The following is a 130,187-nucleotide window of genomic DNA, read 5'->3' on the forward strand; positions in this document are numbered from 1 at the left end:
ATTAAAATAAAATCCAATGTTTTGTATAATAAGCGGAAGCCGAAGCAATAAAAAGTCTGGACGACCATCGGCATTGTTTGCAGTTTCTCTGTTTCACTCTCACGTATACAATCTCAACAAGTGTTATCGCTTGTTGTCTTAAATAAAGAATGCTTATACATAAATGATTTTCAGTCGCCTCTCCCAATACACGTGACATACGTGAGAAAACTGTCTCGTTATCTTATCGATTATAAATCAATATTCAAGACGACCCAATTCATTTTCCGAAAATCTGGAAATATAGTACGTTTATTTTTACTATTACACTACATCTATCCAAACTGATATACGTGTCCTTGCAAAAATATTAATGACGTCATGTTTTCCTTTTTTAAACAACTAGATTTGATATACTGTAGTTTATGTACGAGGGAAGTTCTGTCGAAACAATGTTCGACCAATATTTTTGTTTTTGTAAAAAAATATTGTAAATAAAGGGTTTTACGTTAATAAATTGTAATATTAAATATAACAATAAATCAGGATTTGTGACCACATTATCTTATACCAACTTGTGCTCTAGAGAGCATAATGTTAGTTCATAAAGTTTCTTGACAAGCAATAAATATCACGTAACTTTCACCTCAAATAATAATTAATGGTAGTTTGAATATTAGTTGCTAGAAGTATCATTGTTATATTTATCCTAAATTGTTGATTACTTTCGCAAGTTTTAAAGGATTAACCTCAAATAGGGTAATAAATATTTCGTTAAATCATATCTTAGATATTTAATTTCAGTTTGATATTGTCCCATTTTCCCTCATATAAAAATTCTTCTCGATTCTTCAAAATTCTATTGTATTAATCCAAACTTCCCGCCAAAATGAAACATATATGCGCAAAATTTTGAAATCAAATGTCTTAGATCGCTACAAATATTTGAGTATCACAAATTGAAAAACACTAAGAAAAGATAACCCTAAATTAAAGTAACTGGATGGTAATACTGCAATTATTACGATAGTGTGGCGGCAAATTTAAATGTGAACTACGCAATATGCTGACACGTAGCGACAGCGGCGCGAAGGGCGTCTCCTTGTTAAGAGGACGGTTTAACATAACACATTTTACGCAAACGTTTTATATTTAGCAAGCATTTTCAATATAAAACTGTTAACATAGTTCGAGACTTTCGTATAAAGTCCGTACTTTGAACTGTCACATCCGCTAACATTTTCAGGCGATGTTGGCGCAATACTAACAATTCCAGTGATCCAGTATCTACCATCATGTTTGAATACCAAACCACCACCACTATCACCTCTGCATACCGAAGTTCCTGAAATCACAATTTTTTCTCATTCATAAATCAAAAATGTAATAATTTAAATACCTTTATCTATATAACCAGCGCACATTTTGTCGTGTGTCAGATAAATGTCATAATCTTCCGGTAGCTCGGATCTGCACTGCGACGTATCAACCGCAGGAACTTTGAGTTCTTTCAGAACATCTGAAGGGGCCGAATTTTCAACGGTGAAACCCCATCCGGTCACCTAAAAGCACTAAACGTAGACAAACATCGTCATAAAGTTAGAACATCTACATAACCAATCTCGTTGCGAGCTATATTAAAATTTAGTCCAGCGTCTAAGCACACAGGTTGGACCCTTCGAGAAAGAGTAAAAACTTTCACGGTGACCAAAATGGCAATGTCGCCTAAATAGTTCTGTTTATCGCCTCTGTATTCTTCGGAAATGTGCATGGAATGCAACTGGAAGTTGTATTATTTTTCTACAAATAATGCATAGAAGTGTGATGTGTACCTCAGAGAACTGTGCTTCGGTGTCTCGTTTGTCGTCATGTTTATTGTAATATTTCCCCACGGCCACGAAGTAATTTTCTTTGGATAAGAGTTCGGCATATTGATCCGTTACGCAATGTGCAGCTAAAATTTGAAATTCGTTTTCGAAAAAAATTGAAAATGGAACAGGTAAGTAATTAACCTGTCAGAATGACTCGTTGGTTTAAAAGTGATCCGCCACATATGAGGGCTTTGTCACTTTTTCTGTATAGGGCAACTTGCCACGGGTACTCCCCCTTGGTTACGTTTGTTCCTTCGATAATTAAAGGTGTGGCTTCCACCGTTTTTTGGCCACAAACTAAAATAAACAACAATAATCATGTTACAGACAATAAGTAAACAATTGAAGGAGACTTTACACAATGGTTGGTAATTTTTTCGTAAAAACTGCAAATCAAAACTGTTATTGTAGGTACCTGATATGATTGTTTCTTTTATCATACAACATGTAATCTGAAAAGATCAGTGAGGCCTACTTAAAATTATATAACTTTAAAAGTCATTTACATTTATATAGTTGTACATTTCTACGTTTCTTACAGAGTATAGAAATATTTAAAAGTAAGGGTAGTATATACAGTAGTTAGTTTTGTATTCTTTGGTTTACGTGCTCAGGTAGAATAGAATATCTGATAAGGTCTTTTGTATTCTGAGTAATAACTACATAGATAGATAGATACATTTATTGTATTTGAACACAAATATTTACACTTGTCAATAGAAATGTATTTTATCTAAGTAGGTGTTTATCAGCTGAGTAGAAAGCTTTCTTAATCAAACCTTATTATAAATCAAAATCGTTGTAGTTACTATAATATTGTTCTCTAGTAAGCCATGAAATTTATTTTTAAAATAATGTTGGCAGCACCAACTTGTTCTAGTTGACAGTTGCTCAAATAACTGTACTGCCAATCTCATCAATTTAAATCAACTTTGTCAGGTGTCTGGCCTGTCATGTCAACTTCGTATATCATAGCACAGCATTCCTTTACGGACCAAACGTCATTTTGAAATCAGTGATGCCAAAAGATTTTGTATCATGTTCTACTTTGGTGGAAATTACAAGATCGATAATCGAAATTATTTTAAATTAGTTTGTCTAAATTAAAAGTAGTTTCTTATAATCTTAGGAGTAGCCAGTTTATTGATTTTGTAGAATCCCAGTAGATTTCGTCGTGCTCATTCCACAAAGATAGTGTGTTTATGTTTTCAATTTGAAAATGATTTTTTTAATTCAAAAAATTGCAATTTGCAGGGATAATTCTCGAAAAATGGTAGAAGTTATCACAGAAATGAGACCAAAAGGAACTTCTAGAGGTCGAAACGTATAACAAAATGTCTTTAGTTGAATTTTGAAAATTGTTGAAAATTGGCGAAAATCAGACGGAAAAATTTCGTTTTAGAAAAGTTATCAAAAAATTACCAAAAATATTCTGGAATATAGAATTCGTTGTGCTGATTCCAAAAATATGGGTGCTCCCGGTGCAAGATTTAAACATATTCGGTTTGACAATTTTTTTTTTTTGAACTTCTAAAAATTGCAATATTTCAGTGGGCAATTCTGGGAAAATGGTAAGAGTTATTGAAGAAATAAGTCCGAAACTAACTTGTGGAGGTCGAAATCTATGAAAATGACTATAGTAAATTTTGAAAATTGTTGAAAATTTGCCGAAATGATCATTTCCATTAAAAATTTTGGTTTTGAAAAAGTTGCCTAAAAATTACCAAAACATTTTAGGTTATAGATTTCGTTCTGCTGTTTCTAAAAATAATACGTCTTTATGTTCCTCGTTTAAAATTTAAAAATATTCGGTTTGAAAATATATTTTCTTAAATCCAAAAAAGTGCAATATTTATTCAGATGGCGATTCTGAACTAATGGTTGGAGTTATCGAAGAAATGAGACCCAAACTAATATCTGAAGTTCGAAATATACAAGAAAATATCTTTAGTTAAATTTAGAAAATTGTCGAAAATTTGTGAAAATTTACAAAACAAAATTTTGATTTTGAAAAAATTGGCGAACAATTCTCAAAAAAATCTGGGATATAGATTTTGTCGTGGTCATTCTAAGAGCATGACGTGTTTATTTGTACTATTTTTATTTCAAGATTTAAAAATATTCAGTTCAAAAATAATGTTTTTTAAGCTCATAAAATGCAATATTTCACTAGATGATTCTGGAAAAATGGTAGGACTTATCAAAGAAATGAAGCCGAAGGTAGTTTTTGGAGGTCGAAACCTATAAAAAATGTCGTTTGATAAATTTCGAAAATTGTCGAAAATTTTCATAAGGTTTGGTAGTGATAAAAATTTTGCTTTTGAAAAATTGCCAAAAAATTCCTAAAAAATTCTGGGATATAGATTTCGTGGTACTGGTTCCCAAAAAAAAAATAATAGGTGTTTATGCTCGAGATGCAAAATTTAAAAATATTCGGTTTGAAAAAATATATTTCTTAAACTTCTAAAAATTGCAATATTCCAGTTGGCGATTTTAGAAAAATGGTAGGACCTATCGAAGAAATGAATCCGAAACTAACTTGTGGAGATCGAAAAAAAATTAGTTAAATTTTGAAAATTGTCGGAAAGTTGCCGCAATTTTCATTTTCACTGAAAAATTTCGCTTTTGAAAAAGTAGCGTAAAAACCCCAAAAAATTCTTCTAAAAACTGCAATATTTCAGTGGGCAATTCTGGAAAAATGGTAGGAGCTATTGAAGAAATGAGTCCGAAACTAACTTGTGGAGGTCGAAATCTATGAAAATGACTATAGTTAAATTTTGAAAATTGTTGAAAATTTGCCGAAATGATCATTTTCATTAAAAAATTTTGCTTTTGAAAAAGTTGCCTAAAAATTACCAAAATATTCTAGGTTATAGATTTCGTTGTGCTGTTTCTAAAAACATAACGTCTTTATGCTCCTGGCTCAAGATTTAAAAATACTCGGTTTGAGAATATATTTTCTTAAACCCAAAAAATTGCAATACTTCATATGGCGATTCTTCAAAAATGGTTGGAGCTATCGAAGAAATGAAGTCAAAACTAACACCTAGAGGTCGAAATATACGAGAAAATATCTTTAGTTAAACGTTAAAAATTGTGGAAAATTGGTCGAAATTTTCAAAATACAATTTTGATTTTGAAAGTTGTGAAACAATTTTCTAAAAATTCTGTGATATAGATTTCGTCGTGCTGACTCCAAAAATGCAATCATGCTCGAGGTGCAAGATTAAAAAATATTCGCTTTGAAAAAGTATATTTTTTAAACCCCTAAAAATTGCAGTATTTCAGTTGGCGATTCTAGAAAAGTGGTAGGAGCTATCGAAGAAATAAACCCGAAACTAAGTTGTGGAGATCGAAATCCATAAGACAATGTCTTTAGTTAAATTTTGAAAAGTGTCGAAAATTTGCCGAAATTTTCATCTTCATTGAAAAATTTGCTTTTGAAAAAGTAGCCTACAAATTAGCTGGATATGGATTTTATTCTGCTGTTTCTAAAAATGTAACGTTTTATGCTCCAAACTGACTTCTGGAGGTCAAAATCTGTAAAAATATCTTTAGTTAAATTTCGAAAACTGTCGAAAATTCTCCAAAATAAAAAAAAAATGCTTTTGAAAAAGTTGCCCAAAAATTCTCAAAAAAATCTGGAATATGATTTCGTTGTGCTGATTCTAAAAACAGTGGGTGTTTATGCCAAAGGTTAAAGATTTTATAATATTCGATTTGAAACATTTTTTTTAACTCTTGAAGATTGAAATATTTCAGTCTGCCATTCAGGAAAAATGATAGGAGTTGTCGAAGAAATGAATCCAAAACTGACTTCTGGAGGTCGAAATCTATAAAAAGAATTCTTGGTTAAATTTCGAAAGTTGTCGAAAATTATCCGAAATTTTCATTAATGTTTGTAGTGAAAATTTGGCTTTTGAAAAGTTGCCAAAAAATTCCCAAAAAATTCTGGGATATAGATTTCGTCATGCTGATTACAAAAATATAGAATGTTTATGCTCCCGCCGCAAGATTTAAAAATATTCGGTGTAATTTTTTTTAATCAAAAAAATCTCGTTATTTCGCTGCGTTATTCTGGAAAAATTATACGGGCTACCACAGAAATGACAGCGCAAATAACTTGTGGAGGTCCAAATATGTAAGAAAATGTATGTAGTTAAATTTCGAAAATGCCAACAATTTCTCGAATAAAAAAAAAATTTGCTTTTGAAAAAATTGCCCAAAAATTCTCGGTGTAATTTTTTTTTAATCAAAAAAATATCGTTATTTCGCTGCGTTATTCTGGAAAAATTATACGGGCTACCACAGAAATGACAGCGCAAATAACTTCTGGAGGTCCAAATATGTAAGAAAATATATGTAGTTAAATTTCGAAAATGTTAAAAATTCCTCGAATTTAAAAAAAAATTTTGCTTTTGAAAAAGTTGCCCAAAAATTCTCAAAAAAATCTGGAATATGATTTCGTTGTGCTGATTCTAAAAACAGTGGGTGTTTATGCCATAGGTTAAAGATTTTATAATATTCGATTTGAAACATTTTTTCTAACTTTTAAAAATTGAAATATTTCAGTGTGCCATTCAGGAAAAATGATAGGAGTTGTCGAAGAAATGAATCCAAAACTGACTTCTAGAGGTCGAAATCTATAAAAAGTATTCTTGGTTAAATTTCGAAAATTGTCGAAAATTAGCCGAAATTTTCATTAGGGTTGGTAGTGAAAATTTGGTTTTTGAAAAGTTGCCAAAAAATTCCCAAAAAATTCTGGGATATAGATTTCGTCATGCTAATTACAAAAATATAGAATGTTTATGCTCCCGCTGCAAGATTTAAAAATACTCACTGTAATTTTTTTTAATCAAAAAAATCTCATTATTTCGCTGCGTTATTCTGGAAAATGATACGAGCTACGACAGAAATGAGAGCATAAATAACTTGTGGAGGTTCAAATATGTAAGAAAATATATGTAGTTAAACTTCGAAAATTGTCAAAAATTCCTCGAGTTAAAAAAAAATTGCTTTTGAAAAAGTTGCCCAAAAATTCTCAAAAAAATCTGGAATATGGTTTCGTTATGCTGATTCTAAAAACAGTGGGTGTTTATGCCACAGGTTAAAGATTTTATAATATTAAAAACTGAAATATTTCAGTGTGCCGTTCAAGAAAAATGATAGGAGTTGTCGAAGAAATGAATCCAAAACTGACTTCTGGAGGTCGAAATCTATAAAAAGTATTCTTGGTTAAATTTCCAAAAATTGTCGAAAATTAGCCGAAATTTTCATTAGGGTTGGTAGTGAAATTTTGGTTTTTGAAAAGTTGCCAAAAATTCCCAAAAAAATCTGGGATATAGATTTCGTCGTGCTGATTCCAAAAATATAGAATGTATATCCTCCCCATGGAAGAATTAAAAATATTCGGTGTGATTTCTTTTAAATCAAAAAAATCTCATTATTTCGCTACGTAATTCTGGAAAAATTATACGAGCTACCACAGAAATGACAGCGCAAACAACTTGTGGAGGTCCAAATATGTAAGACAATGTATGTATGTAGTTAAATTTCGAAAATTGTCAAAAATTCCTTGAATAAAAAAAAAATAGCTTTTGAAGCTCTCGGTGCAAGATTTAAAAATGTACGGTTTGAAAATGATTTTTTTTTATCTAAAAAATTTCAATGTTTCATTGGGCAATTCTGGAACCATGATTGAACCAACCTATCGAAGAAATGAGGCCGAAACTATAACTTGAAGTTGTCGAAATCTATTAGAAAACGTCTTTGGTTAAATTTTGAATATTGTCGAAAATTGGCCGAAATTTTCATTTTTGAAAAATTTTGTTCCCAAAATTTTTAGGTATCAAATTGATGCTAATTCCAAAAATAACGCATGTTTATGCTCATATTAATCGTAGTTAACTAATTAGCACAATCTATAATTTATTATAAGCATGGTTGGAAATTAGTGATTTTTGTCTTGAGCTCAATAATTCAATGGATTCCCAGAAAACTGGGTTTTATATCCTTGACTTTAGTTGTAAAAAATCGACGAAATCTTCATTTATGACATCTTTGAATTCAAACAAATTCTTATCAAATTATCAATATTCGTTTCTTTGTTCTTGGAACATAGTGATTAAGAAAACACTTTTCTGCGAAGTGCGAACTACTCGTATTTTTGTGGGTTTCTAAAAAGATAAATAATCATAATAACCTCATCATCAATTCCTTATATGTTTTAAGTATTTTAGCCAATAACAACAATTTGTATGACGAGCACTAATTTTTCAGAATTTCCAAAACACAGACATATGAGTTACCGGCAGCATTTCAAAAAATTATGGTTGCCTAAAATGTAAAGAGTACACACGCTATTGTTTTCCGCGGAGTTCGGCTATAGGGGAAAGGTGCCTAAAATGATCCCCCTAAGGGAGAAATTCTTTAAAAAATACAAATTATTATTATTCATGTAAAACTGTAGCATTATTTGTAAGAACATTGATTTATTTAGGTAACAGTATAAGCCAATTGGTGATTCGATAATTATAAAAAAAGTTATTAAAGTTTTTCCAGGACCTTACAAAAGGATCATTTTAGGCATCCCCATAGGTAAAATGATCCCTCGGCATGGGCATAATGATCCCTTTGAATTTTGACCATAAAGGGACAGCATCAACAAGAAAAATCAAATCATGACATAACTGATAAATATTTTATTTCAAAAATTACCAAAAAAATAAATTCTTAAAAAAAAATATACAAAAAAAGTTTGAAAAGCACCGAAAATACGGGGTGTATAATTTCTGGAAGAGTTTGAGACAATACTTTAGTCATCAGTACGTGCTAAGATAAAACTGAATTTGGTAAATGACATACACTCTAAGAAAAAAGAGGGTGGGTGGGTGGGGTTCGTAAGTGCTAAGATAAGACTGAATTTGGCAAATGATATAGCCTTTAAGAAAAGAGAGGGCGGGTGGGCGGGTCTACTAACTGCTAAGATAAAACTGAATTTGGCAAATGACATACACTCTAAGAAAAAAGAGGGTGGGTGGGTGGGTCCACTAACTGCTAAGATAAAACTGAATTTGGCAAATGATATACCCTCCAAGAAAAGAGAGGGTGGGTGGGTGGGGCTAATACTTGCTAATATAAAACTGATTTTGACAAATGAGATACCCTTTAAGAAAAGTGACGGCGGGTGACTGGGATTAGTACCTCTTAAGACTGAGAATTTCCCAAAAATAGAACACGAAAATCCCTAAAATTCTTTTAAATTATTTAAATTTCCCCGTCTTAAGAGGTACTAGCTCCACCCACCCTCCCTCTCCTCTCTTAGAGGGTATTTCATTTGCGAAAATCAGTTTTATTTTAGCAGGTAGTAGGTGGGTGGGGCTAGTAACTGCTAAGATATAACTGGTATTGGCAAATGGTATTCCCTCGAATAAACTAATGGGTGGGTGGGCGGGGTTAGAGGATATGTCATCTGCAAAAATCAGTCTTATCTTAGCAGGTAGTAGCCCCGCCCACCCACCCTCTCTTTTCTTGGAGGATATGTCATTTGCGAAAATCAATCTCATCTTATTAGGTACTAGCCCTCTAACAAGATAAAGGGCGGATGGGCCGAGCTAGTGCTTGGCAAGATAAGGCTGATGTTGGCAAATAACATACATTCTAAGAAAATAACGGGCGGGTGGGTGGGGTTAGTACTTGCTAAAATAAAACTGATATTGGCAAATGGTATTCCCTCAAAGAAAATAAAGAGTAGGTGGGCGGCCTCTCTTTTCTTAGAGGGTATATGATTTGCAAAAATCAATTTTATCTTAGCAGGTACTAGCCCCGCCCAATGATCCGGGATCATTTTGCCTCAAGAAAAAGGGATCATTTCGCCTTAGGTAGCATATCCGCATTCAAAAATTGTAAACTAACCTTCAATTTTTACATGCGGTAAAAAGATCATAACTAACGTACGACTGAAATGTATCTAATTCTGTCAAAACAACTACCACCGCTATAAGACCTTTCAAATGGAAGTAATGGACTTTTAAAATATATCTTATCTTAGATCAGAGGTGCTTATTTTACATATTTTGGCACAAAACTGTGCAGAATACACAGAACGCCATCAAACTTTCAGAAGGTACTAATTACAGAGCGCTTAATCAAATGACAGTCATGTTTGGTAGATGGAGCCACAAATTTTCTTACAATTGATGGGGATCATTTGACCTGAGGGGATCATTTTAGGCACTTTTCCCCTATAATTGGATAAATGTGGTGTAAAGTGGGTTTATGACCCCAAAGATTCAACTATTAATACATGTGTTAACACAATACCTTCAAAACTAACCTGGTTCACATTTCGGCTCCCTCTGATCCCAGTTACCATCCTGACATATATGCACCGGTTTCCTGTTTAACCCAAAGTCTTCATAAAAAGACGCACACTTGAACTTAGCAAGAGTACCATCAATGGCTTCCGTGCAGTTCTGCGTTTGCTTATTTTGATAAATACAGGTAACATTTAAATTTGGTGTACTATTTCGAACCGGACAGACTTCTGCAACAAAAACGAAACAATAAAGAGCATAAAACCAACGAAACACTTTACTCTGACAACGACCAACATTTGCCGACCATTCCCCACCTCTGCAATACAAGGTAATGTTACCATCCAATAGATAACCCTTGTCACATTCCACGTTGAGAATAGTCCCTTGGGTGACCACCGATCCAGGTGACAGTGTATTCCCTACCCCAAAAATCGACCAGTGCCCAGAACCTGGATGAGCTGGTAAAACGCAGCTACCCCTAAATCAAACAACGTCGTCAAAGTCGACACAGACGTCACGTTGACAACATACGGTGCTGCTGAAGGAGGTCGCGGCGTTGGTGATGGCTGTGATGGAGGAGGTTGTCCTGGTGCTGCATTGATGGTACAAAGACTTGGAGCTTCATCTGATCCGTCGAAACAGTCAACTACTCCATTACACTCAGCGTTTTGAACAGTACATGCTCCATAATCACACTTGTACTTTGTACCGGGACACTCAACATCAAAACAAGTGGCTTTAATTTCGTCAGTCTGGTCAATACAATCTGCTTTACCATCGCACTTGAACTGTTTGTTGATGCACTGACCTGAACTGCATCTGAACTCGTTGTCGCTGAAATGTACACATTAGAAGGACGTTTTGAGAAGTGGCTGTGGTTTTTACGTGCAGACGTTGACGATTTCGTTGGCTTTTGGACAGCTGGATTCGTCCGAGTTGTCGGCACAGTCGGAAACTCCGTTGCATTGCAGTTCTTTTTTAATGCAGGCGCCGTAATTGCAAGTGAACAAGAAGGAAGCGCACCTGTAGATGTTGTAGAAATTAGTGATAAAGAATTACTAATTGGAAAGAATAAACAACTCAGTGAACAGCTATAGGCTGTAGTTTTCGACGTCCTTCAGTCGCATCAGCACTACACATTTCATTGGAGTGTATTTTTTGTCAATTTTTTGACATTTATCGATGTGGTTTGGTCACCGACATGCTAAATTTTTGCCAAGACCGACTCGATTACAAATTATGTTGCGCGTCCGATACATAACCGATGATCATTTGAAAAAGAGAGCGAATTATATGCAGTTTGCATATCTACTGCATCTATTGTCGGTTTGAGTTAATACATATGCATATTTGTGTGTTTTACTATGTCAGTTGAAAAAAAATCGAAACTACCTATTTTCTAAAATCTGAAATTAGGCCTGCTATTGTCATAGCCACCATTTCTTACAGGTCGCCGCAAATGGTTTATTTGGGGGCATTATTGCACATTCTTTTATTGGTTGCGTTTCCTCAATTAACCATAAAAAAGATATTAATGTACTGATTAGCTACAAAAGTAGATCCACAGTATTTTATATATTTGAAATTGGTCTTATGTTTCTTGGGTTTCTCGTATACTTTTTGGATTATTTATTTTTTGGAATGTTTGGATTTTCGGGATATATTAAATTTTTTGGAATTTTGGAATTATTGGATTTCTCAAGTTTTTTTTTTATTTAGTCGATATTTTCGATTTTTTAGGTTTTTTGGATTTCTTGGGTATTTTGGATTCTTTGAAATCTTCGGATTTCTCGGATTTTTCGGATTCTTTGTATTCTTGGGATTTTTTGGATCTTTGAATCTTCTAGATATTTCGATCTTTTGCATCGTTGGATCCTTCAGTTTTTATTTTTTTTTTTACTTTTTGGATAATTTTTATTTTTTCGTTTTATTTATCTTCTGATTATTCAGTTTTTTTAATTTTTTGAGTTTCTTGGTTTTCTTGGATTTTTTAATTTCTTAGATTTTTTTAATTCTTCAATTATTGGATTCTTTGGATTTTTTTGGACCTTTCAAACTTTCCAAATTTTCAGATCGTTCGAATCTTTCGGATCTTTGGGACTCTATGGATTTTTTGATAATTCTTATTTTTTTTTCATTTTCTGATTTTTTGGAGTTTTGGGATATTTTCAATTTTTTCGATTTTTTAATATTATTCGATATCTTGAGTTTTTAAGATTCTTGGATTTTTTATATTGTTGATATTTTTTAAATTCCTTAGCTTCTGGGTTTTTTACATTTTTTTAGATATTTCCGATTTTTTGGATTTCTTGCATGGTTCGGATTTCTCGGATTTTTCGGATTCTTTGGATTCTTGACATTTTGTTATTTTTTTGGATTTTTTTGTTTTATTTATTTTCTGTTTTTTGGTTTTTGGTGAAAATTTCGAATTTTTTTTAATTATTGGAATTATTGGATCTATCGAGTTTTTTAATTTTTTGAGTTTCTTGCTTTTGGACTTTTTAATCTCTCTGATTTTTAGGTTTCTATAATTTTTTGGATATTTTCGATTTTTTTGGGTTTTTGGATTCCTTGGATACTTTGGATTCCTCGGATTTTTTGAACCGTTGAATTTTATGGATAATTTTATCTTTTAGATCTTTCGAATTCTTTGGATCTTCGGAATTTTTCGGATTTTTAAACTTTTTTGATACATTTTATTTTTTGTTTTATTCATGTTCTTATTTTTGATTTTTTTTGTATTTTAGGGATATTGTCGATTTTTTAAATTCATCGATTTTTCATTTTTTGAATTCTTTGGACCTTTCGATCTTTTGGATCTTTGGGACTTTTTGTTTTTTTTTGTTATTTTAATTTTTTCTTCGTTTGCTGATTTTTTGTATTTTTCAGATATTTGAGAAATTTTCAATTTTTTGGATTTTTGGATTTCGTAGGTTTTTTTTAGTTTTCTGGGTTTCCTGGATTTTTCATATTTTTGGATTCTCTTATTTATCGGATTTTTCGTGTTTTTCAGATTTTTCGGATCTTTCGGATTTTTCGGGTTTATCGGATTATAGACCAATAATAAACCGATAAGACAAAATTATTTAAGACTTTCTTCGATTGTTCAATTTCCTCGATTTTGAAAATTTTTTATTTTTCCATTTTTTAATTTCTGAGTTTTTTGGATTTTTGGATCCTTTAGATTCTTTGACTTTTTTGGACTTTTCGATCTTTCGGATCTTTGGAACTTATTTGATTTTTTCATAGTTTTAATTTTTTTTCATTTTCTGATTTTTTGGATTTTTGGGATGTTTGAAAATTTTTGGATTTTTAGATTTCGTAAGTTTTTTTAGTTTTCTGGGTTGCCTGAATTTTTTGGATTTTTTGGATTTTTTTATTAATCGGATTTTTCTGGTTTTTCAAATTTTTCGGATTTTTCGGATTTTTCCCATCTTTCGGATTTCTCAGGTTTATCGGATTATAGACCCATAATAAACCGACAAGACAAAATTATTTAAGGTTTTCTTTGATTGTTTAATTTCTTGGATTTTTAAATTTTTCGATTTTTTAATTTCTGAGTTTTTTGGACTTTTCGATCTTCCGGAGCTTTGGAAATTTTTGGATTTTTTCATAGTTTTAATTTTTTGTTTTTTTTTTTTTCATTTTCTGATTTTTTGAATTTTTGGGATACATATTTGAAATTTTTGGGATGTTTTGAATTTTTAGATTTCTTGAGTTTTTTCAATTTTCTGGGTCTCTTGGATTTTTTATTTTTTCTTGTTTTTTTTGTCGGATTTACTCAGTTTATTGAATTTTTGGATTTATCACATTTTTTGGATTTTTTTTTATTTATGGGATTTTTCGAGTTTTTCAGATTTTTTGGATCCTCGAATTTTTCGGGTTTTTCGGGTTTTTACAGTTTTTCGGATTATAGACCAATAATAAACCGATAAGCAACATTTATTTAAGGGTTTCTTGGATTTTTTAAATTCTTCGATTTTTCGTTTTTTTTTCATTTCTTGAATTTTTTGGATTTTTTGATTCTTTGGATCGTTTGAATTCTTTGGACCTTTCGATTTTTCGGATCTTTGGGATTTTCTGGATTTTTTTGATAATTTTTTTTGTTTTTTTTTTATTTTCTGATTTTTTGATTTTTAAATTCTTGGGGTATTTTCAATGTCTTGGCTTGTTGTATTTTTTTCAGTTTTTTCAGTTTTCTAGGGTTTTTGGATTCATTAAATTTTATAGATTTTTCAGGTTTTTCAGATTTTTCGGATTATAGACCAATAATAAACCGATAAGACAAGATTTATTTAAGGGTTCCGTTTGGCGAAAGTTTTTTCAATTTTCTGGGTCTCTTGGATTTTTTATTATTATTTTTTTTTTGATTTTTTTGTCAGATTTACTCAATTTATTGGATTTTTGGATTAATCACATTTTATGGATTTTTTTTGGATTTATGTGATTTTTCGGATTTTCAGAGTTTTTCGGATTATAGACCAATAATAAACCGAGAAGCCACAATTATTTAAGGTTTTCTTTGATTGTTTAATTTGTTGGATTTTTAAATTTTTCGATTTTTCGATTTTTTAATTTCTGAGTTTTTTGGATTTTTGGATCCTTTAGAATCTTTGAATTCTTTGAACTTTTGGATCTCTCGGATCTTTGGAACTTTTTGGATTTTTTCGTAGTTTTAATTTTTTGTTTTTTTTTTTTCATTTTCTGAATTTTTGGATTTTTGGGATATTTGAAATTTTTGGGATTTATTTAATTTTTGGATTTCTTAAGTTTTTTCAATTTTCTGGGTCTCTTGGATTTTTTATTTTTTCTTGTTTTTTTTTGTTGGATTTACTCAATTTATTGAATTTTTGGATTTATCACATTTTTTGGATTTATGGGATTTTTCGGGTTTTTCGGATTTTTCGGATATTTCGCAATTTTCGGATCATTCGGATTTTTCGGGTTTTTTGGATTGTTAGAGTTTTTCGGATTATAGACCAATAATAAACCGATAAGCAAAATTTATTTAACGGTTTCTTGGACTTTTCAATTTTTCTAATTTTTAGGTTTCTTTAATTTTTTGGATATTTTCGATTTTTTGGGTTTTTTGGATTTCTTGGATACTTTGGATTCCTCGGATTCTTGGGATTCTTTGGATTCTTTGAATTCTTGGGATTTTTTGGACCTTTGAATTTTTTGGATCTTTGGATCTTTGGATAATTTTATCTTTTAGTTAGATTTTTCGAATTTTTTGGATCTTCGGAATTTTTCGGATTTTTAAACTTTTTTGATAAATTTTATTTTTTGTTTTATTCATGTTCCTATTTTTGAATTTTTTGTATTTTTGGGATATTGTCGATTTTTTGAATTGGAGAAATTTTTGAATTTCTTGAGTTTGTGTTATTTTTTGAGTTTCTTGATTTTTTTGGATTTTTTAATTTTTAAACTCATCGATTTTTCATTTTTTGAATTATTTGGACCTTTCGATCTTTTGGATCTTTGGGACTTTTTGTTTTTTTGTTATTTTAATTTTTTTCTTCGTTTGCTGATTTTTTGTATTTTTCCGATATTTGAGAAATTTTCAATTTTTTGGATTTTTGGATTTCGTAAGTTTTTTTAGTTTTCTGGGTTTCCTGAATTTTTCATATTTTTTGGATTTTTTTATTTATCGAATTTTTCGCATCTTTCGGATTTTTCGGGTTTACCGGATTATAGACCAATAATAAACCGATAAGACAAAATTATTTAAGGCTTTCTTTATTTTTAAATTTTTCTATTTTTTAATTTCTGAGTTTTTTGGATTTTTGTATCCTTTAGATTCTTTGAATTCCTTGCACTTTTCGATCTTTCGGATCTTTGGAACTTATTGGATTTTTTCATAGTTTTAATTCTTTGTTTTTTTTTTCATTTTCTGATTTTTTGGATTTTTGGGATATTTGAAATTTTTGGGATGTTTGAATTTTTGGATTTTTTAAGTTTTTTCAATTTTCTGGGTCTCTTGGATTTTTATTTTTTCTTGTTTTTTTTTGTCGGATTTACTCAGTTTATTGAATTTTTGAATTTATCACATTTTTTGGATTTTTTTTTGGATTTATGGGATTTTTCGAGTTTTTCAGATTTTTCGGATCCTCGAATTTTTCTGGTTTTTCGGGTTTTTACAGTCTTTCGGATTATAGACCAATAATAAACCGATAAGCAACATTTATTTAAGGGTTTCTTGGATTTTTTAAATTCTTCGATTTTTCGTTTTTTTTTTCATTTCTTGAATTTTTTGGACTTTTTCATTCTTTGGATCGTTTGAATTCTTTGGACCTTTCGATTTTTCGGATCTTTGGGATTTTCAGGATTTTTTTGATAATTTTTTTGTTTTTTTTTTATTTTCTGATTTTTTGATTTTTAAATTCTTGGGATATTTTCAATGTTTTGGCTTGTTGTATTTTTTTCAGTTTTTTTAGTTTTCTAGGGTTTTTGGATTCATTAAATTTTATAGATTTTTCAGGTTTTTCAGATTTTTCGGATTATAGACCAATAATAAATCGATAAGACATGATTTATTTAAGGGTTCCGTTTGGCGAAAGTCTAAGAACATCTGAACACCTTTTTGGGTTTTTCTGGTATTTTTCTACATAAATGTACGTAAAAATTTGTTTATTGCGGTTTACTATAGCCAGTTTAATTAAGACAGAGTCTTAAGTCATGAAAGTTTAATTAGGTACATATCGACTGAGCATACAATATTTCATACTGGATATATTAGCATACAATATTTAATAAAGTCCTATTATTATTATTATTATTATTATTATATTGACAAGTAAAGATGGGGAGAATAATTTGAGAAAATATTTCTCAGTCATTCATAACTGGACATTGAAGAAGGCGAATGATAGTAAATTTTTTGAAAAATGCCCAAAGTCAAAATATTTTTTTACGCGGAACATTTTGAGCAAATAAAAAATTTTAATTACTAGTTCAGACTTACTGGATTCTTTTACAGGCATCGGTTTCGTCGCTTCCGTCTTTGCAGTCTTTATGGCCGTTACACTCATAGCTTCCATCGACGCACTCACCAGAGTTGCAAGGAAAACTTGGTCTAGAATTTTTTTTTGAGAACATACATTTTTTTTTCAGATCAAGGAGATTCAGTGTGAACTTACAAAGCGAACGGTAAGTCTTCAGGGCAAGATGTTTCTCGACGCACTCTGGTGTAGTTATTTACAGAAAAACTCAACCCATTGCTGACTTGAGCGGCTGGAAGAAATTAAAAAAGTTTGGTTTGTGTGCGTGCAAAAGTGACCATCATGGCGAACAGAGTTGTTTGCCTCGACTTACCTGTTATAGTCAAACAAAGCACGTGCACTAAAGTTCGCACGCTACACATTTTCTAAATTCACACACTACAATACAATGTCACTGCATGATTATACAATTTGCCACTTGCCAGTTTTACATGGAATTTTGTTTGAGCGTTATCGCTGGGGATTCACGTCTAAGTTTGTCTTGTTTTGTTGGGATAACTGAGGGACAGTTGACCTCTGCAAGTTTCGATAATACCCATCCACGTATATCATTTGTTCAAGGTTTATTCTTGTCCAATTAATGGGAGATTAATGTAAACATTACCATCGGCATTAAGTTTTGGTACTGCTGAGTGCTAAAATTAGTCAAATTACGTACGAAATGTATAGGTACCTACAAGAAAAGTGTTACGAGTGTATAAATGCCGGTGACCTTTTTGTTTACCAGTACAACAAGAGGAGTTGAAACTTTGATTATTATGCGAGTTGCACACTATGTTTTTGCTAAGACCGTCTTTACCAACTGTTGAAAATATTTCAGCTATGTTACTGACAGTTCTAGAGCAGAGTTAAGTAATACAGCCGCTGGGATTACCGTCTTTGTGGTGGCAATACCCATCTTGTGTCTACTTATTGCTAAATAGTTTAGGTAATATTTCTCTGTACTCTCATATTTTGCGTGTCACTCAATCTCTGCTTGGTATTTTAGTGTATAAAAAGGGTAACATTAGACAAGCTTTTTCCTTTCAGGAGTCTACGTTTAAACAAAGTTAAGAAGATAGTGTAACGTGAAACACCCTGTATACCTCAGTTTTACAAAATAAATCACAAAATTTTCTACTATACACGTAAAAATTAGCTATAGAGTGATTTAAGTACTGTTTCAGTTGATACGATTCATTGTGGACTTGAAAAACGGACTTTAATATTTTCTTACAGGTTCAATTGTTTGTTTCAGGTCTGATTATTCTCTTTCAGGTTTAATAATGTTTTTGCGGCTTGAATTCGAACATTATTTATTCTCGAAGGCGCGGGGGTTAACATTATTTGGGCTTATTTCACAATTGTTTTTACTTCTCCACTTTGCATCTGAACGCATTCCACTTCTGTTGGCCGAATTTTGAATGTTTGACGGGTTTTAAAAATTTTGGCGGGATCTTTGCATTAGCACAACGTCTTCGAATGACTTTTGGATTAAGATGTTGTGTTTCAGCAATTGGTTTTAAATATAACATAAATTATAATACTCCTAATGAATAAATAAATCGATGCGTATATGCAACCAAATATACACGCTTTTGATCATACTTGGAGAAAATGCACCAATGTTTCAAAATTTACATCAAAGTTTTTTGTCTTTCGAAAATGACCAAAGAATTTCTTTAATTTCCTTTACTGACTTAGAATTTGGCCAAAATGAAGTATCACAATTATTGGGATATTTTAAAAACTCGAATTTGAACTGAAAACTCTGTTTTCGTTTCACCTCGTTGAGATCTATTTATATCCCAGAATTTTGTGTAGATTTTTAGACAACTTTCTAAAAGATCAACTTTTGGATACTTCGGCTATTAGGAAAATTTTGACGCTTTTTCGACCACTCCATAAATTTCCGAAAGAGATTTTCTTGTAGATTTCGACCTTCACATGTCATTTCTTCGATTACTCCTATCTTTTTTCCAGAATTGTACATGGAAATATGGAAATTTTTAAGGAAAAAAAAATAATTGTCTAAACTTTCTAAAAGATCAACTTTTGGATACTTCGGCTATTAGGAAAATTTTGACGCTTTTTCGACCACTCCATAAATTTCCGAAAGAGATTTTCTTGTAGATTTCGACCTTCACATGTCATTTCTTCGATTACTCCTATCTTTTTTCCAGAATTGTACATGGAAATATGGAAATTTTTAAGGAAAAAAAAATAAAAATCGAAAAGCCTAAAAATTTAAAAAAACTGAAAAATTGAAAACTTAAAATACTGAGAAATAAAAAAATTAAAAATTCCAATTATTGAAACTTGAAACATCGAAGAATTAAATAATCAAAAATCGAGAAATCGAAAAATCTAAAATTTAAAAAATCAATAAATTAAAACAACGAAAAATCGAAGAATCCCATAATGTCGGGAAATCGAAACATTAAAAATTGGAAAGTTGAAAATCCAAAGAACTAAAAGATCGAAAAATTTAAAAACCGAAAAATTGTAAAATTGAAAAATAAAAATTTTTAAAAATTGTAAAATTGAAAAACCAAAAATTTAAAACAGATAAGTCAAAAATTTGAAAGATCGAAAAATGGAAACTCCGAAAAAACTGAAAAACCTAAAATTTAAAAATTGTAAACTTAAAATAGCAAAGAATTGAAAAATCGAGAAATCGAAAAATCTAAAATTTGAAAAATCGAAAAATTAACATATGTGGAAAATCGAAGAATCGAAAAGTTGAAAATTTGAGAACTCTTAACATCAAGAATTGGAAAATTTAAGGCTCGAAAAACTGAAAGATCGAAAAATTGAAAAATCGAAAAATTTAAAAGCCAGAAGTCAAAAATTCGAAAGATCAAGAAATCGAAAAAACTTAAAAAACTAAAATTTAAAACTGAAAAATCAAAATATGGAAAAATCGAAGAACCGAAAAATTGAAAAATCACAAAAAACACAAATTTTAAAAATCGAAAAATTGAAAAACCGAAAAACCTAAAACCAAGAATTCAAAAATTCGAAACATCAAACAATCGAAAAATTAAAAAATTTAAAAATCGAAAAATGGAAGAAAAATTAGAGAATCGAAACATTGAAAAATCCCAAAATTGAAATATAAAAAAATTGTGAAATCGAAAAACTGAAAAATCGAGAATACGAAAAATTGAAATATTGAAGTCGAAAAACCAAAAATTTGAAAAATCGAAGAACTGAAGAATTGACCTTGAACAAGTCGAGAAATCGGGAAACGAAATCAATTATTCGAGAAATTGAGAAAGCTAAAAACTGACAATTTACAAACGTAAAAAAAGAAAAATTGCAAACTTTCAACACCGGAATACAGAAAAACTAAAAAAAAAGGAGGAGAACTTGAAGAATCTAAAAAATCAAACCTGAAACAAAAATTGAGAAATCGAAGAACTGAAAAATCGAGAAATCGAAGAACTGAAAAATCGAGAAATCGAAAAATTGAAGAACCGAAAAATTTAAAACCGAGAAGAGAAAATTTCGACAGATCGAGAAATTGAAACACCAAAAAAACTGAAAAGTCTAAAATTTAAAAATTGTAAAATTAAAACATCCTAAAACTGAAAAATCGAGAAATTGAAAAATCTAAAATTTAAAAAAGAGAAAAATTAAAATATGGAAAAATCGAAGACTCGAAAAGTTGGAAATTCGAGAAATTAAAACATCAAAAATTGGAAAATTGAAAACTCGAAAAACCGAAAAATTGAAAAATCAAAAAATCAGTAATTTTGAAAATCGAAAAATCTAGAAGCGAGAAGTCAAAAATTCGAAATATCAAAAAATAGAACAATTGAAAGTTGAAAAAGTCGAAAAGTAAAACACCGAGATATCGAAAAATCGAAAAGTCCAAAAATCGAAACATTGAAAAATGAAAGGAAAATTGAAGAAACGAAAAATTGAAAAAATCCCAGAACTGCAACATAGAAAAATTGTAAAATCGAAAAACTTAAAAGTTGAAAAATCGAAGTCGAAAAGCTGAAAATTTTAAAAATCGAATAATTAACGAATTGAAACTTCGAGAAATTGAGAAATATAAAAATTGAAAATTTAGAAACGTAAAAAAATGAAAAATGTCAACACTCAAATACCTAAAAATTTTAAAAAAGTTAGGAGAGAAGTCAAAAATTCGAAAGATCAAGAAATCGAAAAATCAAAAAAAATGAAAAATCTAAAATTTAAAAATAGAAAAATTAAAATATGGAAAAATCGAAGAACCGAAAAATTGAAAAATCAAAACAAAATTTTAAAAATCGAAAAATTGAAAAACCGAAAAATCTAAAACCGAAAAGTAAAAAATTCGAAACATCAAAAAATCGAAAAATTAATAAAATTTAAAACGAAAAATGGAAAAAATTGACGGATCAAAACATTGAAAAATTCCAAAATTGAAACATCAAAAAATTGTGAAATCGAAAAACTGTAAAATTGAAAAATCCAAAAGTTGAAAAATTGAAGTCGCAAAACCAAAAATTTGAAATATCGAAAAATTGAAGAATTGAACTTTTCGACAAGTCGAGAAATCGGGAAACGAAATCAATTAATCGAGAAATTGAGGAAGCTAAAAACTGAGAATTTAGAAACGTAAAAAATTGAAAAATTGCAAAATTCCAACACCGGAATACCGAAAAATTTAAAAAAAGGAGGAGAAATTGAAGAATCGAAAAATTAAAAACTGAGACAGAAAAATTAAGAAATCGAAGAATTGAAAAATCGAGAAATCGAAAAATTGAACTGAAAAACTAAAAAATTGAAACATTGAAAATAGAGAAGTCGAGAAATAGGAAAATAAAAAAATCGAAACAACAAAAATTGAAAAATGGAAAACTGGGAAAAATTCTACGAATCGAAAAATTAAAAAACCTAAAATCCAAAAGCGAGAAGTCACAAACTCGAAACATCAAAAAATGGAAAAAAAGAAAAATAGAAAAATCCTAATATTCAAATACCGAAAAATTTAACAACCGAAAATTTGAAAAATCAATAATTTTAAAAATCGAAAAATTAAAAAACCGAAAAATCTAAAACCCAGAAGTCGAAAACTAGAAAATTTAAAAACCGAAATATTGAAAAATCGAAAAATAAAAAATTTTAAAAATCGAAAATTGAAAAACCGAAAAATTTAAAACCCAAAAGTCAAAAATACGAAAAATCGAGAAATGGAAACATGGAAAAAACTGAAAAATCTCAAATTTAAAAATTGTAAAATTAAAAGAGGGAAAAATTGAAAAATCAAAGAACCGAAAAGTTGAAAATTCGATAAATCAAAAGTTCACAAATTGGAAAATAGAACATTCGAAAAACCGAAAGATCGAAAAATTCAAAAAACATTCGGTGTAACAATTTTGGTCCGCGACCATCAATACACAAAACATACAGCAGAACCATCTATGAGGGCACTAAAGATTTTATGAGCAGAAAAGTTCTTTATAACACTGTAAAACTTAGTTACAGAATTCTATCACGATATTCTCGGTTGCTGTTACTATACAAAACAAGATGTCGCTAGCAGTATCAAAACTGGCTAAAATGAAGATTTTCATTTGGTATTATTTTTTAATATGCGTATACAGTTAAAATAAATCTTTTTAAAGATTATAAAGATATACTTACCCTCGTGAAAATATATAAATTTTGAAAGGTTTTTGTTCTGCCTTGTGTTTCCCTAGTATAAGTTTATATTTATCAATGTTTTTATAATCTAATTCACCTATTACTTAGTTTTGATGATGGCACCAACAGGCACCTTTGCGATCCCACATTCTTATAAAATCTATGTTAAAATTCAATTATTAGTTGCATCACGGATAAAATAATTTGAAAATGACCGACTATGCAACCAGTTAAACACGATTGTCTGGCTAACCACTGACATAACAATTTTGCGCTTCATTAAAATTTTAAATTATTGCTTAAAATTAATCAGTACCTTATTCACACCAAAAACCTAAAACAGTAAAAATATGAGCTAGTTCTAGAAAAAACTGTTTCCAAACGATTAAAGTTCTTTTTAGTTTCTTTAAATTTTCAAACATTTCCTCTCCTCCTGTTATAGGTACAATTATCTAACGACGTTCCGAACCCTAATCATCGCAACACCTGCCGACTTGCTCGTTTTTTCTGAACTAAATTGCGATTAATTCTAGTACCACACCACACTACTTAAGTAAGTGCACCATGCGCATTAAACCCGACTTGCAAGCCAAGCTTTCCCAGAACTCCAGTCGGCGCATTTCACCAGGTCCAACTGAACTCGCCTCCACTTCAAACCCAAGATTTATTGACGCATGTGGCAATAAAAGCATTGTGTATTCTCATCACTCTCCATTCACACGCACCGCAGTCACGCATTCGGAAGCGTCAAGACGCCGGAGGAAGTCGAAGAAAAAAGCCACCAGAACCTCAAGTGTGCATCGTCGCACATAAAAATTTACAAGTCGTTGCAATTAAACCAATTATGGCAGTGTTTGGATGATCTCAATGCTTTCGCGGAAGCGGTTTTTGTCAGCCAGCAATAACAAACCAGAGATGCGGTTCTAAAGAGACCAGGAACTATTTTTTACAGTTGTTGTAGTTATTCTATGAATCAGCGCTGGCATATGTTGGGCTATTATGCGTTTCTGTGAAGGATTTTGTTGTCTTGGGGCTTTGACTTGATGCGCACATCTGCTGGTGACGGTGCGGAGAAGGGTCAAATTTGGGTTTAACAGTTCGTAAACAGAGAGGCGGCAAATGCAAAATGTACACACAAGGTTGCAGAGTGAGGAAAGAAAAATCGACCTTAACTGACAAACGAATGTTAATTTTTTGTTTGACAGGCTGTCGAAAATTCCCGCGTTTTTCACCACAGAGACGTCCTTGTGAAAAACAATCATTCTTTTTCATTCCTTTAATTACAACATAATGAAACACGTGTTAATTTAAAATTTATATATTTCTTTGCAAACAATACAATTCAATAAAAATATATTTTACATATCACAGCGTTCTGTCCACACAGAAGTCATTTATGGCATTCTTTCTTAAGCAACAGATCTTTTAAAAACTCTATCATAAAAATAAAAAAACGAAATCTTACCAGTTTTTCAGTACTAGGAACAATAAGATTTCATTTTTACACAACGTGAGATCCAAACAATACTTTTATGTACACACATAATTAAGACAACTTTACAAAAGTAATTACAAGTACAGGATTAGTCAAGTGAAACTGTAGAAAGCGGCTCTATTTTGGCACCAAGAATTCAATAACCATAACTCTATGGAAGCTCAGAATATTACACGAATAAAGAATCCAAGCTCCAATGTGGAGCACCTCTATGTACAAGCACAAAACATTCCAGGACGGTCGTTTATTGCCAACTATTGCACAGCAGTCCCCTGAAATCCGGCTTAAGTTTTGCTAAGCACCGTCGCATTCAAGTCTTTACATATGTACAGATCACAGAAGCGCACTTAAGTTACTTTGGTGAGTGGGGGCTAACTGCGCAAGACGCAGTGGGCCTTGCCCTCTTCGGACAGCTGGTTGACCAGGAGGGCCCAGTCCTCCAGCCGGGGGGCGCACTGCAGGGTGAGGTCGCCCAGCTTGCGCCTCGCCATGAAGACGAACTCGCCGATCCCGTGCGACACCCCGCAGTGCTGCGCCACGTGCAGGGTGACTTCCTGGAGGGAGTCGTGCGCGGACTCGTCGGGGATGCTGTTGTCGGTGGTGAAGGCGTCGTCGACGGTGTGGCGGATGAGTTTCGTCACTTTGACGGCCATCTGGGACACCTCGAGCTCGTCGTGGTTCTCCACACCGTGGATAATGCCCCGAGTCACTGTAAAGAAAAAATTGCGTTAATTTTCAAGCGTTCTACTTTGGTTGATAAAGTGCTTATGGCGCATTTTTAAATTGTGTACTTGCGATTTTAACCACTGTTCGTGATAAACTTTGTACTTTGCTACGTGCCAGTAATAAGGATAATTATATGTATAGGAACACGCAGTCCGCATCCAAGGATTAAGTTTTAGCCTTTTGGATTTCTCGCTAGATTCGTTCCAGGGTCAAATATTGGTATTTTCGTATTTTTAGAATTTGACGTGAAAGTTCATGATGTGCATTATGTAAAGTGCACTTTCTGTTGCATTAACTCGTCAAATAAATGTGTTTCGGTATCAAAAATCCAAAAAGTCTTTCTACTTGTTGAGCCTAAGGTATATACGTATTATAAGATAAAAATGTTCGGTGCTAAATCAGGTCAATCGAGGTGAGGTGCCAAGTCAAGTCAGGTTAAATGAGATGCTAAATCAAATCTCATCAGGCTCAAGTTAGGTCAGGTCAGATTCCAGATCAAGTCAGGTCAGCCGCCACATCAGTTTAGGTCCAGCGCTAGATCAGATCAGGTCGGGTGCCAGATCAGGTCAGGGCAGGTCAGACACCAGTTTTGGTCAGGTGTCAAATCAAGGCAGACCAGATGCCAAATAATGTCAGGTGTGGCGTCAAATCAGATCAGGTGGTGCTTCACGTCCAAATTGCTAAATCAGGTCAAATGAGGTGAAGTACTAAATCAGGTCAAGCCATGTGATAACAAAGTCAAGTGATGTGCCAAGTCAGGCGATGATCCAAATCAAGTCAGGTGCCAAATTAGGTTAGGTTAGTCGCCAAACTAGGCCAAGTAAAATGCCAAGCAAGTCAAAAGGCAGATCAAGTCAGGTTCCAAACCAGCTCAAGTCAGGTGCCACGCCAAGTCAGGTTCCAAATCAGGTCAAGTCACGTGCCAGCTCCGGTCAGGTCAGGCGCCAGGTTAGATCAGGTCAGTTTAGGCGCTAGGTCAGGTCAGGCCAGACTGTAGAACAAGTCAGATCAGATACCTGATTAGGCCAACCGCCAAATCAGGTCAGGTTAGGCGCCAAATCAGCTCATGTCAGGAGTCAAATCAAGTCGGGTGAGGTGCCAAATCAGGATTAGTATCCGTTTACGTCTGTCCATGTCGATTTATAGACATTTAGATGTATTAGAAAAAAATTAAAATTGTGTAACAACATTACATACATATCTTTATTTTAACTTTCATAGGTTTCATAAAAAAATCACAAGATCAAATCTTATATTCCAAAAAATCTGGCACTTATTTACCTTCGATTAATTTTTTGACATCACAATTTATTTGTGTTTCAGCTTTAATTTTTTTATTTTATATTACAACTTTTCTTTTGTCAATTTTTCTTTTCCCCATTTTTCTAAGTTCTCTATTTTATATCACAGTTTTTCGTTTATTCAACTTTTTAATCTTTACTTTTTCAAATCCTCGATTTTCCGATTTCTTTTAATTTTCGGTATTTCAATTCCCAATTTTGTTTTTTCGATTTTTGAGTTTCCCGATTTTTAATCTTTCGATTTTTCAATTGTATGGTTTTACAGTTTTTTAATTTTTTTTGTTTCGAAAAGTTGAAAATTCGGAAAAATGAAAAAATCGAAAAACCAAAAAATTGGAAAAAAGTGGAAAATCGAAAATTTGCAAATCGGAGGACTGAAGAAGTAAAAAAACTGAGACATTGAAAAACTTAAAAAAAAAAGAAAAATTGAATAAATATCAAAGTTTTAAAACCCACTAACGGAAAAGTATAAAAATTTAAAACCGTAAAATTCACACACTGGATTTTTTTTAAATATGACACATATTAAAAAAACTGGTATAACTGCAAATCAAAAACTGAAGATGCGAAAAATTGAAAAATCGTAAAATTCAAAACTTGAAAAGAAATCTAAAAATCGAAAAGTCGAAAAATTTTAATAATCGATCGAGGAACGGAGGTGTCAAGAAATCGAAAAATTGAAAAATCAAATTACTCAAATGTTAAAAATTTAAAATTCCAATAATTGAAAAATAAAATATCGAAGAACTGAAAAATTGAAAATCGAGGAACCGAGATATTAAAAAATCAAAAAATTAAAAAATCCGGAAATTGAACCGAAAATCTGAAAAAAACGAAAAATTAGAAAATGCCACAACTGAAATGACGAAAAATTGGGTAATTGAAACATCAAAAAATCGAGAAATTGATAAATCCAAAATTTAAAAATCGGAAAAATGAAAATTCGAAAAGGTAAACAATTCAGAACTCCAAAAATCTAGAAAATTGAGAAATCAAAAATTTTAGAATTGATACATCTAATATTTAAAATCGAAAAGTCGAAAAATTGAAGACTCAACATATTGAAAAAGCCCAAAATTGACATCTCGAATAATTGAAAAATCCCAAAACTGAAAGAACTGAGATATCGAAAAATTGAAAACCGAAAAATTGTAAATCAAAAAATTGAAGATATGAAAATAAAGAAATTCAAAAGTTAAAAAAACTGAAATGTTGAGATGTTGAGAAATCGAAAACTTGGAAAGAAATCGAAAAGTCGAAAAATTTTAAAAATCGAAAAACCAGGATGTCAAGAAATCGAAAAATTAAAAAATCAAAATATTCGAATGTTATTTAAAATTGCAAAAAAGTTGAAAATCAAAAACACAAAAGTGAAAAATCGGGAAATCGAAGAATCGAAAATCTGAAAAATCGAGAAATTCGAAAATTGTTAAATTGAAATGAGGAAAAATTGGAAAATTGAAAAGCTAAACATTCAAAAACTTGAAATTAAAAACGAAAAATCTAATTTAAAAATCTAAAAATTGATAAAACTAAAATTTAAAAATCGAAAAATTAAAAATTCGGAAGGGTAAACAATCGAGAACTCGACAAATCGTCTAGGAATCGGGAAATCAAGAATTTTAAAATTGAAAAATTAAAATATAGAAAAATTGAAAAATCCCAAAACTGAAAAGAAGAATTGAAAAGTTCAAAAAATTAAAATGTTGAGATTTTGAGAAATCTAAAATTGGAAAAGATATCTAAAAATCGAAAAACGTAAAACTTACTAGTCGAAAATTGAAAAATCAAAATCCTCCAATATTAAAAATTTAAAATTGCAAAAATTGAAAATCTGAAAAATCCAGAAATTCGAGAATTCCAAAATTGAAATGAGGCAAAATTGGGAAATTGAAAAATTGAGAAACTGGAAAGCTAAACATTGAACAATTTGAAATTTAAAAAAAATCGGTTTCCCAATTTCACATTTTTAAAAAAAGATAGGACCCTCGAGAAGGTTTCACATAAACAAAAGACATTTGGCGCCTCTCAGAAAGTTTTAATTTTCCAAAGACAGTTGGGACCCCCAAAAAGGGTTCACATTCTTAAAAAAAGACATTTGGGGCCCACGAGAAGGTTTTACATTTTTAAAAAAGACATTTGGGGCCATCGAGGTTTTACATTAAAAAAAAAAAACAGTTGGAATCCCCTAGAAGGTTTCACTTTCTTAGAAAAAAATACATTTGGAATCCCCGAGAAAGTTTCACATTCTTGAAAAAAAATACATTTGGGGCCCCCGAGAAGGTTTTACATTTTTAAAAAAGACAATTGGAATCCCCGAGAAGGTTTCATATTCTTAAAAACAATACATTGGGGGCCCCCGAGAAGGTTTTACATAAAAAATACAGTTGGGTAGGTCTCCCGTTTTCTGTCTATTTGGCAGTGATTTTATTAGACAGATATCACTGAAACTACTTGGCATTAACCAAAATTTCTCTATTTAATCCCACAAAAAATGTAATGAGGTTGTGAGAGGAATTTTTCTTAGTGGTTTAATATATTGCATTTATAATTTTAACGCTCATAGCTTATTGAAAAAGAAAATATACAATGAAACTGTAGTTTTCCTTAGTGGAAATTACTCTCGCTATAATAAAAAAATAATTAATTCCTGCAAAAGTTTGCCTCTGAAGTCTGAAAGTAGCAGTACGTAGTCGAAAATTTTAAAAATATTGAAAATATTTGTACAGATTAGTCCAAAGTCGACTAAATTCTTCTTTATCATCAGATCCTTAGGAAAGAGTGCGTTTTAGAAAACACTAATTTTGAAAATTTCCCAAAATTCTGACGTGGTGGACAAAAAATTAATATTTTCAGAGGAAACATGAAATCGTATATAAAAAGATTTGCTGACCACCGGATAAATTCATGTGACCTTGATTTTTTGATCTACAAAAACTATTTTTTAGCATTAGACGAAACTATGTTCATATCGGTACCACATTTAGCGATGTTTGCGAATGGTCATGGTAATTTTCGACCACTAGACCCGTAAGACGAAAACAGGCCATGGGTACTTTCCACGTCTTAAAGCACTTCCTTTTTCGTCGAGTACCTTGGCAAACAACATTAATCCTAATGAAGATTATTTAGCATCCTTATCACAACCATGGCATTTTTCCGCCGTTTCGGCTATCTCTATTTGCCGCAGATGGCGATGGCAAGCCCATTACCGGCCCATATCCACATCACCTCGAACCACATTAATCTAAATTAAACACCGATAAGTAATACTGAGTCAACAGTAGGCTAGTATTTGCCCTGGACTCGAGTGCTTTTAAGCAAGAAATAAAACCGTTTTTATCTCTTGTAAATAGTGTAATAAATCCGTATCGAAAAACAAATATTGGATGGCATTCCTCGAACCGAGGAAGAAGAAAGGCGAGCTGCGTGCCAGCGATCAGCGGTGACAAAGGAATGAATCATTGTAGATTTTAATAACGGATGAAATGATGAAAGTGCAAAAACGAAACTGATTAATTGCCACCAGGGCATTTGTAACAATGAGCAATTAGAAGACTTCGAATCGTAGCGTATCACCTCTGGCTTCGATGCGTTAAACCTATTGTTCTTGCGTTAGGCGGTGGGCGTTATGATTGATCTGGTTTGCTATAAAGAAGAAATCAGGCTTGAGGTGAACTCGTTTCGAAAGTTCGAAGTGGAGGAGCATGAAGAGGGATTAGGTACACGCAGATGTTCGTTAGGTGGCTTTATAGATTTGCAGCTACGTAACAATCTATTGTTGGAGAGTTTGATTGGTTTTTGATTGTGGATACAGCGTGAATCTATTAGAGGCGATTTGTTTGAGTGGCTTTTATGGAGGCACTTTGTTGTGAGCTTTTACGAAGTATGAAAACAAACTAATGTGATTTACAAAGGGGAATAAATTAATAGAATGGTAGAAATGACGCGAGGTTTATGGAGTTTCTTCGTTGTTAACAAAAATTGGATTAGAGAGCACGTCCTCGCCCTATGAAGCGTGACTAATATCTCGTGCATGTCAGGCCGTAATTGCTTTAACTATTCATTAATTTTTTAGTCATCCTGTGTAAATAATTCCAAAAAATTGCTCCAAAGTTATTTGAACGGAACTTCCCTACCACCTCAAGCATAATCAATTCTGCATGCATGTAGCCTATTCTTCACAACGCAACGGAGTCATTTTTCAGCGTAGCAACAGCGCAGGACATTTTTTCCAAAACCCTGCCCCACTAGACTTTTGAACACTGTACTTATAACTCCAACAAACTAAAAATCTGCCTCCACCCGAGCCGTCCCAAGGCGCCAGAATTACACAACCCATTGTTGTCCCAGTGGGCGTCCGCCGCTCCTTTCGACCACATCATTTACCTTCCGGTGACGCGCAGCTCGTGCGATTTTTTCCTTTTGCTCCTCGTCTAGAACACGTTGCCATAACAGGACACAACCAGCTCCCGGGGGCACACGCTGGCTCCATATTTAATTCTTGCAAGCTATTTATTTAAGCGAAACGCCGGATTATCGGCCAGATCCTCATTACCATTTTCTCTGTAATTAACAGTTTTGTGCGCTCGAGTGCCGCGGGCCCACTTTCCTCGCTACTAATCAATTAACTGCTGAACTCGGTGGCGAAAACAAAAAATTATGCAGCCGCAATTAGGTCTTTCCTGTCGGAGACCACCCGGAATTCGGCCGAAAATTCATTAATGGGCCCAGTCGGGCGTACAGGCGTCTGGCGGAAAGTGTGCGGGTAATGGGCCCAAGATGGGTCGAAATTAATATAGACGCAGCGGCCTCGTTCGGGCCCAATGGTATAACTAGAATTAATCAATAGCACGTGAGTCAAAACTAAAAAGGTTTCGCCGTATGCACGGGGGATACACAACGGTCTTCTCGGGGGCCAATTTTATCAACTATATTGCTTTAGGGCTACGCTTACCCGTGGAAAGCAACTCTGTGCGTCCAGGAGACCCCGGAATTGCATTTTTCGTCAAAAACAGGAAAGTTATGCATGTGCACTTTCGTCAGGTCGTAAAAAATCTTCCGTTATGGTTAATGAAGCGGAGTGCAACCTGGACGCACAGCAATTTGCGATTAACCTAACTGCTCTTAATGACGTGCTAAGTAGAAGCAGCGCTTCCAGAAAATTTGCGCAATTAATCTCGTCACGCCAGTTCTGATATTTATTGCAATTTGGTGTCGTTACATGTTAATTCGCTTTTCTAGCAGTTGAGCGAATCTGTTGGTTATAAATAGCGAGACGTCGATGAATCTGTTCACGCAGTTTGTCAAGCAGGTTTCTGTTTTGCTGTCAAGCTTCTTGCCTGTGGTCTCCACGCACTTGTCCCAGCACAATTCGCTGAATTCGTGGATCTGGGCGGTGAATTCGGCCTTCTCGCGCTCTTTGCTCAAGAAGTCGTGGAGCTGCTCCACGGTGGTTTCGTCGTTCATTTTTGACAATTCTGGCTTCTGTTAGTGACGTTGCCAAGACAATAAGAGCGTCAAGGTGACATCGCGTTTCACTTTTCCTTTAATTATTGTTTTCTCGTAAGCGGCACTCTCACGTCAATTGCCAACCTCAAAATAACACCCGGTGACACTTTAATTGCTACAATTAGCATAATGCAACGTTTTCAGTGTTTCCGTCGTGTACCGATGCAGTACTTACCAAGATCACTGGTGCAGAATGCGTGCGCCAATTCCTCGCTTGTACACGGTCGACATTCTGCAAAAAACAGGAATAAATTAGCAAAAATTGCAGCATTCAATTAGTTTCTGCCGCTTTCTCTGAGCGGTTTAAACTAGTTTCCCATGATCCCACACCGATTGTAAAAAGAAAATTTCCTTCGGAACCCTTATCGTGTATATGCAGATTTTATTGCAAGTGCTTGCGTTACATAACATCCTGTATAAGTAGGGGGGTTTGTTTTTCCCAGTTGTAGATTGGTATTACGGTCGTGTGAAATTGTTGGGTTATTAGATACGTGGGGTCATTATCACACGATCAAATTCGTTTGATTAAATGATGCGGCTTTTTATTGCAAAGCGAGAGCAGGTGTTTGACGAAATTATTTTGTAGTTAGGTTGATAATGACGAAGAAAGTGACGGAAGCGGAGAGGTCTGTTAGACGTTTGCATAATAGACAATTGTATCTTGCTTTGCGGCTAATTTGAATAAAACCGATCTTTATAGTTGTGTGTGACCCACAGGAAAAGCCAATTCATTCTGCACTGTCAAAACTATTATATTATCTGTGCAAAAATTAAAAGACCACTCAATCGACAACAGTACGAAAACTCAACCGACATTATCTAGGGAGATTTTTGGTACCAACCATTTGCTGAGAAACTGCAGTCCTAGTTTTTCACTAATTTTTCACTCTCAAGTTTTTTTTGATTTTTTAAAATTTGGGTTAGCTCATGATTTGCTTTGGAACTACTCATTTTCAACAATACATGTACAATCGCACGCAAATGTTTTGAGCCTATGGGCGGATCATTTTTGCCGGTCGTCACCGAAGGAGGCGGTCCAAATCGTCCAAGGGCAGAATTTGTAGGTAGGCTCAAACTACAACGAAATTTACGTGTTGACCAAATTCTTACCCTGAATTAGTTTTAATTTTATAAATACCCTATCTAAAATGTTCAGAATATACTTGTGATTTACCATTCCATTAATATTTTTTGGATTTGTTTACGCATACAGAGTGACTCAAAAAAAAAATTACTGAGTCAATTTATTTTATTGAAGAAATCAAGAATTGCAAAAATGAATACTTTGAAATCTTGTCAATTAGTTAGAAAAAAAAACCTCTCCTGCTCTAATAACATCGAGAATACGCTCAAAATCACACTAATATTAGGTCTAATTGTGCCGACCATAGTTATAAAATTCACATTAAAGTAAGTCACGGACATTTTTTGAAGTGTACTACATTTCAAAAAGCAAAAAAAATGTTCAGTTTATAAACTTCATAATTTTGGTTTAAAGTTTATCAATCATATTTGACGCTTTATTTTATCCGTTCCATTTGTTATCCTTTACTGCGGTCTCTCTTGGGTCGAGGTGTAACACCGGACCAAACGTTCTTCGACCGATAGGATAATTTATTACTTCCAACATCTTTTCGGTGACAAATTTAATCTTTGCATACTTCAGCGTAGTTAGTGAACTCGTTGTGACCACTGAAATATACAAAGAGTAAATTTTGAAATGGAACGAAAGTCGAAGAATACTTTCAAAGCCACGATCAAAATGTATTTGTTTATCTTCGCCAAAAAATGCATGACGTCATCGTAAAATTTGATATGATGATTCTATACCTGTGATTTATCATTGCAGTAATATTTTTTAGATTTACTTATACAGCCTGTCTCAAAAAAAGGTCACTTCGATTTTCTATCAACTTTTCGATTTCATTATTTTCTAATTTTCTGATTTTTCAAATTTGGGGTATTTTGATTTTTCGAGTTTTCAGTTTTTTCGTTTTTCGATTTTTTAATTTTTCGTTTTTTTGATTTTTCGATGTTTCGATTTTTTAATTTGCCATTCTTTCAATTTTCGATTTTTCGTCTTTCCATTTTTAGATTTTTTGATTTTTCTGTTCGTCAGTTTTTAGACTTTGCAATTTTTTTGCATTTTTCGATTATATTTTACTTTCCGATTTTTTTGATTTTTGAATTCTCGATTTTACGTTTTTAATTCTTCGATTTCCGATTTTTCAATTTTCCGGTTTTTTAATTCTTCTATTCTCGATTTTTCGATTTTCCATTAATCATAAAATTTTTCGATTTTTCGGTTGTTTTATTTTTCGACCTTCGATTTTCCAACTTTCGATTATTCGATTTTCCATTTTCTGATTTTACGATTTTTCGATTTGCGATTTTTCGATTTTCGTTTTTCCGCTTTTGTGGTTTTTCGATTTTTCTGTTTGTTTCAGTTTTTATGGTTCTGCAATTTGCAGCTTTTAGATTTGAATTTTGTTACTTGCCGATTTTCCACTTTTCGATTTTTTGATTTTTTTCGATCGTCGTTTTTTCGATTTTTTGATTTTTCAATTTTTAGGCCTTGCGATTTTTTTACTTTTCGTTTTTTCGAGTATTTGTTTCATGGAATTTTCGATTTTTCGAGTTTTCGGTTTTCGATTTTTCGGTTTTTCCATTTTCCGATTTTCGATTTTTCGATTTTCCATGTTTAGATGTTTCGGTTTTTTTTTATTTTTCGATTGTTCTGTTCGTCAGTTTTGAGACTTTGCAATTTTTACTTTTCCACTTTTCTATTATTTTAGTTTCGGATTATTCGATTTTTTAATTTTCGTTTCTTTTTTCATTTTTCGATCCGATTTTTTAATTTTTCGATTTTTCGGTTTTTTAATTTGTCGATTCTCGATATTCCGATTTGCGATTTTTCGATTTTCCAATCTTCGATTTTTCAATTTCCAGTTTTTGATTTTCCACTTTTTGATTTTACGATTTTTCGATTTTTCTGTTCGTCAGTTTTTAGGCTTTGCAATTTGTTTACTTTTCGATTTTTCGATTATTTTACTTTCCAGTTTTTTGATTTTTGAATTGTCGACTTTTAGAGTTTTCAATATTATGAATTTTCGAATTTTCGGTTTTCCTATTTTTCGATTTTTGATTTTTCCATTTTTGGGTTTTTTGATTTTTCAATTCTCGGTTTTTCAATCTTGCAAATTTTCGATTTTTCAGATTTGTGAATTTCCAGTTTTTCGATCGACATACGTATTAGATTCATTGAATTTCCATTTTTAGATTTTTGATTTTCCAGTTTTGTATTTTCAGATTTTCTGTTTTTCGCATATCTGATTTATCAAATTTTCGATTTTTCGGCTTTTCGATTTTTCGATATTTGATTTTCGAATTTTCGATTGTTCAGTTTTCCATTTTTCAGCTTTTAGACTTCAATTTTTTTACTTTTCGATTTTCCAAATTTTCGAGTTTCAATTTTCAGATTTTTGATTTTTCGATTTTCTTTTTAAATCTGAATTTTTCGGTTTTGATTTTTCGAATTTTTGATTTTTAATTTTTCCATTCTTCGGTTTTTAGACTTCAAGTTTCTTTCTTTTAAATTTTTCGATATTCTATTTTCCGCTTTTCAGAATTTTCGATTTTCAGTTTTCAGACTTTCGATGATTAGAATTTTGGATTTTTCAGTTTTATGATTTTCCGATTTTTAGAAAATTAGAGTAGTTGAATTTTCGATTTTTCAATTCATCGATTTTTCTATGTTCAATTTTTCAATTTAAATTTTGCGATTTTCAATTTGTCCATTGCCGATTTTTAGAATTTTCGGTTTTTCAATTTTTCCATTTTCAACTGTTAGACTTCAATTTTGCTACTTTCCGATTTTTTGGTTTTCGATTTTCCAATTTTCAGAATTTTCAAGTTTCTTTATTCAGATTTTCCATTTTCCACTTTTTCGATTTTAGATTTTTCGAATTTTTGTTTTTCCAATTTTTTCCTTTTTCGATTTTTCTGTTCGTTTCAGTTTTTAGGCTTTGGAATTTTTTTTACTTTATATATTTTGATTATTTTAATTTCCGATTTTTTTATTTTTGTTTTTGATTTTTTTAATTTTCAATATTACAAATTTTTGACTTTTCGATTTTTTGGTTTTCCCGTTTTTCAATTGTCGATTTTTACAATTTGTATTTTTCGATTTTCTGTTTTTTGCATTAGTGAATTTCAGTTTTTCCGATTTTTGATTTTGCGCATATTTGATTAATCAAATTTTCGAAAAAGTTACCATGCTTACAAAAACTTCAAAACATCTACAATATTTCAAAGTATTCAGTTTTGCTATTCTTGATTTTTTCAATAAAATAAATTGACTCAGTCATTAACTTTTTTGAGACACCCTGTATAACCAAATCTAAAAAATATTAATACAGTGATAAAGCACAAGTATAAAACTCATCATATTTTATACATTTAAGATAGGATTTATTCTGCAAAATTTTGAGGTGACGTCATAATTTTTTTAGAGGGGATAAGCAAATATATTTTAATTAAAAATGTATCATGTTTATCATGATTTTAAAACATCTGCAAGATTTCAAAGTATTCGATTTTGCAAATTCAAAATTAAATTGCAAAATATTGTTTTATAATTTTGATTTTTTTTCCAAAAATCTAGACGTTTTGGATAAAAACTCAACACGGAGTCATAAACTACATGTGTAGGACTATGGTACTGTATACAATTTAAAACCCATTTACTATGTATAAATTTGAAGTGACGTCATCACATTATTGGTGGGGATGATTATACAAATTTAATAATTTTGCGACATTTATGAAAAAAATATCAGTTAACAAAAATGACACGTTTTTATTTTTATGCCAGTTACATGTCACTCAACGACAATATCGTTTTTTTTTTAAGAGTATTTTATTTGAAAAAGTGATGAAATTTTTTATACGGAACAATTGGTCGAAAGATGTTAGAAAGCAAAATAATTCATGTCCGGACCATCGTTACTCACGAACGAAAGTGACCATTATTTTATGGGAACAACTACCTGCTAAATCTTCTCCGACAAATTCGAGAGAACTGGTGTGAGCCATAAATATTTCTTACCAAATGTATATATAACTACTGTCCGTCCCGTTATTGTCAATAAAATTTTATAGGGTAAAATGTGAATTTCGTTGTAGTTTGAGCCTACCTACAAATTCCGCCCTTGAAGGATTTGGACCGCCTTCTTCGGTGAGGGCAGGCAAAAACGATCCGCCCATAGGCTCAAAACATTTGCGTGCGATTGTACACATCGTGTTTGGCAATTCAAATATAACAATAATAAAGAAATAAATCAACAAACAAGACACAATAAGTGCTGAATATTAACGAACGACTAATTCAACAATATGACACGACTTGAATAACAACAGCAATAATAATGGTCTGCGAGTCATTAGCTTGTGTTCTATTGCCACTTTATGACTTTCTTCTGAGAATTCACCACAATCAACTTCAGATTTTTCATAATTCCTTCATTAAAAGATAAGTTTAATGACAAGTTGAATATGTAGGAGTGATCCAACACTATCCTCACCTTCAGTAGGGTCGAACCCCCGCACCCCCTTGGGCAGAGCTTGCAGGTCATAATCCACTTCCGCCACTCTCTTCGTGACCGCGTCCACATCCGCGGCTTCCACATAGATGGCTGCTTGGCCATTCTTACTGTTGAAACACCTGTAATTAAGCGATGTTATCTGAAGAAAAATGCGCGTAGACGGTGGCACCAACCTGATGGCTTTATTCCCACCGTCGGAGTGCGAGTACAGCGGCAGAAGAGAGCGCGGCCCTTCGAGGAACAAGCGAGCCGCTGGGTCCTTCTTGCCGTCGGAATGCACTTTGATGCAGGCCCGGAACTCGCGGTCTTGGCCCGGGAGGCGCAGCAGCACGCGCAGGGCGCCCCGGGGGTACAACCACGTGACCTTTCCCGCCGAGCAGCGCAGGTACACGGGGGTGACGCCTCGGCCCGTCGAAGAGGGGCTCAGTCCACTGGAAAACAAAAACAAAAAATTGGTCATTCAACAATTTCGTCACCAAGTGTTGTATATTTTTTATGTCTATGGCGACGTCACTGTACTTAATTCATATTAATAATCCTCAAGCGTGACGTGACCCATGCCCATCGCGCATCCATCACTTAAGCACGCAGCGCCTTCTCCGTTTTTGTCGTTTTTGCGAGCGAAATTAAAATAATCCGTTTTGTGATAAATTGCATCTTCAAGAAGCGCTAATATGCATAATCGAGTTCACAGTTCCGTTAGAGCGGTCCTTTGCGCCCTGAGTCTTATTTATCGGCGACTGATCTGGGCCAGGCGTTTTTATGCGAGTAACCGTTCCATTACTGGAATAAATCGACCATTTTCACACGTAATTAAACAGAGAAACCGACTCGGCATTCGCGATGGACCGTTAAAAACGCGCCGGATTTTTACGTGATGGGGTGTAATTGGGTGTGATGGATTGAGCAAGAACTGGGTTACGGTAATTGCAATCATAAATACGAAATTCTGGATTGAGCCGGTGCCCAATTAGACCTCGGAATGGGGAAATCGGCCTGGGTAATCACCGGCGATTATTGCATACCATGGGCTGATCTGGGCGGTATGGTAATTGGGTGGCTAGACGGCGAAAGATCTGGGTGGCGTTTTAAATACAAGTGGTACTGACGTCACGTGCGTCATAAACGAGCGCGAAAACTGTTTAAGTGTACATGTTTTTTTATTTTTCCAGATTCCATCAAAATGTGACATTACTTTAATCGTAAAAACTCGTTTCGTAACATCAGGAGACAGATGGGTTACGAAAACCGAACTGGTCCAAAAGATTAGTCAACCATAATGCAAATGTCGCGGCGATTCCGCCGACGATAAAATTAGACTATGGAGTTTCACTGAATAATTATCTTCGGTTTCCTCTACCTCCAATTAGTTTCTTGTGTTCGTTAGAAAAGTGCTACTTTCCTCTGTCGTTGTCACGCAGGGTACGCATATTTCTCACCGAATTCATGTCATTATCGCCACCGAATGATAATGTCGAAAGGAAAAGACCACTAACCTCTTCCTGGTCACAGTTTTGACCAACAATGTCGATAACGCGTGGCTTTCACTATCTCTCCGACCGTAAATCACGTCGTTTCCATTTTGATTGTCTGAACTTGGGTCAATGCTCACATTTTTACCTGCGAGTCGTTGCAGGTGTACTCCCTGTGTTATTTTAATCCGTGTAATGACAACCGGTCTAGAATTTCCAAAGTGAAGAAGACGTCTTACGTCTAACTGGACGTGCAATAATCATTTCGTAGAACTAGTCCGACGGGATGACATGGAGATGGTCATACATACAGATGTAATAAGTTGATAGGTAGGTAGGTGATGTCGTCGTTGCTTTGAAAATGAGCGACAAAGTCCAAGTGTTGTTGTTAGGTGGATTTAGAAATGTACAAAAGGATTTTTCGGAAAACCATCAAACTGACCCAAAGTGTAGATGGTTCTTTCGTTACATGTGAGGCGTGCGTTTCGTCACGCACATATAGAGAGTTAGAGCAGTTAATTTTGTAATTAAACTGTTAGTTTTGCATCGATTCACAAATTACCTCTCATGTGAACAATGTTTCAAAATTGTTGAACACTGATTAGGCATTAGACATTCACTACGAGTTGCAATTCTTTCAAAAATCCAAATGTGGCGTAACTGTGACCTATTTTCTCACTAAATCATAATTACAATATCGAAATTTCATTTTGTCACTGGGGAAAGAATATATATATATTATATATGTTTAAAGATTTTGTTCGCTTTTTCCCGATTAAATTGTTATATACAAAGCAGAGCCAGAATTTTTTTATTCATTTCCTCGACGGAATGTCTGAGAATTTTGTTGACTGTTGTTGTAATCCATTTCTAGAATTTAGACCTCTTTGGTGTTCAATCACCTGGAGGATCGTCTACATCGACGAAAGGAATGTTTTAGAACTTTTTTATTATGCTTATGTTTTGAAATACGAAGTTTAATGCCTTTTGACTAAAATTTTTCCATAAGGTCACTTCTGGTTTTTGACCATTCTAAAATTTTCTTCACCTTATTGGTTTTGTTGGTTCACCTTGATCAATTTCTTCATCTTTTTGTCTACTCCTTCTAAACTGAATTTATCTAAAGCTGTCTGACTCAATTTTTTCTTTCACCAACTTCAATCCTTACATCAAATTTCTGTAACATTTTATTCCGAAACTGAATTCTTCTAGAACGATTTCACCGAAATATACAGGTTATTCAAAAAATAGCATAACAACTCGACAGTATACGAGTACAACAAAGTTCACAAGTGTAAGTTCGAGAAAAATCAAAAAGTTGGTCGAAAGCTATTTCGATAGGGCTTCCCCCGCCTCTGAAGAATAGCACAACATATCCAGATTTTTCGAAAAATTATAAAATTTCAATGAAATAATTTTATTTATTATAAGTAAGCTCGTAATGTTTCAAAATTTTGATCATTTTTTGTAAATATTAGTCATCAGTACTTGCTAAGATAAAACTGATTTTGGCAATGGCATACCTTCTAAGAAAAGAGGATGGGTGGGCGGGGCTAGTAGCTGCCAAGATAAGACTGATTTTGGCAAATGAGATACCTTGTAAAAAAGTGCGGGCGGGTGGGCGGGGCTAGTACCTGCTAAGATAGAACTGATTTTGGCAAATGAAATCCCTCTAGGAAAATATATTTAGTACTTGCTAAAATAAAATCGATTTTGGCAAATCACATAGCCGCTAAGAAAATAGAGGGTGGGTGGGCGGGACTAAGACCTGCTAAGATATAGAGTGATTTTGGCAAATGAAATACCCCCTAAGAAAAGGGTACTAAAATAAGACCGATTTTGGCAAATAACAGACTCACCAATTGACTGAAGTGGAGAAAAACTCAAGGCGAATTCATAAATCACAAGTGGATGAGTGTATTATTTTGAACTTGAATAGTTGTTTATACAAAATTTTATGTCTCATCGTTAGTTTTCGATATTTACATTTATTCATCTTGGCACATTCTTTTATTGGTTGCATGTACGCCGGAAGAATGAAGTTATTTCGTCGAATTTAAATAGGTCATTAACCATAAAAAAGAGGACTTCTATTCCTTGGGTTTCTTGGCATTTTCGGATTTTTTTGGACGTTTGGGAATTTGTTTCTTTTTTTTTAATTTTTGGGGCTGTATCATTTTTTGGATTTTTAGAATTATTGGATTTCGTGAGTTTCTTTGGTTTTTTGATTTCTTGGATTTTTTTTTGGATTGTTCAATTTTTTCGCTAATTTTACTTCGTCTGTCTTTTTATTTTCTGATTTTTGGATTTTTGGGATATTTTTGATTTTCTTAGGTTTCTTATATATTTTTTATTTTTTTGATTTTCTAAATTCTTTGATTTTTTGTCATTTTTTTTGGTTATTTTCCAATTTTGGATTATTGGATTTCTTGACTTTTTTGGGATTCTTGCATTTCTTGGGTTTTTTGAATTTTTTTTGGATGTCTGGAATTTTGTTTCTTTTTTTAATTTTTGGGGCTGTTTCATTTTTTGGATTTTTAGAAATATTGGATTTCGTGAGTATCTTTGGTTTTTTGATTTCTTGGATTTTTTTGATTTTTTGGATTGTTCAATTTTTTCGCTAATTTTACTTCTTCAATTTCTTTATTTTCTGATTTTTGGATTTTTGGGATATTTTTGATTTACTGGTTGTTTGGAATTATTGGATTTCTGAATTTTTTTATTTTCTTAGGTTTCTTATATACTTTTTATTTTTTTGATTTTCTAAATTCTTTGATTTTTTTTTTTGGTTATTTTCCAATTTAGATTATTGGATTTCTTGACTTTTTTGGGATTCTTGCATTTCTTGGGTTTTTTGAATTTTTTTGGGTATTTGGAATTTTGTTTCTTTTTTTAATTTTTGGGACTGTTTCATTTTTTGGATTTTTAGAAATATTGGATTTCTTGAGTATCTTTGGTTTTTTGATTTCTTGGATTTTTTTGATTTTTTGGATTGTTCAATTTTTTCGCTAATTTTACTTCTTCTGTTTTTTTATTTTCTAATTTTTGGATTTTTGGGATATTTTTGATTTACTGGTTTTTTGTAATTATTGGATTTCTGAATTTTTTGATTTTCTTAGGTTTCTTATATATTTATTTTTTTGATTTTCTAAATTCTTTGATTTTTTGTTTTTTTTTTTGGTTATTTTCCAATTTTGGATTATTGGATTTCTTGACTTTTTTGGGATTCTTGCATTTCTTGGGTTTTTCGATTTTTTTTGGATGTTTGGAATTTTGTTTCTTTTTTTAATTTTTGGGGCTGTTTCATTTTTTGGATTTTTAGAGATATTGGCTTCCTTGAGTATCTTTGGTTTTTTGATTTCTTGGATTTTTTTTATGTTTTGGATTGTTCAATTTTTTCGCAAATTTTACTTCTTCTGTTTTTTATTTTCTGATTTTTGGATTTTTGGGATATTTTTGATTTACTGTTTTTTTGGAATTATTGGATTTCTGAATTTTTTGATTTTTTTAGGTTTCTTATATATTTTTAATTTTTTTGATTTTCTAAATTGTTTGAGTTTTGTCTTTTTTTTTTTGGTTATTTTCCAATTTTGGATTATTGGATTTCTTGACTTTTTTGGGATTCTTGCATTTCTTGGATTTTTTGAATTTTTTTGGATGTTTGGAATTTTGTTTCTTTTTTTTAATTTCTGGGGCTGTTTCATTTTTGGGATTTTTAGAAATATTGGATTTCTCGAGTATCTTTGGTTTTTTGATTTCTTGGATTTTTTTGATTTTTTGGATTGTTCAATTTTGTCGCTAATTTTACTTCTTCTGTTTTTTGGATTTAGAAATATTGGATTTCTTGAGTATCTTTGGTTTTTTGATTTCTTGGATTTTTTTTATTTTTTGGATTGTTCAATTTTTTCGCTAATTTTACTTCTTCTGTTTTTTATTTTCTGATTTTTGGATTTTCGGGATATTTTTGATTTACTGATTTTTTGGAACTATTGGATTTCTGAATTTTTTGATTTTCTTAGGTTTCTTATGTTTTTTCTATTTTTGGTTTTCTAAATTCTTTGATTTTTTGGATTTTTTTTATTTTTGGTTATTTTCCAATTTTGAATTATTGGATTTCTTGACTTTTTGGGATTCTTGCATTTCTTGGGTTTTTGAATTTTTTTTGGATATTTGGAATTTTGTTTCGTTTTTTAATTTTTGGGGCTGTTTAATTTTTTAGATTTTTAGAAATATTGGATTTCTTGAATATCTTTGGTTTTTTGATTTCTCGGATTTTTTTTATTTTTTGGATTGTTCAATTTTTTCGCTAATTTTACTTCTTCTGTTTTTTATTTTATGATTTTTGGATTTTCGGGATATTTTTGATTTACTGATTTTTTGGAATTATTGGATTTCTGAATTTTTAATTTTCTTAGGTTTCTTATGTTTTTTCTATTTTTGATTTTCTAAATTCTTTGATTTTGTTTTTTTTATTTTTGGTTATTTTCCAATTTTGAATTATTGGATTTCTTGACTTTTTTTGGGATTCTTGCATTTCTTGGGTTTTTTGAATTTTTTGGATTATTTTGGTTTTAAAATTTTTTTTTGGATTTTGCCTGATCGTGATTTTAGTAATACAAATTAGCGCTGTTGCCGCCTCTACACAACCAGTAAATACAGTAAGTAATAATTCGTTTCCAGCCAATTGCGTTTGCTATTGATGTTACTATGGCAACTATTCTTAATCCCCTAGGGTATTATTTGGTCAATAACGTATTTCAAATCCAAGCCATTATAGACCAACAATAAAACAGTAAGACATAAATAATATTTAACTTACAAAATTTTGAGGTGATGTCATCACGATTAGACAAATTTTGGTTAGCCTATACCATCTACACGTCTTACTATCTACATACATATCAAATCAGACAACAATCGGTTCGTAGTTTCGGAGATCTATCAAATAAAATTCGACACACGGCAGATGATACATGGACAAAAATGGGTGACCAATTTTTTCGTACTCTAGGGATTATGAAACATCGAGAAAATACGAAAGTAGGTGAAAATATAGCAACTGTTGTCAGATTCTTTTTGAACAATTTTTAAGTTTTTTGTGACATCATATAATGAAGAAAACGATGGACAGAGAGAAGATATCTTCAAAATTATAAGTAGTGAATTAAAATATGATGAAATATCAAAAAGAAAAATTAAACTTTGAACAGCTATGTCGGATTTTTAAAATTTCTACTTCTCTGGTTAATAAACAGTCCGCAACAATGTGTGTTTCTTCTTTAAGCACCCTGTATGGAGAACAATAATCCAACCCGTATCGATTTTTCACAGTTCTGTAGGCAAAAATGACGTTTTGACGTTGTATTTTATCCGGCTTCAGACATAAGGCGCCATAAATATTAAACTACAACTATATTAATGACGTCATCCGGAAAAACCTGATGGTAAAAATACAACTGATAACATTGTCTTAAAAGTTCTAATTTCTATGATAGCAAAAAAGATATTTTTCAAATGTTATCAAAATACTTTCAGTAGCTTCTTAGATTCCAAATTAATACCGTATTTCTCCAAGAATCTTATTGCCTTTTCGTTACAACACGATTTTTTTCCAACTATGTACGAATTTTAATGTATTATATTGTCTTCGACTTGAAAACACACAGATAAATTAAAAAAAAAAAAATAAATAAAAAATGTACCTCAACCAGATAACTAGGTAGTTAACAAGACAACTTCCCCCCTCTTATCAGCCCCGAACTAGGTGACAGCACGACGGTCCTCCTACTCACATGCATAATAAACAGTACTTTCATCATTAATGACAAGCCAACCCGAAGAAATAAAAAACCGAAGTAGATCATCCAAAAACTCCGATCTAGAATCATGCCCACGATCGCCCCCGGCTAAAAAAACTTCCCCAACATTAACAAGATCAAGCCACATTCTTTCGCCTTGTTTTTATTCACCGTATCATCAATGTTCGCCGCTCTCTCCATAAAACCCGATCACATAAAATGTAAAAAACTAGAATGCAACGTTAATTAGCCGACCCGATCTGTCACCCTTTTCCACGTGCCACACTGACACAATAAGCGCTGTATAGCATATAATAAATGTTAACGATATTCGCAGCCTCCATCATATCGGCCGATTTATCTGCACCATGTGTTCGCGTTTGCAATCATGTACTCTGGTTGAAATTTCTCGCCGAACTACTTTGCATACATTTTAAAGTCAAATCTGAATAACATTTCAAATCTTTATATCTCGGACGGGTACATAACTCATAGAGTGGAGTTTCTGGTTTGATGATAAATGTAACTGTTCTGGTTTATCTAAAATGGTCCACATTCTGGGAAGACGACCATCATGCAATATGACACCGCGAAGGGCGAGGACGGGGCCAGGTGGTCAGTGTGGAGGTCCGAGGTCTGGTTGATTGCGTTTTAATTAATTGCTTCAAATAGTCGTGCATTAGCATTGCTAGAACCGGATAGAATGTGGCTAGGCGTGGCCGCTATTATCTCGTGCCCGGTGAAACTGGACTACTTTTACTTCGAGGGGCCTTTTACCACCCATGCAAGGAAATTTTGATAAAAAAGGGAAAGACGGGGCAATCGGATGCAGGCACCTTCTAATGGCTTGGCGTGTTAGTGTTATTAGCATTAGCAGAAAATCAGTGTGTCGATATTATATCATATCTACATAATTACAGTCTAGTTCTTCGATCTTGATTGCAAAATTTTTGACATTAGCGTTTTTCCCCAAATGAATTCCTTCGTCACAAATTTGGAGGCATTTGTACAGGTTTCAGGTGATTATTAACAGTACGAACCCTCTTGGTAATGTAAAACGTCAAACTGTGACACTCATGGTTCCAAATTTTGGTTTTTTGATATTTTGAATATCAAAAGTATAGCTGATGGTGAAATCTGTGTCGTTAACCTTTCAATTTGAAGCCAAACGCCAAACAATTTTGAAGTTTTACCATGATTTTTTAAAGAAAAGCTTTTGACAATACTATCAATTAAAATAAAGATTAGACGACAGTGGACGTCTAACATTTATAGAAAGCTCGGTACCGATTGGGTTATTTCAAGAATAATTCTGATCCACATGTAGCCGACTTACTTGCTAAAGTTGATGTTGCCAATGTGGGTTTAATTTTAGACTTGGAAGCAATTATAAACAAAACTTTATTTTCCGAAAGTAACAATGTTGCAGCTGAGCAGTTTTTTTTAATTGCTAGTAGTTGTAACTAATTATATACAGGGTGCCCCCACGATTGCTGGCTGAAGATTACACACTACTGGTGAATTGTGACAAAATTTTTGGCTAAACGGACAAGAACTCAGAAAATTTTCAATACAATTTGAAATTATTTTCAAATCTACGGAGTGTTTCTTTGAAAATCATCCATTTTTTAATCGTAACGTTATATACATATGTTGATTGACTTCTTCTTAGGTTTTACAATTGTTTTTGAAATTAATGTGCGACGTTGCCACGTCATTTCAATTTTCTTGAAATTGTTTAAGAATTTCGCAAAAAAATCAAATTTTTCATAATAACTTCCATTTACATTTTATAAAATAACATACTCCTGTACTTGCGGTTTATGAATCTGCTTCGAGTTTTTTCCTCTAGGCATTCAGATTTTCGTAAAAATCAATGCCGGCCGGTGGCGTATTGCAATAGGGTCTATCCGACGAATGGCGAGTTTCAGGTTTTCTGGACGTTTTATGACCCCTAGAACGATACAATAGGTGTCGCGTTTTCGTCTACCTGTCTATCATCTGTGTGAATTTTTATTAGACAACTTCCGAAACTACTGATTTTATAAAATAATATACTCATCCACTTGTGGTTTATGAATCCGTCTTGATTTTGATATTTGCCGCACGTTTTATGTAATCGATTTCGCATAAGAGACAAGTGGGTTGTGGTCGGATAATCTGAGCTTTTGTTTTTGAACAACTGAATTCCCCTAAGAGATTGAATTTGATTAAGTGTTTAACTTCAGGAGCGAGGAGAGTTCTGTCTAAATAACCTTGGACATTTTTATCCATAGTTATACAAATATTTCGAAAACTGTTGATGAAAAAACCGTCGGTTTCCCTTTTTGGTAAAGAACTTAAACCTGTAAAAATGTATAGGGTGTCCTGTGCAAAAAAAAAAAATAAAATTCTAGGTCGTAGTTTTGAAAGTAAAAGCCTTATATGTTCGAAAATGATTATTGTAAACTGTATTAGACTGTATCAAAGAATGTTTTCAACAGTTCACGATCAATACGTCGTCAGATGGTTGGGACACTCTGTATATTTACAACTGTAGATTTTATAAAAGTAGGTTCCAAAGTCGTCCGTTGTTCGATTGGAAGAATTATTTAACAAACATTTTTTAAAGGTGTATATTTCAAATCAAAAGAACACCAAAATATTGGCCATAATACCAATTTCCATCGATTCAAAAATAAAAATATTGAAAAAAATTAGAATACTAAGAACTACTTTCAAAATTTTTGACAATATTGTCTTCGACCTATTTCCATTATAACTGTTACAAAATACGAGTTACGACTTTTTAATGTCTTACCGGGTTATTATTGGTCTATAATAGTACGGATTTGAAGTGCCTTATAATACCCTAGGGAATTACGAATAGTTGTCACAGTTAACGTAACAAAAACAGAAAACGCAATTGTGTAGATACGGCAACCGCGCCAATTTATATTACTGAAACCACGCTCTCTAGTAACACACAAAAATCTAACAAGCCTAAACGTCCAAGAAAATCCAAAGAATTCAAAATATCAAAAAAAAATCAAAAAAACCGAAAAAAATGCAAGAAACCCAAGTTCGAAAATTTCCAAAAAAAAATCAAAAATTCTAAACTCCACGAAACCCAACAAACTTAAAAAACGCAAGAAATCCAATAATTCCAAAAATTCAAAACATGAAAATTATCCCGAAAAACAAAAAAAAATCCAATGATCGAATATATCGAAAAAATCCAAAAATAAAGGAAGCCAAAAAACCTGGAAAATCCAAAATTCCAAAAAATCAAAAGCATTAAAAAATGGAAAAAATAAAAAAAAAACAATACAAGCAAATTCTATTTAACGTGATAAAATACCGTAAATCTTTATTTGTCTTATTACTAATTACTTTTATTTGATTAATTCGGGCTAAATTGCGAGGAAATAAAAAATTTTCTGGAGTAAATGCAACTAATAAAAGAATATGCAAACATAATTTTTTTTAAGTAAATATCAAAAACTAAACGGTAAGACATAAAATTTTGGTATGTATAGTTTAGGAAATATCGTTGTACCCTATACAATTTTATTGACAGTAACGAGACGGACAGTACTACAATAGCAAGAGATATTTACAACTTAAAGTTGTCGCGTGGCGGTAATCCCCAGATGTTAGAAAGCAGAATGATCTAGGTCCGGAATACAACTACCTGCTAAATGTTCTCTGACAAATTCGGGTGGACTGGTGCGAGCCATAAATATTTCTTACCATTGTACCACTGTCCGCCTCGTTATTGTCAATAAAATTTTATAGGGTACAACGATATTTCCTAAATTATACCACGGATATTATTTGAAGTTGACAAAAAAGTAATTATTTAATTTCGTTTTTCCATTTCCTTTATTTTTTCAATGTTTCCTTTTAATTTTTCAATTCCTCCATTTTCAAATTTTCAAATTTTTCTATTTTGAAATTTTTAGATTTCCAGTTATCCAATTTTTCGATTTCTTTAATTTTCAATATTTGGATTTTATAATGTATATTTTGCTTTTTTCGATTTTTGAATGTTTTGTTTCTTCAATTTTCCGAAGTTCTTGACCTCCAATTTTTGAATTTTTCAATTTTACAAATTTGCAATTATTCCATTTTTTATCCGAAAAGTTGAAAAATAAAAAAATTAAAAATCGAAAAACTGAAAAAACGAAGAAATGAATACCGAAGAACTGAAGAAATGAAACATTGAACATTGGAGAAACTTAAAAAACGAAAAAATTCATGAATCGAAATATTTGAAAGAACAAAAAAAGAATCGAATCGAAAAACTGGAAAGCTCAAAAATTAAACAATCGTGAAAATTGTAAAGTCGAAAAGCTCTAACATTAAAAAAAGAAAATCGATGAATTAAAAATCGAATAAATGAAAAAGTGTTAAAATCGAAGACATGAAAGAAACCCAAGGAGTCCAACAAGCCAAAAAATCGAAAATATCAAAAAAAAAAAATCAAAAAATCAAAGAATTTAAAAAATTTAAAAATCTAAAAATTCGCGAAACTCAAGGAACTCAAATAACTCAACAAATTCAATAATTCCCAAAATTGAAAAAATGGAAATTATCACGAAAAACACAAAAAAATCCAAATATCGAACATATCCAAACAATCCAAAAATAAAGGAAACCAAAAAACTTGGAAAATCTAAAAAATTCATAAAAATCAAAACCATTAAAAAATGCAAAAAATAAAAAAACAATACAAGCAAATTCTATTTAAAGTGCATAAAATACCGTATATCTTTATTTGTCTTATTACTAATTACTTTTATTTGGTTAATTCGGGCTAAATCTGAGGAAATAAACTAAACGGTAAGACACAAAATTTTGTATGTACAGTTTACGAAAACTCGTTGTACCCTATATAATTTTATTGACAGTAACGAGACGGATAGTAGTACAATAGCAAGACATATTTACAACTTAAAGTTTTCAGTGTTTAATTTTTCAATTTTGAAATTTTTAGAATTCCAGTTATCCGATTTTTCGATTTGTTTAATTTTCAATAGTTGGATTCGGCATTGTATATTTTGTTTTTTTCGATTTTTGAATTTTTTGTTTCTTCAATTTCTAAAGTTCTCGATTTCTAGTTTTTAGATTTTTCAAAGTTTTAATTTTATAATTTTTAGGTTTTTCATTGATTTTTCAATTTTACAAATTTGCAATTATTCCATTTATTATCCGAAAAGTTGAAAAATCAAAAAATTAAAAATTGAAAAACTGAAAAAACGAAAAATTGCAAATCGAAGAACTGAAGAAATGAAGAATTGAAACGTTGAACTAAAAATGGAGAAACTTAAATTTCGAAAAATATTTATGAAAAACTGGAAAACTCAAAAATTGTAACATAGAAAAATTCGAAAAGCTCCAATACTGAAAAATGAAAAATCGAAAAATCGAGTAAATGAAAAGAAATGCAAAAAACTCAAGAAATATAATTATTCAAAAAATGGAGAATATCCCGAAAATCAAAAAAAAAAAACAAAATACAAACAATTAAAAAAAAACGAAGAAATCCAAAAACCCAAGAAATTAAAGAAATTCGATAATTCCAAGAATCCAAGAAATCAAATATATAAAAAAATCCAAAAATGACGAAAACCAAAAACCTAGAAAATTCAAAATTCCAAAAAATCAAAAAACCAAAAGTCCAAAAAAATACAAACAAATTCTCTACCGGTATTATTTGAAGGTGATACATAAGTAACAATTTAATTTCTCTTTGACTGAAAAAAATTCAGTCGAAGTCACAGCACAATCAAATACGGGTCACATTTTTCTTACAACTAATACATTATTTTAATATTAAAATTATATATTTTTTCAGCGATCTTAAAAATACAGTACTTTTGTAAAAAAATATACCCATGAAACGAAATTTTAAAAATTCCAAACTAAACTCCACTTTTTGATGTACTAAACGCATATTATAATTTTAATTGAATCCGATTACAAATGTCATAGAAAAACAATAAAAATCACTAAACTGGTTCGAAATCTCGATTCTTGATCGACGTATGATGGCCACGAAGAGATAAAAGAGCGACTTTTTTAATTAATTACTTTAGAGATTTAATTGGATCTATTGTGAAATATTTTTCAGCCTCTGCTACAATATCCAATTTCTAACAAGCTTAAAAATCAAGAAACGTTCGTGAAAATAAAAAATTTTCTGGCAAACTTTAAACCATATTTATGACGACTGCTATTTATCTCCGCTGTGGGCAATTAATCACACTTCTAATAAATTTTTTTCACGCTTCGTAATTCACACCCAAATTTGCAAACTAAAACACTCGGCGCAGAAATACCTAATAAATCATTCATTATTCAAACCGCGAAAAACCATCATTCCCATGGACAAAACAATACCAAATTGCGTTTATCTTCTATTTTCGCTGATTATTTATATTATTAAAATTCAGATGTAAGTATAATTCTTGTTTATCAAATTTGAAACGATGGTATCAGGTTGGATCCTTGAATTATTCAAAGTTTCGTATCTTCGGCCCTACGTTAGTAGTGGGAATCACTTTTAATTAAAACATAATTAGGTGCCATAAATAACCTGGTCCTTTAACTCAGTACTAAACTATTTTAAAATTCGTAAAAAAAACTAGCCCGTCAATAAATTTTTATCTTCATATTTCGACACAAATTACTCTCTTCCGCCAAACACAGGTACCACGTGTCCGCTTGAGGAAAAAATCCACAACAAAGCCGCTTCTAACAAGCCTCGTCCATTACCAACCACAAATACCGATAGACCAACAAAAGTCTCGACCACAAACTTGCACCATCAAAATCACAGCAGGTCCCCCAAATCTCCGAATCCCGCCAAACCAGGAATTCCTCGTCGCCCCACATGTGTCCGCGTCTAAATTTAGCTCCGTTAGGGTAACTTTTTGCCGCTCACTAGGAAGAACAACTACAACAAATCTTTGCAAAAAGCAAGAACTGCAAGTACCGCTGTGCTCGGTCACGTCTTGCCTGCAGCTTCCGCCGCCTCTCGAGCTCGCAATTTCCCAGTCTCGCTAAATAAAGCCAAATGTGTACTATCATACTCGAGAAAACCAGTCAAGTTTTAACTAGATTGGAAACATTTCAAGATCTATCTAGGAGTTAGTACCGAAAGCTCCGCCGCAGTTTAATTTTTATGATGTCGTACCTGTGACAAAACGCCTTTTATTTATATTTACGTATTTATTTAACCTTTGTGGCACTACCCAGCACGGAGAGCGACGCTGCAGGTGCCACATGTGTTCGAGGGTGGCTGTCTGGCGTAACCCGAGAGCTTTTCTCCCGCCAAAACGAAATCTCGGCGAACGTCTCGCTGGTTTAGCGTTTTATTAATAATTCATGACGCTGATTCTAACGATTGTTTGATGTTTACGGTTTTACACGACGATGGGCGCATTAATGCGTTTTATTGTCTGAAATTTATTTAATGGTCTTCCTAAATGGGGACCGTTTTACGGCGCTGGAAATAAAAATGGGATTTTGAAACGACATGAAGGCTTTGTGAGTGGGCGGTTTTGGAATTCGAGGAAGGTTTGACGAGGTCGCGTACGCTGAGGCGAAAATGGGTTGCAATGAGTGACATTCGGTGTTACGGTTAATTTTTTGTGGTTTTATGGGCATCATTCATCATGTTCTTGGTGCTAGAGGCGCCTCATTTTTCCGGTTTTCAGCACAGATGGTTCGGTTTTTTTGGAGTTATCTGATTGGACTGGGGGCATGCAAGCAGCGACGTCGCAATTGTGGAATGATCAGTGAATTTCGGTCGTAAAAATATTTTTTGGTAAATGATGTGTGAAAAAGGCTATAAGAAAGCCAACTTTCTGTGTTTTAATGATATTAAAATTGTTTTTACGTTTCATAGGTGATTCAACTGAGCGTAAGCTAAAGAAGGGGCGATTTGTCACTTTCATGTTTTCTAGACGTTTTATGACCTCTAGACTACGAAAAAAGTGGTCCCCTGTTCCCGTCTACTGGACCGATTGTTGTAAAATTTTGTGGATATCAGGAATATGATGTAAATCTTATAAATTTTCGAAAAATCTGGATTTATTTACCTTCGACCAATTTTTTGATATCACAATTTTTCGTTTCGTTCAATTTTATTTCATTTTCCTATTTTTAATGTTTAGTTTTCATAATTTTTCGTTTTCTTAAAGTTAATTTTTTTTAATTTCTCAATTTATCGACTTCCAAATTTTTCAATTTTTCAAGTTCTTGACTTTTACTTTTCATTTTCGCGACTTTTAATTTTCATTTTCTCACAATCTTTCGTTTTTCCAATGTTTCTTTTCAATTTTGCAATTTTTAGATTTCCAGTTATCCGATTTTCAAATTTCATTAATTTTCAAATTTTCGATTTTACAATACATATATAGGTATTTTGTTTTTTTTTTCGATTTTTGAAGTTTTCGATTTCCAATTTTTAGATGTTCAAAGTTTTAATTTTATACTTTTTTGGTTTTTCGTTTCTGATTTTTCAGTTTTATCCGAAAAGTTGAAAAATCTAAAAATTGAAAAATCAAAGGATTACAAACCGAAAAAATGAAAAAACGAAAAATTACAAATCAAAGAACTGAAGAAACAAAAAATTGAAACAATTCTTATTATTTTTTGAAAAATCTGGATTCATTTACCTTCGACCAACTTTTTTAATATCACAATTTTTCGATTTTCGTTTTTCTTCGATTTTACAATTTTTTAAAATCACAATTTTTCGTTTTTTCATTTACTTTAATTTATCAACATTTCCTTATTTCAGATTCATAATTTTTTGTTTTTTCAAGTTTAACTGTTCCAATTTTCATTTTCGCAGCTTCCAAATTTTTCAATGTTTCTTTCGATTTTATAATTTTTTCTTTACACAATTTTTTAAATTTTCAATATCTGATTTTTCGATTTCTCCATTTTACAATTTTTAAATTATTCAATGTTATCATTTCCAGTTATCCGATGTTCCGATTTCTTTAATTTTCAATATTTCGATTTTACAGTATCCATTTTGTTTATTTCGGTTTTTGAAGTTCTTGATTTTCAATTTTTAGATTTTTCGAAGTCTTAAATTCATCCTTTGTAGTTTTTTCATTTTCGATTTTTCTGTTTTACAATTTTGCAATTATTATATTTTTTATCCGAAAAGTTGAAAAATCTAAAAATTGAAAAATCAAAAGATGAAGAAAACGAAAAATTGCAAAATCGAAGAACTGAAGAAACAAAAATTGAAACAAATCGTATAATTTTTCGAAAAATTTGCATTTATTGATCTTCGACCGTTGTTTTTAATACAATTTTTTGATTTTCGATTTTCTTTCATTTTACAATTTATTGAAATCACAATTTTTCGTTTTCTCATTTTCTTTATTTTCTCAATTTTCCCATGTTTCAGTTTCATAATTTTTCCTTTTTATAAGTTAAATTTTATCACTTTTTCATTTTTCCGACCTCCAAAATTTTCAATTTTTCGATTAGCAATTTAGCAATTTTTCGATTTTTCAATTTTAGTTTTTCGATGTTGCAAATTATCGTTTCAATTTTTCTAGCTTAATATTTTTATTTTTCGTAATTCCGATTTTTTTAAATTCAATTTCTCAACTTTATACTACAATTTTTCGTTTTTTCATTTCCATTCTGTTTTCAATGTTTCTTTCGATTTTATATATTTTTTTCATTCAAATTTTCAATATTTGATTTTTCAAATTGCTCGGTTTTCTAATTTCCTCAATTTTCAATTTTTCGTTTTCTCAATTTTTCAAGTTCTTTATTTTTATTTTTCATTTTCTCGATTATTTAATTTTCATTTTCTCGATTTTATAACACAATTTTTCGTTTTTTCATATCCTTTATTTTTCCAATGTTTGTTTTCAATTTGTCAAATTTTCAATCTTAGATTTTTCAAAATTGGAAAATTAAAAACCGAAAAATTATTAAAAAATTAGACAAAATTAAAGAATAAAAAAAAATGAAAAAACTAAAAATTGCAAATCCAAGAATTGAACACACGAAAAATTCAAACACTGAACCCAGAAACTTAAAAGTCGAAAGAAAAAACATAAATCGAAAAATGTGAAAGACCCAAAAACTAATCGTTTCGAAAAACTGGAAAACCCAAAAATTGTAAAATAAAAAAATTATGGAATCGTCAAAATTGTAAAATTAAAAAACGATGAATAAAATATGGTAAATTTGAAAAATCGAATAAATGAAGAAGTTTTAAAATCCAATAATTGAAAAATGGAACAATTCTAAAATGGTAAAATTAAAAAAGCGAACAAAATTATGATTATGACATATTTAAAATGAAAAGTAGAAAAATTGCAAATCAAAAATTGAAGAAACGAAAAATTCGAAAATCGAAGCCAAAAAATATTGAAAGATGGAAAAAAGGATACATTTAATGTCGATATTTTGAAAAACTCAAAAATCGTAAAATTGAAGACTCTAAATTTTTTAAAATTACAATTATTACATATTTGAAAAGAAAACTAGAAAAATTACACGTCAAAAATTGAAGAAACGAAAAATTAAAAAATCCAAATCTCGAAAAACCGAAAAATTGAAAAGTGAAAAATTACAAATCGGAAAATTGAAAAATTTCACATTGAAAAAAGAAAACATATAAAATAAGAACAATGAAAAACCGAAGAATTGAAAAAATAAAGAAAATAAAAAAAGAAGCGATAAACTGCACATTCAAAAATTGAAAATTTGAAAAACTGAAAAATTTAGACCTGAAAACTCGAAAAATTTCAAATCTAAAAACTGAGGGAAAAAATTGAACTGAAAAATTCAAATAACAAAAGCTGCGGGGGAAAGTTCTGTCTAAATAACCTTCGAACAACTTTTTGCATAAGAATAAACGTAAATAAACCAATGGAGTGCATGCCACAAATATTCAAGTTTGGGTTTTCCACAAGGTAACACATTTGACACCATTCTTATATCCTCTTTTTGATAATGACGTGGAAATTGTATATTTTTTGCAGATCATTTAGATTCCTTTAAATACAATGAGACTTTGAAAAAAATGTTCTATTTCACGTGTTCTCATGTCTCACTTTATCAATACTGACCTCCAAACAGACGTTCCTTTGAGGAAGAGTTCACACATTTTAAATGTTCTTGCGCTTTGCATTTTCACAGTGATCTTAAACGGTAAACCAAAACGTCTAATTATCATTATTCTTCCACTGTTTCAAAGACTGTCTTTGAGTACTTTTCTATTCGCACAGCAGTTCTTTATTCGCGCCCCGAATTAGTTAAAAGCACCCAAAGAAAATATTTACACCGACAACACACTCTCACTATTTTTAGTACCGTCTCTGCATCGTCTTTCAAAGCACGAGCCTCGACAACAATCCTTTCAAATCGGAAACGTAGTAAAATAATACAAGGTTTTATTACACGACGATATTAACATCGAAGACAATAGCATTCCAAAGCCACATTTGACGAGATGTCGACGGAAACGAGCAGTTTGTTCAACAATACAACACTCTGTATACACAACGATAATATTTATGCAAATAGCTGCCATGAATTTGTCGATGAACCGAACGAAACGAATGCAAATTCCGCAAAAAACCTCTCTAATTGGCACTCGTGCCGAAATCGACCTGTTATTTTATATATGATACCTCGGCTTATAAACGATATAAAAGTCAAGGTGGAGCGATTTATTCGGGCCTTAAGGCTGGTATAAATCACTCCAACGATGTTATTGTTTTAGACTTGCTCCGGGCGAAAACAAAGGGTTCTTTCTTGTCTAAATAGTCCGAGCCGGGCCTGGCACCATAAAAAAGCTTTTAGGATGGCGTGGCCATCGAACTATCGGACAACACTCTCGCTTATTGTGATCCATATCGGCGTGGTAATAATACCCATCGAGCGTCATGGGCATTAGCGCGATGGTCGTGGGAGGGACGGTCTGACTTCTCGAAAAATGGGTCAGATTTTCTCTGAACACTATTTTAATCGTTATGATGAAGCCGAGTACCAGGCTTAATTTCCATATTTATAGTACCCTGACAAATCTGTAGCACACATCGCTGGTGGTGTGGGCGTTTCAACGATTCTCGTTGCATATAAAGCCAACGCCTATTGTCGAGCGAGTTCCTAGTGACAGGGCTTTGCCCCAGCAACCCACGTTCACATTGTCCACAGCGGACGCCCAACCTCCCCAAGATCAATAAGAACCATATGCTAATCGAAAAATCTAGTTCTTGATGTCGGACAAGCCAAGGTCTCGAGAACAATCGGGATATTAATGATGGACCGGAGACAGTTCCACCCATAATGACACAGCTTTCTGCCGCATATCCATGACAATGGGTCGATGGTGTGCATGGTGGGTGGGGTGCAAAAACTTGGAATAAATTGAATTCGAATTTGCATATTTGGTGCGCCTTGGGCGTGGTTCGTATTTTTGACAACTCGGAGTGGTACTTGCTCTATTATGGAGGAGTAATGTGTAAGTGGTACCGCGGGCGGACTGCACAGAAAAAAGTTTACTTGTAAATTTACTGTGAAAATCACAGGTAATTTGTAACCCGAGATAATAAGGGTAATATTCCAACGAAATGTATTTTTAAGTTTGAATGTGATATTTACTTTTTGAATGTAAATCGAAATTACAAAAGAACATGTAAAATTACAAGTAAAATGTAATTTTGACGATTGTAAATTTACAATAAAATATGTAAATTTCCGTGAATGGGTATGTAAATTTCCGTGAATTGATATGTAAATTTACACAAATTATTGTTATTTTTATTACTAGTTTTAATCAAAGAAACCATGTCGGACAAAGTGAACCTTTTATTTTATGGTGAAAAACATAATAAACATGTAATAAAATCATAAACACAAAACAAAGTCACTGATGTTGTATATACTTTACATTAATTTAATTTGTTCATAAGGCCAATTACTTTGCGTTTTGTTGGTGTTATTCTTTTTGATTTGGATCCTTGATCTGGATGTATTTTCAAAAAAAATCTTTGCATCATTTCCAAAACTGCTGATACTTCGTCTGGATATTCTAAATTCATTATAAAATATAATCCAAACGCCCAAGATACTGCATCTTTTAAAGTGACAACACTTGGAATCACTACTTGTCGTTCTAAAACTACGTGATAGGTAAATTGTTTGTGGATCGCTCTCTAGAAAAATACAAAAATACATTAAAATGTTATAGGTACAAAGACGTTTTAAATACTTGCCTATTTCAATTACACATGGCGCAGCCACCTTCATTTAAATTATTCATATCATCACCCTGTGATAAAAATTGCATTAACATAACAATTAAAGATGACATGGGCAAATTATAGTAAGTAATTATCCGCCTGGAAAGTGTACTTTTGTAACTGTAGGAAAATAGTAAACCAGAATAGTAAAGTACTTACCTTTAACAACAAAATACACTATTTTGTACAAAATATATTACCACAACTAATGCACTCCAACTTGTTATAACCTGCAAGCGTTATAGTAATGATTGCGTGCGCATCAACAATTCACAGTATGCATGTGATTTCACCGGTAGACTGGATTATTTTACAAAGTTGGAAGTAATTGTAAAAAATTTTAGTATATTTACGGTATTATAAAGTATAATTCATTTATAAAGTGAATATACATTTACAATTGCGATTCTGTATTGTGTTTTTTCAATTTGACTTGTGAAAATACAAATAGTGACACAAGTTTACTTATTTTATGCACAATGCTGCTAACTTACGTAAATTTACTAAATTTAAGTAAAAAAATACATAAAAAGCAACAGTAAAATAATTGTAAATTTACACGACTTTTTTCTGTGTGGTTCCAGAAAGGGTAAATGTGAATGTCGACGTCGAAATTGGCGCAGTACCGACTTCAGTTTTTATAACTAATAAAGGGCTTTCGGTTGTACCAACGTCGTACTTACTTCATTAAACACCGTCACTTTAAACTCGTCACGAAACCCTAAAACCCACCGCCACTTTGTCCCCTCGGGTTCTCAAATTCCCAACTTTTACGAAACCGCAACAATGTTAATCTCTCGTTTTTTTCCAAAAAAAGAGTCTTCATCTGCATGCACTCAACCACAAACGATATGAACGAATAACGTGTAGCATAATCTCCCAATAAAAGCCAACACTAATGACTATACGACCACACCAAAGCCATAACGTATCCACGCGATCATCCTTTGTCTGGTTCTGGTTTGTGCCGCTTAAAACGTTTCGATAGCTCGAAAAAGACTTAATGGATTCGTGATCGAAACGGTCTTCCCTCTCTCAACACATGTACCATTATCTCGAGCTTATCTCTGTAAATGTCAGTGAGTTGGGGGCTTTTAGATTCGGTGGTACTCGGTACTTACTAACCCAAAAAATGCCGTGCGTCATACAATGAACTTGAGAATGTTAATGTGATCTGGAAAGGCGTTAGCGTGTCGATCGATGATTGTCTGCACACAAGAAGAGGTGACTTGTCGAAACATCGGCTCGGATCATTTACTCGAGGAATGGAGAGAGTTAGTCAGCAGAAATGGATTTCGGCGAGTAATCGCGACGATGGGCTGGGCAGCGGGAATTAAAACGATCACCCTTGATGGTACCATAAACAAATAATCATGGTACCACCTCCAGCGTTTCTAGAGCAACCCTTCCCGAGCCATGGGCGTCCCCCAGCGGCGATTAATCAACTGGGCAAGTGCCCATTTATATGGGAACGCATCTCCGTCCACTTCTCCACGCTTTATCTCCACTTCCTCGACGACTGACGAAAACAAGCCAGTGTCACGATTGTAGTCGGAACGTGTCCCACGCAACGCCAGCACTTGAAGCCGTCCTACAGTAATTTATGGCTAAATTTTCTCTAATTATGTAAATGCAAACGTCCTTCGAAGGCAATTTTCTCGTTATCGCCTTGGGCGTGATTGTGGCCGCTTTGAGCCGCGGATTCGCGCCCCATCGATTTCAGTTACTCGATCCCGCTCGGGTAAGTAGGGTAGGAGTCGACCGTTGAACCACTCGAGAAGAATCGCCTCTTTATTTATTACGGCACCGACCGTCAGGTATTTTAGTCTGGCGTGTTGTGGAAAGCCCTGAGGAAACGCTGGTTCTTTGTGTGGGAAGTACCATCGACCCACGCCGACTCTCGACTCTTTTTACCAACACAGTCCACCCTGTAGCGATTCACACTCGAAATTAAACCAGATTGCTCTCGATTAAAGACGCTGCTTAATTAAACCAACTCTTGAAGGCCAATTAAGTCCACTTGAAAAGGAAAAAAGTGATTGCGTTTCACGAATGGATGGTACTCGCGGCGGCTTTGAAGCTGGGATGTCACGTGACGGGGATTTGTCAAGGATGGCTTGATTAGATTAGGCCACGGTGACGATTGGTAGCGAGGTACTGCGAGGTTTGGGGCTGCGGAAGCACCTGTGGTACTGATTCGAATACCGCTGTTTGACGTCGGCAATTAATTCTGATTTAGTGCGTGAGGAACAGTGCTGGTATTTTTGCAAACGTGAGAAAAAAAGCCCGATCGCGCGTCATTAGTCATAATCGTGAAATAAGAGAGTAGAAACGTGATACTTTTGCACAAATATACGAGCTTGTTGCGAAATTTCTGTTAATAACCTATTGGGTAAGCGGTTTTTCATGCCGCGGAAGACGAATTGCGAGATTTTTCACTTTGTGGTAATTTGGTTCGTGGTGGTGGGCCTGGACTTTTTTGCGGGTTTGACGGTTGTACAGTTATGGGTTCTGATGGTGTTTTAATTTGTTGATGGGTCTAGGAGTTCGTACGCAACGAACATCGGCGGTACCACTTTGAATCTCTATTGACGATTTTCGAAATTTTTGGAAATTATGCAGTTTTTCAAAAAATGTGACGACGATATATAGAGGATCAATTTTAAAATTCTGGAGTACTATTTTTTACTTCACTGCAAAATCAAAATGGCATGAAATATGAAAATAAATTGGAATCACATTTCAGACCGAGAATCTGAAAGTGTTACAATTTTTCAAATTTATGAGTAACTTTTATTACTGAAACAAATCTCTTTGATTTATAATCTTGTTGACCTAGATACATTTCGAAAATAATAAACCATCTTTTTTTACTTCCCGAGCGTAAGCTAAAAGTATTGTAAACAAGTTCGTTGGCGGATTGGCTACTTTCATGTTTTCTCACGACGTTTCATGACCCCTAAAGTACCAAAAATTTTACTGATAATCTTCGAAACTACTGGACTGATTGTTGTCAAATCTGATATGATGTTATGAATATCGTGCATCTGGTAAAACACTAACCAAAATTTGTCTAATCACCCCCATAAAAAGCAACATAAATTTGCAATCTTGATTTATGAATCTGTGTTAAGTTTTTCACTAGACATACCATATTTTTGGAAAAAAAAATCAAAATTGTAGAACATTTTATAATTTATTTTTGAAATTATCGAATGGACTGAACAATTTTGCAGAAGTTTTAAGGTAATCATCAGAAACATGGTAAATCGTAAAATCGAGATTTATTCGTTCATGATGACGTCATTTTACAATTTTGTCGAAAAAAATAATTAAATTATATAAAATAACATACTCCTCCACTTGTGATTTATGAATCCGTGTTGGATTTTTATCGCAAAATTAAATTTTATATTTGGTTTGAAAGTCAATTTCTTTTCAACATCATATAAACTGCCATATGCATTTATTGACGATTCTGGAAAAATGGTGACAATTTTGAAAGAAATTAACTTCTGGAAGTCTAACTACTAAAAAAAATGTCTTTAGCTAATTTTTCAAGGGCGTGGGAGTAATGAAAAATTGCGGTTTTTGAAAAGTTGGCAAAAATTTTACAAAAATTCTGAGATGTAGATCTCAACGTGGTAATTCGACATATATAAAAAATTTATTGTTCCAGAACGAGATTTTCGAAATATTCAGTTCTAAAAGCATATTTTTTTTAAGTCCTAAAAATTGACAAATTTCAGTGGCGATTTTGCAAACATGATAGGAATTTACGAAGAAATGGAGCCTAAAATAGGTCTTAGGGGTTAAATTCTTCAAAAAACTATCTAGCTATTTTTTGCAGATCGTGGAAAAACGATCAAAAATTTCCCAATTTAGGAAAAATTGAGATTTTTGAAAAATGGTGGAAAAATTGAGCTTTTTGAAAAATGGTGTAAAAATCCATAAAATTACGGAATATAGATCTCGATCTGCTGATTTGAAAAATAAAACGTGTCAGTGGTCTCTGACAAAATTTTCGAAATATTCGGTTTGAACGTCAAATTTTTTAAAAATTCTAAAATTTCCTACATTTCAACGGGGGATTCTGGAAAAGTGGTACGATTTTTCGACGAAATGAAGCCAAAAATAACTTCTGGGAATCGAGGTTTACACGAAAATGCCTTTAGCTTATTTTCGAAGTGGTTGAAAAATGATCAAAAATTTCATAGGGGGCGGGATTACTGAAAAATTTGATTTTTGAGAAGTTGACAAAAAATCTACAAAAATTCTGAGATGTAGATCTTAACGTGCTAATTCGTAAAATACAAAAATTTTATTGTTCCAGAACAAGATTTTCGAAATATTCAGTTCTAAGTTTTTTTTTTTTTTTGAATACTAAAAATTGACAGAGTTCAGTTGGCGATTCTGCAAAAATATTAGGAATTTTCGAAGAAATGAAGCCTAAAATAGTTCCTAGGGGTTAAATTCTTCAAAAAACTGTCTCGCTATTTTTTGCAGGTCGTGGAAAAACGATCAAAAATTTCACAATGTAGGTATTGAAAAATTGAGCTTTTTGAAAAATGGTGTTAAAATCCATAAAAAATTACGGAATATAAATCTCGGTGTGGTGATTTGAAAAATAAAACGTGTCAGTGATCTCTTGACAAAATTTTCGAAATATTCGGTTTGAACGTCAATTTTTTTAAAAATTCCAAAATTTCCTACATTTCAACGGGCGATTCTGGAAAAGTGACGAAAATGAAGCAGAAAATAACTTCTGAGAATCGAGGTTTACACGAAAATGTCTTTAGCTTATTTTCGAAGTAGCTGAAAAATGATCAAAAATTTCATAGGGGGCGGGATTACTGGAAAATTGAGGTTTTTGAAAAGTTGACAAAAAATCTACAAAAATTCTAAGGTGTAGATCTCAACGTGCTAATTCGTAAAATACGAAAATTTTATTGTTACAGAACAAGATTTTCGAAATATTAAGTTCTAAAAGCATATTTTTTTTAAATCCTAAAAATTGACAAACTTTGGCGATTCTGCAAAAATGGTAGGAATTTTCGAAGAAATGGAGCCTAAAGTAGGGGTTAAATTCTTCAAAAAACTGTCTAGCAATTTTTTGCAGATCGTGGAAAAACGATCAAAAATTTCACAATGTAGGAAAAATTGAGCTTTTTGAAAAATGGTGTAAAACTCCAACAAAACTACGGAATATATATCTGGATGTGCTGATTTGAAAAATAAAACGTGTCAGTGGTATCTGACAAAATTTTCGAAATATTCGGTTTGAACGTCAAATTGTTTAAAAATTCTAAAATTTCCTACATTTCAACGGGCGATTCTGGAAAAGTGGTACGATTTTTCGACGAAATGAAGCAGAAAATAACTTCTGGGAATCGAGGTTTACACGAAAATGTCTTTACTTATTTTCGAAGTGGTTGAAAAATGATCAAAAATTTCATAGGGTGCGGGATTATTGAAAAATTTGATTTTTGAAAAGTTGACAAAAAATCTACAAAAATTCTGAGATGTAGATCTCAACGTGCTAATTCGAAAAATATAAAAAATTATTGTTCGAGAATAAAATTTTCGGAATATTCGGTTCGTAAAGTAAATTTTTTATAATCCTAAAAATTGACATATTTCAATAGGAGATTATGCAAAAATGGTAGGAATTTGGAAGAAATGAAGCCCAAAAAGGCTCCTAGGGGTTATATTTTTCGAAAAAATGTCATTCGCTATTTTTTGTAGGTGGTCGAAAAACGATGAAAAATTTCAAAAGGTACAAGTATTGAAAAATCCAGCTTTTTGGAAAATATCGTAAAAACCATAAAAAACTCTGGAACATAAACATCGACGTGCTGATTTTAAAAATATAGAGTAGTTATGGTCTCTGACCAAAATTTTCGATTTGAACGTCAAATTTTTTAAAAATTTAAAAATTTTCCACTTTTCAATGGGCGATTCTGGTCGAAAAATGAGATGACTTATTAAATTTTTGAGGGGAGTCAGCGATTTATAATCTGTATAATATCTAATCACAAGTATTAAATTAGTAGTTTCAGAGTCATAATTTGGGCAAAAATGCTGTTTGACAGAAAACAAAAAATTATCAACATGTCGTGGAAACAAGTGTATAAATATATATTCTTCAATTTCCGCAACCTCTTAGAATTCCAGGTAAAAACCACCTGTTGGTTCCGGTTAGTACTACGCAGGTACCTCGATGTTTTGAATGGTTACGAATTATAACGTCTTTTAATTTGCGGCACGCACTTTGATTCCCAATGCCAAAACCACTTCCCCGTCAAAAATTTTGCCAAACCGTCCTGGTGCCGCCTTTGAGCATTATCCCGGTTCTCCCCCCGCACCCACTTCCACGAACGTGCTGGCATCCCGTCCTTCGCTCGTTTTTTTCCACCCAGATAATGGTTGCGCCGCCGCTGGTCGCAGCCTCGCTCTGCATGCACTTGAATAATAATCATCATATTACAGCACCAAGACTGGTTCATATAATTTACATGTCATTGGCTACGTAGCCCACGGCTCGTGCTGAGACAAACACGCAGCCACTCTTCACGGATCGCTTCTCCCATCTCGAATGGAATTCGCCACTTTCCGAAAAAACCATCCGGCTCGAAGGAGCAGCGAAACCGTGCCACATGTCACTCAAATCCTGGAACTCCCATGAGAACGTCCCGACGGGAGGCGCTCTCACGCAAAAAACGCACATGTGCGCAATTGGCGCGCAAAAAACGGTTTATTTGGCGAAATCTCGATCCGCCACATGGCGCACTTTTTCACGGAAAACCACCGATCGGCTGGGAACGTCGTTCTCGCCGCGGTTTTCAGGCGAAGCGATCCACCGATCGATGGATCGATCTCATCGCGCTTTTATCGATTATCGATTTTCCCTTACCTCCCTGTCCAGTCGCACTCGTCGCCCATGATGGCAGCGCACGAAAACCCCACCAAAGCCAGAAAAACCATGTTCACAGAAATCCGAGGCCACATCTTCACGAAAATCCACATCACAGCACACTCGATGCCATCACACACGAAAAACGTAAACAAACGCAAAGTGGGCTGGCGTGAGCTTTCTCGACAGTTGACGATCGGCAACTGATTCGGTCAAGTTGGCGGCGAAACAACAAGTGGTTCGAATCGGCGACGGGGACCGAGAACGGCCGAGCTCCTCCCACTTGTTGGTCGAGCTTTTCACGATGGCTCGGGGGTTAATATGGGTTTATGCATGTGTGGGTTTGGTCTTTTTACGTTGTTTGGAATGGTTTCGTGATTTGTTGGAACGAAAATAGCGAGAGTTTAATTGGAGCTAATGGATGACGTGGCTCGTGGCGGTTATTGAAATATCACACGGATTGCTGATGGGTTGGGCTGGACGGGAATGGTACATGGTATTGTTTTGTGCGGTTCAATTAGACGGTAATTAGGCGGTAATTGGGTTGATGGTGATGGGTGGAGGACGTTTGTGCGAAGGTGATGGAATGGTGATGGTAATGAGGGGGTTACAGATGGATTGCGATTGTTATTGCGGGTTATGTTGTTGGGTGGAATAGGAAGAAAACACCTGTGTGGCTATTGATGGCCATGTTTGGAACAATGGGCAGTCATGCATGTAAGAATGGAGGAATAAAGGATTTTTCTAGATTCGCTGATATGGACATGTGTAGATGATAAAATTGCTGCGTATTGCAGTTGTTTGCTTATTGTTCGAATAGAATTGGAATAGATAATAGGTTCCGCTATACAGATGACTGTAAACCAACAATTGTCGCAATAAATGCCTCCATAAAAGAACATTGCAACACCATACGAAGACAATATGCGTTAATTAGTTATCTAACATCTAAAGCTAACAGAACCTTAATTTTTTTTCATAGGTTGTAATTATGGAGATCTATAGATGGAGATGTCCACGATAAGGAAAAGTTTCACTGTCTTTATTACTTTTGTTTTCATGCCACATGGGTCCAGCACGAGGGAAAAAATGGTCGAAAATTATTTCAACAGAACTTCCCTCGCACCTGAAGCGCAACCCAACAAATCCCGCTTCTTTGAAAAATTATACAAATTTTTTGAGATTTTTGTGTCCTGATAACCTCTAACTTTTCCATTCATCAATTTTTCCGTTTTGTTTGTTCCTTGAGTTTTTCGATTTACAATTTTTCGAATTTTCAATCTTAAATTTTTCAGTTTTTCAATTTTCCAACTTTTGATTTTCTCAATTTTTAGATTTTGCAATTTTTCGATTTGAGTTTCTCAAGTTTTCAATTTTTGTTTTTTAATATTTCGATTTGCAATTTGTCGTTTCGATTTTTTGTTTTCTTAGTTTTTCCAATTACTCGATTTTTTAATGTTTCGATATTATAAATTTTTCGTTTCTTCAGTTCTTTGATTTGTGATTTTTCAAGTTTTCATTTGTCTTCAATTTTTAGATTTAGCAGCTTTTCGATTTGTCATTTTAAATTTTCAATTTGCAGTTTTTGTTTCGGTTTTTCATTTTCTTTATTTATACAATTTTTAGATTTTTCAATGTTCCGATTTTACAAGTTTTTGTTTTTTTTTCAATTTCAATTTTTTCAATATTTCCTTTTTTCAATTTTTCGATTTGCAATTTTAAAATTTTTCATTTTTTTAATTCTTTCATTTTACGACATGCTACTCTTAGAATTTTCATTTTTTAATTTTTCAGTTTTTCAGTGTTCCAACTTTTGAACTTCTGAATTTTTAGATTTTGCAATTTTTCGATTTGAGTTCAAGTTTTATTATATTAATTTTTTCAGTTTTCTCTTTCTTCAATTTTTAGATTTTGCAGTTTTTAGATTCCTAAATTTTTCATTTCTTCAAATTTTCAATTTACAATTTAGGTTTCGGTTTTTCATTTTCTTTATTTTTACCATTTTTCAATGTTCCAATTTTTCAATTTTTATTTTTTTTTTATTCTTTTGTTTTACGACATGGAACAAGAGTTTTCATTTTTTAATTTTTCAGTCTTTCGATTTTCCAACTTTTGAATGTTTCAGTTTTTAAATTTGGCAATTTAAGCTTTCAGTTCTCAGTTTTGCGATTTTGGAATTCTTCGTATCTTCAATTTTTCGATTTGCAATTTTTGAATTTTTCTTTTCTGTTATTCTTTGATTTTACGACATGCAACTCTTTGAATTTTCATTTTAAAATTTTTCAGTATTTCAATTTTCCAACTTTTGAATTTCTCAATTTTTGATTTTGCAATTTTTCGTTTTGATTTTTTGTTTTCTTATTTTTTGTAGTTGTTCGATTTTTCAGTGTTTCGTTATATGTATTACAAGTGTCTGTTTTACAATTTTAATTTCTTCAGTGTTTCGTTTCTTCAATTTTTTGCTTTGCGATTTTTCATTTCTTTAAATTTTCAATTCGCAATTTTTGTTTCGGTTTTTCATTTCCTTTATTTTTACAATTTTTAGATTTGCAATTGTTCTTTTCGGTTTTCTGTTTTCTTTATTTTTTCAATTTTTTGATTTCTCATTGTCTTGTTTTTATAATTTTTCTTTTTTTCAACCTACAATTTTTAGATTTTTCATTTTTCGTTTTATTCAATTTTAAAATTTACAGTTTCTCGATTTTGCAATTCTTCGTTTCTTCAATTCTTGATTTGCAATTTTTATAGTTTTCTTTTTAAATATATATCTAATAATAATTATTATAATTTTTAAAATTTGTCATTTTGATTGGATTTTAAAACTTTTTTATTTATTCGATTTTTCAATTTTCCGAGTTTTAATTTTTCAATTTTTCGACCTTTCGCTGTTACAGTTTCTTGACTTCACAATTTTGACGATCCTATAATTTTTCGATTTGAAAAATTTTTGGGTTTTCCAATTTTTTGATTCGATTCGTTTTTCCTTCGATTCGTTTTTCTTTCGTTCCAATTTTTCGATTCATTCTTTTCATTTTTTAAGTTTCTTATTTTTAGTTTTTCAATGTTTCAATCATTCGTTTCCTCGATTTGCTTTTTTCGTTTTTTTAGTTTCTCGCTTTTTCAATTTTTACGAAAATGAAAAAACGAAAATGTATAAAATGAAAACTTTGACAAATCAAAAAATTGGAAATCAGAATTTGAAAAATTGAAAATCAATAAAATTGAGAAATTGAAAAATTGCAAAAATGAAAAATTGGGAAACGAAGGAGTTGAAAAATCAAATATTGAAAATTTGAAAACTGAATAAATGAAAAATTATAAAATGGAAAGAAATATTGAAAAAATAATGATTATAAAAAAAACAAAAATTGTGATATAAAATCGAGAACATGAAAATTAAAAAATTGGAAAAATGAAAAATAAAAAATTGATAGACTGAAAAAGTCAGAAATGAAAAATTGGAAAACCGAGGAATTGAAAATTTGAAAAATTGAATAAAGAACAAATTATGAAATCGAAAGAAACATTGAAAAAACAAAGGAAATGAAGAAACAAAAATTGTGGGATAAAATCGACAAAATGAAAGTTAAATAATCGGGATAATTAAAAATTAAAATCTTGAACTTGAAAAATTGAAACGATAGATTGAAAAATTGGAAAACTAAAAACTGAAGAAACGAAAAATTGAAAAATTTGCAGGTCTCGAAATTGAAAACTTGAAAAAGTTAAACGAAAAATTTTTACAACAATCAGTAGTTGACAGACAGACAGACGGCAGACAGACAGACAGACGGAAAAGGGAGACCAATTTTTTTAATTCAATACTTTTGTAATTGCAATACTCACTTTGGTTAAGTTCAGTAATACAATTCAAAGTATTTTTTTAGAAAACTTAGACTGAAAGAATTTTTAAAAATATTTAACCTCATTTAATAAACCATTTCAGCACAGTTTTTTTAACCGTATAATGCACCTAAGCCCATAAATGCAAAAATCCGTCTAAAAACTTCCCCAAGAAGCCCGTGGGCGCCAGTCGTCAATCAGTTTAAATTTTTATTACACACAGCGACTTTATAAAACACAAAGTACCGTCGTAAAATCAAACAAGAAACATATGGCGGACATTATCTCTCCACATTGAACAATCACCTCTGAAACTCTATATTTTTCTCTCCTGACTTGTAGACATGCATATAAAGAAGCCTTTGCTCCTAATGAAGCATAACGACCTCGTAAGAAATAAGAAGCCAATAAAAGATAGATTTTGCAACATATTCTTCGGCAACAGTTGCCACCGTCGGCGCGCCAAAACTGACACAGTTAGGCTGCGACACTCCCCTGCGATTATGTCTTACTGTCGTTTTGACGTTCATTGTCGCAGAGTTTATCTCAACAATGTCTAAGTCCGGCTTTTTGACGTCTGGGATGACAGTCGTTGTTTGGAAACATTTAAAAACCGCTGCAAACCCTAAACTTTACGTGCTTCTACCTGTCGCCTTCTTCCATAGGCGCCGGAAAGCTAAAATTGAGTGGGGGGTTGGACAGAATTTTCACATTTTGTTTATAACAACGTAGTCAGTGTCTTTTTTTTGCTGAGAGTTCAGACCGCACAACCAGTTCGTCATTTTTAACATTTTGTAATGAACATTGAAAAAATTGTGTGTATTACACGCGCAAAAAGTTGCTTTTACAAACAGGTGTGGTTGTCAGTCTCTATGACGGTGTGTAAAAATTACATTTAATGGACTTGGAAGTACAAACAATAACAAGAAATCGTTACATTGTAGCTACATGAAATATATTAACATGAAATCATTAGTATGAATCTGTCTGTGTTTTTGTGACCATAAATAAAGATTTTTAAGAGAGTTTTAAATAAAGCTAATGAGAATATGTAAAAAATACATAGGGTGTGCTATTAAACAAAAAAAAAATAGTAGCGTGCTGTGCCTTCACAACAAAACACTCTGTACAGTTGAAAGTAACTTTACTGTATGCTGCTCAAAGAGCCGTAGGACTTTGAGCTATAACTTTGTTTTTCTCTAATAATAATTAATGAAAAATCGATGACCGTACGCTTAGTGACTCACCCTGTATATAATTATAGTATTTATTTAATACGTTGATTTCGATCTCTCTCTCATATCAACATCTGTTAAAACGATACAGAAATCAAATTTAGTAACTTCCATTTTTATTTTTACTTAATTTGTTAATTATATGACACACGAAAAACTTTCTTAAGAACAGAATTTTAAAAAAATCATGAAATGTATATGGGAATACCGAGGTAACAACGTAAAAATAGTGAACATCCTGATTCTTCGAAATAAAAAATATCATGAAAAATTTTCAGACTCATTACAAATATTCTTTATGTAGGGGTCCTGAAACGTCTGTAAAATAAGAAAGTAGTCGTTAGTCGGATAAACCCTATTACTAATTACTTCCCTAGCTTCTTTAGAATACCTGACATAGATATTGTCAGAATATTTTAGATGAAAAATTTTGTTAAAAATTGTTACAAACAAATTTAGATCTTAATGAAATACTATATAAGTGCCGTTGACGATTTCCAAAATGCGTAAACTTATACGGAAAAATGTCAGTGATTTTTAAATTCAGTCACCTCTGTTTGGTGATGTGTACGAGCTTTAAATGTACAGCTAACTCTAATTCCCTATTTTGTCGATCACAATATATGTATAATGTATATTTATATATATTTAAAACAGATATTAAGTTTATTAAGAAAAAATATAAGCCCCACCCACCCGCCCTGTCTCAATTCTGATGAATTTTTTTATTCGTCGTTAGCCAAGAGGGCGGAGTTTAAAACTGTAAAGTCTTTATTTCTCTACAAGAAATTTACCATGTCACACATGTTTCTGAGCATAGTGTTGTTCAAAAAATACTATGTATATTAAAAATTAAAGCTAGATTGAGATCGAGACGAATTGGTGGGGCTTATCTTTTGGCTTTTTTTTTACTTAAAACATATAGTTTGCTTTAAACAACACAATTTCTCAAGAACATATTTCATATAGCAATTTCTAATAGGAAAACAAGGATTTTGCAATTAAGCTCCGCCCGATAACTTACGACGGGTAACAGAAAATCATCACGACTGCGGTAGGGTGGGTGGGCGGGGCTTATATTATGCCTTTTCTCTTAATATACTTAATATCTGCTTTAAATTTTTGTTGTGAAAAGATGACTACGTATATAAAGAAAAAAAAAAGAAAAAATATAAGCCCCACCCACCCGTTCTGTCCCAATTCTGATGATTTATTTTATTCGTCGTTAGCCAAGAGGGCGGAGTTTAACTGCAAAATCTTTATTTCTCTACAAGAAATTTACCATGTAAGACATGTTTCTGAGCACAGTGTTGTTCAAAAAATACTATGTATATTAAAAATTAAAGCTAGATTGAGATCGAGACGGATAGGTGGAGCTTATCTTTTGGCTTTTTTTTTACTCAAAACATATAGTTTGCTTTAAACAACACAATTTCTCAAGAACATATTTCATATAGCAATTTCTAATAGGAAACAAGGATTTTGCAATTAAGCTCCGCCCGATAACTTACGACGGGTAAAAAAAAATCATAACGACTGCGGTAGGGCGGGTGGGCGGGGCTTATATTATGCCTTTTTCTCTTAATATACTTAATATTTGCTTTAAATTTTTGTTGTGAAAAGATGACTACGTATATTAAGAAAAAAAAAGACAAAATATAAGCCCCACCCACCCGCCCTGTCTCAATTCTGATGATTTTTTTTTTATTCATCGTTAGCCAAGAGGGCGGAGTTTAACTGCAAAATCTTTATTTCTCTACAAGAAATTTACCATGTAAGACATGTTTCTGAGCACAGTGTTGTTCAAAAAATACTATGTATATTAAAAATTAAAGCTAGATTGAGATCGAGACGGATGGGTGGAGCTTATCTTTTGGCTTTTTTTTTTACTCAAAACATATAGTTTGCTTTAAACAACACAATTTCTCAAGAACATATTTCATATAGCAATTTCTAATAGGAAACAAGGATTTTGCAATTAAGCTCCGCCCGATAACTTACGACGGGTAAAAAAAAATCATCACGACTGCGGTAGGGCGGGGGGCGGGGCTTATATTATGCCTTTTTCTCTTAATATACTTAATATTTGCTTTAAATTTTTGTTGTGAAAAGATGACTACGTATATTAAGAAAAAAAAAGACAAAATATAAGCCCCACCCACCCGCCCTGTCTCAATTCTGATGATTTTTTTTTTTATTCATCGTTAGCCAAGAGGGCGGAGTTTAACTGCAAAATCTTTATTTCTCTACAAGAAATTTACCATGTAAGACATGTTTCTGAGCACAGTGTTGTTCAAAAAATACTATGTATATTAAAAATTAAAGCTAGATTGAGATCGAGACGGATGGGTGGAGCTTATCTTTTGGCTTTTTTTTACTTAAAACATATAGTTTGCTTTAAACAACACAATTTCTCAAGAACATATTTCATATAGCAATTTCTAATAGGAAAACAAGGATTTTGCAATTAAGCTCCGCCCGATAACTTACGACGGGTAAAAAAAATCATCACGATTGCGGTAGGGCGGGTGGGCGGGGCTTATATTATGCCTTTTTCTCTTAATATGTATACTTAATACCTGGTTTAAATTTTTGTTGTGAAAAGATGACTATGTATATTAAGAAAAAAAAAAAAAACAAAATATAAGCCCCACCCACCCGCCCTGTCTCAGTTGTGACGATTATTTTTTTATTCGTGGTTATCCAAGAGGGCGGAGTTTAATTGCAAAGTTTTTATTTCTCCACAAGAAATTTACCATGTAAGACATGTTTCTGGGCACAGTGTTGTTCAAAAAATACTATGTACATTAAAAATTAAAGCTAGATTGAGATCGAGACGGATGGGTGGGGCTTATCTTTTGGCTTTTTTTTTTACTTAAAACATATAGTTTGCTTTAAACAACACAATTTCTCAAGAATATATTTCATATAGCAATTTCTAATAGGAAAACAAGGATTTTGCAATTAAGCTCCGCCCGATAACTTACGACGGGTAAAAAAAATCATCACCATTGAGGTAGGGCGGGTGGGCGGGGCTTATATTTTGCCTTTTTCTCTTAAGATACTTAATTTCTGTTGTAAATTTTTGTTGTGAAAAGATGACTATGTGTATTAAGAAAAAAAAAAAGGCAAAATATAAGCCCCACCCAACCGCCCTGTCTCAATTGTGATGATTTTTTTTATTCGTCGTGAGCCAAGAGGGCGGAGCTTAATTGCAAAATCCTTATTTCTCTACAAGAAATTACAATGTACGTAAGAGATGTTTTTGAGCATAGCGTTGTTAAATAAATACTGTGTATATTAAAAATTAAAGCTGGATTGAGATCCAGACGGGTGGGTGGGGCTCATCTTTTGGCTTTCTTTTTTACGTAATACATATAGTTTCCTTTAAAGAACATAATTTCTCAAGAACATGTTTCACATGGCAATTTCTAGTAGGAAAATAAGTATTTTGCAATTAAGTTCCGCCCCACGACTTACGACGGGTAAAAAAAATCATCACGATTGAGGTAGGGCGGGTGGGTGGGGTTTATATTATACCTTTTTCTCTTAATATGCTTAATATCTGTTTTAAATTTTTGTTGTGAAAAGATAACTACGTATATTAAGAAAAAACGACAAAATATAAGCCCCACCCACCCGCCCTGTTTCAATTGTGATGATTTTTTTATTCGTCGTTAGCCAAGAGGGCGGAGCTTAATTGTAAAATCCTTATTCGCTAAAAGAAATTTACCATGTAAGACATGTTTCTGAGCATAGTGGTGTTCAAAAAATACGATTTATATTAAAAATGAAAGCTAGATTGAGATCGAGACGGGTGGGTGGGGCTTTTCTTTTGACTTTTTTTTACTTAATATATATACTTTGCTTTAAACAACACAATTTCTCAAGAACCTGTTTCACGTAGCAATTTCTAGCAGGAAAACAAAGATTTTGCAATTAAGCTCTGCCCGACAACTTACGACGGGTAAAAAAATCATCACGATTGAGGTTCGGCGGGTGGGCGGGGCTTATATTATGCCTTTTGTTCTTAACAAACTTAATATCTCTTTTAAATTTTTGTTGTGAAAAAATGACTACGTATATTAAGAAAAAAAATACAAAATATAAGCCCCACCCACCCGCCCTGTCTCAATTGTGACGATTTTTTTTATTCGTCGTTAGCCAAGAGGGCGGAGCTTAATTGCAAAATCCTTAATCTCTAAAAGAAATTACCATGTAAGACATGTTTTTGAGCATAGTGTTGTTCAAAAAATACTATGTATATTAAAAATCAAAGCTGGATTGAGATCGAGACGGGTTTATCTTTTAGCTTTCTTTTTTACTTAATAAATATAGTTTGCCTTAAACAGCATAATTTTTCAAGAACATGTTTCACATGGCAATTTCTAGTAGGAAAATAAAGATTTTGCAATTAAGCGCCGCCCCACGACTTACGACGGGTAAAAAAAATCATCACGATTGAGATAGGGCGGGTGGGCGGGGCTTATATTATGCCTTCTTTTCTTAATAAACTTAATATCTGTTTTAAATTTTTGTCGTGAAAAGGTGACTACGTATATTAAGAAAAAAAAGACAAAATATAAGCCCCACCCACCCGCCCTGTCTCAATTCTGATGCTTTTTTTTAATCGTCGTTAGCTAAGAGGGCGGAGCTTAATTGACAAATCCTTATTTCTCTACAAGAAATTACAATGTATGTAAGACATGTTTTTGAGCACATCGTTGTTCAAAAAATACTGTGAGTATTAAAAATTAAAGCTAGATTGAGATCGAGACGGATGGGTGGGGCTTATCTTTTGAATTTTTTTTTTATTTAATACATATAGTTTGCTTTAAACAATACAATTTCTCAAGAACACCTTTCACATAGCAATTTCTAGTAGGAAAATAAGGATTTTGCAACTAAGCTCCGCCCCACGACTCACGACGGGTAAAAAAATCATCACGATTGAGATAGGGCGGGTGGGCGGGGCTTATATTATGCTTTTTTTTCTTAATATACGTAGTAATCTGTTTTAAATTTTTGTTCTGAAAAGATGACTACGTATATTAAAAAAAAAAAAGGCAAAATATAATAATCTATAAACCTGTTGAGCGTTATATGTATATATTTTAAATGCAAAATTCAACTTACAACTCTATAAGAACGGAACATGAGAAGCCTTCAATGAATCATAGTCTACTTCAACAATAAATTTTTTCGAAAAAGTCAAAAAGATGAATAATAAATAGTGACGACTACTGACAGGAAAACGAATAGACAGTAATTATATTTCCCTAAAATATCCCCATCTTCGCCGCTTATGCTTTAAGGTAAACAGCTTTGTTTCTCCAGTAGCCACACTTCAATCCCTTCTCAGAAACAAACCCTCCGGGCCACGTATTCTGCATAATTTCCTCACCTCGGCCCCATTTAAATGCACAACGCATAATCCGGATCGTTATTCCCCAGTCACCCTTCTTTCACTCCAGTGCGACGGCAGGTCTTCAGGGAAACAAGAGGGACACATAAATTTCAGTTATGACTGAAGATAAGACGAGATTTGTGGCATTCTTTCGCCAGACTGATGTTTTAGGGAATTTCGGTTAGCGCCTTATCGACAAATTATTGCCACTGTCGGGATTTAATTAATCTCTTTGTGGAACGTCTGACATTTGTGAAATGGAATCAGATTCAAGGTTATAATAATAATTTAACAGCTCGCAGCTGCTGTGCGAATTTTTTTGGGTTTGGTGCTTTGTTTGTTTATTGTTGGGCTGGTTGGTATCGGTGTTGGATGAAAGTGTTGCTGCGCTAATGAGGTCGGAGTCGAAGGCCGCTATGGGAGGAGATAAATCAGTTATCTGCTGGTATGGAGACGAGACGCGATACAAAGTTTCAGGAAATGAGAGATATGGGGATAGACAAAACGTAAATCAAATAGGTTGAACGTAATAAAACGGCGAGGAGGAATTAGTGGAGATATGAGGAGCTGTGATGGACGTTTATTAGTTTTTGTGAGTGAGGGTCGTGAGAATACGTTATAATATTGTTTGGTGTCTTCAAATTAGAAAATGAAAAAGTATGTCCTCCATTTGGTTGTGTCCAATCATTTGGGTTATTATCCCTTCCAAAAACCTAATGACGTCATCTCATGTGCAAAGTACGTCCGTTCAGTACCACCGCAAGTACCTGTCAGCACGCACTATCCTCACGGAAACCCAAAACCAAATTTTGCTAATCTTCCTCTTCGAATACTCGCCGTTGACCCCCGAACCTGCGAGGTGAAGGCCGCTGGTCCCCCGGGGGTCATGAGAAGTTGACCGCAGCGAGTCGTACCGCTCGTGGGGGCGGTACTTGGACTGTTGATCGACTGGTACCTGCTAATTGATTAGATGCCCTTATCAAAACATTTTAATTAACACCTCGGTTGACCGCCATCTCGTCTGATTCGTGAATCACGAGCCCGATCGGGTAATCAGGCGTAGGACCAAAAAACACGCAAGCACCAGAAATTGCTTTTCACTTGAGGCCAAGCGAAGTTTCGATCTTTGGTAATCAGCCATGAAATCTTAATGATCTGATTAAAATTTCGGCTCGAGAACCAGTCAATGCCTGTAAATTAGAGCAGAACCACCAATTACGAAGAAATATTGAAAGTTTGCTGGGTTAAGATGGGCGACGTGGTTTGGGAATCAAATGGCTTTGAATAAGAGAGGTGATGCGTTGTGGTATTAGTGTGCCATTTTGGCTGGGTGGCCAATTAAATGGGTTTTGCCGGGAAACGGCTGGGTGACGGTTTTTCGTGGTTCTTTGTTATCTTTCGCATCGGTTATTGCTAGCTGATTGGTTTATAGCTCGTTTAGCGATTTCCAGCAGCCGGTGTGGTAGTTCTAATCGAAAGCAATTTAGAGCTTTGGAAATAATTATGCTGATTCTAGACTACTTGTCGATGATATCTTTATATTCGGTTAAGGATTAATGAGATGACAAATTCCATGACAAATTGTATTAAATATGGTTCGCGGCATATCCGTTTGCATACCGTTTATTATTAATGTGACAACTAAATCCTTTGGGAGCCGCATGAATCTAGGTAATAAAAAATATATTATGTTAATTTTGAACGTTTATAGTTGTTGAAATTAAATTTGCAAATATTTTTAACTCTACAAAAAATAAAATCTTGCTATACAACTGGATTTTTTTGCAAAAATCTGGATGCCTAGCGTAAAACCTCAGTGAGCATTCATAAACTACAAGTACGGTGTGCGTTATGTTATCACATTTAAATAAATATCATCTCCCGCGCAAAATTTTGAGATGACGTCACCAAGTTGTTGGTGGGGATGATTAGACAAATCGGTTCGACAGACGGAAAAAGGACACCTAATTTTTCGTAGTCTAGGGAAGGGTAAAGAAAACATAACAGTAGCTATTCTCTATTTGGACTATATTACAATACTTTTCAAATCAGGGCAAACTATTACAATTTCTTGATCTTTAAAAAAAGTGTGACTTTAACCCGTTAAAGTAAATGAGTAAGATCGTGAGTGGAGACTTTGCCACAGAGGACAATGTTCCATGAATCTAAGAACAACATTAAAATGATGTAATGCATGCCATGATTATAGTGAAAATTAGTGTTATGGTATATAAACCAAAGTTAATATGCTCATCTTATACAAAATATTGGTGACGTCGTCTAATAAGAGCCCTTTTACACGTAACGTAAACACATGGTCATATTTTGAACTTCTGCGTACATTCTGGCCCACTTTACCATCAACATATAGAATTTTTTTTTTGCAAAATTTCCAATATAAATTGTGGTAGTAATTTTCGTTTAATTTTTGGATTAATTTTATTACGTGTCAAACAGTCCTAAGAAAAATGAAACGTGGCTACGATATTTTAATTCAGCTAGTCTGCCTTATGTGTAAACAGACTATAAAAATAAAAACCCCGTATTAAAATATTGCCACTGAAACAAGCAAAAATTAAACCAAAGGCAAATTTTGCTGAGGCAAACTGTGTTTTGGAGAATTAAAAATATAACAGTGTTGAAGAAACATGAATGAAAGTTGTGCTGCATTAAATTGTGTCTCTGTCTGTCCGTCTGTTTGTCAGTTTTAAGTCTGTTATTTGTTTGTCATTTGTATGTGGTCTGTAGTTTCTCCGCAGTCTGTTTTCCGTAATCGATCTGTGTGTCGTCTGTCTCCCATCGTTTGTATTTTATCGTATGTCTCCTGGTTGTTTATCTGTCCTCCGTTTTCTGTCTGTTCGTTTGTTCTCTACCTGTCCTTTCCTGTTTCTCTAACGTTTGTCTGTCTTTTATCTATTGTTTGTCCGAAGTATTTGTTGATTTGTCTTTCCTCGTATTTTGTCTGGTTTCTGTTTCTTTATCATTATGTCTTCTGCCGTTTTTGGTTTGTCTGCTGTCTCGTTGTCTATTAGGGTAAATGTGTACAAGAGTGCGAATATGTATAAGAGTACGCACTGATGATTTCTGCTTATTAGTGCCATCTGGATAAGATGAAGTTATACCATTCAGAATCTAATACTAAACCTGAGATAAAGGTGCAAAAGTGACCTGAATATAGTTTATAGTTTGGTCGTACTGACGATTTTATGTTCACACGTTGTGTGGATGTAATTTTTACCGCTCATAGTTTTAGTTTTTTGTAAGGTACGTACCAGTTCTTTTATTTTACAGTAATAATTTTCATTAGCTGTAGCTTTTAAGGTGTCGTTATACACTAACAGTTTTATACTTTCTATCCATCAAAAGCTTTTAACTTTGAAAACATTAGGTTATGTACAAATGTACAAGAGTGCGCAGCGAGGTATTGTATAAGAGTGCGCGTTGTTTGCGATACGTAGTTTAATAGTCTTGTAGATACATATCATACGATAATGAATTATTTAACTCTACTACTTTGTACTGTTTCTCAAGTTGTGTGGTGGTGGTTATGGTTATTTTGTTTTAATTTTTACTTCCTGAGCGTGTTGTAATTGAGTCCGTCGATCGACTCTCTACTTTTATGTTTTCTAGACTTTTCAAGAACCCTAGTGTACAAAAAACTAGGTCTCCCGTTTTATGTGTAGTCTGTAGTCACTTATTCCCATTTATTTTCACCTTAGAGACAAAGATTTTTTCATAAAATGCAATGCGCACTCATAAGCGTTCAAATGCGCACTCTTGTGCAATGAACTGTCTAAGAGCGCGCATTTACACATCTTGAGAAAACTTGAAATTACTCTTAAAATATAGTGGCTTGGGACGTACAATTAAATACATCTGATCTCTAAACATGTAAATGACGAACCCATATCATAAAATTTGTCTATACAAAAAAATTAAAAAGTTATTGACAGTTTTACACTAAGTGCGTACTCTTGTACACATTTACCCTATCTTTCCGTTTGTTGTCCATTATTTGTCTGTTATTTTTTTTTTTGTGTGTCGTTGACTATCATCTGTCGATAATTAGTCTGCAGTCTGTCCGTTACCTGTCTGTTGTTTGCCTGTTTTCTACCTATTGCACTAAATTCCTGAAGAATTCATTATTGTTTTTATTAACTTTAAAAATTTTGTTATATGTCCTCAGCATCCCCACACATCCAAATAATGTGTGAATGTTCATCTGTTTGTCGTTGACTATCGTTGATCAGTTTTAAGTTTATTGTTTGTCTGTCGTTTTTCTGTTGTCTTTCTGTCGATTGTTTATAGTCTGTATGTCGCCTCGCTATTTGTCTGTCCTCTGCCTGTCTTTTTCCTGCTTTCGTGTCGTCTGTTTACTTCAATAATTTTGCATTTGTTTGTCTCTCTTTATTTATTGTTTGTTCGAAGTCTATTTGTCCATTTGTCTGTAGTATGTCTTTCATCTTATGTTGTCTTCTGTTGGTTCTTGTTTGTCTGATCTCTGGTTGTTTGTCTGTCTGTTTGTTGTCTATTATTTGTCTTTTTGTCGTCTGTGTGTCGTTGGCTATCATCTGTCGGTCATCAGTCTGCAGTCTGTTCGTCATCTGTCTCTCGTTTGTCCGTTTTCTATTTATTCCACTAAATTCCTGAAAAATTCATTATTATTCTTATTTACATTAAAAATCTTATCATATGTCCTTAACATCCCCCATACTTTCAAATAAGGTGTAAAATGTTACAGTTCAGGATGATCCTGAGACCATGACAGTTCATTTGTTTGTCGTTGATTATCCTTGATCAGTGTTAAGTTTGTCGTTTGTTTATCGTCTGTATGTCGCCTGGCTGTTTGTCTGTCCTCTGCCTGTCCTTTTCCTGATTTTGAATCGTCGGTTTTCTTCAATAATTTTGCATTTGTTTGTCTCTTTTTTTATTTATTGTTTGTTCGAAGTCTGTTTGTTCATTTGTCTGTGGTCTGTCTTTCATCTTATGTTGTCTGGATTCAATCTCTTTATCATTCTGTTTTCTGCTGCTTCTTGTTTGCCAGCTCTCTGGTTATATGTTGTCTGTCTGTTTGTTGTCCATTATTTGTCTATTGGTCGTCTGTGTGCCGTTGACTATCATCTGTCGGTCGTCAGTCTGCAGTCGATTCGTCATCTCTCTCTCTCTCTCTCTCTCTCGTTTGCCCGTTTTCTACTTATTCCACTAAATTCCTGAAAAATTCATTATTATTCTTATTAACATTAAAACTCTTGTCATATGTCCTTAACACCCCGCACACTTCCAAATAAGGTGTGAATTATCACAGTTTTGGATAATACTAAGACTATGACAGTTCATCTGTTTGTCGTTGACTATCGTTGATCAGTTTTAAGTTTGTCCTTGTCTGTCGTTTGTCTGTTGTCTTTCTGTCTGTTGTTTATCGTCTGCTTGTGTGTTTGTCTCTCGTTCGCCCGAACTCTGTTTTCCATCAACGATCCGTCTGTTGTCTGTGTCGGGTTGATTATCTTTTGTTATATCTCGCCTAGCTATTTGTCTGTCCTCTGCCTGTCTCTTCCCTGCCTCTGTATTATTTGTTTGTCGTTCATAATTTACGTATTTTTTACTTCTCTTTTATCTATTTTTTGTTCGAAGTCTGTTTGTTAATTTGTCTGTGGTCTGTGTTTCGTCGTATGTCGTCTGGCTTTTGTCTCTTTATCATTCTTCTTCTGGCGTTTCTTGATTGTATGCTGGTTATCTATTGTCTATCTGTTTGTTGTCCATTATTTGTCTATTTGTGGTCTGTGTGTCGTTGACGTATCATTTTTCTGTTGTCTATCGTTTGCGTGTGGTTTGTCTGTCGTCTGTCTCTTGTCCACTGTCTTTCATCTGTGTGCCGTTGACTACCCTTTGTCAGTTTTAAGTCTGTTGTTTATATCTTATTTGTCTGTTGTCTGTGTGCCGGTTGTCTATCGTCTGCCTGTGGTTTGTTCGAAGTCCGTTTTCCGTCAACGATCTGTCTGTCGTCTGTCCCTCGTTGTTTATCATTTGTCGTATTATGTCACCTGTCTGTCTGTCTGATTTTCGTCTTCTGTCTGTTTCTTCTTTGCCTGTCCCTTTCCTGCTTCTCTATCGCCTATCTCTCGTCCATAAGTTGTGCATTTTGTCTCTCTGCTTTTTATCTATTTTTTTGTCCGAAATCTGTTTTTTGTCGTTGATTTGTCTGTGGTCTCTTTCGTTGTATGTCGTTTCGCTTCCGTTTTTTTATCATTCTGTCTTTCGTCCTTTCTTGTTTGTCTGTTGTCTGATTGTCAATTGTCTAACTGTTTGTTGTCCATTATTTGTCTACTTGTCGTCTATGTGTCGTTGACTATCATCTGTCGGTCGTTAGTCTATAGTCTGTCTGTCGTTTGCCGGTTTTCTACTTATTCTACTAAGTTCCCGAAGAATTATTGTTCTTATTGACATTAAAAATCTTGTTTACACCCCCCATACTTCCAAATAGTGTGTAAATTATTACAGTTTTGAATGATCCTATGACAATGACAGTTCATCTGTTTATCGTTGACTAATGTTGGGCAGTTTTTAAGTTTATTGTTTGTCTATCGTTTGTCCTTTGTTTGTCTGTAGATTGTCTATAGTCTACCTGTCGTTCGGCTGTCGTTTGGCCGAAGCCTGTTTTCCGCCAACGATTCGTCTGTCGTCTGTCTCTCGTTGATTATCTTTTGTCGTATGTCGTCTAGCTATTTCTCTGTCTTCGGCCTGTTTCTTTCCTACTTCTGTATTGTCTGTTTGTCGTCCATAATTTATGCGTTTGTTTGCCTCTCTTTTATCTATTTTTTGTTAAAGTCTGTTTGTTGATTTGACTGTGGTCTGTATTTCGCCGTATGTCGTCTGGCTTCCGTCTCTTTACCATTCTGTCTTCTGGCGTTTCTTGATTGTATGCTGGTTGTCTGTTGTCTATCTGTTTGTTGTCTATGATTTGTCTATTTGTCATCTGTGTGTCGTTGACGTATCATTTGTCTGTTGTCTTTTTGTCGGTTGTCTATCGTTTGCCTGTGGTTTGTTTGTCGTCTGTCTCTAGTCCTTTGTCGTTCATATGTATGTCGTTGACTACCGTTTGTCAGTTCTAAGGCTGTTGTTTGTATCTCATTTGTCTGCTGTCTGTCTGTCGGTTGTCTATGGTCTGACTGTGGTTTGTCGGAAGTTTGTTTTCCGTCAACGATATGTCTGTCGTCTGTCCTTCGTTGTTTATTATTTGTCGTATTATGTCACCTGTCTGTTTGTCTGATTTTCATCTTCTGTCTGTTTCTTCTTTGCCTGTCTCTTTCCTGCTTCTCTATCGCCTGTCCCTCGTCCATAAGTTGTGCATTTTGTCTGTCTGCTTTTTATCTATTTTTTGTCCGAAATCTGTTTTTTGTCGTTGATTTGTCTGTAGTCTCCTTCGTTGTATGTCGTCTGACTTCTGTTTCTTTATGATTCTGTCTTTAGCCCTTTCTTGTTTATCTGCATTTGTTGGACTGTTTTTTATCTGTTTTTTGTCCGAAGTTTGTTTGTTGATTTGTCTGTGGTCTGTCTTTCCTCTTATGTCATCTGGCTTCTGTCTCTTTATCATTCTGTCTTCTGGAATTTCTTGATTGTACGCTGGTTGTCTATTGTCTATCTGTTTGTTATCCATGATTTGTCAGTTTGTCGTCTATGTGTCGTTGACATATCATTTTTCTGTTGCCTTTTTGTGGGTTGTCTATCGTTTACTTGTGATTTGTCTGACTCTGTCGTCTGTCTCTCGTCCTTTGTCATTCATTTATGTGTCGTTGACAACCATTTGTCAGTTTTAAAGTCTGTTGTTTGTATATCATTTGTGTGCTGTCCGAAGTCCGTTTTTCATCAACGATCTGTTTGGCGTCTGTCTTCCCTTGTTTATCTTTTGTCGTAATATGTCACCTGGCTGTCTGTCTGTTTCTCTATCGTCTGTCTCTCGTCCATAATTTGTGCATTTATCTGTCTGTTTTTTATCTATTATTTGTCGAAAGTATGTTTCTTTCTGTGATTTGTATGTGGTCTCTTTCGTTGTATGCAGTCTGGCTTCTGTTTTTTATCATTCTGTCTTTCGACATTTCTTGTTTGTCTGTTGCCTGGTTGTCAATTGTCTAACTGTTTGTTGTCCATTATTTGTCTATTTGTCGTCTGCCTGTTTTGTACTTATTCCACTAAATTCCTGAAGAATTCTTTATTGTTTTTATTGACATTAAAAATTGTGTCCTTAACATCCACCACACTCCCAAATAAGATGTAAGTTATTACAGTTTTAGATGATATTATGAATATGACAGTTCATTTGTTTGTCGTTGACTCTTTTAAAATTTATTGTTTGTCTGTCGTTTGTGTGTTGTTTGTCTATTGTCTGCCTGAGGTTTGTCTGTCGTTTGCACGAAACCTGTTTTCCGTCAATGATTCGTCTGTCGTCTGTCTCTGCTTGATTATCTTTTATCTATCGTATGTCGCCTCGCTATTTGTCTGCCCTCTGCTTGTCTCTTTGCTGCTTCTGTATTGTCTGTTTGTCGTCCATAATTTATGCATTTTTTGCTTCTTTTTTATCTAATTTTTGTTCGAAGTCTGTTGATGTGCCCGTGGACTGTGTTCCGTCGTATGTTGTCTGACTTCTGACTCTTTATCATTTTGTCTTCTGGTATTTCTTGTTTTTATGTCGGTTGTCTACTGTCTATCCGTTTTTTGTCCATGATTTGTCTATTTGTCGTCTGTGTGTCGTTGGCATCATTTGTCTGTTGTCTTTTTGTCGGTGGTCTATCGTCTATCTGTGGTTTGTCTGTCTTCTGTCTCTCGTCCTTCATTGTTCATCTGTGTGTCGTTGACTACCGTTTATCAGTTTTAAGTCTGTTGTTTGTCCGAAGTCTGTTTTCTGTCAACGATTTGTTTGCCGTCTGTCTCCTTTTGTTTATCTTTTGTCGTATTATGTCACCTGGCTGTCTGTCTGATCTTCGTCTTCTGCCTGCTTCTCTCCTGCCTGTCTCTTTCCTGCTTCCCTATCACCTGTCTTTCGTCCATACTTTGTCTGTCTGTTTTTATCTATTTTGTGTTTTTTGTCGTTGATTTATTTGTGATTTCTGTCGTTGTATGACATCTGGGATCTTGTCTATTGTCTATCTGGTTATCGTCCATTATTGGTCTATTTGTCGTCTATTTATCTGTCGTTGACTATCGTCTGTCGGTCGTCAATCTGTTATCTGTCTATTCCAGTAAATTCCTAACTAATTTTTAAAAATTTAGTGATGTCTCCGTTTCAAATAAAGTGAATTCACAATCAGAATATCATATAAATACAAGTTTCGTTTTATGTAAAACCTGGTCTATAGTCACAGACTTAAGCAACACTTCTTCGAACCAAATTGTCCAACCGTGACAGTTTTAACAAAAACAAATAAGTAAAAAACAGCTAGGTAACGAAATTTTTATCATTGAAATAGTAATTCAGTTCTCAATAATAACGTGTTTTGAACACCGAAAATGTCCAAAAAAAACCTACCAGTGGTCGCACATAAAATTATACAATAATTACAATTTAGATAAGTCGGTTTATTGAACTAAATTATACACCGTCTACTGCAGTTAATGTTTTCTCGGGTTACTTGTTTTGAGACCTTCAAGGCACTCAAGGTAAAATGAAGCATGCGGGCAATATTTTTAGATATATCTATGAATCTATGTACGTTAATAATGAATTTGTACTCTTTGTTTTTCACGATTTAAGTATTTGAGATTAAAGAGTGTTGTCATACAGAAATGGCATTTGTATATACTAATTTCGTAACAACCGAGTCATCTTCAGACTAATATTGACAAAAAATCCCGATTCAGAAATTTGGTCAGCGGTTTACAAAGAAAAACGTAGCCTCATTTATTACATGACATATTTTCCCAACCTGAATTGCCTGTCGAATTCTCCATGAATAACAAAGCCCATAACTTCAGTCCATATACGTCTTAAAGCTCACCATGTTCATCCCTTATTCGGCAATCACAATCAGTACTCAAGTCATCTCGCAACTCTTCAGCTCTTTACCCAGAATAATAATTACACGTGTTCGGGTTTTTCTTGTTTATTTACGACAAAAGATTTTAACGTAATCCTAATTGACGCTAAAACTTCTTATCTAATAATTTACATGAAAGAAGTCCCGAGCCCTGACATCCAACATTACCATAATGTGGACAGTAATCACGAGTGGTGCGAGTAAGCCTTTTTAAATCTTTATTTATAGAGGATTAATCGGACTTGATGCGTTGTTATCACAGGGTTTTTCACTAAATGGGTCTTTATCGAGACAGGATCTTGTTTTCGACGCATCCGCTGCGAGGGAGTGAGACGTTTATTGAAAACAAGGAGATATTAAAGGCGGATAATGATAAAATACAAGTCGATTTTTACACAGGATTAACTCTAGAAGCCGTTTTGTCGTAGGAAAAAGGATAACTAAAAAAGGATGTAGTCGTTTTCGGGTCCACTCACAATAGATTACAGCACAATGTGGTCCAGCGGGTGTAACTTTTACCTACACCATATCCACTTTCTCGCGAATAATTATACGGACAAAAATGCATTCTATCAGCAGGAAACGCTCATAACAAGAGAAAACAGTGCCGGCGCCGATAATAGGGTTTATTGGCCTCTCTCTTCGCCTTTATTTGTATTATTTATCTCTTCTGAACTTTATTATTTCAAGCTAACACCATAAATTCCGCATTTGTTACGTGATCAGCATATCATCTTATATCGGACATTTTCCGGACATAAAATGGCCATATTTACGAGCCGCGTTGTCACTTTATGGTCCGTTCAAGGCGATTCGCTCATGTGTTGGCTAATCCATACAGAGTCAATACTTGGCACCGATAAACCTTTCGAGTGCTCGTATCCTCATTGTCATAACTTGTTGTTCCTGAAAGGACAATTTTGGTCATTGTCCATATGAGGCCCGTGGAGAGGTGTTTTTTGTAGCCGGATAAAGGATAAGCGAGGTATTGTTGGTAGTAAAATTCAGCGCACGATACACCGTGTGATGAAAAAAGGGCAAACCGTGATGAATTCTGGAGGCCCGTATAAAGAACTTTCAAAATATGTTGACGTTAAATCGTTTTTGTGTTTATGCTTTTTTTGATTTATTTGTGGTTTGTGCAAGAGAAATGTGTTCAGCAGTGATTTCACTCATTATTTTGGCTTTTTCCAGATGTTGCGAAAGAATCCTGTTCTGCCAGTCTTAATTTATTGCTGCAAAAATCTAGATTAAAATGCGAAAAAAATTAAATTTACATTATTGTTGGCATCTGTTGCTACAACAAATAAACAACTGCCAATTTTATTATTTTTTGCCGAATTTTTTGTTCTTTAATTATGAGTTATTATGAACAACGTAATAATATGAACCGTCATTTTTTCGGTCTTCCTCCGGGCTGTCAGACGAAGCCTTCTCGTAGTTAATTTATTGCAAAAAAGTTCACAATAACACGCGAAAAGCGCGGTGATTTTTTTGATTTTTTTCTGTTTATTATGGCCTAAATTCCAAAATTTTCAAAATTTCTGTACCCCGCTCCATGTTCAGACTAAATCCTACTCTGAATAACACTAATACAAAAACTCGTCAGTTTTTTTCAAAACATTAAATACATATTTATAAAATCAAAAAGTCCAATTTTAAAAACCAGATGTTATTAATTTTTTGGGTAGAACCACCTGACTGCTGTTTTTTTTTACTACATATCAATAAAATGGGCTTAAAACACGTTTTTCTGCTTTAAAATTTTACTACAATATTTGTAAAACAAGTCTAATTTAAGTCTGACGGAAACACGAATAATCTTAAAAATTATTGTGGCTAATTTCTGTCTTTATTTGGAGGAAATGCGTACAGATTCTCTTGATTATTTTTTAAACTCGAAGATGTGTTGGTCGTATTTTTGAAAATAATTTCATAGGAATAGTAGAACATTAAAATTCACTTTTTTTTAGAACGGGTCTGATTTGATCTTTTTGATTCAAAATACACTGCATTTTCAAAATTTGATTTGCCATCACCGATACCGAAATTATGAAAATTTTCTTCTTTGAAATTTTTTTCGGCTATGGTCAAAATTTATAGAACACTTGGTTGTTTTCGCTCATATTTTCGAAAATATGCTTTAAAAAATAAAAATAAAAAAATCGAAAAATAAAAAAAATACCTACCCAACTCAAATAGCCCCTTTCATTAGATTTTCTTATTTATTTTTTAAATTATAGGATAGTTTGGTTTTCAGAATTTTTTGTTAAAACGGGCCTGATTTGATTTTTTGATTCAAATATAGGCTAATTTTGAATTTTTTACTTTGTCTGTTACTTCAAAATTTGAAATATTTACAGAATACTTGGTAAATAGTAGGTACTACTGAATTTTTTAGTTTTAAAAAAGTCGTTAAATTTCGGAAAACATATTTCAAAAAATAGAAAAAGGGTCATCTAGAAGTTAAAAAATTACGCCCAACTTCATAGAATTCTACCTTTGGAGGAAATTCTGCGCAACGAATAACTCCTTTATTAGATTGTATTAGGTAATTAGTTATTTTATAAATTCGATTGACATTTTGTTTTTATTTTTGCATATAATTTCGTAAAATTAGGACACTTTAAGGTTAACTTTTTTTTAGATTTTTTTGTCAACGGGTCTGATTTGATCTTTTGGAATCAAAATATATCCCATTTTCAATTTTTGCTCTTTTCAGTTACTTGAAACTTGAAATTTGCCATCAAAAATATCCAAAAATTGAAAATTTTCTTTCATAAATTTTTTTCTAATTCGGCTGTGGATAAAATTTACTTGGAAGTTTGTACTACTGAATTTGTTAGTTTTTCAGAAGCAATTCGCTTATATTTTCGAAAATATGATTTAAAAAATTTTGAAAAAACGGTAATTGAAAATTTAAAAAATTATGCCCAATAAAATACAATAGAATTTAGCCTTTATTTGGAGAAAAAACTGTGTAACGAATTTCTTACTAGATTGTCTTAGTTATTTTTTGAATTGGAAAGACATATTGGTTTTATTTTTGAATGTAACTTCGTAATAACAGGACCTTATGTTTTTTATTAGAATTTTTGTCAAAACAGATTTGATCTTTTTGAGTCAAAATATAGGTACCTTATTTTCAACATTTTTGTTCTTGCCATTACTTCAAAATTTGTAAGTTGCCATCTAAGATACCCATTTGAATGTTCTCATTTGTAAGATTTTTTTAAATATTGCTACGGTCAAGAATTTTTTCGTTTTAAAGAAGCAATTCGTTATATTTTCGAAAATATATTTTAAAAATTTTGAAAAAAAGAACGCTTGTCGAAAAATAAAAATCAGGCCCAATTCAAATAGCATCAAATAAATTAAAGGACAGTTTGGTTTTATTTTTTAACATATTGTCATAATATTAGAACATCAAGATACTTTTTTCTAGAATTCTCGAAGACGGGTTGATTTGATCTTTTAAATCAAAATATACCCTATTTGCAAAATTTTTAATCTAAAATTTAGAACAATTTTTTGGAAATAAGAATACCTACATACCAACATTCTTATTAATTTATTTCCAAGAGTCTTCAAAATATTTGAACAAATATTCAAAGTGGAAAGAAAATTAAATATATGTATTAAATATATATATTATACCTTATCAAAAACGAAAAATTATAATTTTTGGTTATAAATGCCCAGATCAAGATTTCAAAATTATGATTTGTGATTCGATGTTTTAGGATTTAGGGTTTTTGGAATTACGGATTCCAGAATTTAATGATTTCGTATTTCTGGTTTCAGCATTTCGGCATTTGAAGTTTCAACATTTATGACCTAAAGATTTTATTATTTTGGATTCCACATTCACAGTTTTAGGATTCCAAGATTGTGATTAATGGTTTCGTAATTCCCAGTTTTATAACCCCAAAATGGGGGATTTAAGAGACTAAGATTTGATAATAAGGATTTTACAATTAAGCTCCGCCCTCGACTTATGACGAATAAAAAAAATCATCGGAATTGAGATAGGGTGGGTGGACGGGGCCTAAATTTTGCCTTTATTTTCTGAATACACATAGCCATCTTTTCAGAACAAGAAACTTAAAACCTGTTAAAATGGTAAATTTACATAGGGAAACATCGGTGGGGATTCTCTTTTGTTTTCCTTTTTAATTAATTAATACATTTAGTTTTCTTTGTATAACACGATTACTTAAGAACACATTTCACATGGTAATTTCTCGTAGAAAAATAAGGATTTTACAATTAAGCTTCACCCCTCGGCTTCCGACGAATAAAAAAAATGATCAGAATTGAGATAGGGTGGGTAGGCGGGGCTTACAATTTGCCTATTTTATTCTTAATATACACAGCCATCTTTTGAAAACAAGAAATTTAAAACATGGTTAAAATGGTACATTTATGCAAGGAAATATGGATTTTGCAATTATGGGGCGGAGCCTAATTGCAAAATCGATTTTTTCCGTATTCAAATTTTCCATTTTAAACATGTTTTAAGTTTACAGTTGTGAAAAGAAATCCAGACGTATTAAAATAAAAAGACAAAATGTAAGCCCGCCCACCTGCCCTATCTCGATTGTGATGATTTTTTTTATTCGTCGTGAACCAAGGGGCGGAGCTTAACTGCAAAATATTTATTTCTTCTTTACAACAAATTAAAATTTTTGAGTATCGTGTTGTTCAAAGAATACTACGTATATTAAGAAAAAAAGAGCAAAGTGTAAGTCTGACGACGAATAAAAAAAAATCTTCACAATTTAGATAGGGCGGGTGGGCGGGGCTACATTTTGCCTTGTTTTCTTAATATGTGTAGACTTATTTCGACAACCAGAAACTTAAAATATGTCAAAAAGGGTAAATTTTTGTAGTGATGAACTTAAATCCGCCACTTTTCTTCTACAACCCCTTTAAACACAGCAAAAGTTTTTCCTTAAATTTTCCATTTTAAACATGTTTTAAGTTTCAAGTTGTGAAAAGAAGTCTACACGTATTAATACAAAGATCCAAACATCAAAAAATAAAACTTCGAAAATCTAATATTTTAAAATCGACAATCGGATAAATAACTGAAAAATTAAAAAGCGCAAAAGTAAAAAATCGAAAAACCGAGAAATCCAAAAATCGAAACATTGAAAAATTCAAAAATTCAGATCGAGAAATCGAAAATCAGAGAATCGACAAATTCGGGAGTCGAAAGGCGAGAAGAAAACATCAAAATTGAAAAATTGGAAAATCGAAAATTTAAAATTCCGAAAATTAAAAAATTGAAATATAGAAGATCTACAAAGTCGATAAATTGAAAAATCTAGAATTTTAAAACAGGAAAATTAAAATATGAAAAAGTTGAAAAACTGAAAAATCTAAAGTTTAACGAAAAACTGAAAACTCAAAAAGTAAAAAATCGAGAAATCGAAAAATGTAGGAGTCCAAAAATCGAAAAGTCGAAAAATTGAAGAAATGAAGAAGTGAAAAATCGAAATAGTTAGGAACCGTAAAAATTGAAGAGAACAAAAATTGAGAAATCGTATCATTGAAGTATCGAAAAATTGAGAAATCGAAAAATTAAAAATCGAGAAACCGAAGATTTGAAAAATGGAAAAAATTGAGACATCCACACTTGAAACATCGAGAAATCGAAAAGCCGAAAAATCTCAGAAGCGTATTTAATAAACCACAAGTTCAGGACTACTTTTTCACATTTAAACAACATTTATTCTACAAAATTGTAAGATGACATCATCAATTGCTAGGGGGCATGAACGGATATATTTTGACTAACGATTTAACATTTTGCAATAACTATAAATTGAAAAATGTTGATTTTTTTTCCAAAAATCTTGATGTCATCATGTATTAAATCGTTAAGATGAAGAACTTTGTTCATTTATTTGTTGTAAATTCCGACTAGATGGTCAGCTCTAACGAAAGTCGGCTTATAGATAAATCGCATAGAGTCGACATTGGCCTGATTGCACTCTGGTCTGTAGATCAAACAAGTTCTCAGGCGACATACTTACAAATGAAAACACCAAATGAGGTGATTTCTGACTTTGGTGACAAAAATTGGAGGTGATGTTTTACGTAACAAATATGAAAAATCGGTGTCATTTATTTTTTTGGATGATTCACTTTCGATTGGCATCCCTTAGAAGCTTGAAATTAACTAATTTTATACTGCTTTCTCATTATACTTTAAAAATATTCAAGCTCCAACAACTCTCTTACTTCAAAATTTGAAATGTGGTATTCAAAATCAAAACCCGAATCTCAAAAATTAGGCGTGGAATTAAAAGCGTAAAATTTCTAAAATTTCATGTTAAGGCTGTTGCTACTATGAAACAGCAGATCCGATAGTAAATGGTGCCTTCAAAAATGTCTGCTATTCGTATCCGTCTCCAGTGTAGCAACAACCTTAAGAATTTTTTGAATATTTGGAAGATATATCTTGAAACTGTGTATTCTATCAGTGAACGTTTACTTAATTAAAGAAGGTAGAAATTAGAGTTTTGTAGTCCGTAAAATACGAAAATTTAGGTTTCCCGTTGTTATGCGTCTGTCCACTCAAAAATGATAGAACTACTGCTAGAACATTGACGTTAAGTTTTTAGAATTAACTAAAATTTCCCTGCTTATCGCTTTCAAAAAACTGATGGCGTCATGTTAAAATTTTACAAAGTAAATCACGTGAAATGCAGAGTGTTCTAGATTTTTCTCTGTCTTTTTAATCATCAATAAAAATATTAATTCAAACGTACATCTAATTTCCTTAAAATTTTGGAATCGCATGTAATGATTTGAATTATATACTGTAATAGTAAAAAAATGTTTTAAGGTTATTTAGACAGAACTTCCCTTGACTTTGAAGTGCAGTCCAAAAAATCCCTTTGATAAAATTTTATTTTGTAATTTTTTTTGGACAACCCCTATAAATTAAAAATTTAGATAATACCAATCACAGCGTAAGAAAAAAAAATGACACTTAAGATGAATACTACACGTCAGCGGTCGTATGTTTTTCTTTTGCGAAAATCTGTATACCTAGGGAAAAAACTCAAGGCAGATGCATAAACCCCAAGTACAGGAATGTTATTATATAAAGTTTAAATAGCATTTATCATGAAAAATTTTGAGGTGATGTCATCAAATTGTTGATGTGGATAATTAGACAAGTTCTTGTTAGTGGTTAACATTTAGAGAATATTCCTAACATCTAAGCGATAGGGGAGATGATAGGCAGATGGAAACGGAAGACCGATTTTTTAATATTCTATACGTTATAAAATTTCGGAAAATATGAAAGTGGCCGTTCACTAGAATACATATTGTTGTTGTAGTACATACAATACTTCTTTAGTTAAAACTCGGGAAGTAAAAATGTTTAAATTATTGCGGTGTGTTTGGTGAAAACAGCTAAAAACTTTTTTATCAAAATTACATATAACCTAGTCGCGTTTTAGCAGCTACGCTGTCGTCTTCTGAAACTATTTTCAGAAAAAATATTTCTAAAATTTGACAAATTAACCAACATTTCGTACGCAAAAATGTTCTCAAAAATGATCTTAGTGTAGTGTACATATAAGAAGAAATTAAAAAAAAGCGAGTGACTAAAATGGTTAAAACAATGACAGAACAGCTCGACGACTATGGTGTGCAGTTAACTGCTTATCTGAGCGTTCGATCCTATCTAAAACGGATTTTTCCGTTAGCAAACGTGCGTGATTTTCAGAACCATACTATATATAGAATGTCTAAAATGAATAAACTTAAGGAGATTGTCGCCATAAAATAGCGCTATCTTTAATTTCTAATATCTCTCACAGTTATTCCCTACACCGTTGACTAATTTTACGACACTCACGGCACACTTCAAAACTGTATCAAGTCCTGCCCTGGAATGCACCGCTCACTACCTGCACCAGGATCTCTCGAGTTCGGTATCCGCACTGAACACGTGCCTGAAATTACAAACCGTTGCAATAAAACTACAAATGGTATAATCAGACTCTCAATACGTAGCTCTTCTACGATTACTCAAAATGAGTTCAATTACGTACCATCTTACAGAAAGGCAGCCTTTACTGGAAACCCGCCATTACCAATCAATTACCGGCCTTTTTTCGCTTTTTGCGTAATCCTCGCGATCATCGACGTACAAGGAACCGATCGTTTTAGCGATTGCTTAAATTAACTGCTCACACATGTGTTGATGTTGTCGATGGATGGATGTGCGTATATGAGCAGTACCAGTTCCACTGGTATGTCGTTACAAGAATATTGCTAGTCGAGTCCGCATTTTTATGGTAAACGGCCAGTTCTCGGCGCGGGAAAAAATTATGTTAGGTGAGATATGGATTGTGGTCGGAGCAATTTTGGAGGTGTTATTACCATAAAAATGTTGTTTGGTTGAGAGAACAAAGGAAAAGTGTATTGTTGAACAGTTTATTGGTTGTGAGAGAATGTTGCGGTTGAAGATTGGCCGAAAGGTCGGGCGGGCGGGTTTTGCACAAAAATATAGAAATTCGGAATTTTGTACAGTTTTGTAGTCAGAAAAATCCATAACTATCGCCTGAAAATCTGTAGAACTGATAATATAAAGAGCAGATCCTGGGGCAAATGAATGAAAGTTGTATATAAATGTGTATCTGAGAAAGTTTTTTTATTTGAGCCGCACTTGATTTTGCCATTTTGCCTATTTATTATCATCAGTGGCTTTTTTGTACTGAGGAATCAATTTTCAGAAAGAATTATGTATTTGTTAAAAGTTTATGATGACGTACGTAAGTATTGTGATTGCATAGAAACTTGCGATTGGGGACAAAAATGTCAAAAAATCAGAATTTTACATCGAATATTTCGAAAATCTTGATCCGTGAGTATAAACACGCTATATTTACGGAATTAGCACGTCGAGATCTATATCCCAGAATTTTTTAACAATTTTTAGACAACTTTTTTAAAAAATAAATTTTACACTATTTTATTTTTTACTTTTTAATTTTACGCCCCTTATGCAAATTTAGCCCATTTTCTAAATCTAACTAAACGCATCAGTGTCGGATTGAGGACATGGGGGTCCACCAGAAAATTTACAAAGTGGGGTCCTGTGTTTAGCTGTTGTTTGGGTATTATTATTACTATAATTATTTTCAGTTTTGCTGGCGACATTGGCGTTTTGAAAAAATGACGTTATTTTTGGAATTTTGATGACGCTACCACCAAGAAAAACAAAGCTAGTAAAAAATTGTGGAAGATTATTTTGACAGAACTTCCCTCGCGCTTCAAGTATGGCCCGACAAATTCCGCTTCTTTAAAATTATAATATAATTTCAAATAACAACTATAAATAAATTTTGTGATTTTCGTTTTCGTAATTAACATCCCCACAAGCTCTGATAACTAACAGGAAAAAATGTAGACATTCTCAATTTCTCTGTACAACTTGGACTGTTTATGTTTATACTTCGACCGAATTCGACCATTAGCATGTTCAAATTACAAGCATCGGAGGTTAAAAGAAAACGAAATTTGATTGATTTTGTGTACTCAACGCAGAGGAAAGGACTTGTTGACTAATTCATATTCGGTTTTTTTCCAAGAACATTTGGTTTTTGCAATTTCAAAGTTAAATTGAAAAATGTACAATGTTGCTTTTTTTTTCAAAAATCTGGAAGATAAGGGTAAAAACTCAACACGGATTCATAAATCACACAAGCAGGAATGTTATTTTATAAAATTTAAAGAATAGAGACTGATTTTGACGAAGGACATATTCTCTGAGAAAATAGAAGGCGGGTGGGTGGGGCCAGTACTTGCTGAGATAAGACTGATTTTGGTCAATGCAATACCCCCTAAGAAAATAAAGGGCGGGTGGGCGGGGCTAGTATTTGCTAAGATAAGACTGATTTTGGCAAATCCAATACCCTCTAAGAAAATAAAGGGCGGGTAGGTGGGGCTAGTACTTGCTATGATAAGCCTGATTTTGGCGAATGATATACCCTCTAAAAAAATAGAGGGCGGGTGGGTGGGGCTAATTGAAAAATTGATTAATTAAAATCGGACAATTGAGGAATCAAAAAAATGTAAAAAATATAAAATTGAAAATTAGTCGGAGGTTATTCCGACAGAACTTCCCTCGCCCTCCGAGTAAAACATACCTAGCTTTTTCGAAATATGATAAAATTTTATTTTATGAATTTAATTTTTTTTAAGAGAATCTCTACAAGTTAAAATAAAGATATATGTCTATCTTAATTTGTATATATCTGATCAAAATCAAAAGTATAGAATTTATTCGACAAAATTTTGAGATGACATCATTAATTTTTTGAGGGGGGAAGCAGATACATTTTGATTAAACATTTACTATGACAGAATTCTAAGATGAAGTCATAATTTTTTGGGAAGGTCTTAAACGAACAAATTTTGAATAAGGATTTATCGTCTTTCCTATAAACCTAAAACATTTGCAATTTTAAAGTCAAATTTGTAAAATACAATTGTGAATTTTGTAGTTCTATAAAATTTAAGAAACATTTGTTTTGCAAAATTATAAAATGACGTCATCCTTTTTTAGGAGGCCATAAATGAAAAAATGTTGAATAAAGATTAACCATGATTACGATAACCTTAAAAAGCTTAAAAGTTTTCAGAGCATTCGGTTTTACAATTTCAATGTAAAATATTGTTATGCAATTTTGATTTTTTCCCCAAAACACTGGATGTCTAGGGTGAAAATTCGACACGGAATCATAATAATAATCCCATAAAATTAAATCTACATATATAATACCAAAAAAGAGGCAAATAATAGTAAATAAAATGGTACATTTCACCCCACATTTTGTTTTTTAAATTATTAAAAGTGCTTTATCGTTTTTTTTTTTTTTTTAAGAAAACAGGCCAATTTTGACTTTGAAGTGCTTTTTTTAATTTGTTTGTAAAAATCAGCGGTTTCTATATGGATCCGCTGGAATCATGGTCTTGAGAAAGCCACAATTTAAAAAAAATAACTTTAAAAATGTGGTGAAATGTTAAAAAAATGCATTAAAAAAATTTCACGACAAAAATTGATTTTTTATTTTATAAAAAAAGCAATAAAAAACTTCAACGTCAAAATTGGCCTGTTTGCTTAAAAAAATGATACAGTACCTTAAAATATGTGAAAAAAAAGAAGGTAAAAAATAGCTTAAATAGATAAAAAAATGTGGGGTGAAACTTACCATTTTACTTTCTACTGATCTCAATTTAGAAATTTCATCTAAACCGTCCGATAATCCAACCCGAGTCATTCAAATGTGAATTGGATTTGAAATAACAAACAATGGTTTTGAAATCACCAAAATTTATATTTGGTAAATTCGGCAAAATTGTAAAATGATGTTATTATTGTTTTAGAGGGGCATAAACGAAAAAATGTTATTAACGATTTATCATGCTTACGATAACCTTAAAACTTTTGCATAATTTCAGAGCATTCACTGCTGCAGTTTCAAACTCAAATTTCAAGATGATGCAATTTTGACTTTTTTCTTCAAAAATTTGGATGTCTAGGATAAAAACTCAACAGGGGTTCATAAATCACATGTGCAAAATTTAACAATCGGTTCAGCAGTTTCAAAGATTATCTGTTTAATAAAAATCCGAACAGACGACAGACTAACAGACGGACAGATAGACGGACAGACGGAAACCTATTTTTTCGTATTGTTTCTATACTCTGAAAGTAAAAAGACGCTCTTAATTAATATTTACATATATAATTTTTTATGCATCTGTTATATTTTAAAGAATATGTATTTATTGCATTCGTAATTGTATCATCCTGTATATGTGAAACATGTAAAAAACATGTAAATAATTGTATCAAAAAAAAAGTAGACTGTTCCGGAGCCCACCGGGAAAATTCCTGTTGTGTCCTGGCGGCACAATCCGACACTGAAACAGATTTTTTTGTTTTTTCTCTTAGATTTGAGACCGCAGAAATCACTTTCGGCCTCATTTCTTCGATAACTCTAACCGGTTTTCCAGAATCGCCCATTGAATTATGGCAATCATTAGAAATATCAAAAAATTCGATTTTCACACCAAATATTTCAAAAATATTGCTCTGAGACCATTAACACATATATTTATGGAATCAGCACGTCGAGATCTACATTTCGGAATTTTTTGAGAATTTTTTGACAACTTTTTTAGAAAAAAATTTTACACTGTGTTTTACACTTATACACATTTCGACCCATTTTTAACCATTTTCATATTTTCAATATTTCGAAAATATTGCTGGTGGCAATAAAAACGGTATATTTATGGAATCAACACGTCAAGATCTACATACCAGAATTTTTTGGGAATTTTTAAACAACTTTGTTAAAAAAGAAATTTTACACAATATAATTTCCAAAAAATTCGAATTTCGCACTGAATATTTCGAAAATATTGCTCTAAGACTATTAACCCACTATATTTATGGAATCAACACGTCGAGATCTACATTCCAGAATTTTTTGACAATTTTTCGACAACTTTTTAACGAAGAAATTTTACACTATGCGTACATACCCTCTTAGGCAAATTTCAACCCATTTTTGACCATTTTCGAAATTTAACTAAATACATTTTCTTGTAAATTGAGGCCGTAGAACTTACCTTGAGCCTCAATTCTTCGACCTCTGTAACCGTATTTTTTGTTTCAGTTTTTTAAATTTCAAAGTTTTTGATGTTATAATTTCGACTTCTCTATTTTAGATTTTTCGGTTTTCAATTTTTCGATTATTAAAATTTTTGATTTTTCAATTTTTCACTTTTGCTGTAATTAAATTTTTCGAATTTTCAATTTTTTGATTTTTCGATTTTTCAATTTTTCGATTTCGCGACTTTTCGACTTTTGTATTTTTTCATCTTTTGATGCTTCGATTTCTGGATGTTTCAGTTTTTGAATTTTTCAATTTTTCACTTTTTCGATTTTCTAATTTTGTATCATTTCAGTTTTGAAATTTTTCAATTTTTTGATTTTTTTATATCTTCGATTTTCGATTTCTCAATTTTTCGATTCTTCGATTTTCAAAATTTAGATGTTTTGATCTTTTGATATAAAAAGAATAATTTTATGTTTCGATTTCTTAACATCTTGATTTTTTGATTTGTAAATTTTTTCGATTTTTCAGTGATTACATTTCTCGAATTTTAAAGTGTATCGGTTTTTCAATTTTTCAACATTTCAATTTTGGGAACTTTTCAACTTTTGGAATTTTCGATGTTTTAATTTTTCGATTTTTTGATGATTCGATTGCTTTTGCTTTTTCCGCTTTTGGGATTTTGATTTTTCGATTTTTGCAATTCTCCGATTTTATAATTTTTCATCATTTCAGTCTTGAAATTTTTGAATTTTTCGATTTTTAATTTTCCGATTTTTGAATTTTTTCATTATTTTTCAGCGTTTCTTTGGGTTTTTCGATTTTCAAATTTTAGATTTTTGAATTTTTGAATTTTTCGAATTTTTGATGTTTTAATTTCTCGATTATTTGAGTCTTCAATTTTTCGACATTTCAATTTTTCAATTTTTTAGATTTTAGATTTTTCGGTATCTCGATTTTGCGATTTTTCAGTTTTTCGACTTTTCGATCATTATTATGTTTTTCCATTTTTTAAGTTTTCGACTTCTTAATTTTTCATCATTTGAATTTCGGGGACTTTTCAACTTTTGGATTTTTTTATATTTTAATTTTTCAATTTTTTGATTATCCGATTGCTCGATGTTTCGATGTTTCCGCTTTTGGGATTTCAATTTTTCGGGTTTTCAACCTCCTCATTTTTAAAATTTTTCCTTCTACAATTTTTTGATTGTTCGATTTCTCGGTATTTCGATTTTTCGAAAAGCATTTTTGTTAAATTTTTTTAAACTTTTTTTTATTAACTATGTTTTCCCAGAATCGCCCATTGAAATATACGAAATATTGCGGTTTTTTAAAAAAACGCTTTATTTATGGATTTAGCACGTCAAGAACTACATCCCATTATTTATTTAGCTAACTTTTTAAAAAAAGAAATTTTACGTAACTAAGACCCGATTTATAGAAAGCGAAGTTAAAGTTAATTCGCGATTAACTTTTAATTGAGGTCCGTTGCGAGGCAACGCACATGTTTTGACCAATCACGGGCTCATATTCCACATTTTAATTCTCTGTTAAACTAATCGAGGATTAAATATTTAACTCGCTGTTCTATAAACCGGCCCTAAATATCTTAGCCTAAAATTCGCTCTTCACGATAAACTTTGGTAGTACCTATTCTTATCACCAAATAGTATTAATTTATGATGTGATGTACCTTTACTCTGTTTTAATTCTGCTTTGTTTAGAAAACCATGACCAACCAAGTACCAAAAATCACCAAAATCCTGAACCCAGCGCCCGGCCATAACCCGTACATCTCGCCACACAATCGCCCAGCCTCCATTATCGCCGCGAGGTCATCACCATCCGAAAGTCATTGTTACCTCAGCCGGTGAAGAGGGGGTCAATCAACACTTCTGGAGCGCATCCCACTCATCTCACTTTCTCGACATATCCTCATCAATTAAATTATATAATCATCAGGCAACGGAGTCAAGTGCGAGCAGCTAAGTGATCACACATGGACGCGGCCTGCTTTAGTACCAAGACTGCTCCCACGAGAAATTAGGCCCGGACTGCTGGCTGCAGGATCACAAGGGAACTCGACAATGTGTACTACACATTTTCATGACCTATCTACGTACGAGAGAGTGTGAGGAACGGTCGTTGATTAGACCTCTTAGATCCGGCTGATTGGGTTCTCAGACGGCGGTTGGTTATTTGTTTATCACTGCGACGAACATGGATTGACGGGAAAAAAGTGGACTTTTAGATTAAACAAATAGAGGAGGAAGTGTGGGAAAAGTGGAAAAGTGGTACCGGGCAGCCGCTTTTGGTGAAGGATTGAGTGAGGAGTGGTAAAAAGTAGAATTTGGGCTATTTTACCACAACCAGATCGGACGCAGCCTTAAACCGGCCCATCGCATTCCGAATTTATTTATACCCAAACAGATTAACCTCTGATAAGCCCGCGGCCTTAATCTCCGAAAGACGAAAAGACGATCACCCGACACCTGTTTGCCCGACGCGACGTCTCTATGCCGAAGAAGCGCTTTGTCGATCGATTTGCAACAGGTGTTTCGAGCATGTCGTGATTGGAGCGAAATAAAGCGCGATGTAATTTCCTGGACATGTGTTTTTTCAGTGCCGTTTGCTGTTTGGATAATCAATTAAATAGCGAATCTTCGTCGGAGGCAAATTGCAATTTTTTCCTCAAGGTTGTTGCACCTCGAGCCTGCAGTTCTTGTCCGGCTTGAATGCCGCCATAAATTGATTCTTATTGTGCCTATACTTGGCCACATCCAGGCCGATCCTTGGACAAAAACAGAAATAATAGTCCATTAAATCGGATACCAGCGACTACCAACACGTGGATAACGAGTGATGATTCATGGGTGCGAGGAACAATGGGCATGAAGGCTGAGGTCTGGGGAACTGGCTGCCGAGGACACGTTCCTTGTAGTGGCTAATAGGGTCCGTAGAGGCTCTTTTGTTGTGAGCTGGGTGGTAAGTGAAGTGCAGGTGCAACGAACCAGATATGTATTTTTGTTAATACTGCGATGGTTAGTGAAAATTGTACCTGGACACAACTAATAACAATAATAATAATAAATAATAATAAATAATAAATAAATCTTTATTTGTGCTAATAAAAAATTTTTACACACGTCAGAAGAATCTAGTAAATACATCGAACATAATTTTATAAAAATAAATAACAATTTTTAAAAGAAACAAATTAGAATTAACTCTATAAATATATATGATCTACTATATAATAAATTAAGCACCACTAGATAGTCACACCAGGTCTTTAAAATTATTATTTAGGTATTCATCTAATGAATAAAATGCCCTTCGTATCAAACATTGTTTCACATTTTTTAGAAAATCAGGACTGTTGTATCTACGTACTTCGTCAGGCAGTGTTCAAAAATTTTATGCAAAAATAATTAATGGCATCCCTCGACTTAGTGAGACGCAAGTTTCTGAAACAAATATCCTCGTGTCTAGTCCTGTAGTTGTGATAGAGGTTGACTTTGGGATATAATTCTGTATGCCGAGTAATAAATTCCAAACATCGATAAATATAAAGCGAAGGAAGTGTAAGTATTTTTAGTGACTTGAAGTACGCTCTACAATCTTCTCTGTATCCTATATTAGCTATTATTCTGATTGATCTTCGTTGTAGTTTAAAGAGTCGTGATAAAGATGATGAGTGCCCCCAGACTAAAATGGAATAATTGAGAAGAGAGTGTATCAGAGCATAATAGGCCATACATAAACAGTTTAAAGAAAGATTATTAGCCAAATTTCTTAAAAGGAAGGTATTTTTTGAAATTTTATCTGACATATAATTATCGTGCTGACACCAAGTAAGTTCCTTATCGATAATGACTCCTAAGTACTTTGTATATTCCGCACATTCGACGGAACATTCGCAGGGTCTTAATGTGAAGAGCATTGAGACACATTTTGTTTTATTTAAATGGAGTCTATTTGCACTGAACCACTCTGCGGCTTTCTTCATAGAATTTTGATTGGCGTTGAAGGCAAGGTCGGCAGTTACTCCTGCTGTACCAATGCAAGTATCATTAGCGTAGACAGTTACATCAACTTCTTTAAGGTAGTCTGGAAGATCATTTGTATATAGCAAGAACAATATTGGTCCCAAAGTGGACCCTTGAGGAACCCCATAATTAACAGAATAAGTACAAGATGATCTGTTTTCAATGGATACGCTTTGTGTTCTATTTTTAAGGTAACTCATAATCAGATTTATACTCGGTGGTTGGAAATTATAGTAATATAATTTTCTTAACAGAATATCGTGAGTTACGCAATCAAAAGCCTTACTGAGATCTAAGAAATGGGTTGAGTAATATACTTTACGTTCAAAGCTCTGCATTATCTTATCGACTAGTGCACTGATGGCTGTAGAAGTAGAGAGGCCTTTACGGAAACCAAATTGTTGTAATGTCAGAAGGTTATATTTGTTTTGATATTCCGTAATTTGCTGTAGCATTAGTTTCTCAAAAATTTTCGAAAAAATTGGTAATAATGATATTGGCCTGTAATTGCCAATATCATCAGGATCGCCTTTTTTGTATATAGGAACCACACTGGCTCGTTTGAGACTATCAGGGAATAAATTCACTTCAATGCATGAGTTTATCAGATTGGTAAGCGGTTGTATTAATATGTCTTTAAGGGATTTAATAAGTAGTACTGTAAATCCATAAATGTCTTTCGAATTATTATTTCGTAAGCTAACAAAAGCATCTCGTACTTGGATATAAGTTACTTGTTTAAAATTAAATGAGGTATTTATATTAGGTATATTTGTCATTAAGCTAATGGGATCAAATTTTGGGGGAGCCAAGGTTGAAATGATGTCTGTAGCAATATTTGTAAAAAAGGCATTAAATTCATCAGGAGTTATGGCAAAAGTTTGTTTAGGTTGTTTTTTTTGCATTTTTAATAGCTATATTGTATTTACGTCTAAATTCCAGTAACAACGATTTGAGTTCTAAAGTTCCATGCAATTTATAAGCTTCGGAAAGCAATTTTAATGTTTCTCTCATCTTTTGAAGTTCTGTTGAAAACCAATTATTACTTGGAATTTTGCTTCTATTATAGCAGACTATAGTTTTTACAGGAAATGCAATATAATAGTTATATAAGATGGTATTAAAGTCCCAATTAACTGCACTTAATAGATTGAAAAAAATTAATTTACCATGATTCGTGAGGGGTCTTGTAAGTTTGAATTGTTTTTCTTGTGTTTTAAAAATTTGAGAAATATTAATAGCTACTCCTCTATGATCTGACAGATGGGTCTCAAAAGCACTCACCTTTATGTTTTCACTTGAGAAATTGCAAAAGACATTGTCAATACAGGAACCTCCCCTTCTTGGAAAAGTCACTAAAGGTTGGAAACCATAACTAAGTAAGAAATCACAAAACATTTGCGCCTTTACGTCGTTTACATTAAAATGAAGGTTAAAGTCACCCCCAATTAGTATACGTTTCTGTTTATAATTAATGATATTAAGTAACTTAAGTAAAGTTTCAATAAAAACATCATAATCACAATAATAAATCGACTCGATTAACAAGATACAAGAGAAACGGTCCCACATCTCTGTACCCTCCTTTCCCAGGTTCCCGAGTAAAGGGTTCGATCTCCCTCGCTGAAAGTAAAAACAGAACACATATATTAGGGGCGGCTGATTTATTTACCGTGTACCATGTTGTATATTTAAGTCGGCCTCTCTGAACAGTACATGCACGATGATAAATATAATAGTCAAATGAAGACAACCACATGTAGTAGTCCACATTAATTCCTATCCTTCACCTTCAGCCTTCAGTCAAGTTTGAAAACGACTTGAAAGGGTTTGAGAACTTGCAGTGGCCTTGGTTCTTCAACGGTGTGTAATTATTATTAGTGGATTTCCGATCTGTGCCATCATAAAACGTTTTGTTGCATCACCTGTCGATTTTTAATCATCGTAATTTGAGAAACGGGGATAAAGATGTCTGGGAGTTGTGGCAGCTTCGGCGGGCACTGAAAGGGGTTTTGCGAAAATTATAATTAAAATGCACATTTTGCAAAACGTGGTATATTTAGCGAACTGGGTGTTACAATATTGTCGGTTAAAAAGGTCAAGATTGTGGGAACTGGCGATATACATGTGAGGTTTTAAAATACTACTCAGCATCTTGTTTCAAACAAAAATGTCACTTAATCTTGATCTGAAGATATGAATCTTGCTATTTTTCATTTCAAGCTTTGCAGTGTATTTCAGGAATTATATAACAGAATTGAGTAAAAATTGGTAGAACCTTGCGTCAGAGATTAATTAAAGAACATTCTATATTTTTTTCAAACAAATCGTGAATACAATATGTTTGTTCCCTTATTTTTAACTTGGTGTATACAGGTCAAAAAAAAATATAAAAATATTTTACAGTTTGTCTTAGAACCGTCTGACACGATGTTATTTCTGGTATCAAAATTGGACAGTTTTAAAATCGACATTAATAATAAATCATTTAAATTTAAAATGGCCGTAATTCGTTCTTACAACAATGTGTTTCTGACATGAAAGGACCGTTAAATCCATTATGCAGTTTCCAACCATTAATTTTTAAGATTTATTGTTCGATAAAATTTAATAATAGTTTCTTAATGTCCCGGAACAAACAGCTTTTCATCGACAATACAAAAGCCAAATTATTAAAATAATCGTCGAAAGCTTTCGATAATAAATAAAAATGATGTTCACACTCATTTATGAGAATGGTTGGTACCTACTAAAAATTGAAATTATAGAAATCCAAATTTTGACTTATTATGACTTTTTTACTTACCGAGCATAAGCTAAGGATAATATGGTCCATCGGACAAATGACTACTTTCATGCTTTCTCGACGTTTCATGTCCTCTAAAGTACGAAACGTCTCTCGTTTCCGTCTGTCTGTCTGTGTTTTAGATTTTATAAAATAACATACTCCTATAAGTGTAATTCATGAATCCGTGTTGAGTTTTTATAAGCCACATAAAAAAAATCAAAATTGTATGACAACATTTTCAATTTAACTTTGAAACTGCAAAACCGAATAAATCCTATCTAAAATAAGTAAAATAATGACTCTATACTTATAGTTTGGCAATGAATTCATAGTTTTTACAATTATTTATACAGAGTGACTCAAGAAAATTAATGAATGTGCTAGTCTATTCTATTGATCAAATCAAGAACCTCATTTTTTCCGAAGATTTATTTTACTAAAATCTAAATGTGCTCGCTGCCCTCGAATTATAAACGTTAATTTGTTAAGTTAAGTCTCAGAAGTGTTCAAGAGAGTGTCAGCGAACTTGTTTAGTTCCAATTGTAATAATAATGTTAATAATGTTACGCTGACCGGTAATTATAATCAGTCTGGATTAAACTCAACAATTTACTTCTTAATAACTCAAATTTACACGACTAATGACATAGCGATTATGTACACAATAATTCCGATTGGAATGGATTTGAGTAGACTCAACTTCTCCCTTTGTCTGGACTACACTTGATGGCTGACTTCCGCTTCCACGTTTTTCTTTAGCGAACGCCGTCCGCTCGCCGTCACCGACCATGAGTCATCCATCATCGCCGTACATACTAGAACCCATAGACGTTATACCGGGACGGCGTATGGGTTTATTTCGTAACAATAATTTAGCTTTTCAAAGGCAGTAGTGAATTATTTTTAATAATATTTGCACAAGGTCGCTGCGCTCGCACTCTAAGTGTTCTAATTCGAAAAATATAGTGCGTTTATGGTCCCCAAGAAAGATTTTTGAAATTCCTAATTAGTCATATTTCATTGGCCGATTTTGGAAAAATTGTAAAAATTTTTGAAAAAAAAGTACCCAAAGTAACTTCTGCAGGCGCAAATCTACATGAAAATTTCTCTAGGTAATTTTTGAGAAAACGGTCGAAAAACAGAAGAAATTATCTTAGGAGGCTTACAGAGAAATTGAATTTTGAAAAACTATCAAAAATCCACATAAAAGTCTGAAAAAAATATGGTCTCGGAACAAGATTTCTGCAATTCATTTTTTTTAATCCTATAATTTGTCATACTTCATTGGCCGATTTTGGAAAAATATTAAAAATTTTCGAAAAAATGGTACCGAAAGTAACTTCTGCAGGCGGAAATCTACATGAAAATTTCTCTAGGTAATTTTTGAGAAAACGGTCGAAAAACAGACGAAATTAACTTAGGAGGCTTACAGAGAAATTGAATTTTGGAAAAACTATCAAAAATCCACATAAAAGTCTGAAAAAATATAGTGTCGGAGCAAGATTTCTGCAATTCATTTTTTTTTAATCCTATAATTTGTCATACTTCATTGGTCGATTTTGGAAAAATAGTAGAAATTTTCGAAAAAATGGCACCGAGAGTAACTTCTGCAGGCGCAAATCTACATAAAAATTTCTCTAGGTAATTTTTGAGAAAACGGTCGAAAAACAGACAAAATTATCTTAGAAAGAAATTGAATTTTGGAAAAACTATTAAAAATCCACATAAAGTCTGAAAAAATATGGTCCCGGAACAAGATGTTTGCAATTCATTTTTTTTAATCCTATAATTCGTCATACTTCATTGGCCGATTTTGGAAAAATATTAGAAATTTTCGAAATATGGTACCGAGAGTAACTTCTGAAGGCGGAAATCTACATAAAAATTTCTCTAAGAATTTTTTGAGAAAACGATTGAAAAACAGACGAAATTATCTTAGGGGGCTTACAGAGAAATTGAATTTTGGAAAAACTATCAAAAATCCACATAAAAGTCTGAAAAAATATGGTCCCCGAACAAGATTTTTGCAATTAATTTTTTTTAATCCTATAATTCGTCATACTTCATTGGCCGATTTTGGAAAAGTAGTAGAAATTTTCGAAAAAATGGTACCGAAAGTAACTTGAAGGCGGAAATCTAGATAAAAATTTCTCTAAGTAATTTTTGAGATAACGGTCGAAAAACAAGCGAAATTATCTTAGGGGGCTTACAGAAAAATTTAATTTTTGGAAAAATATATTAAATCCACATAAAAGTCTGAAAATATATGGTCCCGGGAAAAGATTTTTGAAATTCAACCTTTCTTTAAATATAGGTTAGGTAATTCAGCCATCGGCCAATTATTTGTTTTTATTTATACTATTTTGATGGTATCGTCAATAAAATTATAACACTTTAAAAAACTCTTATTAGTAGTAATGCTAAAAATAACTAGTTCTACTATTTTGTGAACGTAAAATTCTTAATTTTCTTCGTTGTTTCCATAAACCAACTGTTCCTTCTAGAAGCTTTAAAAAACTTATTTCGAATAATAACGGTCACGGAAAATTGCAAAAAAGAGAAAAGAAAATAACGAAGAAAATCAAGAATTTTATTAACGAAGTGGCTGATGAAGGGGAAACCGGTACCACCAAAATAGTATTAATAAAAACAAATAATTGGTCGATTGCTGAATGAAAATCGTGGGAATTTTCCAGAAAATGGGACCAAAAATAACTTCTGGCGGTCGAAATATACATAAAAAATCTCTTGAGGTAATTTTCGAAAATGCTTGAACACGGTCGAAATTTTCTTAGGGGAAAGTATTGAAAAATTGAATTTTTAAAAAAGTTGTCTAAAAATTAACAAAAAATTCAGGAAAATAGATCTCGATGTGCTGATTCGAAAAATATATGTATATGTAAAAATCCTATAATTTGTCATATTTCACTGGCGCTTCTAGAAAAATGGCTGTTCTCGAAAATAACCACTGGAGGTCAAAATAAAAACATAAAAATTTCCTTGTATAATTTTGGACAATGGTCGAAAAAAGGTCAAACTTACTGACCGGAAAATATATAAGAATTTCAGAAATATTCCGTTTGAAATTGTTTTTTTTTTTTAATCGTATACAATGTCATATTTCGTTGAGCGATTTTGGAAAAATTGCATGCATTTTCGAAAAAAATGGGGCCGAAAATCACTTCAAGCACATTGAAATCTTGAAAAAATCTTTTTTGGCAATTTTCGAAAATTATTGAGTATAGAAAAATCGAGTTTTTGAAAAAGTTGTCTAAAAATCTACAAAAAGTTCTGGAATATACATCTCGATGTGATAGTTCCAAAAATATAGCGTGTTTAGAGTGGAGTTTAGACCAAGTTTTAGAAATATTCGGCTTGAAATTAGCTTTTTTTATTGGAAAAATTGCTATATTTCATTGGGTGGTTATGGAAAAATAGTAGGAGTTTTAGAAAAGGTGTGGCAAAAAATAACTTCTGCTAACTCGAAATCTATACAAATTTTTTTTTTTAATAATTTTCGAAGATGCTTAAAATAAGTTCGAATTTTTCATAACTATGGCGTATTCAAAAGTTGGGTATGATATCTAATGCAACTCCACTATAAGATCTTATATTACAGCAACAATATTTTTATAATTTTCTTATATAACACCATAATAACATTTCTGTGACAGTGTTATATGACTGTTACATAACTCTAATACAACACTAATTTGTAACGTACACATATAACTGCAAAATATAACACTAACAGATTCATTAGCGTCAAATCGCTTTTAGTTTTTTCGGAAGTGACAACTTTTTTTTTATATATGATGGAGAATATTTTTCAAGTTAAATGGGATGTTTTTTGTTATTTTTTCAGTAGTATGCCAGTTGAAATATAATAATATAATATATAGTTTTGGAAATTTCATTGTACCATATAAAATTATATTGGCAATAAGGAGACGGATAGTAGTACAATAGAAAGAGATATTTACAACTTAAGTTGTCGCGTGCCGGTAATCCCCAGATGTTAGGAAGCAGAATAATCCAGATTCGGACAGGGACCATCGTTATTCCTGAACGGAAATGACCATTATTTTATAAGTACCACTACCAGCTAAATGTTCTCAGACAAATTCGAGTGAACTGGTGTGAGCCATAAATATTTCCTACCATTGTACTATTGTCCGTCTCGTTATCGTCAGTAAAATTTCATAGGGTAGAATGAAATTTCCAAAAACAATAATATAATATATCTAGTATACTTTAAAATGGTAGGAATTTTGGAAGAAAAAGCCAAAAATATCTGAAAATCTAGATCAATAAAAGAATGTCTTTGGTAATTTTCAAATGTATTATAGTTCCAGAAATTTTTCGAAATATTCTGTTCAAATTCAAATGTCCCCAAATTTACGGTATTTCAATCATTTTGAAAGTTCTAGAAACATGGTAAGAATAAGGGACAACCCAAAATCAATTATGGAAATAAAAATCAACAAAAGAATCTCTGTTGGTAATTTCTTACTGTGCTATGTCCCCATACTAAAATTTTCAAAATATTTTATTTGAAATTCAAATTTTAAAATATTTCAAAAATTGCTTTGATCATCGTGGTCATTCTTGAAAAATAGAAGGCATTTTCGAAGAAATGATGCTGAAAAAAGTTCTGGAAGTCGTAACAAATATAAACATGTTTTTGAAAATTTCGGAATGTGCCAAAATTTTTGAAATAATCTGTTATTAAAATTTTTGAAATAAGTATGTCCAAATTTGCCTTATTTCATTCATTTTTGAGGTTCTTCAAAGGTCGTAGGAATTTTAGAAGAAATAACCCCCCCTCCAAGAACATGTTCTTTCAAATTGATTTATTCATTTATTATCTTAGAGAGTAAGTCATTTGCCAAAATCAGTCTTATCTTAGCAAGTACTAGCCCCGCCCACCCGCCCTTTATTTTCTCAGAGAGTATGTCATTTGACAAAATCAGTCTTACTTAGTCAAGTACTAACTTGCTTTGTTTAAAACTTTAAATTTTTTTAGGGACGTCTCCGATAGAGAGATAAATATTTGAAACTTGGTAAAGTAAATTAACACAAAAAACTATTATAGCCCACTTTCGGTTTTTTCAGAAATTACTTCAACTTCTTTTTCCAAATAGAATGGTGCTATCTTTTATAGGTGCGTTAAGTGTTTTAGAAGAATCTGAATAAATGAATTTGTCTAGGTTTGTCGAAATAGGCAACTTCTAGATTTATTATTAAAAAAAAACAAACCTTTAAATTTCAAGCACAGCGCACACATTCAGCTTGCTGGGGCCTCTACGACCTTTGCATTCACAAGCATTTTCAGGATTTACTACTTTTGGCATTAATAATAGTTTACCTAAATTTACTGGCTGCACTCATATTCTGAAGATTTACGAACGGCTAGTTAGTGTTTATTATAATAATTCTCTAAATCTCCGTATGCAGGTACTTTACTCTGAAAAAATCAACCCATCAAATGCGAGCCTAGCGAGCACGTTAAGATCTTTTAGTTCCACAGATGTTAGTGATCACCACACTCGTGAAACTCGCAGTTTTAACTAACAATAAAATTGTTCTTAATAATTAAGTTTCTCAGGTACACCAATCATTTTTTTTTTGTTTAAAAAAGTATTGAACCAGTTAAGTTTATTGATTAATTTGTGATAAAAACTGTTTGACTTGACCAAACCTGACCTGACCCGTTATGACCTGGCAAGCATCGGGTCACCGCTCTCAAAATGAGGGAAGTACTGCATAAAACGTTTAGACCAATTTTTTAAATTCAGTACGTGTTTATTGGAATAGATTTAAAAAATAAGTACGGTTTTATATGGAAATGTTGTTACGAAAAGCCGAAAAATTTAACCGCTTTATCACCAAAGAGTTCAAAGGTTCCCAGTCAAGGCCGCCATTCTCGACTCTTCTTCTTCCAAGTCCCAGAACCTAAAAAAATAAACCAGTATCCGTTTCCAATCAATATTGCGATAAGCAGTCTACCTTGGAAGGTCACTTTTATTTATGATTGCGCCATTCCGACAAGAACCCGTTTTTTGCCAGCGCCAATTATTCTAAAAGACACATGAGAACAGTGGCCGGAAGTAGCCCATTGGCAATATTAATCGTTTTGACTTTTTAATACCTTTCTAATAGACGTTGCGAAAGTTCACCGCCGAGTCGCTCCAGTTTCCTAGTCAGGAAAGCCTGCCTTTGTTGCAACAGAATAATCGAATGCAAACATAGGCGTGACCGGTAAATCGTAAAACGTACTTTCTTATTGCACGGGCACGTGGGTTCGCGTGGGATGGAGACGTCGGCTAGGCGCACTCTTCGGATGATGGCCAAGTTCAATGGTCAAACTAATGCAGAAAGTTACGTAATTAGGAGGAGATCTCTGACCTTTCCGCATCTGGAAAGTGATTTCACTGTGGCGGAGATAATTATAGGGAATTTGATTTCGGGTTTTTTCACATTTGCTTTCCTGCAAATACCGAAGTTTGACCTAGATTTATAATTTTAGAAGTGATACATATCGGGTGATTAATGGTAATTGTCATCCATGGCAGCGTCCTTATTCTGTTCAGGAGACTTGGGACGAATTCATTCGCCGTTCAGTTCAAAAACAAATAATGTCAGTATATCAAAATTTAAACTTAAAAACTCGAAACACTGAAATTCGGAAAGCTGAAGAAATAAAAAATAATTCAAAAAATGAAGAATTGAAACATTTAAGTCAGAAATAACCTTCAACCAATTTTTTTAACTCTAAAAAAATAATCTCAGTCAAACTTCATTATTTGCCGTTGACAAATATTGCACAACTTGACTCCCCCTTTTTTCGTGTTTACTTTATCACTGTTTGCTCGAGCCGCTCGCTATTGAGCTCTCCATCTCCAGCAAGCTTTACTTTTTCGCTCCTGTCTCAACACAATAAAATCAACAAATATAATCCTCGAGGGGAATTAGTTATGTGCGGGTTTCCATTCTTCTGTACCTCCCCATGTAACAACCTCACACGTGGCGCCACGTGTCATCAAGGTAGGGTAAAGTCGTGGGAACGCGAGTCCGGAAAGGCATTATCTGCCCCCCGATACCGATCGCCCACCATACCCACCATATCCGGGATAGTTTCCCATGCATTAACTACCGCTAATCTAATAATACGGCGTACCGACGTTTCAGATTTATTAATCGAGCAACATCTGTCACTGCCACGTTTCGCGTGCCCCGAACCTCCATTTGTTTGCATCAACGAAGATAGAAATCTAAGAAGTTGCTGAAAAATTAGTGTTGTGTCGCCGGACTTGCAGTTTTGTTCAGACAAAACGCAAAAATCCGTCTAGAGATCGGAGATAAAGCGGGCTTAAGAGCCTACGTGTTTGTGTGTTTTGCTGAATTTTATCTAATCGAGCGTCGAGTACCTTTTAGGGACCCTTGCAGACGTCTTATCTTGGTTGAGGCCATTATTAGTAGGAAGGGGGCTGGCTAGAGCCGATTGTCAGCCCTTTCAACGCTTATTTAGTTTAAAATGGGCACGACAATCTTATCGGGGTTTTTTTAATTAAGTGTACGGTGGCAAATCAATTTCGGTTGGAAAGGGTTTAAGGGCTTAATTTGATTTAAAAGGAGGGAAACGGTGGCTTAATTGGCTAAAATGCTAAGGATGTGGTGGGTCCATTAGTGTTTTTACAAGATAAGGCGAAGCTTCTAATTATTTAAATAAAAAAAACCTATTGCATGTACCCCCAGTATAAAACCACAAATTGCTTTCACTCTGTAACTTGTGTCAGTCTGGGTCAGTATTGGGGAAAGTGGCTTTCACCCTCAGAACCCCACATTTTTATAACAGGGGCAACTCGACCAACCGGATGCCGATTGATTGTTGGTCGTTGATCTCGATAATTGTTTACCTACTATGAAGCATTATATAAATTTAGAACCAGTCCAACGCATTAAAACACCCCAGTGAAGACACTTTCTCACAGACACCCTCCAGTGCACCGAACCCTCATTTGTGCGACAAATTGCCTCGAGGTGGGTTAAAATTGGAAAAAGTAAGTTATGACTAGTCATTTTATAATTATATATACGGTGTGGATAGGGCGGATGGGGCTATCTGGAAATCGGGTATTTTTCAAAACGCCCGGTAAGTAAAATTTCGGTCTTTCAGACGCCGGTCTAAACTTTTCTGCACTGGTTCAGTAGGTCCCATCCGCCCCTAACCACGGGACCACTAGATTTTTTCAAACTACTTCAAAAACAAAAGAACTATCAAACTATTTAAAAACCTAGACGCAAGGTCTTCGAGAACTTTTATGAAATAGAAATATATCTCTATCCTTCTTATGCTCCTTGTTTTTGACAGCAGGTATTTTTTTCTTCCCGTATGGTGATCCTCTTACTGTCATAGTGTTCTTTTCGGTCCGTTGACTCGATAATTCTGGTATAATCTGCCGTAACCTCAACTCGTAAACACAGCAAACTTTTTGAGAGTTCCTACATTTGATAAAGAAAATTACTAGTATCGCTCTATCGTTGTCTTGTAGGCTAGGTTCCGCTCTGTTGAATTCCGGGCACAGGTAGTTTGCCGTACTTTCTGGAAGTACTAATAGATCTAGTGACTTTATTTCAAACTACTTAAAGAAGAAAACAAAAGCGAACCCCAAGATACTTCAAACTATGTAAGTACTTCAAAAATCACACATAAGAGGTCCCCAAGATGCTCTCAAACTACTTCAAAAAGTCCATGAGATTCTTTCAAATCACTTCAAAAACGACGACACACAAGTCGTCCCCGAGATTCCTTTAAACTACTTCAAACACAAAACAAGGGATCCCCAAGATACTTTAAAACTATTAAAAAAAAAACAAACAAAAAACCAGAAGGTGTCCCCAAACTGCATCAAAAACCACACAGAGAGAGTCCCTAAGATTCTTTCAAACTACTTCAAAAACAAAACAAAAGCGACTCCGAGATTCTTTCAAATTACTTCAAAAGTTAGACAAGGAATCCCAAAGATTCTTTCAAACTGCTTCAAAAACAAGACAAGGACTTTCCAAAATTCTTCCAAACTACTTCAAAACAAGACTAGAGATCCCCAAGATTTTTTAAAACAACGTAAAAAAGCACAAGGGGTTCCGGAGATCCGAGATAATTCAAACCACTTCAAAACCACACACAAGGAGTCGAGGAGATTCTTTCAAACTACTTAAAAAACAAAACACATGCGATTCCGAGATTCTCTCAAATTACTTCAAAACCTAAAGAAGGAATCTCCAAGATTCTTTCAAACAACTTCAAAAACAAGACAAGGGCTTCCGAAAATTCTCCCAAACTACTTCAAAACAAGACAAGAACAAGAAATCCCCAACATTCTTTAAAAATACTTAAAAAAACACAAGGGGTCTTTGAGATATATAATTCAAACCACTTCAAAAACCCCACACAAGGAGTCCCCGAGATTTTTTCAAACTACCTTAAAAACAAAGAAAAATGGTCCCCGAGAATCTTTAAAACTGCTTCAAAAACAAAACAAAAGGGGTCCCTGAGATACTTCAAACTACTTCATAATCCACACACAAGGAGTCCCCGAGATTCTCTCAAACTACTCCAAAAACAAAATACAAAGAGTTCCTGTGATTCTTTAAAATTACTTCAAAATCGACGACACACAAGTCATCCCCGAGATTCTTTCAAACTACTTCAAAAACAAGACAAGAGATCCCCAAGAATCGTTAACTACTTAAAAAAAAACATGTCCCAAGATACTTCAAACTACTTCAAAAACAACACACAAGGAGTTCCCGAGACTTTTTCAAACTACTTCAAATTACAAGACAAAAGCTACTCCGAGATTCTTTCAAAACCTAGATAAGGAATCCCGAGATTCTTTAAAACCACTTCAAAAACCCCTCACAAGGAGTCCCCGATATTTTTTCAAACTACTTTAAAAACAAAACAAAAGGGGTTCTCGAGATACTTCAAACTACTTCAAAAACCACACACAAGGAGTCCCCGTGATTCTTTAAAATTACTTCAAAATCGACGGCACACAAGTCGTCCCTGAGATTCTTTCAAATTACTTCAAAAGCTAAACAAGGAATCCCCAAGATTATTTAAAACCACTTCAACAACCCCACACAAGGAGTCCCCGAGATGTTTTCAAACTACTTTAAAAATTAGGCACGAGAAATTTCCGAAATTCTTTCAAACTGCTTTAAAAACAAAACAAAAGGGGTTCTCGAGATACCTCAAACTACTTCAAAAACCACACACAAGGGGTCCCCGTGATTATTTAAAATTACTTCAAAATCGACGGCACACAAGTCGTCCCCGAGATTTTTTCTACTTCAAAAACAAGACAAGAGATCACCAGGATTCTTTAAAACTACTTAAAACAACAGAAGCTGTCTCCAAGACACTTCAAACTACTTCAAAAACCACACACAAGGAGTTCCGGAGATTCTTTCAAATTACTTCAAAACCTAGACAAGGAATCCCCAAGGTTCTTTAAAACTACTTAAAAAATATAAGGGGTTCCCGAGACAATTCAAACAACTTTAAAAACCACACACAAAGAGTTCCCGATATTCTTTCAAACCACTTCAAAAACCACATACAATGAGTCGCCGCGATTCTTTCAAACTTCTTCAAAAATAACACAAAAGCGGTCTCTGAGAATCATCACACTATTTTACAAATTAGGCACAAGAGGTCTCCGATTTTCTGTCAAATTACTTCAAAAACAGAACAAAAAGGGTCCCCGAGATACTTTCAGCTACTTCAAAAACCACACACAATGAGTCCCAGAGATTCTCTCACATTAGTTCAAAAGCAAAACACAAGGAGTCCCAGCGATTCTTTTAAATTACCGCAAAAATGACGACAGATAAGTCGTCCCCGAGATTTTTTCGAATTACTTCAAAAATGACGACACACAAGGAGTTCCCGAGATTCTTTCAAACTACTTCAAAAACAGTACAAAAGCGGTTTCCGTTATTCTTTCAAATTACTCCGAAAACAACACCAGGCACTCCAACATTTTTTCAGACTACTTCGAAAACCGGACACAAGAGATACCAGAAATTTTTTTTAAATTACTTCAAAACCTTGACAAGGAATCCCCAAGATTCTTCCAAACTACTTCAAAAGCGACGACGCACAAATCGTCTCCTAAATTCTTTCAAACTGCTTCAAAAACTAGACCAGATATTCTCAAGATTCTTTATAACTACTTAAAGAAAATACAAGGGGTCCCCGAGATACTTTTAAACTACTTCAAAAACCACACAAAAGTGGTCCCTGAGATCCTTCAAACTACTTCATAAACTAGACACGAGGGGTCCCCGAGATTCTTTCAAATTGTTTCATAACCTAGACAAGGAATCTCCAAGATTCTTTCAAACTATTTCAAAAACCACACACAATGGTGTTCCCAAGATTCTTCTAAATTAGTTCAAAAACAAAACAAATGGGGTTTCCGAGATTCTTTCAAACTACTTCAAAACCAGACAAAAGGGGTTCACGAGATTTTTTCAAACTACTGCATCACTGAGATGAGTAAAAATTATTGCTTAGGAGGTGTAATTAATTTTTCTGCTCTGTTATCTTTGACATTTCTGTCCATATTTCTTTCTCCCATTTTCTACGTTTTGTTTCTGATTAACATTGTTTGTTAAATTTTACCATAAATCAACTCTCCTCTATAAATTCTAACAACCAATATTATGTGCCTCGTATTTTATTTTTATTCTATTTCTTTGCAATTGTCACCCATTTTTTTTCCACTTATGCATTGTTTTCTTATTCTTTTCCATCTCATACTCTTCCTCAATATATCACAGTCAGACAGCCAAATTTTCTAAAATTTGTTCTAAATTGACTCTTTTAATTTTTACCTAAGTATTTTGATTGTTGCCGAATATTTAGATTCCTTTTTTTTAACAATTTTTCCACGATTCCTTTCATCTTCAGCATTGTACTTGCCAATGTGAAACATGGGAAAATAAATGTAATCTGAATAATGACTACCTTCATGTTTTCTGGACGTTTCATGTCCACTAGAATACAAAAGAATAAGTCTCCCGTTTTCGTCCCTCTGTGGTTGATTGTTGCCTGATTTTAAATTTATGTTAGAAAATCGTGTAAATGGTAAAACGCTATAAAAAAACATACTCCTGTGCTTGTGGCTTATGCTTCCGCCTTGCAATAAAAAATCTGGGATGCAGATTTCGATGTGCCGATTCGGAAAATACAACGTACTTACAGTACCGGAGGAAGATTTTAGAAATATTTCTAAAAATTTCCATATTTTGTGAGGCTATTTTGGAAAAATGGTAGGATTTTTCGTAGAAACGAGGCTGCAAATAAATTTTGGAGGTCGAAATCCACAAAAAGATCTCCTCATAATTCTCGTAGGTGGTCGAAAAAAGGTCGACATTTTCATAAAAGGGAGTCTAAAATGAAGTCGCACCTCATGATAGCATCATAAACAAAATATATTTCGACGACAGAAGTCAAGGAATAAATCCATTTTCTTAGTCCTCTACTAATTTTAACACTTCACCCCTCGAAATAACGGATTCACACTTCCTGGACATGGTATCCCACTTACAGCTGTTTATCCACTCCATCAACACACACATCCATAATTCAAGAACGCATTTCAAATTAGAACGACGAAGCTTCTAATATTGTCCCTTCTTTTAACTAATGTACTTTTTTCACTTCTTAAAGAACTTACACTTACTTAACAGTTTTACGTTTTGTTTTACTTTTGACCCCAGCGTCAAAATACTTTTTAAAGAAAAGTCATTAAATTTCAGTTAAAGATAAATAGGCAACCAGTGATAATGATACTGTTTTTTAACATTATTTTACTATTTCCACTCTACAAATAACACCCTGTATATTAAACCAACTGTCACGTTGATGCAAATATTAAAGCGATTATGCAGAAAATACGCTTTTTGTTTTATTAAGTCAAACAAAATTATATAAATGTTCTCCGGGGGCGCAAAACTGTCTGTTTAAATTCTTCCTCGAAATTTTCCCGCGTTGCAATAATTTCTCTGAGGTCACATTTATTATTCATGAGTTTTTATGCTGTCGACGAAAAACGTAATTTTATTTAATTATTTATGTTGTTACACTTTAAAACACAAATTGCCCTTAAAGCCGGTCCTGCCTGCGAAAAAATGAACACATCAAACAAGTCCATAAATTAAACTGAATTTCAGTCGTCGAAGAGTAAAATATTTACTAATATAGAATTAATTAAATAAATAAAATAAAACGGTGCACTAATTTATTACACGAAAAAAAAGTTGTTAGCAGAGCGTGGTTTCGATCCACGGACCTCTGGGTTATGGGCCCAGCACGCTTCCACTGCGCCACTCTGCTCTTGCTTCGTCACGTTTTTAACCGAGACATATTGTACACAAGCGGTACACGTTACGTAAAATTATAATACTTATTTAAATTAGATTACAACTAAATTGACCTTAAATATTTAATGCATAGGCTATAAAACTGCCATGAAATCGGGCACAATATGCTAATTCCTCCATTAATCATCGAACGAGTCTCTAAGTCCATTGAACCACGCCACATTAATTTAATTTATTTAAAATTTATGTGTGTTTACAAAGAAACCAGTCGATCCTGCAATAATTAAACATTGTTACAATTCACACTAAACCAATTTGAATAAATCAGGAGAAACTAATTGGAGAGAAGCGTGCTGATGAAAAAATGACGTAAATCCAACCAAACCATCAATTATTGCGATTATACAAAAATATGATAATTGGAATAATTATGTAAAAAAGTATATTTGTGATAAATCTGATACGGCGCCGAGCCGATAAATAACACGAAAAATTAATTTCTGTTTTGGCAATTTAATGGGGTTTCAGATGTTGTGTTTGGGTATCAGTTTTCAAATTAAAATAAATTTATCGCTTGAAATTAAAAGGGAAACTTAAACAAAAACACAAATCTCGCTTTTAGTGTCGACATCAACTCTGAACTTCGGGAGGAGAAGGAATTTCATAAATGTTTTTATTTGGCTGGTGCGTGAATTTTTTATGTGCTGAATTTGAATAATGAACATCATAGAAATTGTAAAATCTGCCAACTGATAATGTCGTTGGCCTTATAAAGGATAAATCCGTTCGAGGCAGCTGGTCGGATCGAAAAACAAACATTTCGGTTTTGAAAAAACAAAAAAAAAATGCTTCTAGGTTCAATTTTTTTCAGAGCACGACAGCGAAAAGCACTACCTATCAAAAGTGAAGAAACTGCATTTCTAAAAATTGTCATAAAAATAAATTTAATGGCCGCTTTCTCGTTCTACTTTTAGAATTCTTCTCCGAAAAAATGTCTTTGTGCCTCTTACGTCACCCATTTGTCTTAAAAGCCCATAAAATTTTAATAACCCATTAACATTTCACTATTCGCACTAAAATTAAAACCCAACCTAGTGCTTACTCTTTTAGATCCTTCTAATTAAGACGGAGATAATTACTCACTAATTGCGGTCCTGATTTATAATAATTACAGGTATGTAGACACTCATATTTTTAATTTACGACCATCCAGTAGCACATTAATAAACCCAAGTCGTCCGTGTGATTTTTAAAACCGCATAAAACGCTATCACCGGACGAGAAAGAGAAACTCCTCACTTACCGAAATTTGTCGAAATTTCGAAAATCGCCGTAATTAATCCGTAATTGCAGAAATATTTTAGTCGAGGGCATGCAATACCCGGGACTATATTTAACCATTTTGTGTAACCTGTCATTAGGCCTTTTAGGGCGTTTAAAACTACTTTACAGCACAATGGAAACACTCGAGAATAATGGGCCGTTTCGGTGGCCCAAATAAGGGCACGGTGAAAGGGCAGGTGCGCCGAAGCTGGCGAAATATTTACCTGTTGGGACGTTTTGCAATTTATTTGCAATTTGTTGGTGAAAAGCTCATGTTTTTATTCATGGGAGATCCGGCCGTGATAAAAGTGTTAGGAGCAATTAGTTCCTGGCAGGTTTCTTTACATGCGGTGTTTGTTTAATTCGCGGCTTTTTCTGCCGCTGAATTGAAAAGCCAAGTCAGCTTGGCGATGCATTATTTAAAAAAGGGAATGGAATTTGAGCTTGGGATAATCGGCTATTGAGGATTTGTGCATCCAGCAGCTGACACATGAGGTATAACACTAGTAGTTAGTCGTCGCTTTGCGCACATCATCATCAAAAAAGATACAATGTATGTACTACATACAATAAAATTTGAGGTCGTAAGCAGCTGACGAAACTCATTCAGCACTGCAAATGGGCTAGATGGCGCTGGAAATGACGTAATATAACAATTTTGACAGTAATTAAGCCATTAAGGTGACACTAATTTGTGACTTCTGTAATCTTGCTCTTCTCTACCACGGTTTTTTTACACCTTAAATGATCATATGTGAACGAACAGTCTACATATAGATACAATTTTCTATTCCTAGGTAGGAGGTATAATTTTTTTTTTGCGTCCTCGGCTGATTTTTCTATTTTCTATATTAACGAATTCAATTTGATTCAATTCATCCAGAAGATTTAATGCTATTGTGTCGATTATTATGTTAGAAACTGGTAGATTTGGAGTTATATAAGTGTTAATATTACTAGGCCATGGTAGATTAATAATGTAATAAGGTACGAGACAAAAAATTATCACGGTGCAATTTTTTAAGAATTTTTTATTATGTAGTCCTTTGATTAAATAAATCACCCAGTAGAAGTTAATTTAGCATACAAAAATGCTTTTTTCAGTGATATTTTTGCATCAAATAATTTCTGATCTGTGAAAACTCAATTGTGTCAAGAAATTTTGAGACAAAAAATTATCACGCATCACTTTTTGTATAAAAATGAAATAGAAAAACATAGTATGCGTATTTGTTGTTTATTTGTACGATACGTAATTGTTTGTTACAACTGTTAAAGTGTCGAAATATATTTGACCGAGCTACAATAATTGTCTTTCGTCATGGGCAAAGAAAACGATCTAACAAAACGTGAAAAAGGACAGATTGAGGCATACTATGACCAAGGTTTGACTTTTGCGAAAATAGGAAGAAAAATTTAAAGAGATAGGACCACAATCTCCAAGTTTGTAAGGAAGAAATACAATAAAAATGGACGACAAAATTGTGGAAGAAAAGAAAAACTCACTGCACGTGCCAAAAGATCCATTGTGACTCTGGCTACAAAGGATAACATGTCGTTCCAAAGGATAAAGACGATCCTAGGATTTCCTGTTCACAAAAGAACAGTTTTGCGAGTACTGGCTAATGACAAAAATGTTAAATATGCCAAATATAAGAAATAACCAATGTTAACAAAAGAGCATATTCAAAAACGTCGTGATTAGGCCAGAGAAATGCAGACGAAAAATGAAGAATGGTTCCAGACTGTTTTTTCAAATAAAAAGAAATTTAATATTGATGGTCTTGATGGTTTTAGAAATTATTGGCACGATTTACGGAAGAACCTAAATACTTGTCGAAACGAGTCCAAGGAGGTGGCAATACTATGGTCTGGGGTGGCTTTAGTAGCTTACGAAATACTAACTTAGCATTTATTTCAAATCGAATGGACTCTTTGAATTACCAAGATGTGTTGGAAGTGCACCTCAAACCACATTTGAACCTATTTCAAGACAGCAAAGTGATTTTTCAGCAAGATTATGCGTCGATTCATGTGTTTAATTCATCGAAAACGTGGTTTCAACGACAAAATATAGCTTTGCTACTATGGCCTGCTGAAAGCCCGGATCTCAAACCTATTGAGAATGTATGGGGTTCTTTTGGAAAGCAGTACGCAACAGTTAATGAATTGAAAGATGGTATCTTGACGACTTGGGAGAATTTGGACGTCAATTACTTTATCCATTTGGTCAATTCTATGAAGCAACGCGTCTATAATCTCATAGAAGCAGGTGGAAAATACATAGGGTATTAAATTCGTTTTCATTTAGTTAGTTAGTTATTTCCCTTTTAAGGTGATGTTATCCGTTTAGTTTTCAGTGAATTTACAGTAGATTTTGTTTCACAAATACTAGACAACTAATAAGCATTCACGTTCGGTAGAAGTAACTGACAGAAACTTTTCTGTGGTTAAGTTGCAATCTTAAGATCACTAGAAATTTAAGATTGGCATCAACTGTTTAATTTTCTAATTCAAATGTCAAATCTGAATTGTGTGGAAAAAAACGAAGTTTTTCTAATTTCAACACGCTTCGTTTCAAGAAAATCCTTAAATACAGCATGGAAACAATTTCCATAAAAGTAATCACGAGAAAGCTCATTTTAAAGGAAAAGAAACAAGAAATATTTCGTGGTTTTAAAAAAATTGGGTAAAACGGAAACAGTTAAACTGGTGGCAGAAATATTCTCCGTAAAGTTCGCTAGTGTTGTCGAGTGTTTTTCGAATTTTAAAATAATACAGATACAGCGGCGCTTGTGCCGTTAATATTATAATCAGGATCAGAAAGACGACTGCGCAGATTTATATACCTACATGCTTTGTTGGTTCCGTTCTACAATTGGTTATTAAGTTTTATACATATAATCGTTACTGTTTTGTAAGAGGTAAAACACTCGGCTTTGAAAATAATTGTACGTAATGCACGTATAAATTTAGGTTTCCGAAGGCGAAGTTTTTACATTTTAAACACGTTATAGCTGCCAGAATCAAATTTCTAAGGCGGTACCTATCTCCAATTGCGTGATTGTGGTGAAGATTTACTTTTCATTTTCTTGGATGAGACATGGATATACCAGAACGGATCCATGGTGAAATTGTGGATCCATGATGATGACATCAAAGCTTGTCCTAAAAAAACTAGTGAAGGGAAAAGATTCAAAATTTTACATGCGGGTTGCTCTTTGGGCTTTTAGAGGGATGCGATTTTCTCCTTGGTTCAAAAATAGATTCACCAGATTACCACAAAACCATCACTTTTTCGATATTTGACCTTTACTTACTTGCATGTCACATTTTTGATACCTACTTTCTGACATTCCAGTAATACATTATACACTAGAACAATTATGTCCGCAGTTACACAGCTTAAAAAAAAAGTTACCAAATCTAGTTACATCTACCGAACGTGAATCCCTTATAGTTGGAAACTGAACCCAATTTTTTTTTACAATATCTTTGATATGCTATTAGTGTCCGGAACTTATAAAATTGGAGAAAAAATGACCTGTTTTGCTCTAATAAAATCGCAAATATGCTCAAAATCACACTAATATTAGGTCCGACTGTGCCGACCATAGTTATAAAATTCACATTAAAGTAAGTCATGGACATTCTTTGAAGTGTTTACTATGATATTTCAAAAAAAAAAAAAATAAAAAATTCACGATTTATAAAACTTCATAATTTTGATTTAAAACTTTATTTTATTCGTTCCATTTGCTGTCTCTTGCTGCGGTCTCTCTCGGATTGGGGTATTACACCCACCGAACGTTCTTGGACCGATGGGATAATTTATTACTTCCGACATCTTTTCGGTGACAAATTTAATCTTTGCATAAATTTACTTCAGTGCAGTTAGTGAACTCGTTGTGACCATTGAAATATATAAAGAGTAAATTTTGAAATGGGACGAAAGTCGAAGATTCCACTTTCAAAGCCACGAAAAAGTCGAAAAAACTTTTATCAGAATTATTATGTCAAAAACCTACTAAAACTACAAACAAAAAATGCAGTTTAATCATCATTTGATTAGTTTTACTATTATTATGCTTTTATTTCCTAATTTCTGTACATATAAATATTATTGTTTTTTAGACTCGCCACTGTTTTTACACACTTACATAAAGTGTAAGTCAATGTTACTAATAGAAATTTTATTATTGTTACTTTATATAATCACCAATCCTATTGCTTCTCGGCTTTTTGTCAAAGATCAAAGTGTATTACCTGAAAGAATTTTATTTTGTTGAATAAAAGATTACCATAAACCTTATAATTAGCCGGATAACCATTCAGTATACACAGGTAGTTTCTATACCTCTTTAGTTTGAACTTAGCCGATACTAACCAGCTAGGGAACCAGTTATAATTGAAATATGTAATCCAAATAATTGAAGTACTTAGTTTTAAGTAAAACAATTGGGTATATTTATAAATACCCATAAATAAAAACGAAACAAATTATTGGTCTCTAGTTTATTTTATAATTTGGATTACATCATGACATATAGATACGTACTGATGCAGAAATTGGTGATTTTCTCGTTGCATTTCAGTATAGGGACACACTCAGTAGAACCATTTGGACACTTAAAATGGATTTTGTTTTAATTGCCACAAATCTTTTTAAGTGTTGCGCAAGTGATTGTTTTGTGTCCGAAAAATAACTGCATTTATAATTATTCGGCTGACTGCTTTTTTTGTTGTAAATCAATCAGTTTCCCAATTAGATTATAATTGTTTGGTCTTACTATTTGTTGTCTTAATTTTTCGAAGTTCATTTTTGTACACATTCAGATTTTTATTTCTTATTCTTGTGGTCATTTTTATAAATTCGTATATGAAAATTGAACTGTTGACGAACGAAAATCGAACAATAATACATGACAAGCGGGTGCCGAACTGTTCCAGAGATTATGGGTGTCATAAATTACACCCCAGCTTTCCTGAGTTTCAACCAGCTTACAAGTACTTCTCGTCTTTATTTTTCTACACGCAAACTTCTTGTGAAGACAATAACACGGCAAAATTAAAAATCCGACAGTTTTCATTTAGCAAACATCCCCTTAAGCGTGATAATAATTTGTCACAATAAGTCCGTTAACAAAATTACTTATTTTCAATAAATTTCGTTCATTTTTGTGTTTTCTGTAAAAATGTTTTATTAAATTAATTAAAAATAGGATTGCTTTATCAACCAGGTATCTTCACTTTCTTTTAATACATTTAGGCAAAAATTCTGCCCCGTGATAATTTTTTGTCTCGTACCTTATAACTACATAGCTAATGAGAAAGGAAGTGCTTAATAAAAGTCATACGTCCAGTAACTGCAAGTTTTCACGTTAGTATAATGTGAAATATTTAAAAACCATACTCAGTCAGAAGAAACATACGTACATTTTTTTAGCGATATATTCTTTTACCAATACTGTGTTTAAAACAAGTTTGTTTCATGGACGAACGATATTTTTTTATTATTAAAATTTTAATGAACAACTTACCACGTCTCTGATTACCTTAAAATGTTTGTACGATTCCGGAGCATTCGGTTTTGCAATTACAAAGTTAAATCGTAAAATAATGTTATTGGTATACAGTTTTGTTTTTTCTTTCCAAAAACATTTTTCGACAACTTACTAGATCAAGTTGATCTGCTAATAAAAAATACTGCTTCCCATCTAAAATCTATGCGTAATCAATTTATTAAATAAAGATTCGTTATTGTTAAAAAATCACTACACTGTTTGATTTAAAATATTATTTTGAAAAGGTCTCGTTTCGAATTCAAAATTTTGCTTAATCAAACCAAACAATTTTTATCTTTGCCCATTTTATTCCGTCTAAGTGTTTAGGGATTATGGAAACCCACAATGAGGAGAGGGAGCAGTGTAATACCCTTCGTTGCTGGGTACCGACACAACTTTTAAGGGGACACGCTAGACGAGGTATAACATTTTTTTGGTTTTTTGCATGAAAAAATGATATTAATATAGATGTATCATACATCAAACTGCAGCTTTTTTCATATTCTAGAGCGCAGAGACCAGTTCAATCAACTAAAAAAATATGGTTGAGAAATATTGTAAAAAAGCACCATTGTATGTTTTCTTTTCAAGTTTTTTGAGTCATAACCTTCATAGAATCGCTTGAAAATTCGCACATGGATAAAACATCACTTTTTACAGGGCGCAGAGTCATTAAATGTTTGTTAGTGGTACAATTTGTTTAAATAATAATGTGTTTATTAAAATCAAAATATACCACAAATTAATGCAAAATACGTCGAATAATTTTAACAGGAATATCAGAGGAAAATTAATGATCTATTGGTTAGCAGAGTTTTTAACAAAAACTAACAATTATTGAAAAAAATGAGTATCAATTCAACAGAATTTGAGCAGTTAGTTCAGTACTTTGCCGATAGGAGCGCCACTAAAATTTACGGAAGCGACTTTCCAGGTAAAACCCTTATCGCCTGCTTTACCATAAGCTGATTGTTAGAGTTCTCAGCTGATTTTTCTAATTTATGGCAAGGAACTCAGTTTTATAACAAGCCGCCAGGACCGGCCGTAGTAATCTATTGTTAAGGAAATTAACTTTTACGCAATTGGGTACTATCATAAAACCGAATTAAAACTGGGGAACTATAATATTTTTACTCGACTCAGGATCCTGAATTCAATACACATGATTACTAAAAATTCATTGTAATATTATTGTTAATATATATTTTGCTTTCTTAATTAATAAAGCTAATAAACATATTTATAATAATAATAAAAAATATATAAAATACAGCTTATGTTTAACACGTATACGTACTTAGCTAAGTGTATCTACTACTTATCCCGGAAAGGAGGTGTTTTAAAAAAGCCCTACGTCCAGTAACTTCTCCCTTCATTGTTTACTCGAAAAAAGTGCTAGTATATGTTTTCATTTGCCGAGGGATCATTTTCAAAATATATTTATAATAAAAATATACAAGTCTTGGTGATGAAAAATGTACTCCTAATAAATTATTAAAGTACATAAAAAAATTGAAACAAATTTTATTATTTTAAAAAAATCTCTCGCAAATGCAGGTTCCTCTTTCTTATTGAATCAATTATTTCGAGCAATAATGCGCCAAAGCAAAATCTGCCAAGCTTATCTGCCATCTTTTTACATATATTTCTTCGTCTTTATAAATTTTTTCTATATTTATTCCTTTGGGTGTCCATACAACAAACTAAACTTGTGAAATACCCGTAACAAGCATTTGTCCCTGGACTTGAAAGTAGTAATCATGATTTTTTTTTAGTTTCAATTCTCTGTCTGTCAATGTACAAAATTTGATTTTTTTTTCTAACCGCTTCTTCGGGAGACAAATCTTGCGATTTTGAAGGGCATTTAATTTCGACTAATGCGCTTCTATCCTCTAGAACCCTGTCTGGACTAGCAGCCAAGTAAGGAAATTGTTTTGAAATAAACAAGCCACACCGTTCAGTTTTTATATTTTTATTTATTTCAAAACACTTGACAGCTTTTTCCTCACTTTCCTGTCTATACTATGTATGTCTGTTACCTCTAAATGTACTGTACAACAGAGACTCCACAGTTTTAGCTATTGCTGTAGTCGGTCTAAGTTTGTAAATACGTTCAAAATTTGAAGCCGTAACCCGAATTTCTCTTTCTTTTGCCCAAATGTGCCTGTTGCCTAGTGTATATTTCAATTTGGTCTAAATTCAAAGATAATTTTCTCAAAAAAACCTCTTTGGCTGTCACAAATGTTTCCACATCCATGACAGGATTTTCTAAAAAATATTTAAACCATAATCGCAGTCGGGACCAGCATACGTACATTTTTTACGACATATTTTTTTACGAATACTTTGTCTAAGACGAGCTTGTTTTATAGACGAACAACATTTTTTTGTTATTAAACCAGGACCGTTTTAATCACAATATATTTACTTATCCCCTCTAAAAATTTTGCTGAATAAATCCCATCTAAATTGTATAAAATATGATGAGTCTCTTCTTGTGATTTATCATTCCATTCATGTTTTTTGGATTTGCATATACAGGATGACCTCGAAAATTAATGAATGCGTAAATTTATGTTATTGATTTAATCAGGAACTACAGAACCCAATGCTTTGAAATCTTGCAAATGTTTTAAGGTTATAAAGAGCATAATAAAGTTTTAGTCAAAATATATTTGCTTATCCCCTCCCAAAAATTGATGACGTCAGCTCAAAAGTTTGCCGTATAATCCTATTTAAAATTTACAAAATATGATGAGTTTCTTCTTGTAATTTATCATTCCATTCATATTTTTTGGATTCGGATATACAGGGTGACTCAAAAAATTTAATGAAAGCGCAAATTTATTTTATTAATTTCATCAGGAACTACAAAACCGAATGCTTTGAAATCTAATGTGAAAAAAAAAACATAATAGGCATGCAGTCGTCACGTTTCCGATAGCGAGGGAAGTACTGTCTAAACTCTTTAGACCAATTTTTTTCATTTTCCCATTTTTCCATTTCTCAATTTTTCAATGTTTCAGTTTGGGATTTTTTCACTGTTTCGATTCTTTAATTTTCCTTCCATTTTTAGGTTTTTCAATATTTCAGGTTTGGTATATATGTATTTCGTTTCTTCAATTTTTCAAATTTTTGATATTGCGTTTTCTCGGTTTTTAAATTTTTCGATATTTTAATTTTTCAGTTTTTAAAATTTTAGGTTTTTAGATTTCTCACTATCTCGACTTTTCGGTTTTTCAGTTCCATGATTTTTCAATTTGTCGAATTTTTAAATTTTAGATTTTTTGTTCTCGATCATTCAATTTTCTGAGTTTTCAGGCTTAGATTTTTTTTGTTGTTCAATTCTTGGATTTTTAAAATTTTAGTCTTTTTAATTTTCCTATTTGTCAACGTATTGGGATTTCAATGTTTTGATTTTTTGATTGTTCAATTTCTCGATTTTTTGAATTTTTAGTTTTTGATACGATTTTTTTTTTCAAAAATTTTCAGTTTTTCAATTTATTAACTTTACGATATTTCAGTTTTACGATTTTTTATTTTTTTTATTTTTCAGTTTTCAATTTTTGACGTTTCTAAATTTTTCGTTTTTCAATTTTTCGATTAACTGATTATTTGATTTTCCCATTTCTCTATTTCTTGATTTTTCAATTCTTTCTTCAATTGTGATTTTACAATTTTTCGATTTCTGGATTTTTCAATGTTTCAGTTTTGGATTTTTTCACTTTTCCGATCCTTCAATTTTCTTTCCATTTTTCAGTTTTTCAAGATTTCAGTTTTGAATTTTTTCACTTTTTCGATTTTTCAAATTTCCTTCCATTTTTCAGTTTTTCAGTATTTCAGTTCTGAGATTTTGCAATGTTTCGGTTCTTCAATTTTTCCATTTTTTGACGTTTCGATTTCTCGGTTTTTCAATTTTTCGATAGGTATTTTAATTTTTCAATTGTTAAGTTCTAGATTTTCCGTTAATTTTTTTCTTTTCCTTGATGTTTTGATTTCTCGATTATTCGATTTTTCAAGTTCTCGGTTTAGATTTTTTGGTTTTCCAATTCTTCGATTTTTAAATTGTTTAATTTTTAGATTGTTCAATTTTTCGGTTTACCGATTTTTTTCATTTAAAATATTTCAATTTTTCAATTACTAAGTTTTCGATTTTTCAATTTTGGTGTAATTTGAAAACGGTATTAATAATACATTTAGGCGAATAAACTAATAGACGGGCTTGATAAGCCTTGTTTGCTCTACAGTGTCTAAATTGTGTTTGAATAATATAATAATTATCTCGAATATTAAAATTAATATGTTAAAAGAATACGAGAAATGATTATTCTGTGCTGAAGGTATGTTGTGGGCTGCCTGTCATAAATTATCATTATTCTGCATTATCGGCTTACGACGCTTTCATGACCCACGTCCGGTAGTCGTCTATCCCAGCGCGTCAGGTAGATTAAAAGAAGAATTGCTGGTTGCGTTTAAGGCAACAAATGGCGCCCAATTCAAACTTGTCTCTCGTCTAGCGTTCCCCCTTAAGCTCGAGACTTACTTTCGACATTTACCGCATAAATCTTTCTTTACCAAACAGTTTGTAGGTAAGCGAAGAAAAATGTTTGCTGCCCCGGTGCGAACCGAACCACACATCTCTCACTTGCCGGGCAGGTGCCTTGACCACTAGGCTACAGAGCGACTTATCTTTACTTCGTTTACGTAGCCATTATTATGCCGCCACAAGTTTATTAGTGAATGTTCTAATAAGTTGCGTACATACAAAGAAGAAAAGTAAACGATTTTCTACCAATAAAAAGTATATCTACCTACCAATGGAAGAGCACTGAATTTTATTGACATTGTTTACAAAAACAAATTGCAGGGATAAATATGTATCCTAACAACAGAAAATATAATTGTATTTATCGCGCCGTAGAGTTGTCCCATTTTGTAAAATTTGCGTTTTTTTATTGAATAGTTACAATAAAAAATCAATGAATACTTCATTGATGTGTCCTTTTTTT

The 130,187-nt window shown here is 32.9% G+C and overlaps 3 protein-coding genes and 1 non-coding gene across 5 annotated transcripts; all 4 read right to left on the reverse strand.

The window, feature by feature from the left end:
* Positions 1-1,110: 1,110 nt before the first annotated feature.
* Positions 1,111-17,990, reverse strand: LOC135139495 (modular serine protease-like). 2 transcript variants are annotated; one of them, XM_064069752.1, is made up of 13 exons: positions 17,894-17,990; positions 17,483-17,842; positions 17,308-17,401; positions 17,133-17,243; positions 11,054-11,191; positions 10,700-11,002; positions 10,447-10,646; positions 10,186-10,395; positions 1,992-2,147; positions 1,812-1,933; positions 1,592-1,759; positions 1,379-1,541; positions 1,111-1,324 (listed from the first exon to the last, which is right to left on the reverse strand). In XM_064069752.1, exons 2-13 carry the CDS (start codon positions 17,529-17,531, stop codon positions 1,113-1,115), a joined length of 1,926 nt encoding a protein of 641 aa, XP_063925822.1. In that variant the 5' UTR covers positions 17,532-17,842; positions 17,894-17,990; the 3' UTR covers positions 1,111-1,112. The 2 variants fall into 2 exon arrangements, with proteins under 2 accessions (XP_063925822.1, XP_063925821.1); XM_064069751.1 differs by having other exon boundaries at positions 17,483-17,804; positions 17,861-17,974.
* A 6,100-nt stretch (positions 17,991-24,090) lies between these two features.
* On the reverse strand, positions 24,091-65,114 carry LOC135139316 (meteorin-like protein). The gene is made up of 5 exons (XM_064069512.1): positions 64,885-65,114; positions 37,598-37,855; positions 37,404-37,543; positions 31,997-32,053; positions 24,091-24,992 (listed from the first exon to the last, which is right to left on the reverse strand). Exons 1-5 carry the CDS (start codon positions 64,995-64,997, stop codon positions 24,655-24,657), a joined length of 906 nt encoding a protein of 301 aa, XP_063925582.1. The 5' UTR covers positions 64,998-65,114; the 3' UTR covers positions 24,091-24,654.
* LOC135139317 (mitochondrial import inner membrane translocase subunit Tim8-like) lies at positions 28,196-31,982 on the reverse strand. The gene has a single exon (XM_064069513.1). It carries the CDS (start codon positions 31,777-31,779, stop codon positions 31,531-31,533), a length of 249 nt encoding a protein of 82 aa, XP_063925583.1. The 5' UTR covers positions 31,780-31,982; the 3' UTR covers positions 28,196-31,530.
* A 53,118-nt stretch (positions 65,115-118,232) lies between the features above and the next one.
* On the reverse strand, positions 118,233-118,304 carry Trnam-cau (transfer RNA methionine (anticodon CAU)). The gene has a single exon. It is a non-coding gene; the product is annotated as a tRNA-Met (tRNA).
* Between the last annotated feature and the right edge of the window lie 11,883 nt (positions 118,305-130,187).

The sequence above is a fragment of the Zophobas morio genome, unplaced genomic scaffold (genome assembly GCF_036711695.1).
Source record: "Zophobas morio isolate AGI-343-1 ecotype UQ-CSIRO unplaced genomic scaffold, CSIRO_AGI_Zmor_V1 ptg000031l, whole genome shotgun sequence".
NCBI lineage: Eukaryota > Metazoa > Arthropoda > Insecta > Coleoptera > Tenebrionidae > Zophobas > Zophobas morio.

Excerpts from the sequence above, each read along its gene's own strand:
- LOC135139495 (XM_064069752.1), bottom strand. The coding sequence starts at position 17,531 with ATGTGTAGCGTGCGAACTTTAGTGCACGTGCTTTGTTTGACTATAACA. Across the intron at positions 17,244-17,307 it reads GAAGACTTACCGTTCGCTTT|ACCAAGTTTTCCTTGCAACT; the intron begins GTAAGTTCACAC and ends AAAAAATTCTAG. Across the intron at positions 1,325-1,378 it reads CGCTGGTTATATAGATAAAG|GAACTTCGGTATGCAGAGGT; the intron begins GTATTTAAATTA and ends TTGTGATTTCAG.
- LOC135139316 (XM_064069512.1), bottom strand. The coding sequence starts at position 64,997 with ATGTGGATTTTCGTGAAGATGTGGCCTCGGATTTCTGTGAACATGGTT. Across the intron at positions 37,544-37,597 it reads GGTGGGAATAAAGCCATCAG|GTGTTTCAACAGTAAGAATG; the intron begins GTTGGTGCCACC and ends GCTTAATTACAG. Across the intron at positions 24,993-31,996 it reads ATTCTGCACCAGTGATCTTG|TGACTCGGGGCATTATCCAC; the intron begins GTAAGTACTGCA and ends TTTTCTTTACAG.
- LOC135139317 (XM_064069513.1), bottom strand. The coding sequence starts at position 31,779 with ATGAACGACGAAACCACCGTGGAGCAGCTCCACGACTTCTTGAGCAAA.